The following is a 144,179-nucleotide window of genomic DNA, read 5'->3' as shown; positions in this document are numbered from 1 at the left end:
TTGTAACAACAAAATTGGTGATTTTGCTGACATGACGGCAAGAAAAATAAATTTTGTGGAGTAAATATGTGACAGTTCGGGCATTGTGCACAGCTATTTTTGTGTGATTTTTTTTTTTATCCTGAGTTGTTCTAAATTTCTCAAGATTCTGATGTTACTGGTTTTCTGTTACCGTGTTTGAGGTGTAATTGACATGTGGTGCAATGCCCTCATTTTAAGTATCCAGTTGAATGAGTTTGGATCAGTTTATACTCCCATTCTCCCAACACCCCCCTTCTAGATAGAAGACAACCCGAGACCCCAGACAGGCCCCTCGTATTCCTTCTCCCGGAAACCCACCTCCCAGAAGCAACTGATACTCTGATTTCTGGCACCGCAGACGCATTCTGCCTGTTCTTGAACCTCAGGTGAACAGACTCCTGCATCATCTACTGTCTGGCGTCCGGCTGTTTCTTCTACACGTTTTTATTGTATTACTCATCCACACAGCAGCCCACCAACAGGACTCCGGGACGCGCACAGTCATCGTGAAATTGTCTGGTATTTTACCACCGTAGCCTCATACATTCTCGGCAATTTTGTCATTACGAAGGTATGTTTGCCAGTCGGGTGGCCGTCTCCATGACATTTAGGTATTTAGATGTGTGGTGTGGGGGCCTCCCTTTGCACCGTTGCCCAGGGCCCCGCTGATGGTGGGTGTGGGTAGGCCGAGGAGGGAGAGAAGAGAGGCCAGAGCAGCAGGAGAAACTCCACCCTGTGGCTCAGGAGCCCGGCTGGGTGGTGTGACTCAGCCCCCTGGGAAGGATCCTCCACTCTAGCTGTCTGAGAGCCAGCAGAGGAATCCCTTACAAAGGACGCAGGGGTGGAAAGTTCAGGGTGGGTGGGAGAGCGATGAAGGGAGCGGCAGAGCGAGGGGTCCTGGGTGCTGGGCTCAAACAGGCACTTCTCATTCAACTGACAAAGACGTACTGAGCATCTATTGTGTGCCCACTGTGTGCCAAGTTTGGGAAGGAGCTATAAATAAAAGACGTGCCCTCTACCCTCCCAGAGCTTACGGTCACACACACAGGGATAAAGCCTGCAGGATCCAGCCCAAACTTTCTAGACGGGCACTCCGCCCTTATTGCTGCTACTCCCTCTGCCAGAGCAGAGCCTTCTGGCTCTTTCTTCCTCCTGAAGACGTCTCTACCTGTTCAGCCAGGCCCTGCTCCAAAGGCCTCCCCTGTGAGAAGGCTTCCCTGCTGTCCCCCCGTCTGAAGTTTGGGCCCCTTCCCCTGAGCTCCCGGGGCACCTTCCTTTCCCTTCTGTTACCTCCCGCATCATGTTAGATGGGGGGTCATTGGTCCCTGCATCTGTACCTCCCCCCACTGAGAGTTCTCTGCCACGGGGCAGGAGATGGGGGAAGGATGAGCTTGAGGGCTGCACTGGAGTCCTGGTTCCATTACCTACGAGCTGTGACTTTGTCCAGGTGAATGAGTGTCTCTGCCTCTGTTTCCTGATCTGTATAATGGGAACAAGGACAGTTACTTCATAGGGTCTTTGGGAGGATTAATGATGTCTACAGGCACATACAGACTGTTAGTACATGTTAGCATTCACCTGCCCCGCATCTCCCACGTTTGTTTGGGAGGCCCGGGACCCCCGTGGAAGGGGAGTTGATCACCGTCACCTGGCCTTAGAGCCTCTGCACAGTGCGGCAGAGCGGACAGGCAGCTAGGACAGGGCATGAGGGGGGCAGAGGCAGGCTGGAGGCTTGGGTCCCTGGGTTCCCTGCCCCGCCCCTGAGCGTTGGGGTAAATTGGTTCCCATCTGTAATGTAGCGAAGGGTCGGGAAGAGGTGGCTTCTCTAGGCAGCACGCAGGCTTGCAATCAGCTGCCAGGATGGACCCTGTGTGGTGGCAGGCCAGGCCCAGAGCCGCTGGGATCCAAGTGGGCACTGCCAGGGGCAGGCTCAGGATGCTGGAGCCCCGCCCAGCGCCGCTTCCCAAATCCCACCTTCTCCGCATTCCCAGGGTGGGGCTGCCATGCCGCCAACAAACCTGGCAGCCCCCCCGGCCCCTCTGTTTCCAGGGCAATCTGCGAGCCTGGGACTCGGCTAAGCTAGCTGCCAGTGCGGTGAGGTGCCCCTGCCTGAGCCCTGGCAGGACGGCCCCTCTCCATCCCATCACCAAGCTCTGGGGTCCAAAACTTGACTATAAGCTGTTCTGGAACAAAGCCCCGCCCAGGGCCAGGGCCAGCCCCCTGACCCAGATGAAAGACTTGGGGTCCTGAGCTCACTGCTCTGCGGCTGACTCATTCTTGCTCCTGGGCTTGCGCCTGCCTCCTCCAAGTGCCCATGTTCTCATCTGTCAAATGGAAAGAACCCGCTCTGTCCTCCCTACCTCCCGCAACTCTGTGATTGTAAAATGAGATCATGCAAGTCGAATGGATCGATTTGCTGTGTGACCTTAACCGAGTAGCTGCCTTTCTCTGTGCTCCAGTCCCCATGAGCAGCATTAGGAAGTGCACCGCTCCTCCCTGTGCCCCCACCCCACCCTGTCCCCATCTCGGGAGAAGAGTGAGAGCATCCCCTGGCTGGAGCTGCCTGGGATGACCATCTTTTCTTTCCCTTTAAGAAAGCCAAGGATTGATTCTCATACACTCCCATCTCCATCCATCCTTGGGCATGTCCAGGGGGGAGTTCCCGTGTCCTGGAGAAAATCCAGAGGGCTCCTGCCCTGAGAGATAAGTCCCCAGCCAGATGCCAGCTCTCCTACCAGCAGCCAGCCTTAGCTGGGCCCGTCCGCTCCCTCCCAAGCCAGTTATCACTGTCCCTGGCAGCTCCCCTTGGCAGCTCAGACCTCCACACCTTGCCCAGCTGGCCCTCTCCTCCTATCGGTCCTTCCCCATCGCTCCACTTCTGCCATTTATTTCCAAAAGCACTGTATCCACCTGGAATTCACTGCGAGCCTGCGAAGGTCCAGGCACTGGACCCAGCATGGGGGCACACGAGTAAATGAGACACAGCCCGGCTCAGCGGGGCATATGGTCACAACGGACCGCAGTGACCAGAGGGCCATGGCCATCTTACAGGTGTATATTAACAGCTCACGGGCTCCAGGGACAGGGCTGGGGGTTTTCCAAGCATGATCCCCCGAAGCATCAACACACTGTGAGGTGGGTACCGTTACCGGAATGAAATTGGGCCCATTTTCAGACACAGGAACACTGAGGCTCAGAGAGGCTAGCCTCGCTCGAGGTAGCACGTCTAAGTGGCAGAGCCAGGGTTGAGACCCAGTCTGTCTGATCTCCAGTCCCTTGTTCTTTACCTACCACTTCATACCCCGGCACAGCTGAGCCACCAGGAGCTGATGACGCCTGGGAGAGTCTGGAACGTGAAAGAAAGATGACTTCTGACAAGGCCGGGCCTTGCCAGGGCATAGGACTCACTCTATCACGCGGACAAGAAGAGAAGCATTCCAAGCAAAGGGAACAGCATGGACAAAGGCACAGAGGCACGGAAGGGCGTGGCAGGTCTGGGGACCAGCACACTCATAAGTACCACTACACCCACAGAGAAGTCAGAATTAAGGCCCATCTTATGTCACCCCTTCAACTGAGGCTCCACGCACCAAGGCCAGGCAGCCAGGGCTGAGTGTGGGACCTCAGCCCCGGATTTCCAGTCTGGCATTTTTGCTTCCTCATCAAACCACCTCTCAGCTTTTCTCCCTCTCTCCCCGCAAACTTTCCCTCCCTCACCTTCTGTCCCTGCCAGGGCTCCTCCTCCTCTCTCTGCCTCCTCCCAGATCTGGCCCTCCCTTTGCTGCCCCCCATCGCCTCTTGTCCATCAGGCTGAGGGCACCTCTAGGGGTGGGGTCGTGGGCACCGTCTGACTATTCCGGCTGGAGTGCTCAGGCCACAAACTGCTCACCAGCAGGTAAAACGCAGGTCTCGGAGGGCCCGCTCAGCTCAGCCTGCTTCCAGATTGTGCACAGGTGCGCGGGCACCGCACCTGCAGCTAAGGCCCGCCCACTGGGAGAGGGTCGGCCAAGTGCAGGGAGGCTGCCCATGGCAAAGCCTAAAACGCGGGGCCCTTCTGATCTCCTTCCCTGGACCCCTGCCCTGCCGTCATTCACATCCCAAGTGATAATAATGCAAATAATTCTCTCCCATAGAAATGCAAATTGCTTTCCGAGGCATGCAAGTGATTGTTGTTCTGTGGATACTGACTAGAGTTGCCAGTTTTTGCTTCTATTTGTAAATTCATTCCAGCATACCGTATGTGACTATATGGAGAGGTACTTTGAATTCTCCTTTGAACAGGTTGTAACATCTCATGGGGTCCCTCACTAATTAATGAGTTAAATACAATCTTGACACATGTTCACTTTATTTCTGTATGAGAGTCATGATGGTACTTTTTCAAAATAAATTATCCTTTAATACTCCCAAGATGGCTGGCAATTTCTCATCTGGAAAGTGGGATGGTGGGGGTTCGGGGCGGGGTGCACCCCACTTGTCTGACCAGTCCCAGTGCCGCTCCTGGGGCGTGAGCAAGGCGGTGAGGACTCCTCGTGATCTCTCCCGACAGCTGTTGTGCTACATTGTTGCGAACAGAAACAGGGAAAGACATCACGCTTCCCTCCTGAAGAGAGGCCCCAGCCCCACATTCTGAGCAGAAAGGGGCCTCCCTCTTCTCAGCCATGCCCAGAACGTGGGCTTCACAGAAGGGGGCTCGGGAAAACAGGGAGCTCGCTCGGGATCTTTTTGCTGGGATCCTCAGTCAGTCATTCGAACAGCATTAACTGAGAACCTACTATGTGCCAAGTGCTCGGAGAGCAGAGCCAACCAGGAGGGCTTCCCTTTGGGTCTCTCTCAACTTCCCTAGACCTCGGCCCTGCTGTCACTCATGTTCCAAATGGCCCCAGCATCATGCAGAGAGAACCAGAGAGACCCTATGTTCCCACCCCCACGCCTCCAAGCAAGCCTGGCCAAAAATCCTCCTATGGGAGGCAGGGCTCTCCAGACTTCAGGGCAGCTGGCCTGTCTCGGTGGCCACAGCATCCCCTGGGAAGACTTCCTTACAGTGGGGCCTCCTTCCCCAGATTGAAAATCAGCACCTTCCCCCCTCACCAAAGTTCCTGGGTCTTTAGAGCCTCCAGTGTGGTTCAGTGGAAAGTGTACCCGGACAGCCCACCGGATAGAGCAAGGTTGGAGCCCCAGCTCTTCTACAAATTACTCTCTGTGTGACCTTGGGCCAAGGGCATCACCTGTCTGCTTTCCCGCATGGAGGACAGGGACCATAATAGCCCCTACCCCATAAGGTTGCGAGCAGTAAATGGGACCATGCAAAAAAGCCCTAGCACAGTGCCTAGCACACACTCAACTCTTTTTTTTTTTAAGATTTTATTTATTCATTCAACAGAGAGACAGCCAGCGAGAGAGGGAACACAAGCAGGGGGAGTGGGAGAGGAAGAAGCAGGCTCCCAGCAGAGGAGCCTGATGTGGGGCTCAATCCCAGAACACTGGGATCACGCCCTGAGCTGAAGGCAGACGCTTAACGACTGAGCCACCCAGGCGCCCCACACACTCAACTCTTAATAAAGGCTAGCTGGCATTAGTGTGGTTATTAATTATTAATCCACCCCCCATAAAAGGCTAAGTGGGGTCAGGGTTGTTAATTCCATCCCATAAACTGGCAAATTGAGGTCCAGATGATAAGGAGATTCAAAATGTCTCTAAATGTAAGTTCAAGTACAAAGTCAGAAAACCAGAATCGCGGGCCCCCCACAGCCCCGATTTGAAGTCCCCTCATCAATTCCCCAGGGAGGAAGAAGGGCAGGACCCGCCCACGAGCAGATCAGGCAGAGCAATGAGGATGACCACACAGGCCCGGCCACCAAAATCCCAGGAGTTCTGTGCCCGTTTGCTGTGTCCAGCTCAGTGTAGCGAAGGAGACACGTGGGTAGCGCACCGCCCCCGACGCTGGCTTTGGAACACCAGGTACCCCTGCTGGGGAGCGTGGGGGGCAAGGGGTTCCTCCACCTAGGGGCTTCCGCTCAGGATGCGCTACCCCATTCCCACCCCCCCTCCTGTGGGCTGCACCAGTGGGCCCCCTGGGAAGCAGGTGATCTGAAAGCCCCCAGGGGGGCTCATTAAAGAGCTTTCCAGTCGTTCCAGCTGCAAGTCCGCAGATGGATGGATGGATGAACAGGAATGTGGACAGAGATCTTCCCAGGAGACCACAGCCCCCTGCTTCCCCTCTTTCCAGTCATAGCAGACACAACGGGAATAAAGGGGAACTCCCAGAGGAGGGGAGTGTGCTGTAGGAAGCAGGTCAGTGTCCGTGGGGGCGGGGCGTGGATGGGACCACACCCTACAGCAGGCCGGGCATTGTGCTGTAGCAACAACGGACGGGTGAGCGTCCGGTGGCACCACTCCTTACCAGGCCGCGGTGCAGAGGCTTTCCACCTGCTATTTCATTTAGCCCCCTCACCCCCATGAGAGGTGAGTGCTATTATTATCTCCATTTCGCACACTAGGAAACTGAGGCACAAAGAGCTTAAGTAACTTGTCCAAGCTAAGACTGTGCATGCAAGATCTTATTAAACTGAGCTCACAATAACTCTACGGTGAAAGGGACTATTATTATCACCATTTTATAGAGAAAGAAACCGTGGCTCAGAGAGGTTAAGTAACTTGCCTAACACCACACAGCTGAGGAAAAGGGGAATGTGACTTAGGACCTGGGTTTTTTAGTGATCTCCCACCCCAAGTTTGGGCTTTAATCATCATGTCATATTGCCATCAACCCTGAGATGTATTATCACCAAACCATTTTCTAGAGGAAGAAATCAGGCTTTCAAGGGCCAAGTGACTAGCCCAGGGCACACTGCTAGTGACGCATCGATCAGCACTGGGGCCAGCCTGTCCCCACTCTCCAAAGACCACAATACTGCCACATGGATGGAGGCTATGTCTTCCCCCTCAGACCAGGCCCTCCCAAAGTCAGGGGCTTGACCCCTCTCTATTTCCAGAGTGTCTCCGTGTAGAGACGATGCGTCCTCAGGCTCAGCTGCTGGAAAGCAGACTAGCGGGCTAACAGTAGGGTTTCCATCCCTGAGGGGCCCCATCAGACTGGAGGGAAGGACTGGGGTGCACTTGGTAGGCTTAGCAGGTCGACAGGAGCCTAATTGGGGGTAGGCCTCGGTGGACCTGATCTCAGAGAAATTTCGCAAAGTTCTGCCCGGTTCCCAAGAGCTCCCCTGGAATCCTTGACCCTTGGGAGCCTCCCATGCCCCCTAGGACTTACCCCCTGTCCCAGTGAGCCTGAGCCCGAGGACAAGCAAGGGCTTGAGGGGTGCTCTGGCTCCCAGCCTCACCTCTCTCTGCTCCTCTCCTTGTCTGCCCCTGGGGGGCAGGCTCTTGCACCGTGGTCCTTGTTTCTGCAGGGGAAGCAGAGGGCCCCACCCTCAAGGCCCACATACATGGAGCCATGACCTACTCACCCCAGCAGAGGCAGCTGGGCCCAGGTCGTTCAGGAACCCACCCCACCAGCCACTCACAGGGCTTCACAAAGGCCAAGAGACCCTCACAGAGAGGGGCTCACCCCCACCGCCTGTAGCCCAGTGTGGCTGGCCAGACAAAGCACACAGGGTACAGCCGGAGAGAGAGAAGAGAGGGCAAAGGAAAGAGGGGCTGAGACCGAGACATGGGGAGAGAGAAATAAGAGAGAGACAGAGCCAAATGGACAGGGAGATGGAGGGGGACAGATAGATAGAGGAGAGACAGAGACAGAGACAGAGGAGACAGAGATGGAAGAGAGAGAGACAAAGACAGAGGACAGAGATAGAGACAGAGAGAGACAGAGAGATAGAGTTGCAGGCTTACAAAGACAGAAGCAGAGAAAGGAGAGCCAGAGATTCAGCGAGTTGGAAAACACAGAGAGGGGCAGAGTCACCCAGACAAAAGCGAAGGGAGAGCTGAGGAGGCCGGGGAAGCAGGGGCTAGCAGAAGGGACTGCGGAAGAGGGGGAAGGTGGGCCGGGGAGAGCAGAGGCGCAGAAATAGACAGGGAACTGCGAAAGGGAAACAGACAAGATGCGGAGGACAGGAGGACACGGAAAGGACCGGGGCCAGGGGACCTTCCAGGAGCGCAGGGGAAGGGGGCGGGGAACAGCCAGCGGGGAGCTGAGCAGAGGAGCCACCACCCCGCCCACCTGGGCATATGGTTCCCGATTTCCTAAAGGCACGGAACGATAACCATTCATCTCTATAAATAATTTTATCTGCCGAGCCTCCTAAGTGGGTTCTCTGTGTCTATGAAAGCTTTTAAAAACCATTTGCTTGGTAAACATGCAGCCGGCAAACAAAGGCCTCTTCCTCACAGCAGGAGGGGAGGCTGGGAGACCAATTAGGCCGAGGGGGTAATTAAAAGGGAGAGTGCACTCTGCTGGCCCCTGCCCGCCTCCATTCCTCCCAGGGCCTCGGAGCCAGCTGAGGCTGCCAGTCTGTCTCAGACAGAGCGGTCCCGGGCTCCTCACCCCACTCCCCACCATGCTCCTCTCTTCCTAGCTCGGGGCGGCTCATAGCTGGGGGGGGGGGGTGCTGGGAGGGACACCCCGGGGGCACCTGGGCCATTGCCCTGCCCTGAGTCAGCGCACCCACCCACAGAGGGCATCTTAGTCCCAACAGACGCCTGAGCCTGGCATTCCTAATGGTTCACAAAGTGCTTTGTCTCTGGCCCCATCCTTCCTGCTTTTCCATGCCCTTTACACCTGAGGCTTTCTTGGTCACAGCTGTCTAAAACCAGACGGGGGACAGGGCTCTCAGATAGGAAGTTTCTTATCCCTATCTCTAAACCCCGACGTGTAGTGTCAGGCTCCAGTTCCCCTGGGGGCACCCCTGGACGTGGACACCCCGCTTTGTCAATATCCTTCCTGAATCTTACACTAGGAACTGGACTTGACCCCAGAAGAACCATCTTGCCCCTTGTTTTGGCTGCTGCTCTTGTGTGAACAGAGCCCGGAACATCTCCACTGGGTATCCATACCGCTCCCCAAAAGAATCGTTGTCGCCTGGTGTCCGCTATTTGCTAAAGCCCCCAGGTCATCGTCCCTCCTGCTGTTGGGCTCTTGGAACACCCACAGCAGGATGTCCCCTTTGTCCCTGTTAAGCTTCACCTTGTCCAGTTCTGGTGTTTGCTCTAATCAACCGAGACCCTCCTGGACTCTGATTCTATCATCCAGTTTATTCCCTAGTCCTTTCCGGTCTCCATTTACCTCTGGCGGCTGGGCTCCTGAGCTCCGCTGGGGACACGCTGAGTGTTGTTGGGCACAAAACACCCCCATCTCCCCTTACTCTTCAGGGGTGATCCATGCGTGGGCTGTGTGGGCTCCCTGAACTGCCCATTGCCACCAGGCCTTCCGTTCATTCTGCGTCTTGTTGCCTTGACACGCTGAGAGCCTCACTGGGGACCCTGGTTTCACAGGACATGCCCCTGCATGGCCCCAGGTGGTCCAGTGGTGCCAAGGCACCTCCAGCCTGCCCTCTCTGACCCCCGAGCACCTCACGGTTCCCTGACCCTACGAACTTAGAAGTCGCGCAGGCTTCAGATAGCAAAGAGGGGCCTGAACGCCACCCCCACCCCACTCCCAGCTACAGCTATGATTAAGCAAGAGCCTGCGCCTCCAATGCCCAGAGACCTTGGTAAACGTGGCCGGGGAAGGGAGGGTAATGGAGGACAGAGCGGTTTCCCAGTGCTGGCATTCAAGAGCTCTCTGCACACAGGTCACCCGGGAATGTGGAAGTTATGGCTTCCCAAACTCGACCTGGTCAGAAAGGAGGAGCCGAGAACTCCAGCCTGCCTTTCTCTGAGTCCTGGGTCCGGCAGGACCAAGGTGGGGGTGCACAGGGCAGAAGCCATGGGATAGACTCCATCCTGGATCGACTCTCGGAAGAACGAGTCACTTGCCGGTGGACATTCTAACTCAGTGGCTTGTAGAGTGACTACGACCAGGAATTTGGTGTTTGAGTGCAGCTCGGCTTCTTTGCCGCCAGACGCCCCCGGGAAAGTCACTTAACCTCTCTGAGCCTCTGCTTTCTGATGTGTAGAATGAGAACACTACCGCCTCCTTCCAGGGGTCATCTGAGCATCTATTGAGCACCCACAGCGTCCCAAGAGCCCCAAGAAGACTGCTTCCTTCCAGCCCCATAGCATGGATGCTGTAGGTCCAAATCGTTTTCCAAAACCCTGGGAACCAGATGTTTTAAAAGTAATTCAGTGCGTAAAATGTCTATTTGATAAAGCCCCCAGGGGTGCAACCCATCGTCAACTACATTAACGTGTAGCTGCAGCGAGACACGTGACTCTTCACACCCAGTAAAGTAGGTAAACTCCGTGTTTACAGCCTCATGTCAATTCAAATCAAGTCTGTCACCAAATGAGTTTCGAAAAAGGGCTCAGTTTTCAGGGATTGTTGGCCTCCTGAATTCCAGGTAAGGAACGCGGACCTGAGTCACAGTCCGCATTTTATGGATGTGGCAACGGAAGCCAGAAGCCAAGAGGGCTCCAGCAACAAACGTGCCTGGGGACACCCGGTAACTGTGAGCAGGGCCACCCGTGGGGTTCAGGCCTGTCCACACCTGGGGCCTGAGCCCTTCCCGGGCCCCTGCACATGGGGAGGTGTCAGGATGTGATTTAGCCTTATGCCTCTGAGGAGCAGCCGGGGAGGCTTTCATGTCGCCCCAGACCAGGGAGTGGCTTTTGTCCTTGCTGCTCCCCACCTCCCTTCCTGGCTGGCCTCTCTTTCCAGCCCGTCCCGCAGCCTCACGCAGGCCAGAGGCAGAGGCCACTGAGCTTGGTACCCACTGGGGTATGCGTGTGCTTAATTGTGAGCCAAAGGCAAGCATGGAGGGGAAGGGATCAGGACAGAGGGCCCTGAAATGACAGAGGGACTGTGGGTCCGGGGCTCGGCTTCACAGTGCTCTGGAAAAACCCCTCCGCCCCAGCCCCCACCGCAGCCACCAGGCCACGGGCACAGGCCTGAGACCCCGTCCTGCCTGCCTCCCCCAGCCCTCCCCTCTAGCCCAGCCCCCAGGCCAGCCCCTTCCCCCGGGTGCCACCCCCTGCCCTGAGGGGCTCAGGTGCACTGAGGGACTGGGCTCTGGGCCATCCCCAGGCCCGGCCACCCCCTCTGCTCAGGCTCCCGCCCCCCCTGAGACCAGGCAGCTTCTGGACACGTGGGTATTAGTGTCCTGTGACCGACGTGAGGAATCACCGCACAGTTGGTGACTTAACCAACACGGATTTAGTGTTCTACAGCTCTGGAGGTCGGAAGACTGAAACGGGTCTCAGTGGGTTGAAACCGAGGTGTCAGCAGGTCTGGGTTCCTTCTGGAGGCACCGAGAAAGGATCCGTTTCCTTGCTTTTCCCAGCTTCTAGACGCCTCCGGAGAGCCCCGGCTTGGGGCGGCGAGGGCCCGCAAGCCCTCCCGTTGTATCATTTCACTCCTGCCTTTGCCATCACATCCCCCTGAACTCTTCTGCCCTCCTTCCGTATCGAAAGACCCTTGTGATTACTCTGGGCCCACCTGCATGACAGGGCACGTTCTGCCTCTTTGTGAGCTTAGCGGGTTAACGATCGATTCCATCTGCAACCTTATTTCCCCTTTGCTGTTAACCTAACACATTCACCGTTCTGGGGGGTTAGGATGCCAGCATCTTTGGGAGGCCCCTGGCGGCCTACATCCTGCCAGGAGCCACAGAAGCCTGGAACACCGTGTAGTGAGGGCAAGAGTCTGGGCTAGTGGGTGAGAAGCTCTGCCACCTAATGCTGGGGTGACCCTAGGCAAGTGACTTCACCTCTCTGTGCTTCACTTGAGTCATTCATGCAACACCTATGTGTGGAATACCTACTATATGCTGGTCTAAGCGCTGGGGATAAAGCAAGGACTCTTCCTCTCATGGACATTATGTTCTAGCAGGAAGGAGGTGGGAAAGAACCAAATCAATATACAAAAGGTCAGGAGGTGGGAATGATTGCTATGGAGGAAAGTTAGCCCGGAAAGGGAATGAGGACAGAAGGGTGGGGCAGGGTGCTATTTTCAGAACAGTGGTCAAGAAAAGCCTCTAGGATGAGATGACATTTGAGCAAAATGAAGTGAGCGGGTCAAGGCCTGTGAATGTCTAGGGAAAGCACGTTCCAGGGAGGCAGAAACAGTAAGTGCAAAGGCCCTGAGGCAGGAGTGTGCCTGCAGGGCTTAAGGAGCACGGGGGGGGGGGGGGGGGGACAGGATGCTAGAAGGAAGCAAGTCATAGGTGAGGACTTTGGAGAGGCAATGGGGGCCGCAGTGAGTAGGGCCCAGCGAGCCACGGGAGGGAGCACTGTGAGTTTTATGCCAAACGAGATGGTCAAGTTGAGGGTAATAACTTTTGGGGAATTAATGTTGTGTGAAAATAACTTGCACCAGGTCTGACATGTAACAGCAGTTTAATAAACTCAAATCCCTAATCTCCAGGGCAGAAACCATGTCTCCTCAGCGAGTCTAGCAGCCCCCTTGGGCTGTGCTGGGCTGTGCTGGGTTGTGCCCAAGGGGATCCCCTGTGGCCGGGCACCTTCAGACTGGGCCCTCCCCCACCCCCCGGCCCCCGGGCCACAGCCCAGAGCCCAGCCGCCTCCCGACCACCACCAGCCTCCAGCGTCCAGCTCTGTTTGTGTTTGTGCAACATTTCCTCGCAGCCCCTGTGGTTCTGTTAGTTTTCATTGCTCCTTTATTAATTGGCTTTTCTGTTCTTGGGATTATTTGATTTCCACTTAATTGCATGATGACAGCAAGGTTTGTTTTTGTTCTTTGCCTTCCCAGCCAGGGGCAGATGCTGCAGAGCGGGCCGGGCTGACTGCTCAGGGCTGTCCGGTCTCCTCGGGGACAGCCTTTCCTCTCCCACCTGGGGCCTCGGGTTCCCTGCCCAGGAGACAGAGGTGGGAAGCCAGAGGCCAGGGCTGTGCGGGCCGCGGGGCAGGGCCACCCTCTGTGTGTGGAGCCCGGAAGCTGGTGCCGCAGACCCAGCTAGAACCCCCGTTTGGTTGGCGGGCCCTGGATCCTGAGCCAGCTGGGCTGGGCCTGGGGCACATGCTGTCACTCACCCTCAGCAGCGAGAAAGCCAAGAGGGAGCCATCAGTATCCCAGCTGAGGCAACAGAAGCTTCCAGGGAACTTGCCTGAGGCCATGGAGCCAGCCTGAGGCAGGACCAAAGCCAGATCCATGAGATGTTCTAGACAGACCCCCCTGCCTCCCTCTCCGCCTCCTCCCTGGGTGAGCCCTGCCTCGGGAGCTCTCAGACCAGCCGTGACAGGCAGGTAAACCAACAGCAAATCCTGAAGGTAGATGGCCCTGCCCCACGGCTGAGTGAAAGAAGCCAGTTCAGAAAAAACCGACAGTGTGTTCCCACTACAGTTAATGAACACTACACAGGCGCACACACACACGCACGGAAAGATCCATTCCTTCAACAGATATTCCCGGAGCTTTGTGTGCTGTTATCTAGCTCCTAGGGAACACAGGGTGATAAAAATAATAATAGTAATAGTAAGGCCCCCCCTCATGGAACTTACACTCCAGAGAGACGGACCGCAAATGAGTAAATCAGCAGTTCATAGTTTTCTTTTTTCTTTTTTTTTTTTTGAAAGATTTTATTTATTTGTTTGACAGAGAGAGAGAGAGAGACAGCCAGGGAGAGAGGGAACACAAGCAGAGGGAGTGGGAGAGGAAGAAGCAGGCTCCCAGCAGGGCTCGATCCCAGGACCCTGGGATCATGACCTGAGCCGAAGGCAGACGCTTAATGACTGAGCCACCCAGGCGCCCCAGCAGTTCGAAGTTTTCAACAGTATACACGCTGTGAAAAAATAGGGAGCATTGCTAGAGAAGACTTCTCCAAGAAGGTAGCATTTTGGGGAAACTTAAGTGTGAAGAGCTGGTCATGTGACCATAAGGCCAAGATTGTTCCTGGCAGAAAGAACAGCCTGCCCAAAGGCCCTGAGGTGGGAGGGAGTTTATTGTGTTTGGAAGCCAGACAGAAGCCTGGTGTGTGCCTGGTGGGAGGAGGGGAGGAGGGGAGGGTGAGATCTGAGAGGAAAGCAGAGGCCAGCTCAGAAAAGGTTTTGTCAGCTATGGTATGGAGTTTGGATTTTATGTTAAGGGAAGGATTTTAAGCTATGTATAGGAAAAGGTCTGGAGGAACACCTGTCATGCTCTGAACAGTGGTTATCACTGAGGAGAGAGGGTTGAGGGGGTGAAAGAGGAAAGGATAGGGTGTCAGAGACAGCAAGACTAATGTCAAGTTATAGGGTGGGAGACAAATTTGGGGCCACTCACAGCCTCAGAGGGACCCAGCATCAGGGAGGCAGGAGGCTTCAGCCGAAAGTCTGGGGTGGGGACAGGAGGGGGGCAGGGGGGACACGGTACCCAGACACCAGTGGGAGAGGCCACCGGACAGGGAGATGAGATGTAGCTGGAAGCTGCATCAGGCCCCAGGGACTGCCAGCTTAGAGGAGACAAGGAACGGGTCTCCCCAGACCAAGTCGATGTCCAGCTCTGCAGACTGGATGGTCCTGGCAGAGAGAAGGAAGAGTGAGGTGAAGAGGCAGTAGCCTCCAGATTCCAGGAACAAGATCTCTGGGAATCATTTCTACACACATTCATTAATTCAATGAGCACATATTAAACACTTCGGAAGTGCCAGGCGTGCCCTCGTCATTGGAGAGGGGAGACCTTCTTGGACTCTACAGCACAGGGATTACAGCAGTGTAGATGTGACCAGCCCTACCCTCTGCAGGAGGAAGGCGAAGGGAGGAAAGGGAGTTCTGGGTACGCACAGCGTGCCAGGCACTCACTGGACCTCTTACATTCGTGCCTCATTTAATTCTCAGGACAACTCCAGGTGGGAGGATTATCAATGGTGATTTATAGATGAGGTCCCTGCAGCTCAGAGAGGCTAAGGGGTTTGCTCAAAGTCACACAGCTGTCAAGTATGAGCCAGAATCGGAGCCCAGATTGTCAGAATCCAGATGCTGGGCTTTTGTGACACCACTGTGCTGGGAGCTGGAGGACTCTTGTTTTTGTGGGCTGGGCCAGGCAGGCATGAACCCGTGGACAGCTTGTGGTCACTGGGAGTGTGGGTGTGGGGGCAGGCTCCTCGAGACTGCCAGTGATGGGGGGAGGGAGCATGCTAGGGAAACTGACAGAAGGTGCCTCCTTCATCCACTGGGGATCTGGGCCCGCGCCTTGCAAGGGGCACACGGCAAGAATTTCTGAGCTGCCTCCTGCCCTGGAGGCTCTCTGTCCGGGGACACTCGGCCTTCACTGCAGGGTCCACATGTCCCCTTCCCTTCCACTACATTTGGGCTTCCAAGGCACTTGAAAACTTCAGTGACCCCCTGTCTACATGCGACTACAAAGTTACATGGGATCTGGAAGCCCGCCGTCCAAAACCCTGCCCGACCTGGCCCCCAGCACCTCAGACTCCTCTCTAACACCTGCCACCTTCCCAGCACACATGCTCCATCCTGCAGCAGGCCAGGGGTCCCCGCCCAGGGGTCGCTGGTGGCCAGGAACATAAACCCACTGGTACTAACGCACAGGAGTTAAATGGAAGCAGAACAGGACACCTGGTGTGGGGTCTCCAGGGTCTGTATAGGCTTCTCTCCGCTCTCGGCTACGCTCCGCTGCTCTTTGTTGCACGCCAGCTTTCTCTGCTTACTCACGGCCCCATCACCTGGACCAGCAGGCGGCTTTACCTGGTCTGCCCCCAATCCCTGCTCCCATGACGAGCTTCCTGTCAGCTCACCTCCCCACCACGCAGCTGACTAGTTCTGAGTCCAAATTCCCAATTCCCAGGAGCAGGGCTCTCTGATTGGCTCAGCATACCGCAATCCCGTCAGCTGTGCCAACAAGAGCTGGAGTTCCCTAGACATAAGACTGTCCTGTCAGAAGGTCCTGGGTCTCTAGAATGAGCAATGGGCCTAGAAGCAATGGCTGACTTTGGGCCCCTTCCTGTTCCTCCAACAGACCTGTACTTGCCCGCCTCTCAGCCTTGACTCATGTCATCCCTCCACCTAGAACACCCTGCCCACAGATCTTTGCCCTTGGTGGTCCACACCAGGTTATGTGATGCCTCCAGTCCTCCAGTTGGCTAAGCCCCCTTGTCCCCTAAACACTTGAGATGGCCCCATTCCCCACCTCCTACACCATGGCCACAGCCAAAGACTCACTCCTGGCCTGCCCAGGCTCTCCCCACACAGCCCGATTTGGTCCTGCCTGGCCCCAAATTGCACCCTTCGTGCCAGCCCACACCTTGACCCCAGTGGTGAGCACTGACTTTGGAGTAAATTCTATAGGGGGAAGCAAATGCAAATTATGATGACTCAGGCCTGTGAGGCTACCTCACTGACAAAAGCCATTTGCCAGGCTTTTCCTCAACAAACCTTACTGCTTCTCTAGGTTGAGAAAATTTCTCACCAGCCCAGCCTCCAAGCCACCCTCACCCTCAGACCAGCCATACTTGGCCCGATCCTTCCAGCTGTCCCCCGCCCCCCATCTTCCCCAGTTTCCCACTCTGGGGCCTACCTCCTCCCCTTCTAACACCTAATCTGGAACTCCCCCACCCCCTCCCTACACCTGCACAACTTTTTAAATCAGAGATTACAGATTCCAAAAGCTCAGATGCTGAAGATAATAACCCTGCCCGCTCTCACCCCCTTTGCCCACGGAGCAGGTTGCACTTGGACTTTCCATTCTAAGCCCCATTAATTTTTTCCCTCTCTCTTCTTTTTTAAACACAGGGTAATTTAAACCCTCTTTTCACAGATGAGAGGCTTTCAACTTTGGCACTAGAACTTGGGTTTGATTTATTTTTCGATCCTCAGAATAGATTTTTTTCCCAGCCAGAGGGACCCCTGATCCTCTGGGCCAAGCTGGAACTTTTCTAGAAATGATTGCTGATTGCTCAGACTCAGGGAGGAGAGGTGACCCGTCCAAGGCCACACCGCACAGGTAGGGTGAGAACCCACGTTTCCTGAGGCCCCTCGTGTGGATTTCTCTCTCCTCCCTCTGCTGCAAATGGTCATTTTTTATAACCTGCAGAAACCATGCACTTAAAGAGAAAAGCAGGAGGTAACTGGACGAGCAAATGGCACCTGAGAGAAGGCAGAAGCCACACGGAGAGCGGCACAATTATGAGGACAGTCCCTGGGTGATCCACAGCGAGAGACTCACAGCCACCTCCAGCGCTCCCTGGGCCCCAAGCAGGGCCTTGGGCACTGAGAAATAGTGGCTCCGGTGCCTCTGCCACCCTGACCCCCCAAGTGAGGCCAGGACTCCAGGATCTACCCGTGTTCTGGCTGCTGCCATAACAAAAGCTTGCTACATGCCAGCACGATCGTCATATCCCGCCCTCCCGCAGCCCCAGGAGGTCGGCACCATTCCACCTGCCCGCTCTACAGAGGAGGAAACTGAGGCTCAGAGGAGCTGAGCCACTTGTTCAAGATCACACAGCAGGTATATGGTAGATCGAGAACTGCAAGCTGTCTGGCCTCAGAGCCCACACTCTTCCTAATACTACCCTTGGATCCGATTTTTGAAAACCCCACAAGCCGGGAAGGAGCCAGGTGGAGAGGGTCAGAGTAGGGCTGGGGGATCATCTCATCCACTAAAAAACAACACTCTGTGTCCCAAGCGCTAGGTCCGAGCAGGCCGGCAGACAGCTGACCTTGCTTGCAGCCAAGGAGGACCCCAGCCCGCAGCACCCGCAGATCAGACGTTCGCCTGGGATCTGGCCTTTCTTCTCTCCCCGCTGAGGCTCGCCCTGCCTGTATGGACAGCCCAGCTTCCCCAAGGCCAAGGCATCTGGACACCCCCAGAACAGGCGTGTAGACTAGATGGAAATGCGCGCACTGTGCCAAGAGCACAGAAGGACCAGCCCCCATCCCAGAAAGTCCTGGATAGGGGGAGGAGGAAGGGGAGGAGGCGGAGGCTCTTGGCGATAGAACAGGGCAGCTGCTCTTCTTCAGGGCTTGGGTCTTAGGAGGATTCCCCCAGGAGCTCAGCCAGAGGAAAAGCCCACAGTCCTGTGCTGGCTGCCAGGGACCTGCATAACCCAGGCCCTGTGACCTCGCTGACCTCCCATCCTACTTCTGTCCTTGATGCTCACCCCTCCCCCGCCATATGGGCCACCTCCCCATTCGTCAGACACCCCAGGCTCAGTCCTGCCTCTGGGCCTTCGCAATTGCAGTTCCCTCTGCCCGCATGTCCTTCAGACGTCACATGGTTGGCTCACTTTCTTCTGGTCTTGACTCAAACATCATCTTCTCAGAGAGCACCCACCCCCAGCAACACCAGCTAGAATTGCAAGTCAGCCCCACCATGGCCTAACCCCCCTTCCTTGTCTTTTCTCCTTAATACCTCCGGCCGTTTAGTACGATATATTTTGTCCTAATGTATGTATGTGTTAGTCTGTCCCCCACGCGCTCTGGGAGGGCAGGGATTTTGTCCGGCTTGCTTTATCCCCGGAGCATCTCACGTGCCTGGTGCACGTGTACACCATCCCGGATCCCTCACCTTCTGAAGGTGGGAGCCAGCACCACCTGGGCCACAGTCTGGGTTGGTGTTCGGAAACGACGAGAAGATGTCACACCCAGGCACCTGTAAAACCAGCCAACTGCGAACAAGTGTGTGAGTGAGGGCAGCGGGAGCCAGGCCAGGCCAGGCGGGACATTTCCGCTGGGTGGTCCCAATTATCCTGGTCATTACAGCCACACATTTCCCCCGACCGCAGCATACGCTTCTATTCGATCCATCGGGAGGGTCCAGACCAGCCACGGAAGGTGAGTGGGAGGGAGGGAGGGAGGGAAATGAGAGGGGAAAATTTAGAAAAAGATATTCAGAGTCAACAGGCAGCCAGAGACTGACAGGAAAGCAGAGGGGGTGAGCGCAGAGCTCGCGTTGCCTAGAATATCTCGCAGTTGCTGGAACGCGGCAGCACCTCCTGCTGTTGAAATTCTTGCCGCACGGATCCCACGTGTGGATGTGAATGCACCGGTCTCTCTCCTGCCGCAGTGCGGGCTCGTGGAAGGGGGGCCAGCGCTGCGCTCAGTTTGCCCCCCCGCGTGCCTTGCTGGTGCCTGGTGGGCAGTCCAGCCCGGCCCGCCTCTGAGGGACTGACGCGGTTTTAACGGCATGTAAGCGGCTGGGCCAGGGGCGGGAGCCGCAGTGGACCCCTGCTCTGCCCCTCACCAGCAAGGTGGCACTGGAACGGCTCCCCACCTTCTGGAGACCTCATTTGGGCACCCAGAAAAGAAAGGGCTGCACCATGTGGCCTCCCTGGGTGTCTCCAGCTCTAACGTTCTGTGGATTTAGGAGGGTTTTGTTCCAAATTCCACGACCACCTGCTGAGGAGGTGGCTGCTCCCGTTCCCCGGAGGGAAACTGAGTAACCACCAAAGAGACACGGTGTGTCCCGCCCCGCTGCCCACACCCTCTTTCCTGGTGGTGCATGCCAGCTCTCTGGAAGCCACCCTTCACCTTACGTGGGGTCGCTATCCATTCCACGTGGCCTCGCCCAGGCCTGACACCCCACCACCTCTGCAGTCTCGCGCCCTTCTCTCCCGCCATCACACCTCACACCACACGGCTCTGATTTCCCCTCCCCCAGATCCTTCAATGGCTCCCGCTGCCTATGGGTTCAGGCACGGTCCCTCAAGGAGCAGCCAAGGGCCTCCACGATTTAGCATCACCTTCCCTTTCCCAGTTCAGCTCCCTTTCTCATCGTCTGTTCTCCAGACCCTGTGCTTTCCCACCTCTGTGCTGTTGCTCACGCTAGTGCCCCCTCCTCAAGTGCCCTCCTATGCCAGTCACAGTGACTCACTCATCCTCTGGGGACCCAGCCAAAAGCCATCTCCCCTCCCTCCATGAGACCTTCCCTGACTCTCCAAACGGTTGGAACACTTGCCCCAGCCCCACCCTCTGTCCCTTGGCTGCAGTCGTTATGGACATCATGGAGGAGCATGACGGGGACTCTATCTGACTGATTTTTGCAGCCTCCGTGCACCAGCCAGGGACCTGCGCACTCCTGCTGCCCCACACGCTTGGTAGAATGGGATGCCAAGGACCCCGCCCAGGGCAGAAGCCCCCACCCACGCCGGAACGCGCGTCCTGTTCTGGTGACTGCTCCAGCTCATTGGCGCATTGACTGCCTTCACCCCACAACGATCCTGTGAGGCAGGCACTGTTACCAACCCAATCTTACAGATGAGAACACTGAGGCTCAGGGGACTGCCTCAGGCCACAGAGCTGGTGGCAAAGCGGGGATGAGAGCCCAGAGCGTCTGGCAGCCTAGCCCACGTTCTTAGCAGCTGGACCTACTACAGGCGGTCCCCAAGCCCCTGGCCTGACCACGCCCGGCTCCCGTACCCTCCCGGACCTGCCTCTCCTCCATCAGGAGCAAAGGGAACCCAGCTTTGCCCATGGCCGGGCAGGGCAGGCCTGGTTTCTTGGAGTCACTCCTGTAATAGGCAGGGGAGGAGAGAGCAGTTTGGATTATTGACTCTGAGTCCAGAAGAGAATGAGAGCAGAAGGGCTGCATGAAGCAGGAAAATGAAAGGGTGCCCCACGTGGGAATGTGTGAGAGCGAAGGTGAGTGGGGGCTGGGTCCAAGTGCTGGAGGGGTGTGGGAGGGGAGATGGGGTGGGTCCCCTCCATCTCCCCCTCAAACAACCCCAGCCGCACTAGCCACAAAGCCAGCCACAAGTACAAGAAGAAACCTCCCCAAAGCACCTGAAAAGACTGTGCCAGCAAGAACAACCGCCTTCTCCCTTCTATTAAATTCCTCACAGGGGCTGTGGGACCCCATGTCAATACGAGGGGGTTCTAGGAAAGAGCAATTAAGGGCCCCCAAGGCTGTATTTACCTGACATCCAACATCTGGATGAAAAGTGAAAAATCATCATTGTCAAGGTGGTTTGGTTTTGGGTGTTTTTTTTTTTCAGTACAAAGCTCTAGGTATTTAGAGGCATCTGAGTGATGGGCTGGCGGGTTGTGCTTCTCGTCCAGATGTTCAGCATTCCCTAGGTTCAGCCTGACAGTGGTTGCTGTAGAGACAGGTTCGAGTTGAGGAGGCCGGGGAACGGTGAGGGAGAAACAGTGGCAGTCCTGCCCTGCAGAACTTTCTGCCCCTTGGCTCACTGTGTCTTCACCACCTGCCCCTTCGGCTGGGAAAATTTGCTCTCCCCAGCCCCAGCACATAGCCTCCAGGTTGCAGGGAGCTAAGAGACATTGACGTTTATACATCTTCCGCTGGGAATCAGCCGGCCCAGCACAGAATTAGCTGGCGTCTTACGCTCCTGGATTATGCAGGCAGCGACTTTGATTGAATCTGGCAACCAGATTTATGAATCAGTCGATATTTATTGCGGGGAACAATCCATCTTCATGTCTGGTCTGTGCACACAGAGCCCCACTCAGGGCCCACCGGAGGCCTTGGTGCTAAATGTTGGAGCGGTCTCAGTGAACATATCTGAGGGAGGGGGCAACGGAGAGGGGTCTGACACCAATCAGAAAGGAGACAGGACATAATGTAGGGAAGTGTGACTGGGTACGGGTGGCGGTGGTAGCTACCATATGCCTCCCATGTTTCTCCACATCGGCCCTTCTCAACCCTCTCCCAGTCCCCCACACCATCGAACAAAAATCAACTAATTGTCGCATTATTTGAAGTCAAACAGGATGTAAAATTGTGACATAATGCATTCCAAAGTAAACTGAAAGTGTGTGTGTGTTCTAATTATCTACTCTTGTGTTCCCTCCCCTGCCCACTGCCCCAGTTATTAAAGAAAATAACAGCCTGAACTCCCAAGCTCAGTCTGGTGATGGACCAATTCTAGAGCTGAGGATGAAACTCTGCTGATGAATGGCCAGGGAAAAGGCTACTCAGGATTCTCTCATTTGCATGCCTGCACTGATTGGCTAAACCACTGCCCCCTGCGGTGGAAAGCAAGCTCCCCGTTAAGGGGGAGGGAATCCAGATATCAATCCACCTGAAGGCATTCGGCCTCATTTTGAGGTCTGGGAAGGGATGGTCTGTTAACGTTCTGAGCTTTGCAGCCTAACTGGAAGAATAGAAGGAAGGGGCAGAATTTAAGATGCGTGGGAAGGAAGGAAAGGGGAGGGTCTCCCAAAATCACCTTCTACTACCCCTTTCTCAGCCCTAACTCTGCCTCCTGCGGCACTCATTCCTTTGTCCCCATCTGCCAAGGTGACCCCCCCTTCTGGAACTGTGGCCGGCAGCCTACCCCCTCAAACCCTGCCCCACGTGGAGCTTCTTGCAGGAAATACAAGGCACTAGGGGCATTGAGAAGGGAAACAGAAATGTTTGGAGGAGCTTAATAGCTCCCCCCAAATTACAGAACAGAGTCTCCAGAGCAGGAAGATGAGTGATGCCCTGGCCCTTCTGCCTTTCTCCAGCCTCCACACTGCGGGTTGGGGATGGGGATCACGGTGCTGCTGAAGTGGTTGTGGAGGAGCTGAGGAGGGAGGGGCTGGGTTGCAGACTCAGGACGGGACACCATCTCCACCGAGTCACAAGGCCTGGGCCCGAGGTCGGGCAGGGGGCTGTTTTCTTGCCTTACAGAGATGGTAGGTCCCTGGGAGGTGGGGGCAGGCAGCGGGAGGGGGTGGAGGCAAGAGAGGCAGCTCAGAAAGTCACTCCACAGATGGTACAGACAAGAAATGGGCTGGGCCAGCCCACCAGACGGGAGGAAAATAGGAAGCACCCAGAGGAGATAAAAGACACCTAAGGGCCAGGGCACTCTTAACTAGCTCTCACTCTACCTCTGGTCAATTATTTCACCCCTGAGGCCCCTAGAAGATGAAGAAACACCTCTTCTCAGATGTCCCCCCAGAGCTAGTCAAACAAGACAACACCCGTGAAGGGTTGGACTCTTCGTGGCTCCAAAGGACAGAATCAACAACCCATGGGTAAATTGACAGGCAGTCAGGCTTCAACTCAGTATGGAGAAGAAGCTTTAAATTCAAAGTGTCCAGTAATGGAAGCAGTTAAGATAGTGATGGAGCACAATTCAAGCATTCAAGCACAGTTTGGATGACCATCTGTTGTAGAGTGTAATTTCTGGACACTTGCATGCACTGGATGAGAATTTTGGTATAATCTGTTGGCGGCCTCCAACTCTTTACGATTCTACGATTCATTCATTCAGCAAATGTTTATTGGTTACCTGCTAGCCCCAGCTTTGTCCCTAACATGCTGCGTGACACCCACTTTCCTCTCTCTAGCCAGTTTCTTTTCTTTTCTTTTTTTTTTTTTAAAGATTTTATTTATTTATTTGACAGAGAGAGACAGCCAGCGGGAGAGGGAACACAAGCAGGGGGAGTGGGAAAGGAAGAAGCAGGCTCATAGCGGAGGAGCCTGATATGGGGCTCGATCCCATAACGCCGGGATCTCGCCCTGAGCCAAAGGCAGACGCTTAACGACTGCGCCACCCAGGCGCCACTCTAGCCAGTTTCTATACATAAAATGAGGGTGTTGGGCCAGTGGACCTCTACAGGCTCTTCCGGCTCTGACACGTCGCTGCCTTGTTCTAAATGGAATCATGGGGAACTACAAAAGCCCACTCTCCTCCCCAGAGGCTCCTTTCTCCCGCTTCTTCCTGCACTAACCATAACTTAGCAGAGTTGGGACAGAATGAACTTCTCCTGGCCTAGGATGCTTTGTGAAGCAGATGGCCCTGTTGCCATGGAGACCAGGGAGCTACGTGTCCTGGGGGCTGGAATTGGGTGGGGGGCTAAGTCAGGCCCGGGTGATTTACTCCTGCGATAGCCCAGCCTGGAATCTACACGAACATTAAACGGGAATGGCTCCAGGCAATCGCTCAGCCAGACAGATCAGAAACCACTTCAGATGAAAGACCCAGAACATCTCTTCCCAGGGATGCCTGCTACATCCTGATTCCCCACCCCCACTGCACAACTTTGGGCCAGTTAGCCCCTCTCTGGCTCAGGAGATTTGACTCCATCTTCCCAGAGCATAGCTGGAGGAACACACAGTCTGTCCTGAAGGACGGGGATAGAGGCAGTTCTGGAAGGGGCTTTCTGGGGACTGAGGGAGACTGACTTCTTGCGGTCGTTGGAAAAAAAGAGTTCTCTGGCAATCAGCCCTGTGCAACCACAGGTGGACTGCCCCAGGAGGCAGTGAGCTCCCCACCCCTGGAAGCATTCAAACTGGGCTGGGAAGATCCTCTGTCAGAGATTATCAGAACAACTGCCGCATCAAGTAGGAGATTCTAAGGGCGGCTCTTCTAATTCTGAGATCTTGTGACAGCAGAGGCAGCGGGATGGGACGGTGATGAGTATGCACTTTGGAGTCGGACAGACCTGGGCTCAGGTCCCCGCTCTGCATCTTACTTACTGTGTGACCTTGAGCAAGTTAACTTTCTCTGAACATCTATTTCCTCACCTGTGAAATGTGAGTCATAATACTGGCTTCATTGAATTTTTTTTTCTTTTTGGGAAAGGATTAAAGTGAAACAAGGCATCTAAAGTGCTTAGAATAATATATTGCACATATTTAGTACCCAATAAGCGGCGGTTATCATTATTCGTCTGTAATGAGTAAACCTACGCAGGAACGGGAGCTCCCCAGCTGTTTAGATTGGACTCAGCCAAGACTCCTGGCTCCTCATCTGCCATTCACTGTGTGATCGTGGGCAGAGTTCTTTTTTTTTTTTTTTTAGTATAGTCGACACACAATGTTACATTAGTTTCAAGCGTATGACCTAGTGATTCAACATCTTTCCATTATGCTCTCTGCTCACCATACATGTAGCAACCATCTGACTAATTTCTTAAAAGAAAAAAAAAATCTCTCTGTGCCTCAGTTTCCTCATCTGTAAGTGAGGCTAATAATAGTTCTTCCCTCAAGGGATTATTGTGAGGATTGAATTTACAATCCCTGTGAAGGGTTTAGAATAGAACCTAGCGCAGAACAAGGGTCCAGGACCTGTGTGCTCGCGTCTTCGTCCCTGGCACCCGGTCACCAGCCCCAGCTCTAGGTCACCTTCCCAATGACTCGCTCTTGTTAGGGCTTATTCAAAGATCAACGTGGGCTTTTTTGTTTGGGATTTGGGGTTTTTTTGTTGGGAGGGTGAGAACATTTAAGTTCTACTGTTAGCAAATTTCAGTTATACACCACAGTGTTATCACCTGTAGTCACCGTGTTATACACTAGATCCTCAGACCTGATTGATCTTGGACCTGAAAGTTTGACCCTTTCACCAACCTCTTCCTATTTCCCCCACTCCTCAGTCCCTGCCAACCACCTTTTTACTCTTTTATTTCTGTGGGCTCAACTTTTTTTTTAGATTGCACATATGAGTGATAGCAAAGAGTATTTACCTTTCTCTGTCTGGTTTATTTCACTTAGCATAATGCCCTATGTGAGGTGACGGGTGTGTTACTTAACTTGTTGGGGGGAACCCCTTCACAACATATATGCATATCAAATCATCACGCATACACTTTAAATATCTTATAATTATTTGTCAATTATACATCAATAAAGCTGGGGTGGTGAGGAAAGGCAAGACCTAATAAACGCTGACGAGGATACAGAGAAAATGGAACCTTTGTACACTCTTGGTGGGAATGTAAATTGGTGCAGCCACTATGGAAAACAGGGTGGAGGGTCCTCATAAAATCAGGACTACCCTGTGACCTAGCAATCCCACTTCTGGGTACATAGCCTCAGGAAATGAAATTAGAATTTTGAAGCGATATTTATACCCCTGTGGTCATGCAGCCAAGACATGGAAGCAGCCTAAATGTCGCCCTGTGGGTGAGTGGATGAGGAAGATGTAGTGTATGAACACACACACACACACACACACACACACGTGCAATGGAATATTTTTTTTTATAATGATTTTTTATTATATTATGTTAGTCACCATACAGTACATCCCCGGTTTTCGTGCAATGGAATATTACTCGGCCTTAAAAAAGAACGAAATCTTGTCATTGGTGGCAATGTGGATGGAATTTGAGGACAATATCCTAAGTTAAATAAGGCAGACCAAGAAAGACAAATACTGTATGCTATCACTTACATGTGGAATTTTATTTTATTTTATTTTTATTTTTTTAAAGATTTTATTTATTTATTCGACAGAGAGAGACAGCCAGCGAGAGAGGGAACACAAGCAGGGGGAGTGGGAGAGGAAGAAGCAGGCTCCTAGCAGAGGAGCCTGATGTGGGACTCGATCCCATAACGCCGGGATCACACCCTGAGCCGAAGGCAGACGCTTAACGACTGTGCCACCCAGGCGCCCCTACATGTGGAATTTTAAAAAGCCACTCCTGGGGGCGCCTGGGTGGTTTCGTCATTAAGCATCTGCCTTTGGCTCAGGGCGTGATGCCGGCATTCTGGAATCGAGCCCCGCATCAGGCTCCTCTGCTGGGAGCCAGCTTCTTCCTCTCTCACTCTCCCTGCTTGTGTTCCCTCTCTCGCTGGCTGTCTCTCTCTCTGTCAAATAAATAAATAAAACCTTTAATAAATAAATAAATAAATAGCCAATCCTGTAGAAATGGATTGTAGCATGCTGGTTCCCAGGGGCTGGAGGCAAGGAGATGGGGGATGTCGGTCAATGGGCACAAAGTGCCAGTTATAAGGAGAGTAAGCTCTGGAGACCTGATGTACAGCATGGTGACAACTGCATTATAGACTTCAAAGCTGCAAAAAGAGTAGATCTTAAATGTTCTCACCATAGAAAGGAAATGGTAATTATGTGAGGTGAGGGAGGTGTTTACCAACCCTCCTGCAGTGATCACTTTGCAATGTATACATGTATCAGACCATCACGTTATACACCTCAAACTTGCACAATAAATCTCAGTAAAGCGGGGCGGGGGGGGGGACCCAGAGATCAAGTGAGCGAATAGTCAGCTATGAGATGAACAGGAAACCCTCAAGGACAAGAAGCATTTGTGGGAACCTGCCCTGTGCTGGCTGATGGGGTGCAGAGCAGCTGCTCTTGCTGGGCTTATGCTGAGTTCAGGCAACCAGGACCTTCGGGAAGAAACCATCAAAGGGTCGTGATATCCCCGATGGTATAACCAGTCAGGCTTCCTGGAAGAAGCGAGAGTTGCATGAGCATGAAGGAGGGGTGGAAATTTGGCAAGTGTCCAGAAATGGGGCTGGGGGCTGGGGAGGGAGCATTCTGGAAAGGGGATCAGTGAGAGCCAAGACCCAGCATAGCAGCACATGGTCTTTCTGGAAGACAGTGAAGGACACACAAGGATAGGCCCCACGGTTTCTCTACAGGGCATGCTTTTGTGAGGTCTCAACCTATCAGCAGTAATGCTATGGGCTAGAAATGCCTGGGGGCACTCACCTGGCACACAACCCTTTCCAAACCAATGTCATGACTAGATCAGCCCTTGTGGTTCTCATTACGATTGCAAGACACCCTTCAGCAACAACCATCAGGAAACTTAAAAAAAAAAAAAAGAGGATTATTACTTACAAGACCTGGAAATTACACAGCACACCTGGGGCCACACAGCGAGGTCACAGGTGGAGAGATAGCCCGTCTGGACGGGGGTTCTGTTCTGACTGGGGTCAAGGTTGGAGGCTGAGGGTTTCTCAGGTGCATTACTGGTGAATTTAAAATATACAGGCAGGAATTTAAAGCACAGAGAAGAGAAAAGACAAGTGGCCCCAGTGGTCACTTATCAAAATCAGCCACGAGATGTAAAACAAAGAAGCCTCAGTTGGAGGAGGTGGCCCGGCTCTTTATCCAGGCTGTGGCCAGCTAAGTGTTCATTCTAGATGGCGAGATCGCAGTCTCTGAAGTGGATGCCTTGGCCATCAAAGCATAAGCCAGCCCTTGCATTACAACAAAGACAAAAGAAAAAAAATTGTCATGGCCTCCACTACAGGCATCTTTACTTGAAGGTGGGAAGAGAAGAGAATTAGGAAACAAGGTGCAAGCTTACCAGGGAAAGCAGAGGTCTGGGTCCATTTCCTCCTGGTACTTGAGTGACCTTGAGTCAGTTATGGTTCTAAGCCTCAGTTTTCTTATCCTTACCAGGACACTAATAAAGCAACACTAACCTAACATCTATGCAGCACCTGGAAGGCAATGGTGCTGGATCAAGGGGAGCTATGGTTTGTCCTGTGAGTGATGAAGAGTAAGGGAAGATTTTTCCTAATATATATTTCTTTAATACCAGTATAGTTAACATACAGTGTTACATTAATTCCAGGTGTACAATATAGTGATTCGACACCTCCATACATTACTCAGCACTCATCCAACAGGTGTGCTCTTCATCCCCTTCACCCATTTCCCCCATCCCCCCACTCACCTCCCCTCTGGTCACCGTCAGTTTGCTCTCTGTAGTCGAGAGTCTGCTTCTTGATTTGTCTCCTTTTTCCTTTGTTTGTTTTGTTTCTTAAATTCCACGTAAGAGTGAAATCATATGGTGTTTGTCTTTCTCTGACTTATTTCACTTAGCATCATATCCTCTGGATCCATTCATGTTGCTGAAATGGCAAGATTTCATTCTTTTTTACAGCCGAGTAATATTCCTGTGTGTGTGTGTGTGTGTGTGTGTGTGTGTGTATACCACATCTTCCTTATCCATTCATCTATCAGTGGACATTTGGGCTGCTTCCATAATTTGGCTATTGTAAATAATGCTTCAATAAACATAGGGGTGCATGTATCTTTTCAAATTAGTGTTTCCATATTCCTTGGGTAAATACCCAGTAGTGGAATTACTGGATCATTGGTAATACTATTTTTAATTTTTTGAGGAACCTCCATACTGTTGTGCACAGTGGCTGCACCAGTTTGCATTCCCATCAACGGTGCAGGACGGTTCCTTTTTCTCCACATCCTCGCCAACACTTGCTGTTCTTGTGTTGTTAATTTTAGCCATTCTGACAGATGTGAGGTGATATCTCACTGTAGCTTTGATTTGCGTTTCCCTGATGATGAGTGAGGTTGAGCATCTTTTCATGTGTCTGTTGGCCATCTGTCTGTCTTTTTTTGGAGAAATGTCTGTTCATGTCTTCTGCCCATTTTTCATTGGATTATTTTGTTTTTTGGTGCTGAGTTGTATCAATATATTTGGATACTAGCACTTTGTCAGATGTGTCATTTGCAAATATCTTCTCCCATTCAGTAGGTTGTTTTTGTTTTGTTGACTATTTCCTTTGCTGAACAGAAGCTTTTTATTTTGATGTAGTCCCATTTTTCCTGATATGTTTTAAGGGAATTAATCATCGCATGGTAGGAAGGATGGATAGGAGGGGGGCAAGAGGAAAGCCCAAGAGCTAGATTTTGACATAGTGGTTCATGAGTGATGTAATGCTACTTCAAAATTCAGTGGAGAAAACAGAGACTGATAGGAAGAAAACGAAAAGGACCCAGCGGAGCAGAAGTTGGCAAAAAATGAGGAGCAAGGACTCACCAGTGATATCACACTTTTGAGAAAGGGAGGCAGACTAAGAGAACAGGAGAAGAAAGGACTGATGGGGAAAGGGTGAGTGGTTCCACATTGGAAACCCTGATCTTCACAAAATGTGTATGTTCTATATTCAGTCAACAAACATATGTTGAGTCTACAGTGTGTCAGGCACTAAGGATATAAATATAAACAGACATGGTTCCTGCCCCAGGGACTTCATGGTATCAGTGGGGGAAGCAAAGACATCAACAAATGCATACAACAAAGTATAACAGATGCTTTTACCCACAGTAGCAGTCCGAGTAGACCGCAGAACAAGGAGATGATTGATTTCACCAGACTTCAAGGAGGAAGTTCCTTAAGAATTGTGTAAATGTTCTCCAGGAAGACTGTGGGGGAAAACATACTCCATATGGAGGGAAAACATGAGGAAAATACCAGTGAGTGAAACATGACATATTCTAGACTTATAAGTCACTCTGATACTTGGGACCATCAGATCCAGAGCTGAGGCTGGAGATGCCTAAAGACACCATGGCATGGATAGCAGTGTGGGCTGTAATATGAAAAGAGGGACGGATCAAGAAGAATGTTGTGTTGGGGGTGTTGGAACCCTAATGGGAGTTCAGGACATGGGTTTCCTGTCAGAGGAGCATTTGAACAGGAAGAATCAAGGAAAACTCTTCCTTTAAGGTAGGAGGGAAGGAAGAAAGAGAAGCTAAAGCCATGTTGAAGTAGAGAGTGGAGAACTGACTGGCCTAGGAGGGCCACCCTTGACTTTTCCAGAAAAGTCAGAAGCAAGAGCATTAGTTAAAACAAAAAAGTAGGGAGTAAAGGAGGGGCCATAGGTTGATGAAAGAAAAAAAAAGAGCATAGTTACTAATATCATGGACTTAAGAGGGAGTATTGAAAGAGGGACTATTACTACATTTCCCACAGGCATTAGAAGGGTAATAAGAACATTATGAACAACTTTAGACAAACTGGACACATTCCTTGAAAAATACAAGTTACTAAAACTGACACAAGAAAAAATAGAAAAATCTAAACAGCCTTTTATCTATTAAATAAAGTTAATTTGTTACCAAAAACATTCCCACAAGCAAAACTCCATAACTGGATGGTTTCACTATGAATTTGATCAAACATTTAAGAAAGAAATAATATTAATCCTATATAAACTCAAAAATAGAGGAACATGAACATTCCCAACTTGTTTCATGGTGCTAGATTTACCCTGATACTAAAACCTGACAAAAAACATTACAAAAAGAAAAAAAAAAAAGACAAACCAATATCCCTCATGAGCATAGATCCTTCACAGATTATTAGCAGATAAAACCAGCAATACACAAAAATATGCATCATGACCAAGTAGGTTTATCCTAGGAATGCAAGATTGTTTGAACTCTCAAGCTCATTAATGTGATTCACTACATTAACGGCATAAAGAAGAAAAACTATGACTGTTTTTATAACATCCAACACCATTTGGATGTTTCATTTTTTAAAAAAATCTGGGCAAATTAGGAAGAGAAGGAATTTCTTCAACCTGATAAAGTACATCTATGAAAAACCTACAGCTAACACCATATTTAGTATAATTGAATCCACATTCCCCCTAAGATTAGGAACAAAGCAAAGATGTCCACTCTCACTACATTTATTCAATATTTCGTTGGAAGTTTTGGCCAGGGCAATAAAGCAAGATAAAGAAGTAAAAAGCACAGAGATCAGAAAGGAAGAACTAAAATTTTATGCACAGGTGATGTGATTTTTTTTTTTAATGTAGAAAATCCCAAGTAACCTACAAAATAGCAACTAGAATACGTGAATTTAGCAAAGTCACAAGATAAAGGGCATCTGGATGGCTCAGTAGGTTAAGCAGCTGCCTTTGGCTCAAGTCATTCTCCTGGGGTCCTGGGCTCGAGCCCTACGTCGGGCTCCCTGCTCGGTGGGGAGTCTACTTCTCCCTCTTCCTCTGCCCCTCCCCCTGCTTGTGCTCTCTCTCTAGCTCCCTCTCTCAAATCAACAAATAAAATCTTTTTAAAAAACCCACAAGATAAAAGAGAAATACTCACAAATCAATTATTTTCCCATATACTAGCAGCAAACCTCTGGAAAAAGACGTTTTTTAAAAATTTCATTTATAATAAGGCAAAAAAATTTTTTTTAATACTTAGGAATAGATTTAACAAAAGATGTACAAGAACTATACACAGAAAACTGCTGTGAAAATACTGAGATAAGTTAAGGAAGCCTTAAATAAAATAAGTGTTTCTCTCTTCTGGGCAGACTCTACTGTTCGTCTTCTGGGCAGACTCAACACTGTTCAAACATCAGTTCTCTCCAGTTTGATCTACAGGTGCAACACAATCCCAGTCCCATTTTCCAGCAGGCTTTATTCATAAAACTTGATAGGCATTGACTAAAATTTATATGGAAATGCAAAGGATCTAGAATATCCAGGGCAATCTTTTTTTTTTAAGATTTTATTTATTTATTTGACAGAGAGAGACAGCCAGCAAGAGAGGGAACACAAGCAGGGGGAGTGGGAGAGGAAGAAGCAGGCTCCCAGTAGAGCAGGGAGCCCGATGCAGGGCTTGATCCCAGGACTCTGGGATCACACCCTGGGCCAAAGGCAGATGCTTAACGACTGAGCCACCCAGGCATTCCATATCCAAGGCAATCTTGATAAAGAAAAACAAAGTTAGAGGACTTAACCCTACCTAACTTTAAGGCTTTAAAGTTGCTATAAAGCTGGTAAACTGTCTTCAAGACAGGATGGTAGTATAAAGAGATATGTATAGTTCAATGGAACACAATAGAGAGTCCAGAAATAGATCCACACATATGTGGTCGTTTGGTTTTCAGTGAAGAGCCAAAACAATCCTATGGATGAAGCAGTCTTTTCAACAAGTGCTGCTGGCACAATTGGCTATTAATATGGAGGAACATGAACATTGATCCCTATCTCACAAAGCACACAAAATTTAATTTGAGATGAATGACAGATTTAAATGTAAAAGCTAAAACTATAAAGCTTCTGGAATAAAACATAGGGGATGTTTTGACCTGCAGATGGGCAAAGGTTTCTTAGGCAGGAGACAAAAAATAATAATTATCAAAGGAAGAATCATAATTTAGATTCTATGAAAATTAAAAACTTCTGCTCATCAAAAACCTCATTAAGAAAATTATGGTGTGCGGTGGCTGCACACAGTGGCCTCCTCAGTAGTGTATGCAGCCTGTTGCTGCATAGGGGTTGTCCTAAGGGACCTTGGAGACCACACTTTCCAGTGAACATGCATGTCTGACCTCATGCTGTCCCCAGTCTATGCTCCAGACAGGTATTCGGGGTGCCTTTGGAAAGGCATAGTGACCATGGTTCACACTGGCCAAGTCATCATGTCCATCCACACCAAGCTGCTGAACAAGAAGCATGTGACTGAAGCCCTTTACAAGGCCAATGTCAAGTTCCCTGGTGGCCAGGTGACCCACATCTCCAAGAAGTGGGGCTTTACCAAGTTTAATACAGATGAATTTGAAGACATAGCAGCTGAAAAGCAGTTTATCCTAGATGGCTGTGGGGTCAAAGACATGCCTAATTGTGCCCCCCTTGGACAAATGGTGAGCCCTGCACTCCTGAGAGCATCTGCATCACCCCCTCCTTACTCACACCTACCAATAAATCCTACTTCCTATCCAAGAAAGAAAATGGGTAACAAGTAACAGACTAGGAGGAAATATTTGTAAAACATATCCATTCAAGGAATTATATCAAGTATATATAAGGAACTAGGGGTGCCTGGGTGGCTCAGTCATTAAGTGTCTGCCTTCAGCTCAGGGCGTGAGCTGGAGTCCTGGGATCGAGCCCCACAACAGGCTCCTTTTCCGGGAGCCTGCTTCTTCCTCTCCCACCCCTCTTGCTTGTGTTCCCTCTCTCGGTGCCTCTCTCTCTCTCTCTCTCTCTCTCTCTCTGTCAAATGAATAAATAAATAATCTTTTAAAAAAAGTATATATAAGGAACTAAAACACAATACAAACACAAACAACCCAACAAAGAGAGGGGAAAAATATTTGAACAGACATTTCAAAATAAGGTGGGTGTTCTAAATGTATGCCTGCCCTATGACCCAGCTTTTCCACTTCTAGGTATTTACCCAAAAGAAAAGAAAACGTACATCTACAAAAATACTTTTACAAGAATATTCATGGCAGCTTCGTTCACAGTAGCCTCTAACTGGAAACCACATCACATAATGGGAAAAATGGATTAACAAATTATAACCACTACTCAGTGATACAAAAGGAACAAAGTACCAACACATGCAGCAAAATGGATGAATCCCAAAAACATGATGAGTAAATACTATTTGGTTTCATTTACATGAAATTTTAGAAAGGTCTTTTTAAAAATGAAAACTGATTGCTTCTGCAAGATGAGAACAGTGATTGACTGGAAAGGGGCATGAACAGACTTCCTGTGTGATAGAAATGTTCCATATCTTGATAGGGATTTGGGTTACACATGTGTAAGCATTTGTCAAATCTTCTGGAAGAATATACTTTAATAATCTGTGTATTTTACCATTTCACTGATATAAATTTAACACCCCCTGACACATACACACACACAAAGAACCACTAGCAAATACTGAATTCTGCTTAATGATATACATGATGAAGTGTTTGGAGTGATGTATACTGATGGTCTGCATCTGACTTTAAAATATACCAAAAAATAAGATGTATTGAAGGGTAGGTATATGGATAGATATTTGAAGGAGATATGACAAAATGTTCACATTTGTAGAATCTACGCGCTGAGTACCCAATTGTGAGTGCTTGTAGTTCTTTTCATGTTTAAAATCTCATAATAAACCTTTGGGGAAAGGGGAGTCGAAAGAGGGGGTGCAAAGCTGGTCAAGAATGGAAAAAACTCAGAATAGCCTTCAGGTGAGAGCAGAAAAGAGTGGTCAGGATTTCCTGGGTGAAAGAAAGGTTCAGCTAGGTCCTACAGCCCTGTATGTCAGAAAGCCAGTCAGCATGAGTCCCAGCAGTTCTCTGTCAACAGTCATGCCCAGCCAGCCTTATCACACCAATCCAGTAGGACGTGTGAAGGACAGCATGATGCCATGCGAGTGTCTCCCTATAAGAGTGTCTTCCCCACAGGACCCCCAAGGGCAGGGACTAGGTATCCCCCATCAGACTAAGTGCTTACTTTAAATAGGACCTAGGTCTTCCCCACCACACCAGGAGCTTCCTTAGGCTAGAAGTTGTCTTTTCCGTCAGCTTGGGAACTCTTTTAGGATGGGGACTAACTCCACCATCAGAAGGCCTCCCCGGATGTATGTGCCATTTGATAGGGGCTTTTCAGGGGCCTGCCAATGGTTTCCTGTGTTTCCCCCAGGATTCCCATTTGGGCTGTGCAGGCTGAGTGTTCTCAGCAGAGAGTGAGGGAGGAGTGATTGACAGTATCCAAGCAGGAACATTCTAACTTCAATCATCCCAGAAACTGACACTCACTTACATTTAGCCAGGGAAAAGCAACATTAGTTCAGTGTAGTGATTGAGACTTTACACGCCCTAAAGTGAAGAAATTCTAACTTGAGGTTCCCCCAGCAACTGTAGCTGGGCAACGTCACCCACAGGCATTGGCAGCAGGTCACAGCGCTCAACAGCTTATTGGGCAGGTGGAAGCACGTCCGCCTTCACACACCTGGGCTCACAGGAACTGAGGGTGGGGTGTGTGCCCAGATATCCAGAGAAAGGGGGATGGTGTTGAGGTCCCAGGAAGAACAGACAGGAGAAGAGAGAGAAGAGCCAGTGTTTTCTCTGCTTCTCTTCAGAGGAATCCATGAGACAACTAGTATATCTCCCCCATATCTCATTCTCCCTCTCTCTCCCTCTCTCTCTCTTTCTCTCTCTCCCCCACCCACCCGTCTCATGAATATACAGATGCACAGCTTAAAGTATGATTCATGTTCTCAAGGGTAAGTTCCCTAGCAACTGATGACACATTTTCAAGGGGTTACATGATTGGACACTAGACACCTGGCTGAGAAATGGAACGAACTTGGTAATTGTATGGGATACAAGATCTATTCATCTCCCATCCTTCAAGCCAGTTTCTCCAAGAGCCTCCCCCAACCTCTAACCCCTATAAGTTTGATTAACTTCCAGGTTTTCCTTGGGACTCACTTTCTAATGTGATAATATAGCTTGTTTTTATTATTCTGGGTGAGATGGAGAAAGGGCCATTAAGCTAGGCCATGAGAACTAATCTCCCATTTTCTATGTCAGAGTTTTTCAAAGTGTCATCCTGTGTTGCTTCTAGGTTATTTAGGAAACTAAATAACCTAAAATGTCTTTCACTACAAAACGACTATCTCCTGCAAAAAAAGACTTAAGTGTGTTTCTAGGGTCAACAAAAGTAAGAGAAATATGTAATAGTCCCATCCATCCCCCCAAATTTACTGAAACCAGGGCAAGGAGTAATAAGTAGCAGGGCAACTCAAAAGGCAGGTGTTGGAACAAGACAAGGATACTTACTTTCACCATTGCTATTTAACTACTAGAGCGATTAGACAAGAAAAATAAATAAAAAGCATCCATGTTGGAAAGCATGAAGTAAAACTGCCTCTGTTTATAGATGACCTATGATCCCATATGTATAAAATCCCACATAATTCACAAGAAAGCTCCTCGAGCTAGCAGTTCAGCAAAGTTGTAGGGTATAAGATCAGTTGTGTTTCTATATACCTGAAAGATAGAAAAGGAAGTTAAAAGAACAAAATAATTCATAATTGCATCTAAGAGAATAAAATATTTAGGAATAAACTTAACCAAGGAGATGACTCATACATTGAAAACCACAAAAATGGCCAAAAGAAATTAAAGAAGACCTAATTAAATGGAAACTTAAGGGAGAAAAATTTACCACCCCAAAATGTAAATCTTTGGCATGTGAATTATTTTAGGCTGATTACTTTCAAGAAATAGGAGACTCAAGAAGTTTTTCTTTATTGCCTCCCTCTAACTGCCTAAAAGAAATTTAGATAGAGGACCTGTTCCAGGAAGAGAGCTATCACCATAGATGACTACAGTATAATATGAACTAGGTGTGGTAGACAGGAAGGAACCCAACAAAGTCATGTTAAAATTCCTCTGTGTCTCCTTGTATCTGCACAACCCAGCAAATATGTGTTTACCAAATATTTACTCCTTTTCATCCTCCTGTAAATTGTCTTCCTTCTCTTTGAAGTCCCAAGCCCATACCCCCTTCTCCTTAGCTCTAGGTGGCATATAAGCCCCAATTCCCTGACTGCCTGGAGGCCTCATATTCTTAAGGAACTCCTGTAGATGCATGATTAAACTTGATTTTCTCCTGTAATCTATCTCATGTCTATTTAATTCTTAGATCAGCCAAAAGAGCCTCAAAGGGTAAAGGAAAATTTTCCCTCCCCAACAAAACACATCCGATGTTCATAGGTAGAAAGACCATATTGTTAATTAAGATGCCTATACTAATTGAAGTGATCCACAGATTCAATGCAATCCTTATCAAAATTCCAAGAGCCTTTTTTTTTTTTTCTGAAATGGAGAAGTCAATTGTCAAATTCATGTGGAGTTGTAAGGGGACCCTGAACAGCCTAAACAATCTTGATAAATAATAACAAAGTCAGAGGACTCACATTCCCCCAATATCAAAACTTTGTAGGGGCGCCTGGGTGGTGCAGTCGTTAAGCGTCTGCCTCCGGCTCAGGGCATGATCCCAGAGATCTGGGATCGAGCCCCACATCAGGCTCCTCCGCTATGAGCCTGCTTCTTCCTCTCCCACTCCCCCTGCTTGTGTTCCCTCTCTCGCTGGCTGTCTCTCTCTGTCAAATAAATAAATAAAATCTTAAAAAAAAAAAACTTTGTAGTAACAAAGCCACAGTAAACAAGAGTATGGTACTGGCATCAAAAGGCATTATCAAAAAATTGAAAAGACAACCCACAGAATGAGAGAAATTACTTGCAAATCATTTGACCTCAGATATTGGAATTATCTCACTAGAGTGTAAGCTGCATGAAAGCAGGTATTTTTATATGTTTTGCTTACTGCTGAATCCCTAACTTCTACAACAGAAACTGGCACATAGTAGGCACTAAATAAATACTTGATGGGTAGTCAGATATACAAATAAAATGAATATGTATAAATGTTTAAAGGAAACTTGCAGGGTAAGGTCCTTTAGGACACTTACCGAAGATCACATAGCTAAAAAGTGGCAGAATCCAGGAGTCAGTCCAGGAGTGTCTGACGCCAAAACTGGGTCCTTAACCTCTTTGTTATTATACTGCTTCCTCAGTAACCCAAGGTAAACCAAGGTTTGATTTTTGAGGGGAGACAGCAGAGTGGAACTTTTCAGACCATGTCCAACTTGAGTTGTTTCCTAGTTAGGACTCCATCTGGACTCCCTCTCAACACCTACTTGCCTTTCGAAGAAAACATTTCCCAGGAAATGGGCACCCCATGTCTTTCCATACATGTGAATAGAGTGGGAGGAGGAAGGGAGAGTTCTTGAGGGTTTTTTCTTTATTTCTTTCTTTTCTCTCTCTTTTTTTTTTTTTTTTTTTTTGGAAACTGTCCGGGGGATGTGGTGCTGCTACTGGTGGTGGCAACTGCTACAATCAGAGCTGTTTCGAAGCAAAGAACTAATTTACTGCATGAATGACTTTAGCTCAAAAGAAGAAATAAGGACGATCAGGAGTCCTAAGGGAGCAGAATAATAGGGTAATTTACACAGGGAGATGAGGGAGATGGGAGAAACATGCAGGGTAATTCTTCTGTATAATCTTTATTTTATATTTTTGCCCTTTTTCCCTTTGCCTCTCTGGGGACAAAGCCTCAGCTCAGAGATGCTTCCTGGCCATCCCCAGGGTTGATAACTGAAAAAAAAAAATGAAAGGGCAAGGGAGAGGAGGCTTCTCAGGCTGAGGAAGAGAAGGTCAAGAGGTGGTTTCATGGCTGTTCTCTAAAGCCAGCTTCTACTGGGAGGATGGTCTGTGGGAGGCTCCCATTAAGCCTTGTGGTTGGTGAGGGATTACAAAGGATAGCTTCAGATGTCTAACTGAGTGCTGCATACAAAGGAGTTGCTATCTGTACCACCAGCTTGGGCTGGCCCCAAGCTAAGAGCTCACTATTACCCCTGTTATAGACTGAATGTCTGTGTCCCCCCTAAATTCATATGTTGAAATCCTAACCTCCAGTGTAATGGTTTTAGGAGGTGGGGCCTTTGGAATGTGATTAAGTCATGAGGGTAGAATCCTCATGAATGAGGTTAGTGCTCCTATAAAGGAGATGCTAGAGATCTCTCTCACCCTTTTTCCACTATGTGAGGACATAAGAAGTGAGCAGTCCACAACCCAGAAGGGGGCTCTTACCAGAACCCAACCATGCTGGCACTCTGATCTCAGACATCCAGCCTCCAAAACTGTGAGAAATAAGTTTCTGCTGTTTATAAGTCATCCTGATCTATGGTAATTTATTGTAGCACCCCAAATTGACTGAGACCACCCCATATTCTTTTTTTTCCAGCACAGAGAAGATAAGGGCTGGCAGGACTTTTAGATAGCATTTAGTCCAAGATACACAAAATCCACATCAAGGGAACCACCAAGGTTTGGGTACCAGGGCTTACTTCAGTGCATACTAGTTAGCCTTGGGCTTTCTCATGTGTAGTCAAGATTGTCATCTTCTTCACTGACATTTGTGAGGATCAAATAAGATGGTGTCTGACAAAGCACTTTGTAAACTGCAAAGTACCATATGAACGTGAGGTATTGTTGTTATTTGTCAATGAAGAAAACTCAGTCCCAGAGGGGTTAAGTGAGTCATCCAAAGTAGCATTGCAAGTAAATGCAGAACAAGGGCTTGAACATAAGTCACCCTCCAGAGAGAGTGCGGTGTAGTGGTTAACAGTACAGACTTTGGAGCAGGCTGCCTGGTCTGCCATTTGCCACTTTGGGTAAGTTAGTTAACATCCCTGTGCTTCAATTTCTCCATTTGTCAAGTGGGGATAATAATAATACTGACCTCATAGAGTTGTGTGAAATTCTTCATATATGTGAAGAATTTAGAACAATACCTACAAATGGCATTTAGTAACTGCCAGCTATCACTATTATTCAGGAAATATGGGCTAAGCCCAAGGGATTTCAAATCATGTGGGGATCCCGCTTGTGGAACCTCTCGAAGACCAAGTATGAAGAAGTGAGAGTCATGTTCAGCAATAGGGATTCAGGTTAGGCTGAGGTAGAGCTTCAAGTCTAGTAGAACCAAAAGGTCCTTCCTTGGAGTCAGGAGACCTGAGTTCTGGTCCCAGCTCGCCACCTAAGGCAATCTCTCTGAGGCCCTAGCATCTTGTCTATAAAATGAAACTGACAATTCTTTCCCAACTTGTCACACTATAGGGCTTTGCTTACACCCAAGTGGAAAATCTCATAAACTATAAAGTTCTGTGAACATATTAAGATTATTCCTGGCAATATAGATCACTGAAATAACTTTTGCAGGAGAGAGGAGAGAAGGGTGTGACTTTTCCTGCCTCTGAAAAATGCAAACAAGAGCCAGTTTACAGAATGTTGGATTGCCATCCTTTCTGACAGTGGAAGGATATTCAGGGTCCTCTGTGACATAAGTCTGGTCTGGGTCTTCCCCAGAGTAGACACAAGGGAGGTAGAGCAGGGTAAGTCAGCTACCTACTCCACACCAGCCTCCACATTCTACAACATTCGTATATATGAAACCAAGCTAATTATATATCTCTACATCTTTCAAGGTCCCATATCACACACCTCCCCTCCTTCAGAAAGACTGCCTGGAGTCCTCCAGCAAGAGAACCTCACCTCTTCCCCCAGGATAGTTCTGCTGCTTACATAAAGGGCTAAATCTCAATTAACTAGAGTAATGGAACACAGGGACATGGAAGGAAGCCACAGACAGACCTGAGTCACAAATAAAATAAAACTAGTCAATCTTCCAACACATGTTATCATGTGGGTAAGGGGACACTGGACCCAGAGGTGCTCACTTCTCAGAAGGGGCTTGGAAATTGGGCAGGGGGTAATGAGTGTAATTTCAGAAAGGAGTTAACCTTGAGATCAGAAAGCCTGGAGTGGGGATGGAGAAGATGAGGTGGACTGTTCCAGTTGGGGCATAGGTAAGGGCTTAGATATGACCCTCTAACATGGAATTGCAGACATTGTCCCTTCATAAAAGAGGTCTCAATATGCACTAATCACATCTTCTAGATCCCCTTATGGGAGTTAAGCACATTCCAGTTTCTAAAGTATTTTAGCCAGAGGTAATGACATGGCAATAGTCTTATTCTTATACATCCCCTATTACATTATCATTTATTTGTTACCTTTACAACTCACCCACCCACCAGATTGGGAACACTTTGAGGGAAGGGATTGTGTCTAATGCACTTTACACCCCTGTGTCCAGAGCCTGGCATACCATAGGCGCTCACTGAATTTTGTTGAAGGACCGTTTGTTGAATTTAGAGATTAGAATGTGTCACTAGTTGTTAGAGACATTGCTGGATAACTGTCAACAGTACCTCTTAGCCTTTTCTAGAACTTAGAGAGCAAAAAACTCTACTCTACAAATCCACCTTTGCCTCGTGACCCTGACAGATCCAGGGAGGCTGTAGAAACCCTTATCAGATGGGAAGAGAGGGGCCTAAGCTCAAAACCAGTCCTAGAGCTGAGTTCTGAATGCTGACAGTGGTCATGACTCACTGAATAAAAATTGGGTTGATGGGGGGGGAAAACCCAAGAAATACTTCAAAACATTCTGTTTCCATGTGGCAAGCTGGAACCGGGGCAGTTGGAAGAGCCCAGTCTGGCATTGTCCTTGGAGTTAGCAGAGAGAGGTACTCTACTGATGAGGCTGGAGCCAGGAAAAACAGAAGGACTAGGAGGAAAAATAACCTGCCACAGAAAAACTCCAGTCTTATGGAAAAACAGTATCACATTTGATGATAGCTCAAGAAACTCAACAGAACTTTCATTATTCATTGTGTTTCAAGATAAAAGATCTGTTTCTGCTCTATGCTGAACCATATTTGAATTACCTAGAGATGGAAACCAGTTTGAGAGCCCCAGATATAGCCTCTGTTGGCAACTTGCACCCACCCTTAAGGAGGGCCTAGCACTTTAGCCAAGACCCCAACAGCTGATTCAAGTACATCATAAACTCGTAGCCAGTTTTACTGAAGATTTCATCAGAGGATGGAAGATTGGGTTACATTGCATACCACAGAGAAAAACTTAATAAAAATGTTGATTAGAAAACAACAACAAGCAAACATCATCCAGCTTCTTATGTCCCAAAGTGAGCATTAACAATCTGACCTGAACACTGGGCTCATGCTTCTTGGAGGCTGGCCACAGTTTTATATACACTGACCTACCCCATTCCAGACCTCTGTCCCTTCACCAGTAAGCGGCCACAAGAACTCCATAAAGGGCCAGTTATTGCCACAAACAGAAGCACAGGAGTTGTTCTCTGTTACCTGTACATAAGTGTTCCTACTTAATGTGTGAAATCACCTATTTGGTGATCGAATGGGCTCTATATTTATGGTTGTAGCTGTTGTGTTGCTATAGCCTGTGGTTTTATGGCCCTAATTTTATAATAAACTGTAGTTTTAATTTTTCTCCTTCTTCCCTGCAGCCAGAGTCTCCTGGATGGGGGGGAAGGGAGAGGGTTCCTGTCCAATAGCTCTAGGCCACCTGTCACAGCAAAAATCCTCACTAGAGCCAAACCAACCCACCTGCTCCTTCATCAAAGAAGAAGGTCACCTACCCTGTGGGGAGGAGGCCTGAGCAGCCCAGATGCCCTCCGTGTCGGAGGCCTGAGCTTCGAAAAGTAGCAAGTTCATCCTGTAACTGTGCCAGGACAGTGCCAGCTGTTCACAGCCCTCAGGAGATGCCCAAGCTAGGGCAAAGGGAAGGCAGGGGTCAGGAGAAGGAGGCCTGCCAGTTAGAGGACCTGACCCTAGCCATAGGCACAGCATCGTTAAAAAGAAAGAAGGGCAGACAAGCTTCTGTCTCTGTCCGTGGTGCTGACTCATGCTTATAAACTTGATCCTGATTGTTTTCTCCTAAACGCAGGATTCTGGTGACTCTCACCCAGCTTCCTTTGCTTTTGCTTCCCTTCTTGATGACATTTTAGCAATTTTCACACTGATGCAGAATAAACAGAATCATGACTTGTGTTTCACAACTGATGCAATTGGTTTTGAGTAATGCTGACAATTCCATCACATTTCCAATATTTACAAGAAAGTGTTTTCCTTTGGGCATTTGAGGGGCTTTTCCCCCTTAACACACTGTTGCTACTCACAGTCCCTACACACAATGTAGAGGTGTGAAATGGAGAAAGAATGGCATCAGCGGGAGCTATTGGGTGAGTAGAGCTCATCCCAGCAGGACGCTTCCCCACCTGCAGATTTACTATTCTAGGGAGATGCCACATGACCCTTGTGGAGCAGAACGGGCTGTTTGAACATTTCCAATCTTTCAAAGCCACTTAGTGTGACAGAAACTCTCCCAAGAGGCATATTTGAGATCTGGAAGGCAAGGATAAAGAAGGAGAAGCCCCACCCAGCTTCACTCTCCAGAGAAGGGAGAAGGATGGACTCACCATGACAAGAAATCTGGTATTTTGCCTGCCGCAACCGAGACGGGGGTGCAGGTGGAAAGATAGAGGCAATCTGAAAGGACTGACTAAGAGATTCTTGTAGGCCCATTCTGTTCTTATCCATGGTCCGCCATTCATTTTGGAATGGAAGAAGTATGGGTTCTGTACTGGAAACTAAGATCTACCACTTGCTAACTGGTCAGTTTGGACCAAATATTTCATTTCTCTGGACTTTTGCTTTCACATCATAAAACTAGTCTGATAATAACAATCCCTCCTCACAGGATTCTCCTGAGGACTGAGTGAATGACATGTCCTCCCTTCTGTGCCTCACTCATTTCAGACATACAATAAGCCTTTGAACACTGCCTCAGAAATCCAAGAAGGCAAAGGCCCCTTGAACTTCAGATTACTTCTATTATGACTGTAATTGGGCCAGATGGGGGATTCTCATTGGCCCCAGGGTCTTCAGAACCACAGGCAGATCCTGCCCCTCCAGGAAGCTGGTTGAGAAGACTCACAAGGGGAAAAGCAAAACAAAAACAAAAACAAGAATGTCAGGGACTACAAAAGATATGAGAGATTTTCTAAATTGAGTCAACCAGAGTGAGGCCCAGAATGGGGTAAGGAGCCTTCTGAAGTCAAACAGTGACCAAGTGTGCTCTTATGACTTCCAGGCCCTTTCCTCATAACTCAACAAAGAGTACAAAGTCTAACAACTTCAACTTGGTAGAAGGAGGCATGATATATGCGTGTTTCCAATTTGAGCTTTTCTGCCCCAGATGATGAGGAACAGGACAAGAGAATCCTTTTCTTGAGGTTTCCTTGTTACAGTCTCTGTCCAACAAAATTAGAAAGGAGGAGTTCCTGTCCTTGGCATGTGATTGCATGTGTGCGTACACACACACACACACACACACACACACACACACACCCTTCAACTTTATCCCTGGGCTCCCTGAGGGTGACTTACCCCTCTCCCTCTTCCCTCCAGCATTAAGTTGAATCCTCCTCTTCAGTTATTTCATCTTTTTGCATTTGAACTTTATATTTTCTGCCTTCAGTCCCCTTAATTCCTTCAGACCAGCCCCTCACTAGACAAGGATACTATCTCCCCCCCGCCCCCTCAGCCCAAGAACGCCCTAAGGGAGGTAGCCATGATAGCTTGTTGGGTTGGGTGCTCCTCCCCATTGGGAGCTGTGCGTCCCTCATTGGATTCACATTCCCACAGGACAAGGACTGGTCTCCCCCAGGAGGCAGAGCCCTGTCTCTTTCTCTCACTCCTCAATACTTACAATGATAGTGTGAGCTCAGAGGAAGGGGGGTAATTACAAGAAAATTATACTTGGGCCAGGAGTTCTTTCAGGAGTCAGACACCTTCCTAAAAGTGTGAAGGAAGTGCAACACCCAGGAGTCTGAAATCTCTCTTTCTACATTTTTACAGGTTCACATCCTACCTCCCATCCCCCTCATCCCAGCCCCAGAAACATCTCCATTATTCAGTGTATCCAAAGACAGGAAAGCATCTTGGGAACTTTGGTGCTAAGCTGCTAATTGGGGTCTGTGGCTTGGAGAGAAGGGTTCTTGTGTCACAGAGATAGTGTTCATGTGTCCTTGCCTGCTGGAGCCCTGAGGTGGGGCTGTCTTTACTCCCTTCCTGGGGGCAGGCATATGTAGGCAGAGCTAGAACCAATAGACAAAGTACTCTGTATCTGAAGGTGGTAATGATGAAGTTCTGAGAGCCACACAAACTTCATTCTAATTCACTCATGACAAAGGTCAGCTCCAATGCGCTGATGCCCCTCCAAGCCATTGGTGGTTCTCAACTCTGTGTTGGAGGAGCCCCAAAACTCTCACCTCTTTAGCACAGAAAGACAGCACTAATCATTTAGTCTAATCTTCTCATTTTACAGATTGGTAAATACAGGCTCAGAGAGATTGGCCTAGTAATGTAACATTCTGTCCATGTCTGGAATTCAGAACTCCCACCTCCTGAGCAGGAGAGAGACATCATGGGAGAGCAGAAAAGGCTCTGCAGTCAGACAGGGCTGGTGTTCAAATCCTTACCCTGCCACCTGCGATGCTCTGTGTTCTTGGGCAAATCACTTAACCTCTCTGGGTCTGTTTCAGTATTTAAAATGGGCTGATGATGGGTATTGTGGGAATTTAATGAGATAGCATGTGTAGAAGAGCTTCCTACACAACAGATGATCAAGAAAGTGAATTCTCTCTCCCTAGTCTCGACTGCTCTTCACCCACAGTCCACCCCCAGCTCCTTCTCAACCCCATCAGCAAATTTGCTCTCCCTAGAAGGCCTCCACCCTTCCTTTTCCTGCCACTGTCTAAGTGCCCCTGACTCCCTCGCCACCAGAGTAAGGAAGGAAGGAGGGATCGATGAGGAGGACTTTGAGGTCTCTGCCCACTTCTGAGCTCTATGCCCCACTGCTTGTTTTTTTGGGGGGTGTCTTTCCACCCATCTCTGAGAGGTAGCAGAAGTCCTTATACAACCAAGCGGAGGCAGGGAACAGAGCAAAGGTAGGAGGAAACTGGCAGGGTCAGTGAGCTGGCCTCTTTGTTCCTGGAAAATGAGTGCAATTTCCCTTCCTTTTTGCAAGAAGCTGGGTCCAGTGAGCCAGCAGCGGCGAGGTGTTGCCTTGGTGAGTAATGGCCCAGCAATGGCTCTGCCCTTCACTTGCACCTCGTGCCCCAAAGATGAACTTGGGGCCAATGAGCCAGGGGGAGTGACAGCCTCAACTCAGCCATACCACCCCCTGCACCAGCCCCTCAACACTGCATTATTGCGTTTCTCCCCGGAGTCCTCCAGACCTGGTCTCGGGAGAAGCTGCCAGAGCTCATTGGATTCTCAGCACCAGAGGGAGATGGTGGCCCAGAGAGGGGAAGGGCCTCATCTAAAGGCACACAGCTGCTCAGAACCCTACCACCTGCCAGCCACAGAGGCTGTGGGACATTCAGACGCTCCCAGGGCCCTGCCACTAGCCTACATGCTTATCTACAAAGGAAAGGACTAAAACCAGAGGGACCTAGGAAAATTACCCAGCCTCAGTGCTTCCATCCGTGAAAGGTGATAATGGTAGCATCTCTGGGGTGGTTAAAGAATGAAACAGGTCAGCCTGGAACATGGTAGGTGCTTAATATGCACAGAGCCTGTTCACTTTTCCACTCTCTGTTTCCTCCCCCAAACATGGCAAGGGGGAGCAAGAATATCCAGGAATATCCAGGATGAGGCTCACAGCCAGTGTGTCCTCGTGCCCAGGAACGGACAATCATGTCCCCAGAGGAGTCTCGGGGGTACCCCAGGCCTGGGTTCCTACCACAAGATAAGAGAAGCTCCTGCTGAATTATGTCCCAGCCCTGGGCCTGAGCACGTTAGATCCAGACAGAGAAGGGGAGGATGTGATCATCTCTGCATCCACTGCTGTCCTGACCACCACCGGCTGTGGAGGGGCCACCGAGCTCTGTGCCCACACCACGGCCGGCGTGGGCCTGGGTGCAGTGATGCCCATTGGCAGAGCCAGAGGAGGACTTGATCAGGAAGAGCACAGAGGAGTCCCCTGAGGGAGGGAGAGGGAGCCCTTTAAAGAGCCTGTCTCCGACCACGGTCACAGACACTCCTACACCCCTGCTGGGAGTGAGGGCAGGCATCCCGGCCCGGCCTGCGTGCAGATCCGTGCTGCCCGCAGGGTGGGTGTGAGCAGACACGCCCCTGACCCATGGCCGCTGCTTCCCAGCATTTGCCGCAAGGCTCATCTGAGTCTTGTCCTTCCCAGGGAGGGTTGGTCCAAGTCCCAGGTCTCATCTTTGAGCCTCTTGGCAGATGGCAAACCTAAAAAGGCTCAGAGAAGGAAGGCGCCCTACCAACGTCACCCAGAGTGAAAGTAGCAGATGTCCGACTCCAGGTCTTGTCTTTTGAGTCCAAATTCAGTGCTGTCTCCATTGAAGTGTAACGCACACAAGTACACACGTGTGTGCCCTTGCACCCTCTCCCCAGCGCATGGGCACATGCGGCCAACATCAAGGGCTTACCACCACCAGGCCCCTTTCGAAGGGTTTATTAATTCAGGTTGAACCATTTCAACCCCTGTAGGAGGTAGGCACCCATTATCCCCATTTTTCAGGTAAAGAAACTGAGGCACAGAGAAGTTAAGTAACCATTCAAGGATAGATAATTAGAGCTTAAATGTGCATCTGGACTAGTCTGGTTTCTGAACCCAACCTCTCGACTGCTCTGCTATCTCTGATACACTGTGTCTTTGCACACACATGCATGCACACAACACACACACACACACACACACACACACACACACACCCCACCAGGAAATGGAAGCTGATTTGGGCCTTATAGTGGACCCCCTCTCCCCACAATCCCCTGCCCTGCCCAGTCCCCTGCATGGAAAAGGCCCCCACTATTCCCCTCCCCTGCCCCACACCCATCTCCCCGAGGCCCCAGCTCCTTGCCCCCCCCCCCGGGGGGGCCTTGGTTGCTTTGCAGAGATGTCCTCGCAGTCGGGAGGCAAGAACAGAAGGAAATATATGTAGCATCTTATTAGTAAAGGACATCTGAGCCTCTAATTAAAATTTGCCTAATGACCCAACTTCTCTGTCATTTTCACTCTCAGAGACATTAATTTAAGGTGACAGGTACTTAGGCAAAGGGAAAATTAATTTTTCCTTTAAAAAATGAAAGGGGGAAAGAGTGGTCTGCTCTCTTATTTATTGACTTATTTTTTTTAATGTTTATTTTTCAAACTCCCTCTCATTCTTTCCCAGTAAAATCTGACATTGGAGAATAATTCAACGAAGGGAAGGGGATGAGGAGGAAAGCATCATCGGGGTGGGTGGCCTGCTGGTGCGCACCTGCCCTGGAGACGGCTGATGCCCTGGAGTTCCCTCTGCCCAGGGCCCCAGATCGCTCACTGAGAAGCTGGCCGTGGTGCTGGGATTCCAGGAGAACCTGTTTTCATCCAGGCTGTTGGATTTGGCTGAGCCAATGGTATCTGTTTCTTCACAGAACAGATGGTGGGCACCTCTCCCTTGACACCAGCCTGCAGCCTCACTTTGGGCCTGGGCATAGTTCCCCCAGCAACAGGCTGCCGCCTAGAACATGCTGTTTGGGTGCAGGAACCAGGTGTGAGGAGCCCAGGGGAGGCGACCGTGGTCTGTCTGCATGACCCCTCTCCTGGGCCTCCAAACTCCTCATTCTTGGGTCTAAGGGTGGGGAGGGCTTTGGGCAAGGGTGAGGCCGTCAGAGCAGGGAAGCAGGGCAGGGGCTAGATAATATTCCCAGCTCGGGGTTTAGAGTCAGCACAAACCCACTGGGGGGATTGGTCCAAAGAATTCAGAAACATTTCCCTGCCTGCATAGGCTCCTCCAGACTCCCTGATATTCTCTGTCTCTTCCCAGGGGCCTGCTCCCATCCTCCCTGTCCATCCCACCCCAGCTCACTGCCCCATGCCGGTCCCCAGGCCCTTCTACAGCCCTGTCCTCATCCTTCAGGATGTTAGCTTTGCAACTGGGTTCCCAGTAGATTAAGGGAGAGAGGGAAGAGGGGCAGATGGAGAGGAGGAGAGGTGAGAAGGGAGGCAGGTCCCTCCTTTTGGGAGATCTGCAAGTCCTGATACTTCTCTCTCTCTGTGTGCCCCTCTCTGATTCTCTTTGTCTTCCTCCCCCTCTCTCCATCTCCCCTCCAGCAACATGACTGCTGCTGGGAAATCTGTCAGCTTTTGCTTCCTGGGGAGCCGAGGGAGGCTTTTCTAGCAATTAGGCCAAGGCCTCTGATCCGAGAGATTGCTAAACACCTGGCAAGTAATAACCCGCTCCACTGGGCCCCGTGGGGAGGGCAGGAGGAGGGCAGCGCAGCAGTCAGAGCCTCTTTCCACCGCCTGGCCAAGGGGCCAAGGCCAACTGCAGGAAAGGCTGCGGGGGAGGAGAAGATATTGGGGACTGCAGTGGGGCCGTGGGCCTCCAAAGTCCTTCCCTCCGCACCACCTTTCAAGGACCAGAGGCCCAGCTCGCCCCAGCCAGGCCACCGAGTTGCAGGTCCCCCGCTGCGTAGGGGCTAGAAAAGAAGTTAGTTCTGAGGCCGTGGGCAGGAGAAGGTGTGTGTGGAGCAAAGAGAACAGGGTCTGGAGTCCAAAATCCCGGACCTGAGCTCCACCCCTTCCTTCCTGTGATCTTGAGCACATGTCACTGCTTTGAGCCTCCTCGGCCTCCTAAGTAAAATGTGGTTGCAGAGCGTCCCAGGGAGGGTCAGATGAGTTCATGGACAGAAACTTGCTGTGGAATGTGACAAGGACCCCCTCCCCCAGGCCCGCCCACTGCCACCACCCCTCCGCCCCTGGCTGGGGAAAGCTGCAATTCCAGTAATGCAAGGAGGGGAAACAAAGTGCCAAGGTTTTAAAGACGCCTGTTCATCTTGCTTTGCATACATTTGCATGTTGAGTTCAAGAGGCTCGTCCTAATTCTAAGGATGGAAAATAAAATAAATTAACGAATGCAAGATTAACAAATGCGATTTCTGCAGCCATTGTCTCCCTGGCTGTTCTGGGCTTGACACCAGGGAGACAAAAAATGTTCTCAAGGCAATCGACTTAATCATCTCCCAGCAGGAGCTCCCAGAAGGAGGGACCTTGTCTTTCCCACCCCTCCACCCCCCACCCCCAACCCCAGGTCTGTGCCGGGGCAGCTGGAGGCCAGGAGCTGGGGGGCCAGGGCAAGGAGGGGCCCTCCATGCGCCTCACGGTGAACTTGCAGTGTGGGACATGGTGGGACACACAGCCCGGGTGTGGACCCCAGCTCTGCCACCTCCAGCTCTGTGGCCTCGGGATATCACCTAACCTGTCTGTTCTTCGATGCCCTGAGGAGTCAAATGGGAATAATTCGTAACACTGACCCTATAGCATTGGTGTGAAGACTGAATGAGTGAACGTGGGTCCAATACTCAGTAAAATGCTTGGTAAGCGTGCACTGGTACCACTGTTTTCACCACTGTCATCATCACCATCATTATCATCATCCTTGTGGGGCAGAAAATGCACCCGGCACCAGGAACCTGAGACTTAGGGTTTTGCTCTGACCCTGCCCCTCGTCCTCAGGCCCGCTTGGCCTTTGTACCCCCAAAGGGACGGCCCAGACACCGTTGGCACTGTGACGCAGTTGGACAGCACCAGATCCCTGCCTGCCCCCGGGCTGCTGGCCAGCAGATGCCAGCGCGCGGAAGACACGCATTGCTCAGCTCCTCCTCTTGGGAAGGACACTGCCCAGTTGCCTGGGAAAAGCTCCGTCTTCCTGCTTCCACCACTCCCCACACCCTCTGCCCCAACAGATCTGAGACACCTCACCAGGTCTACAGACCGCCCGAGTGGCAGATCGAATCTCACCAAGGTGTCCAGGGCACCCACTCGGCACTGAGCGGTTCGCTCACTCACCACGGATCTCCCTCACTGCTGGGAGGGTGGTATCAGGATCCCCACTGTAAGGTCGGGGAGATCAAGGCGCAGCACAGAGCTGCTTGAAAGAAGTCAGCTTGCTAGAATGGTTAACCACGAGCCGGGAGACCCCCTTATGCCAGATTCCTTCCAATGGGTGGTAGTTCCGGGGTGGAGAAGGAGAGGAGGTGGAGAGAACACGGGGGCCCCACTTCCCACCTTAGCACCCCTAAGGCACAAGGCCCCCTGCTCGGGAAGCTGGCACCACGGGTGACTCAGGCCGAGAATCAACGCCAATGCCTGCAGGACATTTCTGGAACCCCTCTGATGGATGGCATCTGAAAGAGCCCCCCCTGGGTGCCCCGGTCATGACCATGACCCCTGACCCACCCCACAGTGGGCTTCTCCACCTTCCCTCCACACCCTGAACTCATGAGTCTGCTAAGCTAAGTCAGAGGTCGGAAATCAAAAGCCCAGGGTCAGGGGCTCCCAAGTCCCACCAAATCCAGGGGGAGCCAGGACCGGGCTGGGCGAGGGTCAGGAGGGAAAACGGTGAAGGTCTCAAGAGCCAGCCCAGCCTCCAGGCTTCCCCCAGAACCCTCCTCGGAAGCCCGGAGTGGGCGGCCTCGGCTGCCGTCCCCATCTTTCCCAGCTTCCGAGGCCCCTGCTCAGTCAGAGGCCCATTAAGTTGATTAAGAAGCACATTCTGGAATGAAGGAACCATATTTCAGTCCCCAGAGGACCTTTCCCCACTCCCTCCCTTCTCTCTCTGCTATTCCTCTCCTTCTCCTCCTCTGCCAGGCCCCTCCCCGACCCTCCTTGGCCCTGTAGCTCACCCTGTGGTCCCCCAGATTCCAGGGGACAGAGATGTGAGCCAGACTCAGTCAGGACCACGGGATGGGGCGGGCCAAGCTGGGCTGCGTTGATGTGGGAGATGTGTGGTCGGAGAGGGAAACAGGAATCTTCCTGGCATTGATCATATAATTTAATCCTCTCAATGGCCCTTCTAGGGAATTATTACTCCACTTTTTATAGATGAGGAAACAAAAGCTCGGAGGGGTTAAGTAACTTGCTCCAGGTCACGCAGCCAAGAAACAAAAAACGTCAGCTGTTCTGAAGCCCAGCCCTTCACTTCCGGTGTTCCCCTGTAATGCCTCCTCAAACCCCACTCCCACCAGGATCACACAGTCTGGCTTTTCCCATCCACCTCCTGGCCACCCAGCCCAGAGTGCCCAAATATCAGCTCAGACATTAACTGCATCCAATCACCTGGGAAGCTGGTTAAATTCAGAGGTTCCTGAGCCCTCTCCGAGAGGTGCTTGGCCTGGGGTGGGGCCCGGGGAATTGTATTTTAACAACCTGCCTTAGTGGCTCCAATTTGCACATAGGTTTAGAAACTACTCTGTTTACCAAAATTCTTTATTTTATAGATGGGAAAACTGAGGCCCAGAGAGGGTATGCAATCAGCCCAAGGTCACACAGCAAAAGCCCGGAGTAAGGCCTAAGTCCCAGCTCCCTTTCAACTTGGAGGGCCATTAGCAGAGAGCAGCCAGGCCCCAGGCCTTCTCAGGCAGCACCCCCTCCTCACCTCCACCCCCACTTCTTCCCAAGTAACCAAACCAGGAAAGCTAGTGCAGGACATTTGCAGGGGATGTGGCCTGACTCCACATCCCTTTCCTGCTGGGCCTGGCGAGGACATGCTGTGTGGAAAGGTCTTTACTTTCTCTGGGCCTTATTTCTCCTATCTGTCCCTTGAATCTCTGAGATGCGACTTTTCTGTTTCCTGGAGAAGTCAGGGCCCAGAGACAGCAGCAGGACTTGCCCCTTTGTAACACTAAAGGTCCCACACTCGGGAAAATCATCTGCTTTGGACTCACCAGACTGAGGGCCACATGCTCAGGGTCACACAGCACATGTCCTCCCGCCAGGAACCGGTTCCCTGTGAGGGAAGGACTGGGAAGTGGCATCCAGGCCTGCAAAATTCTCATGGCATAAACAACAAGAGCAACAAGAATGTAATGTTTCTTCAATTTTAAGAGGCCATTGATTTTAAGGGAAAGTCAAGTTAACAGCTTTTCGAGGGCAAAAGGGGAGCTACATTACATTACATGTAAGATGCATCTTGACGCCGGAATTAAAATGTTGGGAGGAAAGATAACCGGGATGTTCAGACTGAGGAAGTGCCACAGTGCTAAGAACCCCAACAGACGCGCAGCCCACCCCACGCGGCCCTTGTCCATCCACGAAGCGCTGTGGTTACAACACAGTTCTTCCACTGCCGCGAGGAAAGGCTTCCCCAGCTGAGCCCAGGCATAGGCCTGTCTGTCTCGTGGACGCACCGGCCTCTTGTTCTTGGAGGCTCTTCTCCAGGGGCCGACACCTTGGCCAAGAAGGGTGGAGTTGGGGGAAGGCTCCCTGTACCCTTCTGGGGACTAACAGCATTAGCTCCAGCCTATAACACCAATGGCCTCGTAATTTATATAGCGGTTTTCATTACTTCCCTCCTCCAAAGGCTTGTTCAATAAATTACCATTTTATGAATTCCAAAGTGCTCTGTGGAGCGCAGAGCTCCACCTGGCTCTGACTGCTGTAAGAGAAAGGACAGAGGGGGCTGGGGAAACGGGAAGGGGCTCCCCCAGATCCCAGCCACCAGGGGCTGCACAGCTTGCCTTACCCGAGGTGCGGGAACGCCACGGGCTTGGCGGGTGCCAGCCGGGCGGGGATCGAGTCCTGGTTTCTCCCCACATTCCAGCGTTGTGAGCTTGGGCCCCACTTCTGCACCCGTAAACATGGGGGGATCCAATCTCCTTTGTGGACTGTGAGGGAAATAAATGGGTTGATGGGATTACCATACCTGGCACACTGTAATTATAATAAGCACTATTTTCCTGTTACTGTAACCATCTCCTTCTCTGCTCTGGTCAGCTGTTACCCCCCACCTCCTCCAGGGAGCCCCCCCCCCAGGATTGCCCTGCTTCAGGCCTCCTCTTTCTCTGCTCTTAATCCCCTCCTCAGCAAAATAAAATAGATTGATACTTACTGATATGGAAAATCTCCAGGATATATTGTGAAGTTAAAAAAGCAAGATGTAAGCCAATTTGTAGAGTATGATTCCAATTTAATACAATATATTTTTACAGATATGAATGTATTTAGAGAGAGATGGATATATCTGTCTGAGCATAGAAATAATCAGTAAGTAGTTTTCACAAACTGGTTAGTTTTTAACCTCTGAGCGATAGGTCTTACTTTGGAGGAGAGTGTCAATTTTAATAAATTTTTGTGTAATTTTATGTAGTGGCACTGGGGGTGACCTTTTCCTTGGGGTGTATATTTTTAATATACTTTTCAAGTGAATAAAGGAAAATAAAAGATGACTCCTCCTCCAAAGAATATGAAATCCCCTTCCCCTCCTTGCTCTGGGAAGATGAGGCCAGGGGTTAGATGCCGAGGCTCTGGTGCCACGGTCTCTGAAGAAGGAATTTCGAGGGGAATTTTTTGCACTCCAGTGAAGCGGGCTCTGGCACCTGTTCCCGCCCTTCCTACCCGCTCCGGTCTCAGCTCCGCCCTGGCTCCGCCCACACCAGAGGCCTAACCCTGTCCTCCTTTGGCATGTGCCTGGTGAGTTTGCAAGTCAGAGGGCCTATCTGTGCACCCCTGGGTCTCCCAGAGGGAAGGAACTGGAGCTTCATCCTTCACCATCCTGAAGATGTGCCCGGACCCACTGTGGTCACCATGGCAACATCGCAGCACCAGGGGGCGCTGCCCAGAAAACAAGTTGCCTGGAAACAGGACCGAGGATGGGCAGGGTCCGACCAGAGGGACCCCTGTCTCCTCTTTCTGAGGAGGAGGACAAAAGAGGGGGGAAGCCAGGGAAGAGACACGGCCGAGTGGGGAGGCCCAGCAAACCTCTCCTGGCCCTGGCCTCAGTTTCCCCGCTATGTAAAGAGACAATGGCAGACGGTCCTCGAGACGTTTCCAGGGCTCATAACTGGTGCCCTGGCGTGAGACGGGAGACCCAGAGCCAGGCAGAGAGTTTGGGCTCTGAAGCAGACAGCCTCGGTTGGTGAATAAGCTGTCACAAGGGTTGGCATTTGCCCGTGCCTCGGTTTCCATATCTATATAGAAGAGGAATCTTGGAAACTCCTACCTCTGTTGGTTCTTGTGAGGAATAAATATCGTTCTGCTTGCACAGTACACACTCGCAATATATGTCACCTATTGTCATTAAAATGCCCGGCACATAGTAAACACTCAATAAGCACGTTTGTTATTAATTCCTCCCCATACTGGTAGACTGGTAGGTTCCAGACAGCCTGCACCCTCTCTCTGTGGATACAACCACAGTTATCTGTCAAGCACTTTCACTCTGCCATGCTTTGTTCGAGGCCCTGGGGGTACAAAGATTTAATAAAAAAAACATAATAATTCTTTACTTGTGAGTCTCACAGAGGAGGCGGGCCATGGAAGCCCACAGAGGGAAGATGCCACGCTGTGACTTGTGCTGATGGAAGTAAGAGGGGATGGGGGGTGTGGGGGAGGCGGTCCTGAATCACTAATGCCTGAGCTGGGGTTTGAATAAGAAGCTGGCCTGGCTGGGGACAGAAAGCCATTCCAGGCAGGGAATCCCTTCCACAAAGTCACCCAGGTAAGCATGAAAATGAAACGCGAGTTTTTAAAGCAGCAAGTGGGGTGCTGGTTGGGAGTGGGGGTCTGGGGCAGGCGCTGTGGAGAGCACAGGCCAAAGGGAGCACATGTGCCCTGGGCAGCTTCTGAGGGCCTGGACGTCACCCGAGGACCATCTGGAGCAGGGGAGGACAGGGGGACACCTGGAGAGGAGGAGGTCAGGGCCGAAGCAAGGAGAGCAGCAGGAGGGCCATAGATGGCACGGAGGCCAGGAAGAATGGGAGCGTCGGGGAAGCACCCCCATCCTCTCCCTGCAGGCTCTGTAGCCCTGCGCTCCTGCCAGGAGCAGGTTGTGATTCGATGAACCAGCCAAGTCCGGTGCCTGGAGCAATGCCTTTGTGGGTTCCCCTGCCCCAAGTCTCCCAGGGGCTCTGATGGCCATTCCCAGACAGTCCAAGGGAACACAGTGTGGCGGGAGGAAGTGCTGTGCCTCCCAAGAGAACAGGAGAGAACGCCACGTGTTCTCTCAGCACTCCCCGTGATGGACGCCCTCCCATCTCTTTGTTCCACAAACTCCAGGTGGTTCTTGCCCCAGTCACACCTCAGATTCCCTGTCAGGAGCCAGGAGGTGGAGCGCCCTTGGAGACCCTGCAGCACCCACTCTAGGAAGGAGTCGCCCTGGTTTCCCCAGCCCCTCCCTCCTGCGGCCCAGGCAACCCCCCCCCCCGCCACCCCCCCCCCCCCGGTCTTTGGGAGAGCTGGAGCTGCGGGGAACAGGAAAAGTGGGGCAAGGGTTTCTGCAGGTGGGAGCCCGCAACCTCATCCTCCCCGAATTTTGCAGATGAATTTTACAGATGAGGAAACAGAGGGCCAAGGCTTGACTTCATCAAGGCTGTGTGAGAAGCAAGCAGCAGCGTGGGCCCCTGGGGTTCACCTGCAGGTCTTCTCCCCTGACTTTCCAAGGGACCGCATGGTCCCTGCCAACACCAAACCTCAGTGCCAGCCCAACCCTGAGGCTGGCTGAAGAGCCAGACCTGCTCCTGTTCTTTTTTAAAAATCTTTTTTCCTTTTAACCTGACCTTGAGCTCTGCTTGGTGAAGGAAATGAAGTGAGGGTTCGGAATGGCAGGAGGAAGGAGATGAAAGTCGGTGCTGGGAGCACAGGTCAGCCATTTCCGGTTCCCCCCAGGCAGGGATCACCTATATTCAGCAGGGCTCAGAATAGAAGGGGTTTGGAACACAGCTCTAGAAAGGGACGTCACTCAGCTGAGAGGTTAAGAGAAGACGAGGCCTGGGGATGAGGGACACAGGGACCACCAGCGTGTATACCCTGGGCCTGTGAGCACCCCCTTTCCTTTTCTTTTTTTTTAAAGATTTTATTTATTTATTTGAGAGAGAGAGAGAAAGAGTGCTTTCGCTGGATCACGGGCAGGGGGAGGGGGAGACACAGACTCCACTGAACAGGGAGCCTGACATGGGGAACACGGGGCTCAATCCCAGGACCCTGAGATCGTGACCCGAGCCAAAGACAGACCCTTAACGAATGGACTGAGCCACCCAGGCGCCCCAGCATCCCCTTTTCAAAAGCAGCCAGCTTGAGCGCTTCTGAGCTCCCAACAGGACTTCCCGCTCCCCGGCCAGCAGCCCCAGAGTGAAGCAGGGAGGGAGGGGAGAGCTCCTCCCCCTGGACTGTGGCATCCGGAGGAGTCCCTATTGGGTCCTCAGTATCAAACACAACAAATTGCCTTACATCAGAGTTCAACCAAAATCTCAATAGGAGGAAACACGTATGCATTAAACACCTACGATGCATCGGGCTCTCAGCTGTGAAGATTCACAGATTTTTGCCTCATTTAATCTGCACTCCAATGTGCTCAGAGAACTGTGGTTGTCCCCATCTTGCAGGTGAGGACACCAAAGTTCAGAGAGGTTAACTTCATCTCCCCAGGCCACACAGCTCTCCAGTGGCAGAGTTGGGAGTCACGCCCAGGGCAGCCTGGCTCTGAACTGTGGTTGTCCCTCCTCACCTCGCCACCCTTCCCCTGATGCGGGGGCGCGGCAGGGGAGAGGGCACCCAGCTCTGGCAGCCAGGCCTCCTGGAATAGCCCTGGGTCTGGAATCCTCTCCTTGCACAGCTCTGAGGCTAGAGCACCCCCTTTCACATCAGCCTGGCTCCTGGAACCGGCCTTCCGGTCGGTGCCTCATTTTGTGTTCCTGAATGTAAATGTCTAGGAGGAAACAAAAGTCCCTCGAAGATGACTTTTTCACCAAATCTGGCCTTTGGGCCTTAGCTTCTGAAAGGCACCATGTCTGGGGTTTCTGCTGCTGGCCGGAGCATCACGGGAGAGATGCAGGCAGGGAAGGCTCAGGTCCTGGGGAGACAGGCACAGCGTGACCCCCAAGTGGCTGCTTCACCCTCCTGCCACCCTGAGACCAGGAGGCCAGGGAGAGGGGGGATTAACCCCGACTGAGAAACAAGCAGGGGCAAGCCCAGTGTGTTCCATGCTCCGGGCTGCATCGAATCCTCAAACAGCCCCATGAGGAAGGCACTCTTGTCCCCCACTTTATGGCTGCAGATGGGAGAAGGGACTGGTCTAAAGCCACACAGCCTAGAAGTAGCAGAATCAGGATTTGAACCCAGGTCTGTCTGGCCCCGAATTTATATTCTTTCTTTGACATTACCCTGCATGAGAGGAAGCCCTGGGTTAAACATCTCTTGTTGGGGGTGCCAGCAGCCACATGGACAGGGCCCACGGGGGACGAATGTGGAGGGGGCATGGCCTCCTGGCAGTAACCCAGCAGATTGGACCCATGGAAGGGGCCACTTCCTGACCCCTCCCTTCTGAGAGGAAGTCTGAGTGATGGGGAATTTGTGCTCCTCTACCCTGTCACCTCTGGGACCCCAGGGAAAGCTCAAAGAGCCCAGGAGGCCTGCATCTGCACGACCATTAGGAACCCTCCCAGCCACCCCTCCTGGAATTTGGTGGGTGAAGAAATGGGGGTGCAGAGAAGAGGAGGGGCTTAGCCAAGCCCGCCGGCCCAGGAGAGCTGAGACAAAGGCACTCACACAGTGTCCCCCCCACACACATGCACATGCCTGGTGAGATCTCCTCCCCTCACAGGCTCAGGCAGTTTGAGAAGCCTGGGCCCCTGTTGGGCGTTGAGGGGAGGGCTGGATTAAGGTTGCCTTGGACCCACAGTATTTATTCTTCAGGGTGTGAGTGAGGGTGACAGACCCCAGCATCTGGGAGGATGGAGCTCTAGGAACATAGTCGGTTTACTGCCGTGATAAAGAGCTTACTGTGCACCCGACATCCCCCATGTCATCTCCTGCAACCCTGTGTTAAGTGAGAGATGGGCGCGAGCATCCCTGACCTGTCCTAGCCCAACCGGGATCAGAGGTCCCATGTCAGGGACCCCAACACTCACCCCCCATCCACCGGGGCTCCCTCCTCCCCCCGCCAGCTAGGCCAGCGTTGGTGAGGACAGAGCACCACCTCACAAGCCAGGTGTCTCCGAGCCCTGGAAACTGGCTGAGCTGGGAGCGCAGGAGCAGCCCGGAGACAGAGCTGTCAGCCTCCATCTGCGTGGGCTTGACGCCTGCTTTAAGTTTCCGCTTGCATTCAGGGTGGTGATTGAAGGCACCGGAGGGGAACCGCGCATCTTCAGGATTATGATAGGTACTAGCTGGATAATGAGTCTATGTCTATTCTAAGCAGGAGGCTGGTGCCAGGTGCCCCCTCCTCCAGTGACCTCGGCTCCACAGTGAGGCCAGCTTTCACCCGGCCGTCCTTCCAAGTCATAGGAAACCTCTGCTCAGGCCAGGTGGGTGCATGCAGCTGGGGGTCAGGGTCATCCTCTCTGACTCACAGGTGAAGCTCTCTGGCTGCCCTTGGTTGCCGAGCTACCTGGAGCTGTCAGCCAACTCCGAGATGCCCCTGTGTCTGTGACAACTGTCAGAGGCGGGAAGTTCTTTCTCAAGTTCAACCTGTGATGGTCAGGGCTAAGACACTAGGCTGAAGGGCGAGGGGCCCAAGTCCCAGTCCTGACTCCACCCGCCACCACCACGGTGCCACATGCCCACCCCTGGGTCATGGGAGTTTAGCTGGGGACCGCTGAGGCTCTGTCAGTCTATAGTTCCCATCTAAGACGTCCTGTAGTTCACTCTCATTCTGTGGCTCAGACCTCAGGGAGCCAGGGAGCCCCTCCCCTTCTTGCCTTGCCCACTTCGGTCACCATAAAACAATGAAAAGGGAGATAATCCCATCTACTCCACTTCCTGCTCCGGGGGCCAAGGTCTCCAGCTGTCCCTGCTTCTGACATTATGGTATAGTTGAGAACAGCCCTTTCCATCCCCATAAAGAATGCCTATCCCTTCAGGATGGAGCCTCCCCCAGTCTCAGTTTCCCCCAACCAAGCACAAAGTCCCCGTTTTTCCTACAGTGCAGCTCCTCCTCTATTCTCAGAACCCCCAGACCCCTGTTCACTAGCCTCAGATTCCACCTCCCTCCAGACCCTGGAGCACCAGGCTGGGCTGGAGCCTCTGAGAGCCACAGGCCAACCGCTCATGGAGATGTTTGGGTGCACAGAGAGTGGGGAGGGGGACATAGCAATGCCCCAGACCCTGCTAAAGTACTGAAAACCATCCAGACGTCAGAAGACCCCCGAATCCCAGTGTCCATAGGCCCACCGGGTGAACAGGGAAAGAGGCCACAGTTCTCCCTCCTGTGAAGCCCCTCACTGCTTCAACCAGAGAAATGACCCCAGCTGTCTTCATGAAGGTCAAGGTCCAAAGTAGGGCTCTTCCCTGAAGAGTCCCAAGAGGAGTAGAGATGGGGCTGGGATCAGATTGGGGGCCTGGAAGCAGAGGCAGTAGGACTGGACAGAGGGGCGGTCTCAGTGTTTTCCTGTGGCTCTTGCAAAATTTCTATGAGGAGGGGCTCAGGGCACCAATTTGTTCCCAAAGGAAGCCCCACCGCATAAGCCACCTTGCACAGCAAGCCTGCTGTTACTGTAAAGGTGGATAAAAACAGCCAAGCTTTCTAAAGGTGCTTTATTCACGCTTTCCAGGAGATTGAGAAATCATCAATTGCCCATATTACAAACAAGAACACCGTTTTAAGGATGACTTTAGAGGCGGGGGAGATGGGGACACAGAGGAAACCACGGGGAAGCTGAACACCAGCCGAGAAGCCCTGGCAGGAATGCAGGGCCCCTTCCCTTGCTTCTTAGAAGGAGGAGCTTGGTGAGCCCAATCCCGAAATCTCCCACGGCGTCTCCAGATCCCGCGCTCGCAAAGACAGTTTCCTGAGAGCTTTCCTGAGCTAAGTCCCACATGAGCCGTTGGCAGGTTGAGCAGATGAGGAATGGCATTTGGGAGCTAGGTCTCCAAAGACTAAGGCACTGGAGGATATGCAAGTCTATTTACTTCTTGGCAGAAACACAAGTCTCCTTGGCTTCAAAGAAAAGAAGCATAAAAAGTCTTGGGCACCAAGACGCAGACATCAAAAGCCTCCTGCCCACTGCCAACCAGATGCATTAAACGCAAACGAAGCCGCCATGTGCAGGTTCAATTTCCCTTGAAATGTACCTGTCAGCCCGGAAGGCAAAGATCAGAGAGCCCGGGGCTCTTCCTGGCCTGCATCTACCCTCCTCCCAGCACTCGGTGCCCCAGCTCCCATCCCTCCACAGGGCCGCCGAAATCTCTTCCTCCTTGGGTTGACCGTTCATTCTCTCAGTGTTTTTGGGAAGGGAGGAGAAAGCTCGTCTGGAGATACATTGGGTTTGAAGGCAGAGCAATGGGTGGGTTGAGAGAACAGAGCCTTACAAGGATCTCAGCTGTAGAAAGTGAATTGAGAGTTCTTTGCCTCCTTCTTTGAGCAGAGGACTAAAAAGGCCACAGCCCCTCCCCATCCCAGGGATGCCCAGGTCTGGTGGGGGGACCCAGTCCCTGAACCAGGAGCCCTCAGTGTGATGGGAAAGACACAGCCCAACCGGGGAAGAAGGGTTCTCCTTGTCCAACGGGGCAGAGAAAACTCATCCTGCCGCCAGCCTGACTGAGGAGACATAGCTCCTAGTCTGATGGAGGTGGGAGCTCTGCCAGGATCCCCCAGGCTGCAGGTGGGTCAGCCTTCCCAACATCTGATAAACAATCAGTGCTTCTCCAGCCCTGCAGAGTCCCCGGGTGAGCCTTTACCAGATTGGCCATAAGCAAGGACAGCTGCCGGACATCTGGGCACCAGATGCTCTCCTCACCTGCTTCCTGTCCATGCCCAGGGATCCGGGACCTCCCCGTGACTCAACTCTTGGAGCCCGAGTGGAGCCCAGACTGGCTACCCCATGATCCCCCCTCCATCCATACTCACCACCTAACGTTCTGGAAAGCCCGGGCTCCTGAGGCTTTTTTTTTTTTTTTTTAAGATTTTATTTATTTATTTGACAGAGAGAGAAACAGCCGGCAAGAGAGGGAACACAAGCAGGGGCAGAGGGAGAGGAAGAAGCAGTCTCCCAGTGGAGGAGCCCGATGCGGGGCTCGATCCCAGAACACTGGGATCACGCCCTGAGCCGAAGGCAGACGCTTAAGGACTGAGCCACCCAGGCGCCCCTCCTGAGGCTTTTTTATTGCGCCCCCTCAGCCCAGCAAGAGTACCTGAAAGTCAGCAACAGAATCACTGAACAGTAACTGGGCGCTGACTGCGTGCCCAATGTAGGTAGTGCGCTAGGGATGAAATAACCCATGAGGCAGAGTCCTGGCCCCGGAGGATGCCCTGTTCCAAACACGAAGTTGTCCTACAATCCGAGGCCCGCTGTACGGAGTGTATCCGTAGGGGTTCTGTGGAAACACAGAGGAATGATTAATTCCGCCTGGGGCAGGGGTGGAGGAGAGGCTTCCCAAAGGAGGAGACATTTGGCTCAGGCCTTAAAACATGAGCAGGAATTTGCCAGCTGGAGGAGGAATGAGCATTCCATTAGAGAGAGAAGGAAGGCTCCAGGGGAGGTCATAGCTTATGGGACTCGGGGATGAAAAAAGGGGGAGGGCAGCCTGGTTGTCCAGCAGTGGTTCTCAAACTATGGCCTATGTCACTTGGAGGGCTTGTCAGAACTCAGATTACCAGGCCCCATTCCCAGATTTCTGACTCAGTGGGTCTGGGGTGGGGTCAAGGTGATGCTGATGATACCAGTCTCAGGACTGTGCCTTTGAGAACCAGTTATAAAGGACTGCGACAAATCGGATTATTATTCCCAATTCTTCAGTTCCTCCTTAGAATGACCTATCTGCTCCTTCTGCCATGTGACTTGCCTCCTCCTGTTAGAGGAGGCGGAGTATATTCCCTGCCCACATGGGGCTTGGCCACACGGCTTGCGTGGGCTTGACCAATAAAGTGTTAGTGAACTTGATGTGAGCAGGGACTTTAAACTGGCTAATGTGGTCCAGCGTGGCGTCTTGCGCTTTGGGCACCAGCTGATCCCCGGATGGGAGCTATGTGTCACACACCTGAGCCCAGCCTACAGCTTGACACAGAACTGCCCCGCCCACCTGAAGACCCAGGAGTGAGGCAAGTCGGGGTTCGTGATTGTAAGCCATTGGGATTGGGGGGTTGTTTGTTATACAGCATTATCATACAGAAAACCTGACTCAGACAAGGGCTTTGAACGACATGCCAGCACATCTAGGATCATGCAGGTAGGAGAATAAAAGCTGAGTGTAGAGTAGAGCAAATCAGGCAAAACTGGAGGCAGGGAGGCCAGGTAAGGAGCCGGCTGCCATATTTCAGATGAGACACACGATGTGCATCCCAATAAGCAGAGGAGAGAGAGTAGGGAATGGACTGGAGAGGTACAAAGGTGCTAGAACTCCCAGGGGACTAACTGGTAAAGAAAGGAGGGAGTTCACTATAATGGCCACATTTTTGGACAGCAGAGAAAAGATGGAGCAGTCCATAGAGAATATGGATGCTTTCTTTCCCCGATGCCCCAGGAGGGCCCATTGCACCATAAAAGCCAATAAGACACACAGAGCTGTCCCGCAAGACCCCCACCACTCCCCTCAAACAGGCTCCTAGTCAGGGCGCACGCCTGGGCAAGCTGGGACCCGTCCAGAGCAGCAGCCAAGAGCTGCAGGGCACTTGCCTGGCTGAGGGACTGGAGCCACAGCCATTTCTGTTGTTTTTCTCCAATCTACTGGGTTCTAAGTCAGCTGTAGACGAGCTTCGCCCACAACCGCCAGTCTTTAATTTAATTGTGTGGTGCTGGGGTGTTTTTCCCCCTAGCAAATACATCAAAATTGTCACATCGTAAATAAACAGCCTTCTTCCCCCACTCAACGCCCACCATCCACCACCACTCCGCCCTACACGTGCACAGCTGGAACAGCTGGAAGGGAGAGAGGGCTGCCAGGGGTGGGGCCCCCCGAGGAGAGCCGGCGAGCTCCCCTGGAGGGAAAAGAGGCAGACGAGCCAGACAGCTGCCTTCAGAGCCAAAGGGACCTCAGGACCAGATTCTTCTCAAGCCCCCACCCACTGGAGATTACACGGAGCCCCGGAGAGGCCTGGCAGCAAGCTGGTCCACCAGGGAGCACAGCTAGCCCCTCTGAGCCTCAGCCTCCTTATCGGGCAAATGAGTTTCAGTGTGAATGGCAGTTCACCGTAGCCACGACAGGGCCTTATACACTGCAAAGTGTCTGCCCATCTAACAGTGCGTTGTTAGCACAGTGACAGTGTAGAGTTACAGGCGCCTTCTCATGGCTCCATCACTTACTGTGTGACCTTCGGCAAGTTATTTAACCTCTCTGTGCCTTGGTTTCCTTGTCTATGAAACAGGACTGAAAAGAGCACCCGACTCATCAGACCGGCTGAGAAGTAAATGCAGTGCGTGGAACAGAGCCAGCACGCGCTAAGGGGCTGATAAATGCCGGCTCTTCTTGATGCGTTAGGGAGGAAAGGAGAGATGCACAGCCCCCCGCTACTCAGCATCCCATTCCCAGGTAGTAATCTATGAAGGGGGAGGCACAGAAGCAATTCGAGGTCCAGGAGACCGTGGCAAGAATTCTTTCTAGCTGAGTTCTCACTCTCGAAAAACCAGACCTCACAGAGGAATGTGTGCCCCCCCCCAGCCACAGACACACATGCACACACACACAGACACACACGCACACATATGCACACACGCACACACACACACGCACAGTGGGGAAAGTGGAGACGCAGGGCGGGTGCCCGGGTTGGGAGGAATAAGTAAGGGACAGGAGACCCTGTCAGCACATTCCCATAGGAATGGGGAGGCCCTCCTGCAGGAAAGGGTGGATGTCCCTCCTCTTCGGTTGGTCGAGGCACCAACAGAAAGAAAGGAGCAGATCCAATCAGTCCAAAAATATTCATGAGCCCCCCTACTGTTTGAAGTGCTGGGACTAGGGCTGTGGGGAAGCCAGCAATGTCTCTGCTTCCTTGGGACATCCCGCCTGAGTGGTCTGATGGGTAAATCCTGGGCTCCAGCATCAGAGGCCATCCCTTCGGACCCCATCTTGTCACTTTCGGGTTTGCAATCCTGCATGAGTCACTTAATGCCCCCTTCTCCCCCTGGTGCTCTCCTCTGTGAAAAGGAGACGACCTCCAACTGCAATGGGGTCCTGAGGATCAAATCAAAGTGCGTGCCTGCCGGGCTCAGTAAATGCTTGCTTTTCATGTCTGTGCTATTTTAGTGATTAAACCTGTGTGGCGGAGACTGCCCGTTGTGTTTCTCTCTTCCCTTTTTGGTGGAAGCTCTGGATTTTAGCTGGGCACGTGGCCCTCCAAAAGCAAGCACATTTCCCAGCCTGCCTTGCAGCTGGGTTTGGCCAGCAGTGGGTGAGAAGAAGTGGTGTGTGCAACTCTTGGGTATGCTCTGGAGGAAGGCGGCTGGCTGGCTCCCTCTCCTCCCTTCTAACTGGCGGCAAAGCAGACCCAGTGGACATGCTGGTGAGTCATCTTGCCCACGCTAAGGAGGTCAGCTCCTTGAGGAAGGGAGAACAGTCGGGTAGAAGGGACCCCCAACGCCAAGGGGCCGCCGTGTTAAGTTGTACTGCTCGTGACCAGCCCATAAACATGAGAACGAAATCAGCTCTGATCTTCTTTAAGCCACTGCTACCCTAGGCCTGTGTATTGCAACGGACAGTGACCCCCAGTTGAAATGATCACACTCTCTTTCCTGGGTCACCACAGCCCGCCACTGCAGCTCAATTACAAGGAGCGGAAAGGAACGTGGGGAAGGGCCTGCCTGAGGATGGTCAGGGGAAGAGTAGACCGATGAGTCATAAAGATTGCACAGACTGGGTTGGTGATAGGGTGATAGAGGCGGAGAGTCCAAGATGTGTTGTTTGGAGGGTGGAAGGATGATGACAAAGCTGGTTACATGGCAGGACTATGAGGTGAGCCCATCTCGGGGCGGGGGGATGACGAACCCAGTTTGGGACACAGGGAGCCGAGGTGTGTGCTTGCCCTCCAGGTGGCGCTGTCCGGGATGCAGGGCCGCCTGGGGGGCCCAAGGTGGAAGCTTAGGGACCATCTCTCTAAGGAGCTGAAGCCCAGGCACAGGGGTGAACAAAGCATTTGGAGAAGAGAGGGACAAACCTCGGATCAATATGTATGTACACAGTGTGGTAGGTACAAGGGAGGAAAAGAAGAAGGTGTTGTCTGAGCAAACAGGTTGCATGAGAAAGGTCAGGGCAAGCTCTGTGAGTTCATGATGTTTAAATTGAGACCTAGGGTACGTGGAGGGTTTGCAGGCACCTGGTAGGAGGGCGATGGGGCAGCGGGGAGACAAGCAGAGAAAACAGCACGAGCAAAGGCCTTGGGGCTCGGGAGACTCGGCACAATGGAAGCCGGATGCAATGGAAATTTGCCATTCTTTTTGGCTGTTCTATATTAGAACCCCTTGCTAAGTTGAAGAGTCCCCTACTTCATCTGGCATGACCAGCTTCCCACCATCGTCACTAAAAATGTCAAATAGTCATATTCCCAGCCTCCCTTGCAGCCAGGATGCAGGCACTGGGCCTGGGCCAGACCATCCGAGCCGTGCTGTGCCCTGCTCTGCCGCCCAGGACCGGGCCCACTGCAGAGAGCACACACAAAGGCTCTCGGTCATTTAAAGTGATAATCTCTTAGAGCCCTTAGGAACTCTGCTTTGCTGCGTAGAGCCCTGCTTTGTCTGGATCTCAGGTCCTTATACATGAGAGAGATCTGCTTGCTGGATCCCAAACACATAACTGCACCATTGTTATCAGAAACCCTGCACTTGCCACAGAGCCCTCTTCATGGACCCAGGCGCCTGCTCTCTTATGCGGAATTCCACTTGATTCTGCAGAACTCCACTCAGCTTCCCAGAACTCTGTTCTTGGCTTAAAAAAAAAAAAAATTTTTCAATATTGACATACAGAGACCGGCTGTATTCTACAGAAACCCCAATTGGTTATACAGAAACTCACCCAGTTACACAGAATCCTGCCTTTTTCTTCAGAACCATGCTTGGTCGTGCCGAACCCTTGGTGATTTTATAGAAATCTGAATTCACAGAATCCTGCTTTGTTCCAGAGAAACCTGCTGAGCTCTAACAGCCCTGCCCCATTAGAGAGAACTCAGCGGAGTTGCACCGGCATGCTTGACTAGGACACCTGCTCTGGGGGTCAGGACCCTGCTGTCTGCCTGACTGCTGTTTGCCAATCTCGTTGTTCTTTAGAACCCGTTTTGGCTGCAGAGTCCTCCCAGGAGGTTCAGAACCCCAATTTTTACATAGCGCCCCAGAACTAGTACATAGAACCCTAGTGGGTTACGCTGAACTCAGCTTTGGTTGGCAGGACCCCGTCCTGGTTCATAGATTCCCACGTTCTTCGATGAAGCCCAGCATCACACTAGTGGCTTCTGTAAGGACCTGAGCCCTTGTACAAGCCTTTGTGAGGCCAGTGATAGGAACGATGGCTGATGGATCCTGCCTTTACTGCCCTCATCTTAGGTGAGGCTAGGAGGACCTGCGCCCCCCAAATCGGGATCTGGGCCCCGTTCGCTCTTTCTTCTCCCTGCCAGGGAGGACTCCAGCTTGAGCTCTGCACAGCAAGGGGCAAGCGGAGACCCTGCGCAAGGCCTCAGGGAGAGAGACAAGCACCCACCTCGCTTCTCCTCAGAGCTGGCCCCAGCCGCCTGGGCACAAATCTACTTGGACAGAAATAATCAGCCGAATTAATTTAGCTTTAAATAGCAGCACTGAGAATGTTTCCACAAAATTTTCTCCGAGGAGAGCTAAGCAGAATTAATGATGGCACAATATCGGAGAGAAATGTTATTTATTAAGGCCTAATCATTCCGGGGAGGGGGAAATCATCATAACATAATAAAGCGGAAATCAGCCAGCCCCGCCCAGTCCGGCCCAGCCCCACTCAGCCCGGGAGCCAAGGAGGGGCCCTGGGAGGGGAGCCTTGTAGAGAAGCTTCCCGCAAAGTGAACAGCTTCTCCCGGGGCTCCCTGGCATGGCTCCCCAGGTCCACCTGTGCTCCTCACAGGCTGTGTCCACACCGGCCCATTTGCTTATTTGCTCTTTTGCTGAGCACCTCTAAAGGGAAGCAGCCACCACCCCCTCCAGGGCACCGTCAAAATGCGCAGCTCTCCCTAAGAGGAATCTGTGGCTCCCCGGCCCAGTCCCTGCTGCTGCCACCTTAAAGGGCCCTTCATTCATTTGTGCTTTCGACTATCATTTATTGGGCACTGAGATGCTGAGCTGCTCTGCATGCTGGGAGAGACAGTGGGAAGGAAGAGCAGCAAACAAGTAAATAAACAAGATGATGTCTGGCCCTGAGAGTGTTCTGGAAACAATAAAGTGATAGAGACAGGAGCAGGTGGCAGATTTAGGAGACATGGTTGGGAAGGGGCCCCGAGAGAAGATGATAGAGGAGTTGATGCCTCCATCGTTGGGGTTAGTCCTGTGAAGATCTGGAGTTGGGAGAGAACATCCTTGCAGAGGGCACAGCATGGGCAAAGGCCAGGGAAGAGGGGAAGAGGCTTGGCTTTCTGAAGACCAGAGCGGCTGGGGCCTGGTAGACAACGGGGAGAGTAACAGGGACGGTGAGCAGGGGTCTGCCACCAAGAGCACGGGGCTGGGTCAGAGTCAGAGACTTCCCGAGAGGAAGAGGAGATCCAGGAAAGACAGGGCGAGGGGCCACTTACTCTCTGAGCCGGCGCACCCTGAGATCGTCCTTGCATTACCCCGTGGCTTCTGACGGAACTGGCACTGCACGTGTCGTGGTGCCCGCTGCCGTTTTCCTTAAGGGATATTGAGAGAGTAGCATCAGTCTGGAGGAGGCGGGCTCCCATCTGTTGGGGGGCATGCTCCACAAGGGGTTTTCTGGGTCTGCGGTCCAAAATGCAGGATCTGTAGTCAGAGAGGCTTGGGTTCAAATTCTTAACAGCCATGGAGCCATGGGCAAGACACTGAGTTCCTCCAAACGTCAGTTTCCCCAACGATAAAATGGGACAACAGTATCTACCTGGTGCAATTCTTTAGGAAATTAAATGGTTGAAGGAGGTCCATCCCCTCCTCCTTGATACCACGAAGGTCCCCAAGGTCCTCCTCGGTCAGAACCATAAGCTGTCAGGAGTTTGGGTCTGGAGTACGCCAATGTGGAAAGAGTCGGACGGACCCAGCCACCAGGACTCGGTTTCCTCACTTGGGAAGTGAGAATGATAACCCCTCCTCCAGGAGGTCACTTGAGGGTCACACGGAATGATACTTGGTAAACACCTGGCCCAGGTTACTGCCACTCTCTTTCCCAGAATCCTCTGTTTGGGCCGCCACAACAAACTGCCACAGACTAGGTAGCTCAAACAATAAACATTTCTTTTCTCACAGTGCTGGGGCCTGGAAGTCCAAGATCAAGGTGGCAGCAGGGTTTGGTTTCCTCTCCTTCTGGCTTGCAGATGGCCATCTTCTCACTGTGTGATCTCCTGGGAGATCCCGGAAGATCAAGTCCGGTCCATCTACGTTTGAAAGCAACATGGTAGATGTGTTTACCGCTCACATTTCAGAGACAGCTTCTCAGCTTTGGAATCCAGCCTGAGCTTTGCTGAGAGAAGGAAGTCCAGCTTGGTGTCCAGACCCCCATCTCAGTGCCCCACCATTCTAACTGACCCCCGGAGCCAGGGGGACTTTTCTCTGGGCATCAGGACTGATCTTTGACATCCTGGCTTATCCCCAAAGACTCTGCTGTGCAGGAGGGGACCTACCTACCCCTTCTCAAGGTGTGGATTCCTCCATGGAAGTATGCCCTTCTGGGGACAAGCCTTCTGGAATAACCTACATTCGTCCTAAAAACACATAGTCAGGGAGGTCTGTTGAATGTGAAATGCTCCATTTCTCTTGGGACTTCTCTGAAACCTAAAATTAAACACAAATGAAGATCTCCAATCTAGCCAGACTGGATTACTGTTTTCCCCTCCAAATAAGCCACGGGGATTCTGTGCCCCGAAGTCTTCCCTCTCCTCTGTTCACAGCTCGGTCTCTTCTTGCAGATGACCTCATCCGTCCTCCACCAGTTAGAAACCCTGGGGGTCATGTTCTGCTTATTCAATCAGCCATCAATACCCATAAATTCTCCTTCCGGAGCATGTAATTATGTCCTCCCTGACTTCCTGTAGTGAACATCTGTTGCTCTTGCCTGCCTACCATCCGTTCCTCCCTGTTCTGATAAGGCCAGCCTGATTTCCTTCGGGGAATGACCTCTCCTACCTCTCAGTCCATGTGGATTGATGGAGAGCTCTAGGTTGACCCCAGGCCCCAGCTTCCTGGGTAAGCATGTGACCTAGGCCCACCAAAGAATTCCACACCTCTGGTCACAATGATTGTTTGAGGATAAACATTTGACCTAATCTGAGTCAATTAGAGTCAGGTCCCGGACTTTTATAGGACCTGCTGGGGATTGTTCTGGGGTGTCATAGCTGTTGAAGGTAAGCTGGATATGTTGGTGGTCAACTTGCCACAGTACAGGCAGCACCTTCTTGAGAAAGAAGACTGAGAGATGGAGAGGGCGTGCTCCTGGTGTATCAGGTAGATTTTACGTGCAATAGCCAAGCACGACACTGCAGCAGCATACCCAGTAAGCTTCTCTTCCTGCACATGAGCAAACCGGGGGCAGGCTCAGCGGGGCCACTCCACTGCAGGAACAGTAGCGGCTGGGCTGACTTTGTAACACAGGGCTCTCATCCTCCGTGGGCCAGCAGGCTAGAAAGTCCTTCGCATAGAAGGGCAAAGGGGCAAGAAAGCAAGCCGAAACACACAAGGTCTTGTAAGGACTGGACTCAGAACACTCACACTGTCACTCTGCCCCTTCCACGGGCCAAAATAAGTCACACAGCCCAGAGTCAAGGGGAACTGAAATCCACTTCACCCCTTAAGTGGAAGGAGCGGCAAAGTCCTGTTACCAAGCGCATGAGTACGGACAGAGGTTAGGATGTGGGGCTGGAAGGCAGTCCGCTCTAAGTGGTATCATTTGAACCCCTGGAGCCTGCTGAGCCTGAGCCAGACTCTTCACACCTAAGCAAGTGAGTCCCACAGTGTGACAAGCTCTGAGCTAGAAGCTATACATCCACTCATACAGGACCCTTAAAACAGCTCCGTGAGGGGGTCATGAAGGTTGTATGACCTGTCTACAGCCTCACAGGGAGAAAGGTGCCGAGTGGTCAGGGTTGAAACTGCCCAGATGGTCTGTCTGAGGATGCAGCACACGCTTTCCCCACTTCCTAACAGTGAGCTTTCACCTCGGAAGTGGGCGCACCCATCCTGTGCTCCATGCTTCCCTCAGCCAGCTCAACTGATAAAATAACAGTTAATGTGTCCTGAGCCCTTCCTGTGCGCTAGGTAACTGATGAGCTCACATCATCTCTACAAAAGCCCTGGATGTAAGCATTACTAACCGCCTCCATTTTACACGTGAGAAAACCGAGCCTCGGGAAATTAGAGAACTTGCCCAGGTGGTAAGGAGTGGGGTCAGGGTTCCAACGCCTCTTGTCTGGCAGCAGAGCTGGCCTCCTGGCCTCTATTTAGGCCAAAGGGATGGTCCTTAAAGCTGCTAAAAACCCTGGGGGTGGGTGGGCGGGTCAGAAGTGTCAAACCTAGAATCTAACTCTTCCCGATGTCCGTCCCCCAACCCCGACATACACCCCTGGCCCTTAGGTGCTCAGCTCACCCCTCAGTGCCTGGTCACCAGCCTCCATGCCGGTGAGCCAGCCCCCTCTCTGGCTGCAGACGTGATAAATGTCTCCAATTATTCCCTCCGAGCTCCGATTTAATGTCATGTTTTATTAATGGCAACTGTCAGAGGCAAGCAAAGCACCCACTGCGTGCCCGCGGCCTGCCTCCATTCGGAAGCACACTCTCCAGGTGAAGAAATGAAAGGGCGTGAGGGGAGACGCACCACCCCAATCTCCCACTCCGCAGGCAGGGGAATAACTCGGTGCCCCTCCCCACTCGGGCCCCAGGCTGAACGAACGCCACATTTTTGCCTGGCACGTCCCACCCATTGCTAATGCGCTGTTGCTTCCTTGACTGACAAATTAGGGGTTTGAACAAAACGCGGGTGAGGGAAGGAGGGGGAAGATGGCAGCTGCCCACCCTGCAATTAAGAGGGGGTGTGAGAGAAGGGGGGCAGAGGGTATTCAGCCGTCCCACAAACATGCCTTCGCCTTGCATGGCTTTGGCTGAGCCTGCTCAGAGAGGGCATGTGCAGCCCTGGCGGCCCGTCCTCTGGGTCATCCCACTGAGCCAAGGCTGCAGCTTCTCACCCAGCTTTAGGACCTGTCAACCAGGCCCTCTGAGACCCCGGCTGGGGGGGTTTCACACGTCCCATCCCAGAGATAGAAAACTGAGGTCTGGCGAGGGGTGGTGCTTTATCCCAGGTCAGGTGGGAAAGCCCACACTGGCACCTCGGGCTTCTGGCTCAATCTGGAATTCTCCTGCTACATAAAGCTACATAAATGGCCATGGACGGCTTGCCGTGCAGAGGGGCACTGGTATCTCCCCACCCCCACCCCCCGCCCGCCCCACTGCCCAGAGCGGGGACTCTGAGCCATCAGCCACAGGGCAGAGCCTGGCCAACTCTGGAGGGGGGGTGTCTTCATGAGGGAGGGCAGCCGAGTTCCTCATCTGGTTGTTTGCTAGTTGCTGGGTCATACAGCTGGCAATGTGTTCTAGATGGATGTCTTTTGAAAGGGATGCCCTGACAATGAAAAGCTTAAAAATCACACTACAGGTACATGAGCTATCCCTCGTAGGATGAGGTCAAGGAAAACTTCCAGGAGGAGATGTCCAAGATGGGACTGAAAGAAAAGTGGGAATTAGCCAAGCAAAGGGGATGAGAGGTAATTGCAGGCACAGGGAACAGTGGGGACAGAACTCTGGATGGGAGGAATGGATGGGGCTCTGACGTCCAGAAAGAGAGGCATTGGCTAGAGAGCCTGCAAGTAAACCAAGGTTGGAAGGAGCCAGACCCCACATGACCAGGCTAAGGAAGAAATTGTGTCCCCAACCCCCCATCTCCTCCACCCCCTTCCCCCCCACCCCATCACCACCAGGAGCTGCTGTGGCTTTAAGCAGGGAAGTGAGGTGTGTGCTCCAGGAAGAGCATCCTGGCTCGGGCGTGGATGGATGGGGCCCGCAGGACCAGAGAGGGAAGAGCAGTGAGAGGCTGGAGCTGGGGAGGTAGGGATTGCAGCCTGGGTTAGGCAAGATAGCCATAGAGATTCAAAATATATTAAGGAACTTCTAATTGACTTACAGAGGTCGGGTGAGAAAGGAAGCCCCAAAATGCCACCTGGTTTCTAACACAGGCAACTGTGGCTGGAGCAGCAGGGGAAGTTTCCCCAAAAGGAAGGCGAGAGGGAGGAGATAAATGTCCCTGAGGGGTTGAACGATGTTTTTAATGTGTAAAATCAGATAAACATGGATTTCCCATTGCTCTCAAGCTGGACCAGATGGGATGGTGACAATGGGAAGTGATGATCAAAACAGAAACTGTGTTCATATGACATAAAACCTAGGACCTCCCAGGCTTGGCTCTGGAATGGGACCTCCTGCCAGGGAGAGGTGGTTGGACCCCTGCTTCTGCAACTCGATTTCTTCCATCCCTAGGGCCGACCGCACGCTGGCCTGCCAAGGTACTGATATCCTTTTAATTCTTCCCCCGACCCATCTCCTTTAAAAAAAAAAGTATTTGTTAACATAGAATAAATTGACTTCTGTTTGATTACAGTTCCATGAATTTTAATGCCTGCATAGATTCACGTGCCCACGGCAACACAGCAGTTCCATCACCAGGGAAGAGCCCCTCCTGCTGCCCCCGTGGACTTCCACATTTTCCCCACTTTCATCCCTTGGCAACCACAAATCTGTTCTCTATCACTATAGTTTTGCCTCTTCCAGAATGTTACGTGAATGGAACCATACAACATGTGACCTTGTGAGACTGGCTTCTTTCACTCAGCATAATGACTTTGAGATGCATCTAGAGTGCTATGTGTGTCCATACTTCATTCCTTTTTATTGCTGAGGAGTATCTTGTTGCATGGACATACACATCCATTCACTCGCTGAAGGACAATTGGGTTGCTTCCACTTTGGGGTGATTATAAATAGAGCTGTTATAAACGCTCACCTACAGTCTTCTTTCCTCTCGGGTAAATACCTGAGAGCAGGACTGCTGGGTTGTATGACATATGCATTTAATAAGAAACTCCCAAACTGTTTTCTGGGTTGACCGTACCATTTGCATTCCCACCAGCAATGCATGAGAGTTTCACTTTCTCTGCATCTTCATCCCCACTTGTTATTGTCAGTATTTTTTATTTTAGCCATCCTAAAGGTGGGTAATGAGATCTTATTGTGGTTTTAATTTGCATTTTCCTAGTAGTTAATGATACCGAACATCTTCTCATGTGCTTAACTTGCCATCTATATATTCTCTTTGATGAAATATCTCTTGCCTATTTTTTATTGGGTCAGTTTCTTATTATTGACTTTTGAGAGTTCTTTATATATTATGGATACAAGTGGATGGATGGGGGATTTGCAAATATTTGCTCCCAGCCTATGTTTTGTCTTAGCAGTGCCTTTCATTTAGCAAGGGTTTCTCATCTTGATGAAATCCAACTTTCAAATTTTCATTTTATACATAATGTTTTTGATGTCATAACTAAGAATTCTTTGTTTAGCCTAAAGTCACTGAAGTTTTCTCCTATGCTTTCTTCTGAAAGGGCTTCTTTGATTTCTTTCATCTTCATTCTGTAGTTTTCAGCATGCAGAATTCTTAATGTGTTTTGTTAACCTTATATATAAGTATTTCATATTTTTGGAGCTATTGTAAATGATACTGTTTTTAAATTTGATATCCAATTATTTGTTGCTGGTATGTAGAAATATTGATCTTTCTGTGTCGATTTTGTATCCTGTGACCTTGCCAAACTGCAACTTAGTTGTAGGAGTTTTTATTTTTGTAGATTCCTTAGAATTTTCTACATAGACAAACATTTGGTCTGGGAATAGGGACAGTTCTATTTTGTTACTTTTCAATCTGTATGCCTTTGTTTATTTTGTTTCTTGGTTGCATCAGCTAAAACTTCCAGTGGTGAGTGGACATCCTTGACATGTTGCTGATCTTAGGGGGAGACATTATATTTTTCACCATTAAGTATGATGTTAGTTGTAGGGTTGTTTGGGTTTTTATATATATATATATCTGTTATCAGGTTTAGGAAATGCCCTTATGTTTCTAGTTTCCTGAGAGTTTGTCTCATAAATCACTACTGAACTTTGTTAAATGTGTTTTCTGCATTAGTTGATATGATTATCTGGTTTTTCTTCTTCAGGCTGGTAATATGGTGGCTGACATTGATTAATTTTCAAATGTTTAACTGACTTGGCACTCCTGTGATAAACTCAACTTAGTCATGGTGTATTATTCTTTTTATGTATTGCTGGAATCAATTTGCTAATACCTTGTTAGGAAATTTTGTATCTATATTCATGAGGGAAATTGATCTATAGTTTTCTTTTTGTGTGCTTTCTACATCTGGTTTTGTTGTTAGGATAATGCTGGCCTCATAAAATGAATTGGGAAGTATTCCTTCCTCCTCTGTTTTCTTGAAGAGATTGTGTAGAATTTGTGTTATTTCTTTTTAAAACGTTTGGAAGAATTTGCAAGAGAAATCATTTTGACTGGGAGATTTACTTTTTTGAAGATTTTTTTAATCTACAAATTCAATTTCTTTATGAATTATAGGACTATTTAGGTTATCTATTTTATCTTGGGTGAGTTTTGGTAGTTTGTGGTTTTTGTACGTTTCATCTAAGTTGTCAAATTTATGTGCCTGGGGTTGTTCGTATTATTCCCTTAACATCCTTTTAATGTTTGTTGTGATAGCCCTCCTTTCATTCCTGATACTTGTAATTTTGTCTTCTCTCTCTCTCTCTTTTTTCTTTATCAGTCTTGCTGGAGATTTATCAATTTTATTTATGTATTCAAAGAACCAGCTTCTGGTTTCATTGATTCTTAAAATTGCTTTTCTGTTTTCAATAGCGTTGATTTCTGTGCTCTATCTTCCGCCTGCTTGCTTGGGGTTTATTTTGCTCTTCCCTTTCTAGTTTCCTAAGATGGAATCTAAGATTAATGATTTGAAACCTTTCTTCTTTTCTAATATAAGTGTTTAATGCTATAAATTCTAACTACTGCCTTACTACATCCCACAAATTCTAACTACTGCCTCACTACATTCCACAAATTTTGATATGTTGTGTTTTCATTTTCATTCAGTTCAAAATATTTTCTAATTTCCCTTGAGGCTTCTTATTTGACTCATGGATTATTTAGAAGAATGTTTTTTGACTCAAAGTGTCTGGAGATTTTCCTGTTATCTTTCCATTACTGATCTGGTTTAGTTCCATTATGTTCAGAGAATATACTTTGCATGACTTCAATTAAAATTTGTTAATATTTGTTTTCTAATTCAGAATATCCCCTAGCTTGGTGAATATTCTACGTGCACTTGAAAAGAATGTATATTTTACTTTTGTTGGGTTAAGTGTTCTGCAAATGCCTATTAGATCCAGTTGATTGAATCAGGTCTACTGATTTTCTGTCTACTAATTCTATCAATAACTGAGAAAGGAGTGTTGACATTTCCAATTACAATTACAGATTTGTCTATTTCTCCTTTCAGTTCTGTTAGTTTTTGCTTCATGTATTTTGAAGCTGTTGTTAATTGCATCCACATTTAGAATTTGTCCTCTTTATGAATTGATCCTTTTATCATTATGTAAAAACCCATTTTATCTCTGATGATTTTCTTTTTCCGAAGTCTACTTTAATCTTAATAAAGCCACCAAGCTTTCTTTTGGTTAGTATTTGCATGGCGTATATTCTTCCACCCTTTTACTTGTAACCTATCTACATCTATATATATATATATATATATATATATATATATATATATATATATATATATATATATATATATATATATATATGATGTCAGTGTCTTGTAGACAGCACATATCTATGTCAGAGTTGTGTTTTTTTAATCCATTCTGATGATCTCTACATTTAAATGTGTGTGTTTAGACCATTTACATTTAATGTAACTACTGATATGTTTGGATTTAAATCTGCCATTTTATCAGTTTCCTGTTTAATCCTTCTGTTCTTTTTTCATTTGTTTCTCTGTTTCCTCCTTTTCTGACTTATTTTGGGTTAGGTAAACATTTTTTGTATTCTATTTTAGTTATAGTTCTTTTTACTATATCTCTTTGTATAACTTTTTTAAATGTTCTTTAGTGATTGCTCTAGGAATTAAATTATACATGCTTAACTTTTCACAGTCTACTTAGAATCATTATTTTATCACTTCAAGGAGAATGTGGAACCTTACCAGTATCTCTTTATGTTCATCCATTTAGGTTATAGTTGGCTTATATATGGATACTTATTGCATATACCTAACTTCTCCAAGTCACATAGAAAGGGAATGGCAGCACCAGAATCCCCCAGGCAGCCTGGAGCCAAAGCCAGGAGCAAAACTGCTCCCCAATGATGCCCCTGGTTCCAATCGGGCCCAGCAGAGAAGTCCCACAGGCTGGACATTCCAAAGTGTCCAGAGCTGGTTATAAAATGCCTTGACCTCCAGAGTTAGGAAGGATATCCCAGGTCACCCCATCAGACCAGGACCCTAAGGGAAAACACATTGGATTTCAGCTCCCACATGTCCTTTAGCCTGGGAGTCTTTGTGCTGTAAACAACTTGCCCAGCAGTTCATGGTAGCCCTGCCCGGGGGTTTACACTTCAGCCAGTATGTGGCTCTGCTTTTCTGGAACCTTCTGGGCCTTTGGGCAAAATGAGAAATGTCTTTGCAAACTGAGCAATGCTACTGCAGCTGGATGAGGGAAGCTCACACAGTATTCTACAGAAGCAGCTTGACATCTCTATCATCCTGGCTGCCTGGGCCCCCCCTCTTGCTTCTTTGGCTGAACTCCCTCCTTCCCTTCTCCCTCATTGTCCAGGGCTGAGGAAGAGAGTGCATCTCTTGCCTGTCATCTTTCTGCACAATTGGAATCGACAGGTCCTTGGGTAGAGGGACTTGCCCCTCCTCTGACAGCAAACTAGTTCTAGATAAATGAGTATTGGTTTTGCTCTGTTTGTTTTTCATTTGTAGCTATCCTTTGATTTTTTTTTTCTCTGCAAAATTGGTTAAGCAATGATAACATGGTCTGCTTCTGCAGCCGCATTGATTGGACTGCTCCTGGAGTCTGGGTCTTTTGCGGGGTTTTCTGTTTTGTTTAGTTTTTCACCACCCTCACGCCCCTCCCCCCTGCCCCAACTCGACTCCCTCTTCTATATTTGTGGAAGGGCGAGAATTAACATATACAGAGCATTTATTAGCGCCGGGCACTGTGTGTGTGATTTATGCTTGTTGTCTCATTCTACCTTCAAAAATCAAAACGAAACAAACCAATGTGGTAAGTATTACTCTTCCTATTTTGCAGATGAAATTGGGGCTCAGAGAGGTTCCAAAGCTTGTTCAAAATTGCATAACCAGAAGTCAGCAGGTCCAGGTGGGGATCTTCCCCTGCTTCCCCTGTTTCCCCTGCCAGACGTATGCGTTTTATCATTGATCAGTTCACCATGTGGGTCTCAACATTGTAGACCTCGTGCTGCCCCTCTGTGAAACAGAGACAGCCCAAAGCACTCAAGAGGCCAGCAATATGGTGTGAGTTATTCCCCCAGATGGAGAAACTCTGAACTCATTAGAGAAAGGTCAAAAGAAAAGGGAATGGTGACAGTGAGTAGGGAAGGAAGCACGGCAGTCTCGGGGAGCAAGGAGGGATGGAGGGAGGCCAGCTGGGGGACAGTGGAGTGGTCTGGCACACAAGTGTGCTTACTGGCTGGGCAGGTTCCCAGGCCAGTCAGTCCTGATCTTCACAGCTGAAAACAGGATGTCTAACTGGTTTTCTCCATCTCCCTCCTTCATGCAGTCATCCAGTAGCCAGGCATTACAGTAACCCACCTTTAGGGCAGACCTCAAGAACTCACAGCTAGAAGGTTCCTACGGACTGAAGAAGCCCTTTGTGATACCTGGGGTTTGGAACTTAGCATGCGGACAACTCCTGGTGAGCGTATGGGATTTTCTGTGGATCAGCTGAACCCTCTGCAGTGTGTACAGGGCCTAAGACTGCTTAGTCACACCCAACTGTCAGGATGGGGAGGGAGAGAGGAGAGAATTCTGTGGGAGCAACAACAAGGTGAAGTGGAAAGGTCACTGGTTGAAGAGTCAGGAGACCTGGTATGAGCCCCTCCCATTCCCACACCTCTTAGCTGTGTGACCTTGGATGAGTCACTTCACCTCTCATTGCCTTCGAAATAAAAAGCTGGTATTAGAGGGCTACCATTTCCAGGCACTGATCTAAACATTTTCCATATATTAACTCATTTCATCCTCTATATAGCCCTAGAAAGAGCATCATCCTCTTTTTGCATCCATCAAAATAGAGGGGAATTGTGAAGATCAAACACAGTAAAGACAATAAAATAGTTTTTAGAGCGTGTGTGTGCACATGAGCGTGTATAAAGGGAAGGACTCTGTGTGAAGGGGAGGACTCTGTGTGTGTACAAGGGAGGAGTGTGTGTGTGTGTTTGTGTGTAAGGAGGAGGGCTGTGTGTGTGAAGGGGAGGACTCTGTGTGTAGCATGTGCGTGTGGAAGGAGAAGGACTGTTGTTGCAGAATTCAGCTCTGCCAGAGCCCATCAGGGAGGAGCAGCCTCCTGAGCCCCCGGGGAGCCCTCAGAGAGGTTCCAACAACCTTCATGTTCTCCTGAGATGCCTCCTGACCTTGACCTTGGCCTGACCACCATCCACCCAACCATTATTTCAACCCACAAATATCTGAAGTGAACCACAAGCCAGACATGTTCCAGGTGCTGGGATCCGAAACAGGACAGAGAGCATTTCTGCCTCTGTGGGGCCTCCCTATGAGCTAGGGAAACCACGTACGGTTCAATAAATGCATCATCTATAATAAAACCTCATGTGGAAGAGATAAGTGCTTTGGGGAAAAAGAAAGCAGAGTTAGGGGTTCCCCAAGGATGGTCAGGGAGGCCAGCTTGAACAGATGATATCTGAACAGAGAACTAACTGAGGGAGGCAGACGACCTGTGAGGCAAGGACAGGGCTCTGAAGTGGGGACCTCCTTAGTGGGTCCAAGCGGCCGCAGGAACAGTGGGATGGAGGAGGCCAAGAAACCAGGGCCACGTCACCCGAGGCCTTGCAAGTCACATGAGGATGTGGGACTATTGCAAGCATGGTGGCATGGAGATTCTGAGCAAGGTGATACCATCCGATGGTGAGCGGGAGCTGACTGTGTACCGGCCAGAGAGATCTTTCTAAGGCACTCCTGTGAACACCTCACAGGTGCCTGCTTCCCCCATCTTTTTCTTTTCTTTTTTTTTCTTCAATATTTTATTTACTTATTTGACAGAGAGAGAGAGAGACAGCTGGCGAGAGAGGAAACACAAGCAGGGGAAGTGGGAGAGGAAGAAGCAGGCTCCCAGTGGAGCAGGGAGTCCCATGCGGGCTTGATCCCAGGACTCTGGGATCACACCCTGAACCCAAGGCAGACACTTAGCGACTGTTAATGACTGAGCCACCCAGGCGACGCCCCCCCCCCCCCCCGTCTTTTTCTAAAACTCTTTAGAGGCCCCTCTTGGTCCTCAGGATAAAAGCCAGGCCCCCAGGTGTGGCCCTGCCCCAGTGGCCTCCAGTTAACACCTTCCCCCACCCCTCCTTCCCTATCACCTGAAACCATTATTCTCTAAACCTACTCGCTCTGCCTGGAATACCCCTTTCCCCACCCAAACCCGACAGCCCCTCCCCACCCTTGGTCTCTGCAGTCATCTCCCTCACGGACTCTTTCCTGGCCACCCCGCCCTGCAGCAGGTCACAGCCCCGTGCTGATGGCTGTCAGAGCATTTATCACAGGAGTAGTCATTATCTGACCTCTTGTGGGTCTCCCCCAGATACAGTAACCCCTATGGGCCAAAACTGGAAATTACCCATCAGTGTGTCTCCAGGCCCTAGCGCTGTGCCTCATAGACCTAGTAGGTGCTTAGCAAATGCTGAACAAATTAATAATCATAACTGAATTAATAATGTCCAAGAAAAGCTGCCCCCTCTCACCCCGACTCCATGAGGCTTCCTGGTCCCCAGGGGCAGAGGGGCCAGAGGAGGGAACCCCCTTTTTCTTCCACAGGGAGAAGCAACACTGGCTGGGCCAGGCCGGGAGCCAACTGTGAGGTTGACTTCCAGAGGCAGGCCAGCAGAGCTCATAAACGGCCCGGTTACATTTATAGCCATGTTCTTATTAAGCACCAGGAGAGGAGAGATGAATCATACCCCCTCCTCCCGCCCACAGCCTGGGGAGGTGGAGGCCACCAGCCAGCCTGGCCTTAAATCTCAGAAAATCTAAAAGTCACAAGCGCTCAGGGCCAGCCCTGCATCATCAGGGACAAAAGAGAGCAATGCTGCTTCTCAGGCAGAATTCTGCCCTGTGCCCCACCAGGGTCCAGGCCAAGGGCATAGGAGAGGAGGGAAGGAGGGAGGTACGCTTCCCTGAGAAGTTCTGGGAATAAGGTCTTCGATTCAGGGCTGCACTGGATGCTGTGTGACCTTGGGAAAGTCAAATGACATCTCTGGGTGACATATTTCCCTGTGGTGAACAGAATCTAGGCGTTTCTGGGAATACTCCCAAAAGATATGTTTTACCTCCTCTCAATCTTCCCATTTTACAGAAAAGGAAAGTAGAACCCAGAGAGGACCCCGGCTACCAGACTTCTAGCAACTGCTGCTCTGAAAGATCAGAAGTGCAGAGGGTTCTTAAAGAAGGCATGGCCGTGAGGGTGAGGCCAGGGATGGCATTTACAAACATGCCCTCATGGCACCCTCACCCGACCCATAATCCAGGAGCCACGATAACCATCACCCTCCTGAAGCAGAATGGGGGCCCTTAGCAAATGTCCTGACCCAATCCCTGGAACTCACTTTCCTGGATGGCAAGGGTGAGGGGTGAGGGCAGCCATACCTGTTTCCCAAGGAGGGTAACTGGGCACAGATCGCCTACCAGGAGAGGAACTTGGATGGAGTCTTCTTTATACCTGAAGCCTCTTTAGCTTTCCTTTTGTATGTGTAATTGATTTCAGTGAGATTTATTGAGGTTTTTAAACCCTTTTTTATTGTGAAATATAACACAAATACCAAAAAGTGAATAATCCATGACTGTAGAGCTTAATGAGTTATATAAAGTGAACACCCAGGAAACCACCTCTCAGGCCCCAGGAAATAAGATGTTGCCAGAAGCCACCCATCCCCATGCCAGCTCCTCCCTCCCTGCTCAGGAAAACCACATCCTGGCATTTATGGGAGGACATTTTTCTATCCTGTACCAAGTCCACTCACCTGGAAATTCAAGGGAAAGAAGAACATTGAACTGGAAGGCAAGAGGCATGTTTCCAATTCCACTCCCCTCTCAGATCTCAGTTTCCTCATCTGTAAAGTAGAGGACTGAACCCATCAAGCCGTAACAGTCTAGAATCTTAAACCAGCAGGAAAAAAATTCTGCTGGGGGAATCTATGTGTGCAGGGGTGATGAGTAGGGATCAGAGGCACCTGGACACACCTTTGCAGGGTGCTGTTTCCTTCCTTCTCATTCCAGGGAAGTGGTGGTGTCCTCCTTCCACCAAGCCCCAGGCACTGTGACTAGGGGGAGCCTCTTTGTGCCTGCCTTGGAAATGGAGTTTTGGGATTTCCTGCGCAAAGATCTGTGGGGAGTCCTGGGGTTCTCCAGGCTTATCCCCCATCCCTGCCAGAAAGACTTTTGTTCAGTTCTGGCATTTCCCTTAAAAAAAAAAAAAGTAAGAACCCAGAAACCAAGCAGAGTTTCTACTTTCCTTCTGTCACAAGCTCTGATGTGACTTCCGGTCCTCTGCCTGTGCCAGTCCTGGGATGGTTAACCCAGCAACCCCTCCGCGACATGACAGTTGGGAAGCACATACCTGTGGAGAGGACAGGGAGAAAGGAGAAGATGGGAAGGTGGAGCCCCTACTGTGTGCCAGGTACTGCAGGGGCACCTGGCACTCAATGTCTGATTGAGTGCTGAGGCTCAGAGTTGAAGCAACTTGTTCAAAGTCACACTGTTGGCAAGTGGCAGAGGCAGGCTTAGAAACAGGCCTGTCTGACTCCACATCTCTTTATTCTGCCCCCCATGCCCAGTGCTGGCCTGGAATCAAGAAAGGAAGTCAGTCTCTTCCCAGCATCTGGCTCCCTCCTGCCCTGGCCAGGAGGTGGTGGTGCTGATGAATGGAAGGGAGAAGAAATCACCAAAGGAAGTCAGGGTGATGGAAGGTGAAATGGATTGAAAGGAAGAATGAGAGCTGGGGGGAGGGGCTGGCGAGGGAGCAGGCAAAGCTGTGGAGAACAGGCTGAGGTTTCCAGCTGGGGCAACTCAGTGGATGGCAGAGCCAAAATCCAAGATAGGAAAGGGCAGGTTTGATGGGGGAGGAGCTTGGTTTTGAAGACTTTAGCATTTTATTTCTCATTTCTTTTTCCTTTGCAAAAAGCCTGCTATGGAATGTGAACATTATAAATGGTGGATAGGTGGGTGGATAGGTGGACGGTTGGGTGGATGAACAGGTGGGTGGATGCATGCCTGAATGGATGGGTGGGTGGGTGGTGGGTAGGTAGATGGGTGGGTGGATGGATGGGTGGGTGGGTGCATAGGTGGAAGGGTGGGTGGATAGGTGGATAGGTGGATGGCTGGGTGGGTGGATGCATGGATGGATGGGTGGTTGGGTGGGTGGTTGGGTGGGTGGGTGGATGGATGGTTGGGTGGATGCTTGGATAGGTGGATGGGTAGGTGGATAGACACATGGATGGATGGATGGGTAAGTGGAAGGAAGGGTGGGTGGGTAGGTGGATAGTTGGGTGGATGGATGCACGGATGGATAGGTGGATGGTTGGGTGGGTGGATGCATGTATGGATGGACGGATGGGTGGGTGGAAGGAAGGGTGGGTGGATAGGTGGGTGGCTGGGTGGGTGGATGCATGGATGGATGGGTGTTTGGGTAGGTGGAGGGGTAGGTGGAGGGGTGGGTGGGTGGATGGGTGGATGGATGCTTGGATAGATGGATGGATGGGTGGGTGGGTGAATAGGTGGATGGTTGGGTGGGTGGATGGGTGGGTGGATGCATGGATGGATGGATGAGTGGGTGGGTGACTGGGTGGATAGTTGGGTGGATGGATGGATGGATGGATGGATGGATGGATGGATGAGTAGATGAGTGGTGGGTGGGTGGATAGGTGGGTGGGTAGGTAAATTGATGAATGGCTGGATGGGTGGTCAGTTGAAAGAAGGAAGGGGTGGAAAGGTGAGCACATTTATAGCCAAGGCTCCTCTGGGTCTCCACTGTATTCCAGGTGGGGGTAGAGTGATACACACAAATTTGGAGTAAGGACCCTATAAGCAAGGCATAGCAACCAGAGATGCCTAACTGTGCTCCCATGGACAATAATCCTGGATATCCTCCTATACCTGTCCTCCTTCTCCTCCTTCCTGCTCTCTCACCCTCAACCCTCATTTCTTTCTCTATCTCTTTTCCCCATTTCCCTCAAGACCCCGAGAGGGGACATGCTTCTCTGGGCCCAGGAACAATGGCTGTGAGCTACAAACTCCTCAACTTATACCAGCAACTCCAGCTGGAAGAGCAGAGGCTCAGAAAGGCCTGGGTCCTTGGCTGAAGACACCCACAAGGCCTGGTGCTGAGGTGAATCCAGACTGTCTGGCTACTCAGTCCTGGGGCTCACTGCTAAGCACCTGCTGGGGGAGAGGAGCCCAGCGGGGCCTGCATTCCCATCTCTGGAAAACACTGAAACAAGCTGGCCTCTCAGCCCCGCTGAGCTCCTGCTGCCCAGCCTGGGTTAAGGCCATGGCTTCTCAGCAGTAAACTGTGATTGCTCGGTTGCTTTTCCTGCTGGATGATTTTAGTTGAATAATTTTGCATGATCTCAGCACAGCATGAAAGAGTGCCAAGCTAAGGATGAGGGGCTTGCTCTGCAGGCGAAGGGTCGAATTGGAATCTAAAGAGCTCCCTACAAATTGGTCTCTGCCAGGGACTAGAATTTCTTACAGCAGTGGTTGCTGGTCCGCTAATTACAGCAGCCCCTCCCTCTGTGCATTGCCCAAAGGGAAAGGGCCCATGGGTAGCTCCCAGCCGTGGTCACGGGTGGGTCCCAGATTTATCAATGTACCCAGCACTGTACTGGCATTACCTCGCTGAATTTCCACCACCTCTACCCCCACCCCAACCTCATACACACGCACCCCATGGAAGCAAGCATTGTCATCCCTACTGTGCAATGAGGAAACAGAAGTGCAGACTTGCTTGAGACGCCTGCCCAGTAAGGGCTGATGGGGCCAAGGCCAAACCCAGTATTGACAGACATCAAAGGCGTAGGTGGTGGGTGCTCATTACTCTAAGAGGAGGCAATGGATCTGGGTTGGGAGTGGAGATGCCAAACTGGAAGACCACCCTAAGAGATGAGCAGAGTCCAACAGAGGAATCCAAGGAGTTCCCCTGGAGGGAAGGAGTCCAGAAAGCAAGGCTGTTAGAAGATCTGCAAGAAACTCTGAATCACAAATTAGAGCTGCCAAGACTCTTACAGGGCTTCGAATCATCCTGTTCATTTCACAGATGAATTTCACGATCATCCCTGAGAAGTTAAGGGGCTTGGCCAAGGTCACAAAGCAGGGGAGGTGAGACCAGAGCCAAGTACTCCCAACCCCCACAATCCCACACTGGGCTGGGCCTCCCCTTCCCCTAAAGTCAGCCTTGTCCTAGCTCCAGCAAGGTTGGGTCAGGTTGGAGCCAGAGGAAGAGGGGTAGAGGAGTCCCAGGCCAGGTCCAGGCGGGGAGGACCACCCCTCTTGCAGTCCCTCCCCCACCCCACCCCATTGCTATTCCTGGCACTGCCCCCTCGCTCCCCCTCCCGTGGAAACCCAGTGATACCGGGAGCTGGAATTTGGACGTTTTCCCAGCATTTGGGATGTTAATTAAAACTAATAAATCTGCCACTTGGAGTTAGGTTGAAGATGAGAAAGGGCGAAGTAGAAGAGGGAGGAGGGGACTCAGGCACAGGATCCCCCCCCCCCCCCCCACACACACACCCCTGCGAGGTCTTTTCCTTTCAGTCCTGCCTACTGAATTATTTTCTCTATTGGCCACTTATTCATTCCACTCTTGATTTTCCCAGCTGTCAGCCCCAACCTTTCCTAAGCATGCTCCGGCCGCTCTGAGGAGGAGTGGAAGACATTTCTAAGGCAAGGACTGGCCAACCACCCCCACTTCGCGGGACTGAGCAAAAAGCATGCATTGCCGCTGGGACAAGCCAGGATTCAAATCCCAGCATTGCCACTTTCTAACCAGGTGACCTCTGGGAGTCATTTTTCCTCTTTGAGATTCTCTTCCTTCACCTCTAAAATGCAGATTATATTTCCTACTTTTGAAACCGCTTAAAAGCATTAAGTTGAACAAAAATCAAAATGGCTGCGCTGAGGCTTCAGCGAAGCTCTATTCTGAAGTAACCGTTTTCCTCTCTTTCGCAAAGCTCCCCTCCTCCCTTCTCAGCCTTTTGTTTCAGGACCCGGTACCACCCTCAAGACGTCATGAAGGAGGCTGGCAGCACCTACACGATTCTGGCCCAAACCGGCTAGATCCTGTAAGTCCCCATAAACCACCCCAGCCCCTTCCTCCCGAAGGGCCTGCCGGTTTTGAAGGCCATGGCCTGTGTGGTCTCCTTTGCCCCCAAAGCAATAAAGCTCTGGTTCCTCTATATCCCAAACTCTGTCTTCGCCTTATACTTTGGCCCCGAAGTGCGGAGGTCGGTTTTCCAGAACACTTTAACAGGTTGTTGTGAAGACGGCATGAGACAGTTACATGCAAAATGGTCTGTTACAAACTGTTAAGTGATCTATTTCTTGGCCTCTGTGATTTCCTATCCTGATCTCCCATTCCTTCTTTCCCATCTCCCTAGACGCCTAGAGATTCTCACAGACTTTCAAAGTCATATATTAATAGGAATGGAAATAACGCCACTTTACAGCTCTTGTAAAGGCGATTTTAATTTACAGAAGTCCCTCGCTAGACTAGGGGGCGCTCTGGGCAATGATAGCGTCTCATCTTCATTTTCTCAGTGCCCACCCCATGCTAGACACACAGGAAGTGCTCATTTATCGCGACTCGGATGGATGTGTGAAGTGCTTCGGGCTCTGAAGGAGACATCCATTCCACTTGTCCGCCCAATACTCTGTCCCCTCCGTCTGGAACATCTTCTCCCTGCCTCGGTAAATTGCGTCTCCCACTGCACCTTGCGTTCCGGCCTCTTCTGGCTACGCAGACGATCATGTGACCAGGCTCATCCAATTACACCCCCCCCCCCCAGGTATTTTCTAGCGGAGGCTGGTGGAGAGCCCTCTCTCCTGTTCAGTCATGAGGCCAGAAGGTGGGTAGAGTTGCCTGTGGCCACAGCTGCAGGCTTTCTCACTGGCCAAGATGAAGTCAGGTGTACAAAAAGACAAACTGAACTTAAAAGCAGATGCCCAGATCCATTGGTCTGGCCTTCCTCTGATTGGCTTATGTGAGCCAATGACATTCCTCGTTTAAACAACCAAGCTGGGATTCTGCCATTCACAGCCACTGACTCACAAAACAGCTGCCTCGTCTGATCTCAGTAATGTCCCAAGTCAAGCCAGCAGGGGTTATTATTCCCATTTTACAGATGAAAAAGTCAAGTCCTGGGAGAGTGATTCATTTCCTGAGACCACGCCGCTGGCAATGGTGGAACGAGTTTATCTGGAGTGACAGGTGCTGTGATTAGGGGCTCCCACGTGTTATTTCGCACCATCATACTCCAGTGACCTCACTACCGTCAATATCTCCCCTTGTACAGATGGGGAAACTGAGGTGAGAGCAGGTAAGTAAACTATCCAAGGTCACCAGCTAGTCAGTGGAGCCGGCCTAGGTCTGTCTGCCCACAGCTGGTGCCGCTAGCCAGCGCACTGTACTGCCTCCAAGGCCAGGGCCCTCTCCAAAACCACCCCGAGGCTGCCTTTCCAGAAGAGGAGCATGTGGGCAATAGGAAACTGAGGGCACTGGTAGATAACGAAGCACCTGCTGTATGCATGGCTTGTGCAAGGCCTGCTGGGAGCACAGAAGGCCAAGCCATCCTGCATATCTCCAGGAACTCCAAGACATATCCATAACTTCCATGCCGCTAAGTCTGTGGGTCCTCACTGAGGCTCAGGTGAAGTGCTCCGGGACCCAGAGGAGAGAGAGATGATTCTAGCTAGGGGAGCGGCAGGACCTGGGAAAGAGTCTTGGGGCAAGTGGCACTTAATAGGGCCTTTAATACAGGTGAGATGTGTACCAGTGGGCATGGTGTGGCCATTGCATGGTGAGCATCACAAGCAGAGGGAAAAGTGTCAGCAAACACCTCACGGTCGTAAGTCTGGTGGGGTAGTTGGGAAGGAGGAAATGGCCCCACTTTTCTGAAACGTAGTGTGCATCAATGGGAAGACAGAGATAGGACCGGAGAAGTAAGTTAGAAGCAGCAAGCTGAGGGCTTTGGATGCCAGAACTAAAAATCTGAGCTTCATTCAGCGAACCATAGGGAGCCACTCTCGAGTTTTGAGCAAGACGGTGACACAGCCAGACTGCAACGTTAAGGTGGCAGCCACACCTAAAGTGGATTAGAGGAGGGAGAGGCCAATTAGGAGGAGGCTGGCAGGAAAGGCAGTGAGCCTGAAGGAGGCCAGAGGAGGGCATGGGCCCGGGGATGGCGAGCTGAATCCAACGACCCCGAGGAGGCAGAATCATCAGGGAAGAGCACGGAGTGGAGGAAAGAGCTCAGACGTGGGCTTGAACCTGGTCTGCCGGTCTCCAGAGGCTGCGGTGCAGGTCGCCAGGACCTTGAACAGACAGCAGTCCCTGAACTGCAGGTGCACTTGCCGATTCCATGACGCGGGAGCTAGAACTTGCTCTGACATCAGGTTGTGTTCAGTGACTGCCGAGGGGCTGATGGGAGGGCGGATGGACAAGTGAAGGAATGCATGAGTGGTGAACGACCCAGTGGATAAACGAACGAACAAATGAATGAATGAGTACAAGAAGCAGAGGAGAGAGGGAGAAAGGCAAAGCAGCCTCAAGTGCTCCCATAGGAGCGCTCGGCTTCCTGAGCCTTCTCCTCCCCCCTTCCACACTCAGTCCCAAGCCTGAACACAGCCCTGGGCTGAGCTGGGTTTTCCATAGGGGCAGGGGGTAGGTACAAGGGGAGGGCGGGAAAGGTTTAAACATGATGAACTGCTTGCATGGCACCACCAGCATCCCTCCTCTTTCTGAGAAACAAGTACTTAGAAGCAAATGTTACTTAAAACCCAGTTAGCGCTGCTGTGATTTTAGGTTTTGCCCTGTGTGGCTTCCCACTAGCCCTACCAGTTTGGGGCAGGGATGGGGACCACTCCAGACCACTGGGGGCCCAGCACTTCCTCAACATGGGCCTGGCCCAGGACACTGATGCTGTCTGAGCCAGTGTGGGGCCTGGGAGCCGGGATCTGTTGCCTCCAGGAAGCCCTCCCATTGGGACCACTCCTTTGTTTTCAGACAAATTCCTCACCTGCCGTTCAGCAATCCCACCATAAATATTATGACTGCTTACTAATATTGTACAGACATTCTCATTTGGTCTTCATAACAGCACCGTGAGGTCTCTCCCCATCTCCCAGATAAAGAAACTGAGACTCAGAGAAAGTGACTCTCCCCAGCTCACACAGTAAGTGGTAGAAGCTGGTCCAGCATGAAGTACAGAGATGCCTGGTCACCTCCCACTGCCCTCTCTCACATTTGTACGAAGTGGAGCTCAGAGGGGAAAAGCCATGCAAATGAGTCCCCTGCCATGAATGGAGAATGCTATCCAGGCAGCAGGACAGGCAGAAAAGCCCCCCGAACAATCAAAATGATGAGTATTAATATTATGGAGTTTTCTCTTTGGCAGCCCTCCTCTGTGCTGGAAATGAATCAACTCACATAACCCATGATAACCACAATTATGAGCTCCCCTTTACAGGCATGAGACCGGCCCAAGGTCACACATGGCCAGGACGAGGCAGAGCCTGGACTCACACCCAAGCAGTTCAACTCCAGAGCCAGTGCCCTACACCTCCTCCAGTTCCAAAAATATTCTGAGGGCAAGTCTTAACACTGCCCCTAAATTCTTTGGGGTTAAATGGGGACAATGACAGGACTTGGCACACAGCACGGTACAAAAAGCTAGTTGAGAATATGGCTGCCCGGGCATACCGTAAACTGTCGAGTGCTGTATAGTGGATCCTACCAATATCTCTGGGGCCTGGGTGGCATCTAGGCAGCCATTTTTTGTTGTTGAAAATTCAGGAGAGGAGTTGATGTAGGCACATGGGAGGCCAAGCAGATGTATGGGACAGGGATGCAGGGACCGGAGAGGCAGCTGGGCAGGAAGTGCGGGTACAGTGCTGGGTGGAGACAGACAGAAGTTGCACGGAGTGCAGACTAGACTTCCTGGGGACCTGCTGTGTGATCATGGGCAAGTCACTGGCCCTCTCTGGTCCCAGTTTCCTCCTCTGAAAATAAAGTGGAGCAGAGAAGTGGGGTGATGGAGAGTGGGATGAAGATGCTCCCCGAGGTCACTTCCAGCCTCACTGCACTATTTCAGTGTCCGAGAGAGCTGGCCTGTTGCACAGTGGACCACGGGAAGCAGATATTATGGGGAAGCTATGGTACACAGTCAGCTCTCCACAAGCTTCACTATTGGAGAGCCAGAAGTCCAAGTAAATGTAAATGCCCTCAGCCTCCTGACCTCCATCCCCCCCACCCCAAACTCATCCTACCAATTCCCCAGAAATCTGAGAAAATGGAACATTAGGGAGATACCAGACGGAGAGTCAGTGATCTACTCTGAGCCTCTGTTAACTCTTCTGTAAGATGGGAGCGTGGGGACTGTGGCAAGGAGGTGGAAGGTCCAGCTCTGCCAGCCTAGGGTTCCAGACTTCAAGAGAAGCTTCTTTCTCCATGAGGTTATGTGTTTCTCTGAGGATAAAAGCTGGGAGAGGGCGGGAGCAGTACTAACTCAATTCTTCCTGGGGTAGGCACCCTCCAGAGGGAGACGAGATGGGTGCCACATGGCTGCTGAGAGGAGGAGGAAGGAGGGGCTTTACCATCTCCAGGTTAGATTCTGGATAAGCTTATGACAGGATGCCACCTCCTCCAGGAAGCTCCGGTGAGTATTCTGGGCACTGCCTAGCCGAACACGTGGTGGCCATCCCCATCTCCTCCCCATCTCCAGCCCATTCCTGTCTGGGAGCCCCCTCCTCACACTCAAACACTGGCACCCCTGCCCCACAAGCCCACGTCTTCCACTGACCGACCACGTGTCCCCACCAGGCTGACCTCCGACCCGCGCCCGAGGCCTACTAAAGAAACGTAGGAGTCAGGGCTTCTGTCCCCTTTTCCAATTTCCTTTTGCTTTGATTTGGCAGGTTCTTTGATAGCCTGAACTTCCAGGCTGGGGTGAAGGGCAGCTCTCTGCAAGGAAAAAATAATTGAAAAGAACACAGGGCAGGAAGTACAGAGCCCGCCTCCCTCCCCAGCCGCGTTCTGACCGGGCTCGGGGACACATCCTGCGACCATGGGGCCGCTCGGAGGCTCCTCCATGGTGTGAGGCTCCCCATGTGTGCAAACCATGAAGGCTCTGCCACAGTAGGCTTACAAAAAGCGTGGCATATATTACATCTTAACATTTAACAATTTAATGCTTTAACACAAAAATTACAATGTAATATAATTGCTCTATTAACACGATAATTACAGGTTTATTTTTAATTAATTCATAATATGCTGCAGATGGTGTGGTCTGGTAAGAGGACCAAGTGTGGAGCTACAGGATGAGCCGTTTGAGCCTGTCGGGGTATCTCTGAGACAAGGAGAAATACCTCATTTGGAGATAATGTCAGAAGCTGAATGAGAGAATGTGGGACCCAGCCTGAAACCCCTCCTGCTCCTTCCTGCCCCCGACTCCCTCCATGACAAGCTCTGCTCCTGAACGTGCCTGCTCCCCCGAGGTACCACAAAATATAGACCAGGGAGGGAATTTCTAGATTAACAGTCCAGACTCCGTTGACCAGATGGGAGACCAAGGCCCCATGCAGCAGAGAGAGCGGTGGATTTGGAGTCGGGAGAGACTATTTTTCAAACACACCTCTTTTACTTATTACCTGCATGGCCTTGGGAACGTCGGATCACCCCTCTGAGCCTCAGTTTCCTCGTTTGTGAAATGGGCACAAAGAAAGACTGCCTGGGGGAGCTGCAGTAAGGTACAGAGCAGCAGACACAGGGGACACAGGTGTTTCCCATCGGGCCCAGGAGAGGGTAGCCCCTGCGGGGCTAGCAGCAGAACGGAGATGAAAAGCCAGGCCAGAATGCGCATCCCCTGCCCTGGCGCCACAGCTGAGTAGGACTGGGGGTGGGGCGCAGAGCAGCCCCTGACTCTGGAGCCAGTGGGGAGAAGCTGTGTCACCTGATACCAGTCATACCCCCTCTGTGAGTCAGGCTTTCACCCTCCAGCCATGATGTGGGGGGAGAGCTTGAGTTCAGGGAGACACTGAGCATCTGAGAGCTGTCACCCTGGGGCATCCCACCCCACTGCTATCAGATCCCAGTAAAGCCATCTGCACTCAGACCCCCCCTTCCCTGTCTATGCAGCAGGAAAACAGTCAGCCAAGTGGGCTCCAACCCTGGGGATTAAGGGGCATGCGGAGTGGGCCAGAGCCTAGTTAGAAGGTATCCCAGTAAGCTTGTTGACATAGGGACCTAGAGACCTGCTCCCAAGCAATCCCCCCATTTCCCTTCCATTGCAAAGCCAGAGACCAAGCCCCAGGATTCTCAGAGTGTGGAAGAGGACAGCAACACCCAACCACAGCTTCCACTGGGGTGGGAGGGGGATGTGGGGAGTGAGACTCCAGGCTGTGGAGGAACCTTAGGTGAAGGGGCAGGTAGGGAGCCAAGAGGAAGCTGAAGGCGCTCAGCAGATGAAGAGCCTCCTTCCCCAGCCCCCAGGCACATGGAGTGTGAGAAGCCCCCTGGGTGGGGAGCTGAAAGCTTCACTCCTAGCTCTCAATTCAGTCTTCAAAGTGGTACCCCCTCTCTGGGTTCAAGCTGCCTTCTCCACCAATACTTGCTTCCTCATCCCTATGCCGCTGCTGAGGGAAGCTTCTAGAACATGTATCTTACCGTGTATGTGGCCCCCAGCTTTGGCTCTCGTGCCTCCCCACTGTCTGCACATCAATGAGTGGCTGGTGTTGGGGTCACCAGTTCTGGTCCTTGCTCCTCCCCATCCTTGTCACTAAGAGTGCAGCACTCTGCCCTCCAGACTCCACACCCCCAACTCCCCCAGAAGACTTGTCAGCCTGCCCAGGTCAAATTCAGGCCCCTGCCCTCGAACAAACTTGCAACCTAGCCCCTGGAGCCCTGCGTCCAAGGCAGGGGCCCACTTCCTCCCTTGGTGACTCTCGCTGGACACACAGGCCACTTGCAGGGGGAAACCCGTTTTTAGCTGCTGAATACCTCAGAGGTCAGTCCCTTCTCCCTGGGGGAGGGGACCTGGAAGCCCAAAGCCCTCAAGCAAGGAGGAAATGGATCCTACCCCCCGACCAATAGGTACAGTGTGAGATAAAGCCCCTCGAAAGGACTGAGGAGGAATCAGTGTTCTGGGAGAAAACCCAGTTTCTGTCAGACTGAGAAGATCAAGGGAATGTGGCTCCCAGCTGCCAGCCCTCTCCAAGGACCCCCTCCCACAGGCCATCGGCCTTAGCCTCACAGCGCTGACCCTAGGGGGGACCTCTGCCATCCCTCAGGCGTCCAAAGCCCTGCCACAGGGCAGAATAGCTACAGGGCGTCCAGGACAGACCCTAGCACAGGTCTCATCCCCCTCCCTGTCCATCAGCCTCCTGCTGATGCACTCTGTCGTCTGGCCTGGCCCAGGCTTATTCCAATGTGGTCTTGCCCATGGCCTAGACCCACCCATCTCCCACCCCTTCCCAGACTCCAGGCCCTCCCGCCAAGCCCTCTGGATCCCATCTGGTCATTAGCAAATGCACCGCTCCTCTGCCCCTGCTCTGACACTTCCCTGGGCCTTCTTGCTCAGAGAAGACTGGTTCTCTGAGAATAGCGTTCTCCTACAGCCCTTTCAATGATGCCTCCTTTCTCTCACACCACATGCACCCCCTTACTTCTAAGTGTCACTCCCAGCAGTGTCCCTAGCTTCTTTCTTTAACTTCTTGGAAGGGCGCCACTGCAGACTTCTGCCGCCTGCCCCTCTTCCCCCCACAGTCACAGACAGACCTAGCACGCTGGTGAGTTGAACACACCCCTCACCCTCTTCCCATCAGTACCTCTGGCATTAGTCAGCATCCAGGAAGAGGATCCAGTCAATAAACCTGTCAGTTCTTTGATCTCAACGCCAGTGACCTTTTCCTCCCTCCCTTAATACACTCCTTCTCTGAACCTTCCATCATCTCATCTGTGCCTTCCCTGAGATCTGGATTGTCAACATCTCTGAGAACCCTCTGGCCATCACCTCCTTTCTTTCCACTTGGCCTACTCTGGCACCCCGTCCTGGCAGTGCGCAGAGCTCCGAGAGATGCCCTTCCATGCCCTCCCCGGGGCAGCACTCCAGCCCAGCCGTCCCACTGCAAGTGCCCCCCCATACCCTTGTCCTTTGTCTTTGCCACATTACCTGGCATGACCCTGACTGTGGTCAAACCCCACTACCCACCTGCTTTGTGCCGGCTCCTGACAGCTGAACACCACAAAGAAAAATCAGGCAGTCATGATGGCTGGACCTACTTCATGCTGATGGGCACTCAAAACCTCCAGCCTCTCCGATGACAGCCCCCTGGAAAATTCGCTTTGCCACTGCCTGAGACAATCGTTTTCCACATCTCTCCTCAAATCTCTAACACGCTTCTCTCACCCCTCTTCTCTCACCCTGTGACCTTGTCTCACGTTTCACAGGAGAAAAATAGACTCTGAAATAAAAAGCCTGCCTGTCTTCCCCACTCTGATTCCTGGTTCTCACCACATCTCAGCCCACCTACTCGGTCCTCGTTTCCATATTAATGCAGGGAGAGCCTCTGCTCCCATCTGTCACCAGCCTCCCCCACTGGGCTACCTGTACCCCCTCTTGCCAACTCAAGGACGTCATTTCTACCATTGTCCCCATTCCCTGCTCTGCTGGAACATTCCATCACCACACAAACATGCGTTTGTATAGTGTGCCAGAAAAATGCCACGAGGGGGGCGCCCGGCTGTCTCGAAAGAACATGCAACTCTTGTTCTCGGGGTCATGAGTTTGAGCCCCACGTTGGGTGCAGGGATTACTTAAATGAAGAAACAAAAACACCCAAACTTTTAAAAATCAATACATAGAAATGCCACCGGGATCCGCCCCCATCCCTTCTTGCTGGTGCCCCCTCTCTCCCACTTGTCTTCATAGAAAACCTCCTCCAAAGAGTCACATACATTCACTTCCCCATCTCTTCACCCCCTATTCTTTCATTATCTCCAGTCAGCTTTTGTTGCCACCTCGTGTAACCTCTGGGGAATATTCCTCATGGTTGACCCCTCCCTCCCTTCAAAACTGTTGCTTTCCTTGCTTTTCTCCTTCCAGGCCACTCCTTGCCCATCTCTAGTCCCGGCTTCCCCTCTGCCTAGGCCCTAAATCTGGAGTGCCCCAGCCCCCTTATGCTTTGTATGAACCCACTCTCAGGCTCTCATCTGCTCACACGGCTTTATCCATCATCTGGGTGCTGACCACCTTCACACGCATAGCTCCGGCTCTGACCATCCCTTTGACCTGCAGACTCACTTATCCACCTGCTCATTCAGCATCTGTCCTTGAATCTCTGAGGCATCTCAAACTCAACCTGTCCAAAAAGGACCTTCGATTTCCGTTTCAAATCCATTCCTCCTTCTCCCAACACGCCTTTTGTGTCTCAGTGGCTCAGATACCCAGAAAGGTATCTTGGATACTTTTTTCTGTCACACCGGATGGCGAGTCCTACTGACTCCTGCTCCTAAACACATCCCCGAACTGACCATTTATCACTCACCTCTACTGCTACCCTCTCCCCTGCACTATTACGTCTCCCCCCCCAACCCCACCCACCTCCCCGCTGCCACTTCACACGGCAGACAGAGCAAACATTCCCCATGTAAATGGGTCCCACTGTGCCCCCCCGCCCCTGCTTAAACACTCCAATGGCTTCCTGTTGCAAGCAGAGTAAAACCCCAATGGTAGGAAATTTACCGGGGACTATACTCGGATCATGCCTGTGGGGAAAGAGAAGGAGGCAAGACTGATGGGGGGGTAAGGTTGACCCTCGATACAGTTGTAGCCAATCCCACAGGAGCTCTTGAGGCAGGGGCGGCCCTTCAGAGCTGTCCCGGGTAAGGTGGTCAAGCCTTATACTCCCGCCTTGACCTGTCACGGCTGTGGGCTGTCTCCCCTGAGGCACGAAGTGTCACCCTGAATGGAGCTGACCACAGTTCCTAGAGAGGGACTTAGTGGAGACCTTCTTGCCGCTGGAAGAGGAGGGCAGCCTGCCACAGCAACCTCTCCACACAGCCCACAAGACCAGCGCGATCTGGCCCCCTCGGCCCCAACACATCTCCCACCACTCTCTCTCGTGTTTACGCCAGCCACTCTGGCCATCATTTGACCCTTAAAACGTGCCACGTTCGAGATCTTTGCTGCTTCCTCTGTGTCTCAGTTTCCCCATCTGCAAAATGGAGACAATAGCCACGCTTAAGGGGCTTGAGAAGAGTCAGTGAGTCAGTCTACGTAAGGAGCAGTGCCTGACACGTGGAAGTGTTATATAATCAGAAGTGATGAGGACGGTGGTGACAACGATGACAATGACAATGACAGTAGACCAAACTCTCTTCCCTCTTCCCTGCTAAACTCCCTACAATGCACAGGGCAGCCTCCCCACAACAGAGAACTGTCTAGGCCAAAATGTCAGCAGTGCCAAGGCTGACAGATCCTGGTTGATACGTTTCTTCTCTAACTCCTCCACACACGAAGGTCTTACTCTCCCGTAGACCCACCGTGTTGACACCTTGTCGATGCTCAGTAAACGCACGTTGGCTGGCAGTGCCTGTACGTACCCACCATGTCGTAGGCGGTCCGAGACTGTTCGCCGAGGAAATAGCGATAAGCTCAGTGACTTCAGAACTGTATGATCTTGGTGAGTCATTTAACCTCTCGGAGCTTCAGTCTGCAATTTGCTCATTTGTGAAACAGCATAAATGTTCATTCGTGCACCAACGTTTACCAAGAGCTCACTGACTCCCTGCCTGTCCACTCTTCAGAATTGTTGGGGGGATAACGAGCTCCGTGGGTTCATCCTGTGGGACTGGCTGACAGATCGCCTCCACTGTGAAGTCCTCCCTGATCCTCGACCTCCCAGCGGTCCCCACCCCCACTAAAAGTCTATCCTCTTCCAGGTCCCCCCAAGCCTTATGTTCACACCCCATGGTAGGGTCGTTGGCTTGAAATGTCGGTTTAGCTCTCGGCCCTATCAACCCCCCCCACTTTTATAACAAACAGTTTGTAATGGCTCCTTTACAATCCTGAAATGAAATTCATGGATAGTATAACCTACCTAGACACATAATTTGAAAATAAATCAATATAATGTCCTAACTGTAATAGAAAAGAAAAGTAAAATGAAGATCATTTATAATAAAATATGTATTTCAATATGTAAATGCTCAGGTTTGACTACACTGGAAGACATAGCGAACGATCAGAGCCTTGTCCCCACACACTGGATCACCGGAAGGGCCTCAGTCTCAAATACAGCCTGGCACTCAGGGGTTGTGTCTGGAACTCAAATATCACAACGAGCGTTGCCATCGGAAATGTGATTTTTCCAAAAATGATGAATAACTCCTGGTAATGTTTCCAACAGAACAAAGTACAATCTCCCTTCAATTTACACAGTAGTTGTATTCCTGGAAAATTCAGTGTATATTAAATTCGTGACACAAATGCTTTGTGTTTATAGACAAGACAAAGTTAGGTTCCAGGCTCCAATAATTATAAACAGGTTTTTCACCTCCATGAATGTCAACCAGGATATTAGAAAGTCATGCAGGATACGGGGCGATTCTTCATTGTGCTGGGCTATCCCATTGTTGCAGGACTTTCAGCAGCCTTGGCCCTTCCCAGTAAATGCCTGGAGCATCTCCTACAGTAACAGTGACCATCGAAAATGCCCCTCCTTGTTCCTAAAACTGTCCCTAAAGGCTGGTGCTGTCCCCGAGAATTTCTTTTTTTTTTTTAAGATTTTATTTATGTATTTGTCAGAGAGAGGGAGAGAGCGCGCACAAGCAGGGGGAGCAGCAGGCAGAGGGAGAAGCAGGCTCCCCGCTGAGCAAGGAGCCCAGTGCGGGACTCGATCCCAGGACCCAGAGATCATGACCTGAGCCGAAGGCAGACGCTTAATGAACTAAGCCACCCAGGCGTCCCCACCGTGGAGAATTTCTGTTCTAGTTTGTCTGTCTCTTTCACCCGACTGTGAGCCACCAGAGGGCAGATGAACTTGTTCTTCCCAGAACGTAGAAGCAGCTGGGTACATGATGGGTGCTCAATAAATGCTGACCACTGTCTCACTTCTCCACTCCTCAGCCTCCTGTGGCTATGCCCAGACACTGCTTGCACCTGGGTTCTCTTTCATGTACTGCTGCTTTCTAACAAACCACCCCAAGATGGCTTGAAGCAGCAATGATTTCTTATTTCCCCTGATTCTGGGTGGGGAGGGGAGAGGGGGCAGTTTTCTAAGGTTTTCCAGAGTCTTGCTCATGCAGCTATCTTCCGCTGGAGGGTCCACTCTGCTGGGAGGTCAAAGCTGACCGTACCCACATATTGAGCAGGTGGTGCTGGCCAGGGAAACTCCATTCTCCTCCTCCTGATTTCTCATTCTGCAGTAGCTAGACTGGTTTCCTTGCATGACATCTCTGGACAGTCCCCCAAGATGGCAAAGCTGCAAGCTTCCTGAGGCCTGGGTCCCAGATCACAAACAACACCCTTTAGGCTGCGTTCTGTAGGTCAAGGCAAGTCACAGGCCATGCCGGGGTTGGGGAAACAGACTCTTCTGTGGATGGGAGCTGTGGGAAAGGGGTGTGTGTACAGGGATGGGAGGGATTTGTGTGCATTAAACAATCCTCCACTTGAGGTCTGCTGGGAGGGCGGATCGTCCCAAATGAAGGTGTCGGCCAGACCAAGTGATAAAATGGGGACACGGAGGAGATCTACTAGCGTGACAGAGTGGCAGACAGATGATGGTGAGGAGCCCTCTGGAAACACCCGCGCACTTCCCAAGCCGCCGGTGCCACCTCAGCGGTGTAGCTGGTGGACCCACAGGCCGGGACACAGGCGAGACCTCCTTAGCATCTCTAGTTCCACCACCAAATTTGTATTTTTCCACAAGACTGCATAATTCACCAAAGATACAATGACTTAAGGCAGAACATAAACAGTGTGTGTCACATGCCCATGGGGCTCTGTAACTCAGGCTTGTCTCCAGGGGTAATTAAAACACCCTCTGAAAACAGTACGTTGTATGCCCCTGTGCCTGCCGAGCCCAGGGTGGCAGCCGGGACTCCTCAGGACAGAGGAGAAGGTGGAGGAGGAGGAGGAAGCAGCCAGCGATACCGAAACACCCACGTGCAGCAGAGGGAGTTCAGTGTCAGCAAGAACCCCTCTCAACCCCGGGGGCGACTGTTAGACCACAGCCCAGAGTGTCTCCTTAGCCCATGGATGGCAGAGAAGAGACGGAGGGAAGCCTGGCTGGGACAGACCCAGGATAAGGGTGACATGGCCTTCCAGCGATGGTCTGTGTCTGAGCGAGGCTGCGGATTGGGGAGGGGTGGCTTTCTGTAGAAGACAGAAAAACGGACCATGGAGTCTTGAAGACCTACTCTGCATCAGACACTGCAAGACACTTCATGCCCATTTTCATCCCATCTGTCCCCATTTTATAGATCCAGAAGCTGAGCGTCAAAGGCGTGAAATGCTATACTCAAAAGCACAAAGTTGCTACATGGCGGAGCAGGGACCACGGTCTTTGGACTGCAAAGTCCATGGGGGGTGTCTAGGAGGAAGTGTCTAAACAGCGGAGAAGAGAGAATGAGCTCATGAAAGGAAGAAACACAGGAAGGGACATGTCCTATTTTACATGTCTCCAAAGGCCAGCACCAGGCCGGAGAACAGATTCCAGTTTGAGATAAGAAAGAACTTTCTAGGGGCGCCTGAGTGGCGCAGTTGTTAAGCGTCTGCCTTCAGCTCAGAGTGTGATCCCAGCGTTCTGGGATCGAGCCCCACATCAGGCTCCTCCGCTAGGAGCCTGCTTCTTCCTCTCCCACTCCCCCTGCTTGAATTCCCTCTCTCGCTGGCTGTCTCTGTCAAATAAATAAAATAAAATCTTTAAAAAAAAAAAAAAAAAGAAAGAACTTTCTAACAGAATTGTCCCACTCTGAAATAAATGGGCTATATGAGGAGGTAGTAAGTTCCCCATCCCTGTAAGCATGTAAGCACAGGCTGGATGCTCACCACCAGAACTTCTATAGAAAGGTCAGACCTGGTTCCTGCGCAGTATCTCAGAGCTTGAGGTTCCCTGGGAGTGGCTGGGCTGCCCTGGCTGAGTGCCCCTCAGGTACGGGGATAGAGCTGGGGTATGGGAAGCTTGGTAACTAATGGAGGGGCCCTGCTCCCCACTTTCTGTCTTCCCTGGCCTTCCCAAAGCTGCATCTCATCTGCTGCTCTCCTAGCAGAGCTACTGGCTGGGAGAGGAGAGGGATCAGGGGGCCCCCAGCCCCACTGCCTGTTGAATGGCAAGAAGTTAACCCCCGACCCTTAATCAAAGGCTCAGAGCACAGTGGCTGGATGAATGCAACCCTTTCTGCAGCTGCAATTACTCGGCAGCAAGTTCATGTGTGGCAAGAGGTAGAAGGAGCAGAGAAAGAGACAGGAGAGAGAGAACAGTCCTAGGGAACCAGAGCTTCAGCCACCTGGGGGCCCCCCAGCCCAGCTGAGCGAGGCCTGGCCCTGGTATTAGTGGGGAGATGGACCACTGAGGCCATAGTATCACTGCTCCCTAAGCACAGCCTCATGCTGCGTTTGGGGGTGGTACACAGGCGCCATCTTAGATTGTGGGGAGCTTCCTGTCCACATCACCCTGTGTTTCCTCTGGGAGCCGCCAGCCCTAACTGTGGAGGAAGGTGGCATGGATAGAACACCCCCACACTCAACCCCCAAGATCCTTCCCACCTTTGCTATTTAACTGGGATTGTGCCGTGTAAGGGAATGTCCAGAACAGGGTGGTCTAGGAGCCCTGCCGGCCCCCCTTCCTCTGTCCCCTTCTCTCAGAAGAACTTGGGGGTGGCAGGGGTTCTGGGCCCTAAACTTCACTGTTGGGAGGTGTGGGAGGCTCCGGTCCAAGAAGTGCAGTCTGATGGAGGAGATGCAGACCCTACCCCGCAAAAGCTCCCAGTCTGATGGGGGAGACAGAGTTCTGAGGTCAACAACCCAGTCTGAGGGAGGAAGACACACAGAGATGGACTCCCAAAGGCTCACCCAGTGAGAAGGTCTCCTGCCCTCTGCCACACTGGCAGGTGTGGGTGCTGAGAACGGGAGTTATATGTAGAAGGAAGGACCAAGGTCAATCCTGGGGCCACCCCTGAGGAAGAGGTAAGCTTGAAAGCGGCTTCACTTCCTCCAGACACTGCCTCAGAAGGCATTTCCCAGAGCACAGAAGTGCCAGGCTGTACAGTTGTGGGAGCCAAGAAGAAGGAGCTTATTAATTTAATCCTTAAGCAAATTTACAAAATTGTCAGTGGATTTTCAGGAAGCCAAGAGAAGTGGCTTCTGGGGGAGCTAGCAGCTGCTGTGGGGGGGGGGGTGGCCAGGGAGGAAGGAGGCTGGGGCCTCACAGCCCCTTCCCAGCACCTCCTGATGGGGCCCCTGCTTCTCTGCACTGCCCCAGTCTCTTCTTTAGGAAACAGAACCCCAACATTGGTCAAGGACAACTTCATCCAGTAATAGAAATAATTCTAAGATACCGAGTGTTTCCAGCATGCTGGACACCGAACATACGTTAACTCATTTTTTTTTCTCTCTCTCTTTAAATTTCTTTCAGCTTTATTGAGGTATAATTGACAAATAAAACTGATCATATCGTCTTCATAAATGAGGCAGGTGCTCTTAATATCCCCATTTCATGAATGGGAAAACTGAGGCACAGAAAGCTTAAGTCACTTATGGCCCAAGGGCACACGGCTCATAAGTAGTAGAGACAGGACAGGACCCGAGCCAGGCTGCCTGGCCCCAGAAATCGGCACCCTTAATCTCTCTGCTCTTCTACCCCCGCTCTGTCTCCTGCCTCTCTCTTTCTCTTCCTTTTGGCCTCTGTCGGAAAAGGGAGAGACCAGGGAAGCCCAGGCTCCTTCCCCCAACCCCCTGGGCCTAGGGGCAACTACCTCCCATGCTGTCTTCAAGGGCAGCACCTAGTGTGGCCCGGCTGTCCCCCAGCCTCGAAGCATGTCTGCCACTCAGGGCCAAGGTCAATGCATCTTGCACACCTCCCTGTCCTCCTCCCATCCCTTCCATCTCTCAGGCCACTTCCATCCCAGGAGATGGAACCGATGAGAACTCCTGCTGCTCTTCAAGACGGGAGCCTCCCGAGAACATGGACTTGTGGCCCAAGCCCCTGACGAAGGCACAGCCTTTCTGACTCTCTGATGGGGTCCCAGACCTTGGGGTCTTACAGCAACTCCCCTGTTCGTTCCTAAGGTCTGTGCCCGGCAGCCTTCTCCTTTGAAGAGAAGCCTTCTGTGAGCCAGCAGGAGCCAGCCCCAGCTGACGGAATCTCAGTCCCCATGGAGGCCCCGCTAGTTAACCTCTCGGTGAGTTCACTGACAAAGCGCCAATACGAAATGAGAAAAGGCCTGGCCAGCCAGCAGCCCCACCCCCGCCACCATCCCTGGTCTGGCTCCAGCGCCTCTGTCCAACAGATCCCTCATTAGCATCTTAATGTGAGGAGCATATGCAATGAGGCATCAGAGAAAATCCCCAGCATTTAAATTCATTAACAGTCAGTGGAAGTCTTCAGTGCGGAGGTGGAATTATCGCTAAACTGCTTTTAACTTCCCAGCTGTGCACTAAACGGCAGAGGAGCCTGGCTCTAAGGGTTTGGGGAGCTCAAGGGGTACTGCCGTCTGGGGGCCCAAGCTTAAGCCCAGGGATGCCCAAGCTTCTGGCTGCAGGGCTGTGTTTTCTAGATTCTGTTCAACATCCTAATGATGAGTGAAAAATTCAATCAACCAGCTGGCTTGTCCACTTAGGAACAAACAGCCGCCTCGACTGATATTGATGTGGGCTGCGCAGCTCAGGTTAAGTTGTGTGACCCTGCTTCTCTCTGCTCAGCATCTGATGGATGGTGGAGGAAATGTCTCTCCACTCCCGGGCGCAGCCCCCCTCTGCCCTGCTGGACCCTGCTCACACAGCAGTTGCCCCCTCCAAGGGAGCGTTTCTGACACCCTCCTCTCCCAGGATGGGTTTGGTCCATCTTCTTTGTCCCCATCACCCCGCGCACACACTGTCCCTGCGCACAGCCCACAGTGCCAGCCGTGACCTTGCTGAGATCTTGTTTCTTCCATGTGTCCAGAGGGCATCATTTAGCCTCTGCGTATCCCAGAGCCCAGACAGCACCTGGCACAAAAGATACGCTACCCAAAGAGTCACTGAATTAATTAATTGATCGATTAAGTGTTCCTCTTTGCCTGCAGTGTCGATCACAATGCCTGACTCATTGTAGTTTCTCAATAAATATTTGCTGAATAAATGTTGAATGACAGATAAGTGGTAGCTGCAGGGATAGGGCGAAGGCAAGGAGGTTAGGATTCAGGAATTCAATGCTTTATTCAACAAATGTTAATTGAGTAACTAATCACCATGGCGGCGGTTAATATTTATATTGGGTTTCCTATCTGCAGAGCACAAGTTAACTCATTTAATATTAATAACAATCTTATGCAGGGGCGCCTGGGTGGCACAGTGGTTAAGCGTCTGCCTTCCGCTCAGGTCGTGATCCCAGCGTTCTGGGATCGAGCCCCACATCAGGCTCCTCTGTTATGAGCCTGCTTCTTCCTCTCCCACTCCCCCTGCTTGTGTTCCCTCTCTCGCTGGCTGTCTCTGTCTCTGTCAAATAAATAAATAAAATCTTTAAAAAAAAAATAACAATCTTACGCAGAGGATTCGAATACTATCCTCATTTTACAGATGTGAAAACTGAGGCACAAACCATCTAAGCATCTTACCCAAGGCCATGTGACCCATGAATAATGGAGTGGGTATCTGAATCTGGGTGGGTTGGGGGGGGGAGGGGCGGAAGGAGCTCAGGGCCAGCAGTGCTGTCCAATGCAAGTATAACATGAGTTGTGTGTGTAACTTTAAATTTGCTAAGAATCCCATTCTAAAAGTAAAAATAAGTTGGTGCCACTAATTTTGATAAGATATTTTACTTGACCCATCATATCCAAAATTTTATCTTTTCAACATATAATCAGTATAAAACAAAGTATTAATGAGATACTCTACATTCTTGTTTTCATTCTAAGCTTTCGGAATCCAGAGTGCATTTTATAGTCACTGCAATTCCCAGTGTGGACGCTCCACATCGCCAAGTGCTCCTTGGCCACATGGGGCAAGCGGCTGCCATGTTGGATGGTGCTGGGCCAGAGTCTGGATTCTTAACCACTGTGCTCTACTGCCTCCACCTGCCCGGTGTCTGGCACAGGGCTACACACTGAGGACATAAAGATGAACCAGACATGGTCCGTTCAAGGAGCCCAGGGTTTGTTGGGGAAGATACACGGGACCTGACAACGCACTGGTGAGTGTCGGTAAGGTAAGACGTGCTAAAATGTGATAAGAGGCTGGTGCTGTAGAATTGTATAGAAGGAGCACCTAACTGAGCCTTGGGGGTGGGGGGCTTCAGTCAGGGCAAGTTTCCAGAAACCAGAGACATGAAGTTTGAACTGAGGTTAGCCAGGTAAAGAGTCAGGGAAGAGCATATGCAAAGGTCCAGCAGAGGGAGAGTGGACTGAGCAAATTCAGGAGCCTGCAGGCAGCTCATTCAGAACGGTGGAGTCAGGAGTCTGAAGTTGGGAGGCAGAGGAGTGTTGAAAGCTGAGGCTAGAGAGGTAGAAGGGGCCAGAACACACTGGGCTACCCCTAAGGCACCCTGAGAGGGTTTGGACTGGACCCTGGGGAACACAGGGAGACACTGAAGGACTGGAGATGAGGGAGCGCTGGGATCAGATGTCCATTTCAGAAGCAGGACTCAAGGGGTTAGCCCTGGAGCCTGGAGGCTGTGGCCAAGGTCTGGGTGATAGAGCAGAGGCCATGCCAGGGCTGGAGAGGAGATACGAAGTTAAGTCAGCAGGACTTGGTGACTGTGTGTGGTGGAGACCTACAGGAAAATCTGCCTCCAGGTTTCCACCAGGACAGTTGGGTGGATGATGGGGCCATTCCACGAAGAGAAGGAGCACCGAGGGGCAGAAAGCAGGTCTGGAGAAGAGGATGCCGAGCTTAGATTCCATCCTGTCAAGTTTCAGGTAACGGGTGGCTGGGCCTTAGGACAGCTTAGGAGAAAAGGCAGAACTGGAAGTTCAGACTGGGGACCTCAGTGGACAGGAGCTCCCTGAGGACATGTGGCAGAATCTCAGGAGCCTGCCTTTTTTGGAAGATGAGGCACGCACAGGATGTGGCTGCAAGTTCTCCTATGGTTACATGCAGTTAAGCACGAGGAAGAAAATGTTCTGGCAATTTAGGGCCAAGGAGACCACATTAATAAGGAAATAACAAGTCACCTACGTTTCCTCATTGACTCTGTGTTAACAACTTTGGGGAGTAGACCGTGGAGGCCCAGAGAGGTTCAATGATCTGTCCTGAGACATGCAGCCAGTTAGCAGTCAAGCTGAAGTAAGAATCCAGGTGTCCTGACTCTAGAGTCCTTTTATCCAGGGTCCTTTTATCCAGCCGCTACTTACTGAGCACCTACTATATGCAGTGCCCTGGGCACTGGGGATGCATGGCTGAGTTCTGACATACGATGTCCAGGAGGATTTCAAGATGAGGAAGGGGCAGAAATTAAGAAAGAGGGCAGTGAGAGGAATAGGATCTGGTGGTGGGAGCGAGGCATGCAAGGCAGCGAGGAGGGGGCTGGTGTGAGCAGCAAATCCAGGCTGGGGAGAGGCAGGGGCACTGGCAAGATGAAGGGTTTGAGCTCCTTGCACAGCCCTGGGCTCAGAGATGCCTTGTCTCTCCAGGGCCTCCATGCTTTGTTCTGCACGGTGCCTCTCCCCGTGGCTCCTGCTCGGGATAAGGCAGCAAGAACAAGGTCTTGTAATTCCAGTTTGGAAGCAGGAGAGCTAAGCTTGAGAGCTGGCTCAGCCAGAACTCATGGTGTGGTCTTGCCTCCCTGTCCTCCTGGGTGCAGTGGGGACACCGGCCTGAATCTGCCTTTCCCTGTCCCAGGTGAGCCTTGGAGTCACCTCACAGCTTGTCAATCACACAGGTGCCTGAGTCCAGGCTCAGGGCATCAGTCCTGCCAGGAAGGGGATCAGCCGAGCTTGGGAAGCTGTGTGACCTCCCAGAGCCTCTGGGATACACCAGGAGCAGAAGAGGAGCCTGGGAGGCTGTCAGACCCAGGTCTTAAAACCCATGGTCTTCCTCGGCCTCCCACCTTGTCATCATAGTACCATTTACAGATGAGAAAGCTCGGGAGCATAGCTGGCCACCCCAAGGGCAAAACACATCACCCTAGTTTGCCCATTTTGATGGACCAGATGCCCTTCCATGTTTGTCAGATTTCAAAAATAAAACAGGATACCCAGCTAATTTGGAATTTCAACAACAAATAATTTTTTTGGTAGAAGTATGTGTCATTCAACATGGGCCCAACAATTTGATAAAAGGCTCTTTCAGCCTCTGGGCTTCTGAAAGCAGGAGGGGCCTTCCCTTGGAATTCTCTCCTGCTGCCTCTGAGGGGGGAACAGGAGGGCTATTTCAGACGGAAACACATGCAAAACATCCGTGAAGGAGAATCAGGGCATCAGCTTCCAGCACCTGTAACAACAGCCCCGAGTGACCATCACCTCAAACCACTCCACTGCCCCCAAACCACCAGCCCCTGGCTCCACAGCCTTCAGCAGCAAAGCAGGACTCCCCATTCTTCAGGGAGAAAGAGGTGGGTATGAGATCAGATGATGAGAACAAGGCTGCCTGGTTACAGACTGGAAGGACCTGTAACTGGCAACACCATGAGGGGCTCCTGCCTTGGCTGGTCCAACCTGAAATGATGGGCCACAAGGCAGGACCGCGACCTACTTCAGGCCCAGGCCTGAGAAGGAGTTCAAGATCATCATCCACAGACAACTGTGTAAACCCCTTCCATCCCATAGCCCATCCCATGCCTATGAACAGGTGCATGTGTGTGCATGTGCACGAACACACACATACTAATGTTCCCAGCACTGCCCAGCTCCCTGCTCTCCCAAGGGCCAAGACAAACACCTCACTGTTTGGAGATCGAAACCTGATATGCGGAGCGCCTGGGTGCCTCAGTCAGTTAGGTTAAGCGGTTAAGCAGTTAAGCATCTGCCTTCCTCTCAGGTCATGATCCCAGGGCCCTGGGATTGAGCCTGTGTCTGGGCTCTCTGCTCAGCAGGGAGTCTGCTTCTCCCTCTCCCTCTGCCCCTCCCCGCCACTCTTTCTGTCTCTCAAATAAATAAATAAAATCTTTAAAAAGAACAGAAAAGAAACCTGATCTGCAATGAGGCTTCCAGCTCCATCCACATCCCCCAAAGCCGAGCCACTAGCTAATTAGCTGTGAGGGTAACAAGGGCCCTGCACTCCCAGAAGGTGGGCACTGTCATTCCGGAACATTAACTTCCTATCGGGAGCCGCTTTCCACTGCAAACACGAACACAGCCCAGAAGAAGGACTGGCAGGGCAGGGGCTGGCCTGGGATGGGAGAAGAAGCCAGAAGAAGAAAACCTACTCTGGAAGCCCTTTATTAAACTCTAATTAATTCACTTCATACGCGGCAGGGAGCCCAAGAGAGGGGTAAAGGATTGGCAGGAAGAATTGAAATTGAAAAGAAAGTCACAGACTAGAGAAACGTGAGTGCGAGGGGGACACCTGCCCTGTGCAGGTGGGGAAACTAAGGCCCTGTGCAGGTGGGGAAACTAAGGTGGGAAAGGAGCTGCCAGAAGTCCAGATGTGGTGGAGGCAGGGCAGCTCCTCCTGGTTTAGCTCAGCTTCAGCCAGGAGCCCTGATCATCCGGTATCTGGCTAAGCGACTTAGTCCAGGAGGAGGTGAAGAGTGGAGGGGTCTGCCTGGAAGGGGACCTGGACCGGGGGCCTGGGGAAGGGCGGGGCTGGCAGCAGCAAGCAGGGCAGGAGGCCTCTCCTTAGCAGAAATGCCTGTCACTTCCCCAGCAAGGCTGTGTGACAGGCTCCCCTCGAAACTGAACAAATGTTTCCCTCTTGTTTGAAAGAAGAAAGGCTCCAAGTGGGACCAGCTGGCAGCTGCCTCCAGCCCGGCTCCCGCAGGTACACCCAGAAGCAGGTGTGCCCCAGGCAGAGTGTGTGTCTTCACAGGGCCCACCTTGCCATGCACACACACTCCTGCCACTCAGGAGCACAGTCAGCCTGGCTCACCTTCAGGCACACCCTGCAAAACACCCACACATGGCAGTCATGTCTGCACACACACAGAGCCGTGGAGGCACGGGGGTGGGGAGGTGGAGATCTGAAGCCACCTGCAGCACCCCCCTCCCATGTGCCACCTGGACCCTGGTCCTTACCAAACAGGGATGGGGCCCAACTAGGAATTTTTCCAGGCTGGGCTAGTCTCAGGTTTATCATCATCCCTTTTTATAACCAACATTTGGGAATGCCCTCTTGAAATGAAATGGAATTCATAGAGAATACAACCTGCTTCCAGACATAATTTTTAAATGCCCTAATTGTAATATAAAGGTGAAATAAGGGGGGGATTATAATAAAACAATATGTATTTCAGTATGCGCATGTTTTAGCAGGAGCACCCATGGAGACTCAGGAAGGAGTCAAACACTAGCATCTAAATGCCTCCTGAACATCAAACCTGAAAATGCCGACAGAGTCTGCAGCCTCTTTTGGGGACTGAGACACCATGAGCAGTTTTGCCATCTACAATGTGGTTTTCCAACTGACGAACAATTCTTAGTAAAATACTCATCAAAACAAAGTCCAACCTTCCTCTGACTGTACTTGGTTGTTACATTCCTGGAAAATTAGATCTATCTAATTATATTTATATGTAAATATATTTAATTATATATAATATATAATAATATAATATATATAATTATATTTATATATAAACTCATGCCCCAAAATAGTGGAAACAAGTAACACAGAGTTAAGTTCTAGCCCCAGACAAACACACACTACATGTTTCACAGGCATGACATCTGGCAGGACATGTAGCACCTTAGCCTGGCCCATTGCCAGGCACCCTCCAATCTTGGCGGTGGTCCAAAATGCCCCCTAGGGGGCAGTAGTGCCGTCACTGAGAACCACCACCTTTGACCGTCTCTCTGAGAGGGTGTCTGGAGTGCAGTTGCCCACCTCAGCAGATTGATGTGAAGGACAGAGGGGACAAAAGATGGAAACTAGTTTGAAAAAAGCAGAGCCTATGATCCAGGGAGGTGTGACCATTCCCACAAAGGCAATGCTAACAGCCACAACATGAACACAGGGGTGGGGAGTGGGGATACCCACAAAGGGGACTCATCCAAGCTGGGCACTTGTCGCACACTGTCCGTGAGGCCAGTCCCAGGGCCCTCTTTGCACCGGGAGCAGTGGAGGGGCAGGCTCTGAGGCTCTAGGAGGTTAATTACTTGAGTCCAAGTTTATGTAAGTCCAAAGCCCCTACTCCTTCTAAGACCCCTTCTGCCCTTAGGAAAAGATCCAGGAGGGAGTAGGTATTTTCAAGGATGATCATGCCATTCAAGCTAAAAGACGGAGGGCTTTCCCCAAGTAGGGAAAGAGTGTGGACAAAGACACGGAAAGCGCATTCAAGTAGCTGAGTCCTTGTTTGCCTGGAAGATGGACTATGGGTAGCTGTGATGGCAGGAAACTCTGGAAAGATAGGTTTAGGCCACATAATAGATGGTTTTCAATGTTCAAGTAGGGAGCTTGGTCTGATTTGATAGGGACTAGGGAGCCACTGAAAGTTCTTGAGCAGGGGAGCGAGGTGCTCAGATCTGCCTTTCTGCAATGCCCTGAACTGGGCTCCACAGCCTTTTCTCCGATCCCACAAACGAGGCTCAGCTCAGCACCTACTTCTTAGCCAGACCCCTTCCTGGGGCTGGTACTGTTGAGGAATTCCCCCCAGCCTCCTTGAGCTGTTTCCAAGCCATAATTAATTGCACAGTAACAAGGATCTAATTGCCTTCCCCCTGCCAGCACCCGAGAGATGATGGGCTGTACCTGGAAAAAGGTGTATTCAGAAAAAACAAGTTAATTAACACCCTGAACAAAGAGGCTGCTAATTACATTGTTTCCGTTACTTGGAAAGACACTTTGTAGGAATGGGAGTCTACAGCCTTGGGCTCACTGTAGGAAAAACCATGGGTCCCCGGTTGAAGAGACCCTGTTCCCTCTCCTTCCCCAACAAAAGAACTACGCTGATAGCCATCCTGACTGAGGAATAAGATGTGCATTTTCCTCTGGGAGAGCCAAGAACCCAGCAGTCTTCTTGTCTCCGTGTTACAGATGGACCAACTGAGACCAGGGGGACACAACAATTTAGCAGTGTGGTGCCTCCCCACAGTGCTCCTGTCTGCAAGAAATCCGAAGAACAGGGTGGCAGGGACAAGGGCAGGACCAGAGCAGATTCTTCCCCAAAGTTCCCTCCACTCATGAAGGGGGGAATGTGTGCAAAGAGGTTAGGGGAGGCCCGAGGCTCCAGTGGAGGGTGAGGAATACCTCCTAGGGCCCCACTGTCTTTGCCGGGGGCTGCCCAGCTCACTAGGGGGGCCTGGCAAGCAGAGGGGGTTGGGTGTCTGCACTTGGGCGGCTAACTCCAGCCTGGCCCTCCTGGACCCAGGCAGCCCTCAGATCGTCCCCTCACAGCCAGCATACAGCAAGTCCCTAAATTTCCAGGGGGCTCATATTGTTCCCTGAACATTCAGGAGACATTAAAGAGCCAGCAGTATTTCAAGCTTTACCGGCCATCCAGTTTCTGTCACAGCCACTCGCCTCAGCCACTGTAGAGGGAACAGAGCCACGGACAGTGTAGACGCAACGGGTGTGGTTGTGTTCTAAGAAAAGCTAATGTACAAAAGCAGATGGTGAACCAGAGGTTTCCAACCCCTGGTATGGAGACAATTCCCTGTAGGCAGCAGCAGGACGCTGCCTCTTCTCAGTCCTTCTGTCCCTGGCACAGGTGGGCCCTTACAGAGGCCGGTCCTGTGAGCCAAGCAGGACACAAATAACAGAGGGCTTGACAGTGACCATGTGGGAAGGAGAGTGAGGACTTGAATCTTAGCCTATAAGCTCTATGGGAACAGACACAATGCCTCTCATCTTGTCCTCAGTATCCATCCGTGGACTTGGCATAGTTCTTGTGATATGGTCTGGGCATTAGAACAGCAGTGGGAGGGACTGCCTGTGCGATCAGGAAAGTCCTCATTGGGCCCAAATCCAGAAGTCACTCTGCTCCTCCCCACTTACCTCTCTCAATACCTTCCATGCTTTACTATCCAGAGTCAGGCCTTATCAAACCTGCTGGCCCGGAAGCTTCTTGGCCTAGGGCCCTGGCTTCATCTCCCAGTAGATGCGCCTTCCCTTGGAGGCCCTTCCACCAGCTTCTCTCCTCAAGCAGACAATCCCATGGCAGGGGCTGGGAGGGAGAGAAGCACTGGCAAGGCAAGCGTTCTGGGAAAATCTACAGATCGTGATGAATGAAGGGGAGAACCGAGCAGCTGGACCCGGCAGAGCCTGGCCACAGGCCTGTAGCCAGGGCAGAAAAAGGAGCAAGTCACAAGTGGCAGGGGCTTGGCTCCGAAGATGGGCTCAGGGCTCTCCAGGAAGCTGGAGACCGTTCCAAGGGTTCCCAATTCTGAAAGCCCACACTTGTGGAAAGGCTCCAGGACAAGGCAGAGGTATAGATGGAACACAGAGCAAAGGCTTGAATTGGGAGTTGGAGATGGAGCAAATTCAGCACAGGCTGCTGCCATGCTGGCTGGGCCCCATGAGTCTCTGACTCCTCCAAATGCCCTGGGAGCCTGGAAGCTCTGTAAGGAGTTTGTGTGTGCAGAGGGAAAGAGAGCAGCCAGAGGGCCAGCCCAGCTCAGGGCTCCTCATGAACCGAATCCAGAAAAGGCCAGGGTTGGGCTACCCCCAAGAAAGATGAGGCCCTTCCCGGGCACGTTGCAGGATCCTGCCGATTTGATCCTCCTCAGGAGAGGAGGCAGCAATAATCTGGGTTGTGGGCATCCCGCTTGACAAGGATCACACCAGCTGGGAAGGGCACAAGGTCCTTGGAAAATATTACTAATCTGGTCTGGCTCCAGCGGGACAGTCACTGTCATAGTGTTTTATATGAATTGTCTCATTTCACTCTCTGGAACAATCTATGAGGTGGGTATTTCTATTCCCACTTTATAGATGAGAAACCAAGGTACTAAGTCATCTGCTCAAATCCCACAAAGCCGACAAATGTCAAGGTGGGATTCAAACCCGGTTCTAACTCCCAAACATTTCCTGAATGCCCAGGGATAAAACTCAAAATACTTAATCAGCAACATGGCATGGGTGTTGACCAACCAGAAGAGATACTATGTGACTGGGCCCCAGGATAGCCATGTTACATCTCCCCAGCACAACCCCAATCCCACGCATACATGCATGACACAATTTATCTGACACACAAATAACAAATCATCCCAGCTTTGTCTTCACTGCTGAGGAGAGGAACGCAAATCCCAGCGCGCTCGACCCTCCAGTGTCTGCCATTCAAATCATCCTGCACTCCAGTGTCCCTCATTACAGATCACCTCGTCCAACTCCTTCATTTTACAGACAAGAAGACCTAGGTCCAGAGAGGGGACCCGACTTGCCCAAGGTCACACAGCAAGTTGGGAGCAGGTCTCATCCCAAGAAACGGAAGCCCTCGTCCCCACTGTTCCATCCCTGTGGATGCTGGTGGTAGTGTTACCACTCAAGTCTGTCTGCGGGGGGAAAAATCTGCAAAGTGGAAAAGGAGCTACAAAACTATTTGTGCCCTTTGACCTGGTAATTCCCCTTCTGGGAATCAACCCTTGGGAAATAATCCAAAGGAAAGGGGGAGGGGGGAGCAGTTTGACAAAGATGTTCGAGGCAGCACTGTCTGCAAGATTGGAAATTTGGCCGGCACTCAAATGCTCAACGCAGTGGTAAGCAAACGGTGGTCACATTGATGTGCTATAGTTATTAAAAATGACAGCTCTGTAGACTAAGTGGATACAGAGGAACGTTCAGGTAAGATACTGATAAGCGGAAGAGGCAGAAAATGTCTTCACACATTGGTTACCACCAAGCAAAACAAATGTGTGCATTAACGAAGCCTGCAGGAGATGAGGAGAGATGAAAATATCCTTATTGTTCGATTGGGATGGGTTGTTTTTTTTTTCACCGAGAGTTGTTTAATGTCAAAAATTTTTTGAGATTTTTAAGTTATCCAACAGTAATGGAGGAGAATGAATGATGGGAGAACAATACTGCATTCAAATCCACAGAGCAGAGTCCTAAATCCCGCTGAGCAACCCTTCCACACCCGCCCCCGGCCGGCTCCCCTGAGACCTGCGTGCAGCTCAGCGTCTGTCTCCTGTGAACCACCTTCTCAGGGGAAGGATGGTCAACATACTGCCTGGTGACATGTGACATCAGGAAATTCTTCCACATGTCTACCCATTTCCCTGAGACTTTGGCAGAAGTGAGAACAGGGTCTGTGGTGGCATCTCAGCCATGAATCCTCACAAAAACACAACCAAAGGTAAGAGAGAAGTAGAAATACACAGAGAAACAAAGAAAAAGAGAGAGAGACACTGGGGAGGAGACAGTGATTATCAAGCTTCCCGGGAGCACATCTGGGGGAAATAACAAGAGTCGTTGGTTCCAGGCCCAGGAGGAATGATGAAAATCCTCCCATGCAGAGGGAGCTGGTGCGCGTGGAGATAGGCAGCCTGCAGAGCCAAGCAGAGGCCCCGCATTGGAAGTGCGGGTGACAGGCGCTGGGGTCGAGCTGAGTGGGGAGCACAACAGAACTGCAGGAAAGGACAGGGATTAGCTCTGTGGGTGAGATGGGCCCGTCCCCTTCAGCTCCCTCTACTCCTTCCTCCCAGCTTCATCAGTCCCTCCCCCCCAACCCCCACCACCTCCCTGTCGAACCATTGAGGACACAGGGCCTTAAGCAGAGCACACAGGCAGCATCTAGAGCCAGCCACTCAGAAGGAACCTCTGATGGCAGTACTGGGATCTGCATTTCCCAAGTGAAGAAACCAAGACTCAGGAAGCCAGGTAAGGGGTGGAGCCACCGCCTGATCCCAGAGTTTATATTTTCTACCAGACCACATTCCAGGAAAGGAAAGAGCGCTGCCAGGGATAAGTCCCTGGAAAATCATGCTATGTCCCACTTCTTCAGGACTTTGAGCCAGTGGACTCAAGGCTAAATATGGTTAGAACAAAAATCCAGAGTTTCACCATCAGGGCAGCAGGAATTAGACAAGTTTGGGGGAACAGAGTTTTCAGAGGGAGCTCTTAGAGTGGCTGCCTGACCTCACCTCGGGTTGCAGTTACAACTTGGGTCATCACCATTCTCAGAAAGAAAGACAACGCCCTTGCCACATGCATGTGGTTGTAGGATCCTATTAGGGTGTGTGAAACACACGGCCCAATATCTTGGACAAGACAGTGAAGCCTACTGTGCTGAGCTGGGCACATACCGTGCGGCCAGGTCACAGTCACCTGGACGGCACGTGGGCCCCTCAGAGGTGGCCAACCTGGGAAAGGCTTCCCCTAATGGGCTGGGCTAAGCTAGGCAGATCCTCTTTACAGAATTTGAATGGGAAGATACACAAAGTTGGTAAAGCCATGAGGCTGTCTGGGGTAACTTAAGGTTACGAGTTAAGTAGAAATCATGAGGCATCTGGATGTTGAGAAAAGAAGAAAGCTGTTGAGAGCAGGAGAAGCTGCTAGAGCCAGCCAGAAGCCCCTATGTGGGGCACGGCTGAGCCATATTCCTGATGTCTCAGTACAGGGACACCCCAGCAATGCTCCACACTGCTGAAGAAATAAGAAAACTAGATCCAATAGTTGCCATGGACCCAGACTTTTTCCCCCCAGATCCAATGACTGGAGTGCCTGAAACCTGTTCTTCCCATAGGATTCCCATCAGGCTGTGATTGTAGCCTTATAATAAGTTCCATTTGTTGAAAACCTTGAGTGAATGTCTCTGTTCCTTGCAGTCCAATGGTCTGAGCACAGAGCCCAGAACTGGGTTAGATTCACTTTTAAATTTTCCCATGCTGCACTTCCCCACCACACCCTGTTGGTCTGTCTCTCCCTCTAGAATCAAAGCTCCATGAGATGCTGACCTGTTTGCCATTTTTTCCCTGGAATTTGACAGTATTTGAGAAAGAAAAGGGAAGGGAAGGGAAGGGAAGGGAAGGGAAGGGAAGGGAAGGGAAGGGAAGGGAAGGGAAGGGAAGGGAAGGAGGGAGGGAGGGAGGGAGGGAGGAAGGAAGGAAGGAAGGAAGGAAGGAAGGAAGGAAGGAAGGAAGGAAGGAAGGAAGGAAGGAAGGAAGGGGAAGGGAGGGAGACAGGGAGGGAGATAGGGAGGGAGGAAGGAAGGAGTGGGGGGAGGGAGGGAATGAAGGAGGGAGGGAGGAAGGAGGAAAAAAAGAGGAAAAGAAAGAAAAGGATGAAAGGGGAACATCTGCACGTTTGTGTTGCTAGACCGCCAGCCCAGCCCGAGGTGTGGTCACATGCACCGAGGGCTGAAGTTGACCTCCACCCTCTCCAAGGCCACTGCACCCACAGCCAGAGCTAGTCATCCAAGTTGAGTTTCCCACAGCAGCACCACAGCATATAGGGGGATCTGGTTCTTCATTGACTGAGATGTCTTACACATTACAAGATATTTAACACCCCTGGCCTGTCCTAATTGATATTCTCATTAATTTGTGGCCCCCAGTCATTATGAGAATCCAAACACCCCATTTCTGGATGCCCTTCTGGGCACTCTGCTCCCAATTCCTCTGACCATGTCTAGTCTCCTTGGAAAATCTTGCAGTAGCACTGTGTTTCTTACAGAATAATTATAATAATAATAGCTGACCTCGTAGAGAACCTTCTCTATGACAGGCACTATTCTAAGCACTTTATGTGTATTAATTCACTTGATCCACACAGCAACTTTTATTGTAAGGTGGCTACTGTTGTTATCCCTATTTTATAAATGAGGCTCAGAGAAGTTAAGCCACATGCCCAGAGCACAACCCCTGAGTGGCAGAGCTGGGATTCAAACCCATACGGAGCCTACACTCTTTTTTTTTTTTTTTTAAGATTTTATTTATTTATTTGACAGAGATAGAGACAGCCAGCGAGAGAGGGAACACAAGCAGGGGGAGTGGGAGAGAAAGAAGCAGGCTGCTAGGAGAGGAGCCTGATGTGGGGCTCGATCCCATAACGCCAGGATCACGCCCTGAGCCGAAGGCAGACGCTTAACCGCTGTGCCACCCAGGCGCCCCCAGAGCCTACACTCTTAACCACCATGCCAGGCTGTGCTCCAAGCTGGCTGCTGCCCACTTCGCCAAGCTTACCTTCTCACGCCTCACTGCTCATCACTTATCCCACACGTGCCTGCGAACACGTGCACACACATGCACATACACCCTGGCTATGTTGGATCACTCGCTGCTGCCAGAACATGCTAGCATTCGCTCTGCTGAAGCTCCTCCAGAAATGGCCTTCCCTCACTCACCATCAGAAAGGTCTTTCCCATCCTCAGAGCTCCTGCTCAAATAGTGCTTTCTCCAATGAGACCTCCAAGCTTCTTCCAGGAAGAATAAATTACTCCATTCCCTCAACCTCTGGTGGCCCTAGAGTCATGTCCCTGTTAAGCATGTAATTCGAGCTGCCTTGGATCCCAGCTACTGTATGGATGTTTCATGAATGCCTGGGTCAACTCTGAGCACCTGGAGTCCGTTCTTAGCAGGTGTTGGGGGCCTACCTTCTCCCCTCCCCCCAAGGTCACCCCCAGCCCTCACCAGCAATCTTGCTGGATCATTTCACTGCTCCAGCTGGCCAGGCCCTGTGCAATCTCCCAACCTGCCATTTCTAGGGATAGCTTTGACCACCACCTCCCTCAGTCCCCAACCCTGACACTCAGGATCTCGGGGCCACCACCAGGGGGCATCCCACGGCCCCAAAGCTTCCTACCTCCCAAGCTGGTGAGAAGATGGGACCCAAGGGTTGTCATGCCCTCACTCTGCCCTCCCCTTGGACCACTGGCCCTGTCTGCAGCACACAGTCCTTCCACATGAGGCTAATGAACCTTCTCCCCCACATTCTGATCAAGGTCCACTCCCAGCCATTAATAATAGCAGCACAACCAAGTGGTTCGTTACTTAGCAATTTACAATCATTAATTAATGGAAATTGCAGATTGGGGCCGTGAAGGAGAATGGCATGAATAAACTCATTTGGAAATCAAATTAATCGAGTGATGGAGATGGAGGGCTGCCTGGCCTGGAGCAAGAGCCCTTTCTGTGCCTTCTGAGCCAGCCTCTGGCTTTGGAGCAGGGCTCAGATTGCCCATGGGCCAAACAGAAAGTAGATGCCTCGGGCTGCGTGAAACAAGACAATCTACAAGAATGACAGCGGGATAAACGTGGAAGACTGAAATGAACACCATGGCCACTCTCTCAACTGATATGCTCCAGAGTTGCCCACTGTCCCCTTGGACATCTGTGATTCCCCACCTGCCATCAGCCCATCCCAAGCCAAGAACTCTCCCCCAACCACCTCTTTGGATGATTCCAAATTCCTTAGGCACTGTTCGTCTTTGGGAATTGATTTTGCAGAGGGCATTTAGAGGGAAAGAGTTAAACACTCCTCCCTACCACACCCCACTTTGGGGAAGGATGCTGAGTAGACATCTCTTCTCCCAAAGTGGAAGAGAGATGCTGCTGCCTACGCCCATATTTCTTCCCTAGGAGACACAATTATCTTCCTGACTTCCCTTTCCAGCAAGCAACAAGCCGACACAGCCCCTGCTATAGGGACAGCAGAGCACGCTGCTTGGAAAGGATGCATCTGAGAGCTGCCACCCCAGAGCCGTCTCCCTCCCCCTTGTCTCGGGAGGGATCTCAGTGAGGAAGGCAGAGGGTGAGGAGGCTGGTGGATCCCACCCATTCCAGCTGAGGAGCCAGGGATTGAAGGGCCCTCCCCAGAGGACAGGATAAGGATCCAGACAGCTGCAGCCCACCTCCTGTAAGCCCCCAACCCCTGAAAGCCCACCTCCTCCCTCACCTCCCGTTCCAGCCACAGCAAGCAGCTCATCGCGTTGTCCCTCCTCCACACCTATGCCTAAACTCTGTTCTCTGCCTGCAACTCTACTCACTTAGTCATCTGTGCCTTCAACATGCAGTAAGCACCTACCGTTGGCACTACTAATAAAACACAGAATAACATGAGATTAACAAATCTCTGCCTGATATAGCAGGAGAAGACCGTCTCCCCAAAAAGTCATTTAAAAATAGTGTGGTGGCCATGACGGTAGAGAGAGAGCTACCAAGGATGCCTGCAGTGCAGGGTTGGATCCTGAAGGGTAAAGAGAGATTTAGCAACTGGGTAAGACGGCTGAGGGAAGGGTGTGTTGAGCAAAGAGAAAAGCATGTGCAATGGGTCAGAGTCATAAAGAACACACACATTTGAGAAGCTTGGAGCAGTTTGTGGTCGCTGGGTTGTGAAGACTAGGGGAGTAGTGGTGAGACAAGGAACACCAGGGTCTCACAGTGCCAGGGGCATGCCGCAGGGCCACTGACTGCTGTGAGCATGCATTTGCTCTGGCGGCTGAGTGAAGGATGGTTCCAGGGGGTGGGACAAGAGACAGAGTGGTGGGCCAGTGTTAAGAGGCCACTGGACTAGTCCAGGTGAGAGGGGCTGGGGCTGGAACCAAGGCAGGGGCAGTGAGCATGGTGACGAGGAGAGGATTTGAGAGACATCCAAAGACAGACACATCCACTGGAATCTTACCCAGTCTTCAAAGTCCAATTCAAACACCCTCTCCCCCATGCAGCTTCCCTGATTTCCTCCACACACACAACAATAACGGTTTCTTTGCTCTGTGTCCCCAGAACATTGATATCTCCATCAAACCTATAATCACATTCTGCCCTGTGCTAGAGGAGTCTAACTTGCCCCTCTTTCCCCTGAGTACTCCCTGAAACCAGTGACAATGTCTATTTCCAGAGCCTCTTCTCGTGCCCTGATTTTGTCTGAGTCACACTGAACTGAAATACAGGCAGATATAATTCAGGTACCTGGTAGCCATGAGGGCATTCCACACGTGGAGAGGCTCCCCTGTGAGGTAGGGAACTCCCCAGCACAGGGAATGCTCAAGCAGAGACTGGCATTGCCTCATCAGGGACCCTGCAAAGGGGACTCTTGAACTGAGTATGAGGTCAGGAGGCACACCCTCTGGGCGCACCTATTTTAGAGAGGCTGATCTCCCTTTCCCCATAGAGGGACAATCACTTACCCTGGGCTGCACAGCAAGTCCACACAGGGATAGGGATGGGAATGTGGCCTGGGCTTCTCCCCAGAGTAGACTGAGGCTGTGTCCAGGGGCTTAGAGTCCCTTTTCTGAGGGCGGCACAATGCCTGTCCACTACCCTTCCTCTGCCAGAGCCCCCATGATGTGGCCTGAGCAGGCACCATCCAGCATGACATGGAAATTTTGCTGGTTCTTAGATTTTAACCCTTCCTCTGGCCAGCAAGAAGAGAAGTACTTGGGAGAGAAAGAGCAACAGGGCAGGGGCCAAAGTCAAGTGAGCATGGTGGATGATTTGGAGAGCTCAGATGCAATGGTCCCTTCTTGCATTCAACAAGTATTTATTGAGCATGTACTGTGGCCCGGCCCTTGAGATGGGTCCCCATCTCCATCCACTCGTGACCCCTACAATGCCCCTACGCAGACACTGGGAAGCCAAAAGGGTGAAGGAGAAACAAATAGTATTGAGGCCACTATATGTCAGGCACTGTCTTAGGAGCTTTGTAAATCAGACTTCAGTGTGCATGACGGTCACCTGGGATGGTGTTCAGATCAGACCCTGATTCTGCAGGTCTGAAGCAGGGCCTGACACTGCATTTCTAACAAGCTCCCAGGTGACGCCCAGGCAGGTGGTCTGCAGACCACGCTTGGAGGAGCAGCGCTGAATGCCCACTCTTAAAGCAAAACAAAACAAAAACGAAACCTGCAGAAGAGTGTTGGGAGTCCGTTTCATAGATGAGCAAGCTGAAGCTTAAAGGGGGAAAGAACCAAAGCATGGAGTCCTCACCCCCAAGGACTCTGGTGGGAGAAAGAGTACATCCTCTTAGAGAAGTCAGTCTGATGGAGGATGAATATGCCCCAAGTTCAGGGAGCCCCAAGTCTGATGAGAGAGATATAGTTCCTGGTAGGATAATGGGTATAAAGCCCTACCTGGTGGGAGTCCCCAGTCTTGTCAGGGAGACACAGCCCTTGCCTTGGGGGAGCCCCAGCCTTATGGTAAAAGCACAGCCCTATCTGTGCAAAGCTGCCACCCAGAGAGGAGGGGAAGAGGACCAGTGCCAGGCCTGTATTGCCAACACAGAGCTCTGCTGCCTACATTAGGGACGAGATACAGGAGACAGAGTGGGGAGCCCCTTCTCAAGCCACTCTCAAAACCCAGCCCAGATGCACCGAGCTCCTGGCCCAAAATGGAGCTGGAGGGTGGCCCTCAAGCATGGGCAGGCTAGGCTATTTAACACTGTAAACACCACACTTTAGTGCGGCCATTAGGCCCATAACTGTAGCCCATCCATCCTCACCCTGGCCCTGTGACACCAAGCGCTGATGGTGCAATTAGGTGGCAGAGAGCGGGCTGTAAATTGCGGGCACAGCCTTGCCTCTGCCAGGCACAGCAGAGACGCTCCCGCCTGCACTCCTGCATCCAGCCTCCAGCCAAGAGGAGTGGTGATCCTCACCCTCAGCACCCACCTGCTGGCACAGAGACACACCCTGGAAGCTGGGCACCTGGGCTGCAGGAGACTGTAACTCTCTTTGAATAGCTCCACCCCATCAGTATGCATGTGACTCTTCTGCGCCTTCTCCGTGCCAACAGCTAACAGCCATCATACTGTGTCCTGGAAGGGGTGGGCCTGCTCCTCACCAGACCATGAGCACGTCCGGGCCTGGGGCTATGTCTTCTGAACACATCTTTGTGTCCACTGGGCCTAGCATGTAGCAGACACTCCAAGCTTGGGAAGGTACATTCTGGTCCATGATAACATGTATTCCCTGACACATTGGGCAAGTTGCATCCTCTCTTTAGAGCCATATACTCATCTATCAAAGAAGGGGAGTAGACCACAACAGGGGTTGCAAACTGGAGGCCCACGGGCCTCACAGACATTTTCTGTATGACTCACTAGACTAGGGAAATTTTTTTTTAATTCAATTACTTGGTAATTTAGACAATAGGAAATTTCATCTAAAAATCCAAATTTCTAGTGCCTCTTTAAAAATAGAAGATGGGGCAACTGTGGGCCCACATCCCTTCATGGCAATAGCCATGGTGCTGCATAATTACTGCTCCTTTAGACAGGATGTGCACTCTCCAAATTGCCCCAGACCTCACTTCTCCCTAGTGTATCCCTCAGTTTTCTTATGCCTGACCCACTTCACTCATTTCTGGTACCTTCCTGTACACCTTTAGGTTTCTCTCTCATAACCTGGCCACAGACTCCCTATGTCCTATGATTCTGAATCCTGCATATAAATGTATAAATAGGTGGAGGAGATGGTTGGCTAATGGGTTCCAAGACCCTCACTTTCTTTATGAAAAAAATCACCAAGTTCTTCATTTTTCTGCGTTCCTGCAGCAGGGAATATCTTTCCTGCCCCAGCTCCTTCGGGGGATGGTTATAGGAGGTGAGTTTATAAAATATTCCAAATAATGACAAGTATAAAGGATGCTGAAATGTCACATTGCACAAAGGTCAGGGAAAGAGTGATCTGGGGGACTGGTATGGAGGGGGGCCCACTGTCCACGTACTCTGAAGCCACAACCACCCAAAGTTTTCCTCTGAGTAGCCCCAAGAGCTCACTGGTGCCTTAGCACCCTTTCTCGATCAGCACCTCGGACAGTTCCACCCTTCGCCAACTAGGCCCAGCCACTCTACCCTAGCCAACCAGGCTGCCACCTACCTCCCCAGCCTTCTCCTCAGCAGTGGCCCCTCATTTCTTGTGCTCCAGCCACATGCGCCTTGTGTTCACTGCTCAAACCGGATAAGCTTTTCCCCATTTCAGGGTGCTTTGGCTCCATCCCCAGGAAGTTTTGCGCTCCTACTTTTTACAGGGCTAATTCCTGCTCATTCTTCAGAGCTCATCTTCAATGTCACTTTCAGAGGGAGTGCTACCCCAAACTTAGAGTCCAAATTAAATCTCCATATAATGCTGTCTCATAGCACTTTACCCCTCTCCTTCAGAGCACAAATTGTGGTTATAAGGAGACAGCTTTTTGTGTGATTATTATCTAATGTCTCCTTTGCCACTAGAATAGGGATTTCCAGAAGGCAAGGTCCAAACTGGTGTTGCTCACCACTGTGCATACAGGCCCTAGCATAAGGCCTGGTTATACAGTAGATGAATGAATAAATCACTGAGTCCCTTCTGTCTGTAGTAACTGTGCTAAAATATAGTCCCTTTCCTAGAACTGCTCATGGCTTTGTTGACTAGTTAAACTCCGGTTTACTTGGAGTTAAAAGTAATCCAATCCTCCCCTCCCATAAAAAAAAAAAAAAGTGGAATTAAAATTCTGAAGCATAAAATCATTCCATGATTAGGTGGCAGAGCCTGAGCTAAAAGCTGGCCCCCTACTTTCCAGTCTCTCCTCTCCCTGTGGCCTTTTCCCTCTGTGGTTCTGTCCTTTCATCCGCCAGTTAATGGCCTTGCATATACCCACCTCCATTATCCCATCAGCCCTGCTTTGGGCATCTCTATTGCTGCATTTAACCCCCTGGGGTTTCTGTTTGCTCTGGATCTACCCCATTGCTGCTTTCCCAAAGACGGCTGTCTGGGCCTCCTTGCAGCTCTGAGTGTGGACGAGCAGGAAGATTTAATGTTGCTGCTTTGGTCTTTGTCTCTGCAAAGCAAACCCTTCCCCTGCTGGGAAACTCATCATCACCAAGCATCAAACTCAAGCTGTGCTCCACTTAGCTGTTTGCAAATGGCAGTGGGGAGTGGGGGGCACGTGGGTGTGTGAGTGAGAGGCTTGAAGCCCAGAGAGGGGGCCTGGGGGGCTTGTAAGAAGACACAAAGGTAGGGGGACTGCTGCAAGGCAGGTGAGGTGTGTGTAGGCATGTGAGAAAGGCTGGTTACCTGTGAGCAATACAAGTATTCATGTCTGCTCTGACCATAATCACATCCCTAAAGTGACCTTCTAATCACAAACATAGACATTGGTCAGCACAGGCTTTGGCACAACTCCAGTCATATATTCAGGGAGCTCTCAGTCTTCCTTGAGTGGATTATCACACCACCTGTGAGTCCCCGGAAATTCAGCTAACCTCTGCGGGCCTCACTTTACTCATCTTGAAAGTGGAAACCTTGTAAAGTTGTCAGGATATAATGTGATCACTCATATACACACCCAGTGAGGGGTTCACACACCATAGGATGCATGACAAATATGCTCTTCTCCCTGTAACAAGTACCTAGCCTTGCTCGCTCCCTACTTTGACCACAACTTGTCCCACAGTGTGGTTCACCCATCGTGACTAGCCCAGGACGACCAGGGAGGCCATCTGGGAGGGAGGCCAAATTAGGATGGGGTGAATCACGGCCATGCTAGCACTCCATGTCCTCACCCATCCCCGTATGTCCTCAGCCCCTTGCCTCCTCCCCTTGTTCATTCCTGATGCCCCAGATGCCAGTATTCTCTGAGTTGCAGGCAGAGTAATTTATCCCACAGTCTGAACATCTTCTACCCTCCACCTACTGCTGTCTCTGTCTTAGTCCTCCTCCCTTCCACCCCATGAACACAAAGACAAAATACCCATAGATACGATGAAAAGGATGGAGAAAAAGAGAAAAGAACAGAAGAAGGGGACAAAATTCCGCCACTGTCTCAGCCTCCCTAATTGAATGACTCTCCTACCTGACTCTCCTTGTCGGCTCCCATGTTCCTTCATTCCCTCTGACGGCCCTTAAAATCGTCTCCCCCATCTCATCAAATCTCTCCCCCCTTCTTCCCTGCTTGTTCTCTAAGCTGCAGATTACTTTTTCATAAAATTCAATTTCTAGCCATTCTCATTACTTACTCACTTAATGTGGCTGGCTGAGAGGAGGGGAGTAGAGGAGGAGGACAGGAGGGGGGAGATGGTGTTCTGTGCAGCACTTATCCAGCCTAGTTACCAAGGCCCCTTGCTAAGGAGTATTAGAGTCTGATATGAGCAGATAATGGACTTCTGTCCCACACGGGGAGCCAGCACTGGTGTATTTGGGGACTGCAGCATTGTGTCGAAGGGTGGCAAGATTCAGAATTGTCTTCAGGGACTCTCTCCTCCTGGGAGGAATCCACTGGGGGAGCCATTTGCTCGACAAATATTTACCAAGAGCCTTTTATAGACCAGGTGCTCTATTAGGTGCTGGGAGTATAGACATAAGAGGGGCATCTTACCAAGACCTGGGGGTTGGGGAAAAATTTGGAAAGAAGTGACACAGGTGAAAATCTGAATAGAAATTATATAAGCTCAAAGGAGAAAATGAGTTTGGGTTCTTAGTTTGGGTTCCTCTCAAAACAGAGCCTGAAACAGAGCCTCAGGGGCAGATAATTCACTTGAGAGAGGATCTTGGGAAGCCAAAGCAAGGGAGTAAGGGGAGTGAGACAGAGAAGGAAAAAAGCAATAAAGCACAGATTATTGAACTAGTTGCCTATATAGAAAACTCAGGACCCTCTGAATAACCGTGCAAAATGAATCTCAGAATTATCCTTTTGAAGGGAAGAAGCTGGGACATTCACCTCTGACTCCTGTCCCCGTTGTTTCAGAGTGACCCCCAGAGGTATTCATTTTCCTGCACTTCCACACTGCACATGTGCAGGCTAAGCAGTCTTCTCTGGCTTCAGAGAAAGCCCTGAATCAAAAAAGCAGAGACACCACTTTGCAGGCTTGAGATAAGATGCTGGCAGCATGCCCAGAACTGTCCACCAGAGTTGCACTGAAATCAGGTCAATTGAGGGAATGTGGCATGGGGCACAGGAAGTGTCTGCTACAGTCCACCCCTTGTAGTGCTCAGATCTGCTCATGACCCAAAATAAGTGCACCTTGTCACTAAATTTTCAAGATGTAGCTGGCCTTAAGCTTAAAAAAAAAAAAAAAAAGGTCTTTAAGCAGGAAATTTAGTGGATCAAGGTACAGTACCAACTGCTGTAGCAGATCCTGAGGTTACCGTCGATATTCATAATCTACATCCTTTCCCACTTACCCTATATTTCCTTCACCTTCAGTCAGACTTCAGCTGCTCTGGATTGCTTGCTCCCTGAGGGGTGTAAGCCCTTGGTTGCCTTGCCCTAATCATACTAGGGTTGCTACGATAGCCCATTAACTATCTATCATCAGGCATGCAAACATCAAAAGATGTCCCAGTGAATCCCTGAGCTCCAGATTGAGTCCTCCTTTCCCTCATTAGGTAGCATCAAACCCAGCTTTATGAAAATTGTAGGGAATTCCCCCAACCTCTTTTCCTTCCCTGCTATTCCACTAATATGAAGAACCCAAAGTGACCAGGCATACTCCTAGTGTCACTCACAGCAGACCCCTATGTTATCTCCTGATGAAAGTGTTCCCCACAGGAACCAGAGCCTAGACTTGTGGCAACAGAGAGCACACATTCTCCACAAAGGTTACTGGAAACGATAATGAGTGGACCCAACACTACTTCCATCCCTTGTTTCCCAGACATGTGTATTCTAGCTATTGGAGGCACAGCACCAACATGTCTCATGATCATGTCGACCTCCTTCACCATGAAATGAGTCTCTTGGTCTGAGATGATGTTTTTGTGGGATCCCATGTGGATAAATCAGGCGTGCTTTAGTCCCTCAAATAGCAATACTAATGGAAGCACTGTAAACAGTAACAACAAATCAAATCCAATGAGGATGAAGGCAAATAGGTGAACTGAATAGGGTTAAATGAAGACCAACAACCTGCATCTTTTAGATCTTTGAGGGTGGCACTAATCTCTGCAATTCCACTTGGATAGCTTTTCACTTTCTGCCTTGGCTAGAGAGAGGGGACGTTACAGGACATTCTGTTTGGCTCTTCTTACCATAAAAACTCTTACTCCACAGGTGAGGGCACCAATGTGAGGATTCTGCCAATGAAGAAGTATAAGGGTTAGAGAAATGACTGCAAGAACAGTCTATGGACCTATGAGATGTACTACAAGGTGAACATAGGCAGGACTCCATTATCACCTGGCCTTCACACACCCCCAGTCTAACTGGGGAACTTTGATGGTATTACAGGTCCCCTAGCATCATTGATAGTTCAGACCCTGTATTCAATACTCCTCAAAAGGTCTGGGCATTCCTCTTTCTTTGGTGAATTGTCATGGGCTCCTTTGGGAAAGAATTAAGGGAATATTTATTGTATATACTTGTGGTGGCATTGCAGGTTCTTCCTCAAGAGGACCTGGTCTTTCCATTAGTTTGATGAACACTAGGTCTGAGAATTAGCTCAAATCTAGAGCATGGGTGAGAAATCATGTTTTTCTATTGCAGTGGCTGATATTGACCATCAGATACCCAGGGTTTTTTTTAATTTTTCCTGGTTATATAAGTCATGGAATACCCTAACTGGCCACCTACCTACTAGTACCTAGGAATATCATAGTGTGTTACCCATCACCACAGCTCCCTGTGTGTCAAGACAACCTGGTGGCCATTCTGGTCCTGCTTCCCACTATGATAATTATGTCCACCTTGCCTCTGATGATTAATGCCACCACCAGACCTCTGCTAGTCCAGAACCTTCTCATCCCCATTGACACAGAGAACTAGTTCTAAGGCTACATCTCCCACTGCAGCCCTGGCCTCCAGAAGATAGCCACCACTGAGCAGTTCGATGGTGCTAGAGCCTCCCTCATTAGCGCATTCCTTATCAATTTAATGGCGAGTGTTTTACTGGCCTTCCCAGGGCACGTAGATTAGGTGGTGGTTTCCTGGTTTCATGTAATAAATCCATTCTAATACATCCACTTCTCTGAACCTTCTGACCGGTTCCTCAGTGCTCTGCCAAGGCTATTCTGACATCTTCAAGGGGCCATCCCAGCAGCAGATTAGGACTGGCTCCAGGAGCCCTCTCCAGAACACTAAATCCTGAGTCATGAGAGAGTGTCCCTATGTCCATAAATCTGTTTCCAGCCTATATTCCACCCCATTCCAAGTATGACCCCCAAATTCCACTCCCATACAGACTTCCCAATTCATACTGCCATATATTACCCAGGTCCTTCTGCAACTCTTTCAGTGAAAAAACCATTTCCTTCCACAATAGAGATTATATTTCCCTTGAAGCAGGCTAAGAACTGACTCTAGTTACGGATCTGGGTGGGAAATGAAGGGCAGATCTTGAGGTTGGACAAGCATCAATAAGGCAGCCCAGTCAGAAGAAGTTTCTGCATGGTCTTCAGACAAAGAGATGCTGACATGTTCTAACACAGGGGAGTGGACTACTGTTACCAGCCAAGAGGGTTCAGGGGAATCTGGGAGTTCAATGTTCTCAGGTGCATCACCCCATGTCCCTGTCCATTCTTGTGGTCTAATTCCTTCTTTATCACAGACCTGACTTGAGTCTAGGAGGCCTATGGAGATTGCACATTCAGTCTCCTTTGCAGTTCTCCCTTTCTTATCATTAACACCTGAGGTTGGGCTTTAGCATTGTCTGCCCTCTAACTGTACCTAACCCAATCCACTAAGTGAAAGTTTCAGTAATTAGGATGCTTCAGTACATCAGAGGTTTTCAAACCCCCACTAGCCACCTATAATGGAGTCCCTATTGCCATCCCACTGGTAAGGGGTGTTCCAGAATCCCATGTAGATAATGTACTTTCTAGGACCACTTCTAGTATTAACTGTCTTACTTGAGCTTCCCTTAAAAGCGGAACCTGAGACAAGGTCTTGGGAGATGGTTTACTTAGAAGATGATCCCAGCAAACCAGAGTAAGGAAAACAGAGTAGGGACAGTGAGACAGGAAGGAGAAAAACCAGTAAAGGTACATAGTTGAGTTGGTTACACTGTGGGTAACTAGGCTCAGCCTTGCTGGGACCCTCTGAAGAACCATGTGGAATGTTCTTTATAATTATTTCTCTAAGGACAGAGGATGGGGACATTTGTTCACTGACTCTTGGCCCCCATTGATACCCCCGAAGGTGAGAGAGAAGATGGTTAGAACACAAAGGGTTTGGGGAAGGACCTCAGGCCAAAAAGGTAGGATCTGATCATAATTCTGTAGGCTGTGTTAAGCTTTTGAATTTTACCCTAAAAGAATCTGAAAGCCATTGAAGGGTTTTAAGCAGGAAAGTGAAATGATGATGAATTTGTTGTAGAGCTTTGTAGTAGAAGCCACTAATTGTCCGCCAGTACTACCACTCACCTCCTTCCTCAGCGTTTCTAGTCTGCCAATTGGCACATGACTCCAGCCCAAGTCTCTCTTGCATCTAGGTGTGGCCATATGACTCAGTTTTGACCAATGGGATAAGTGGAGGTGGTAGAAGCACTATCCAGGAAGTGTCTTTAAAGGGACTGTCCTCCTCCTGTTGGCTGGACTGCAGATATAATAGCTGGAGTTGAAGCATCCATCCTGGTCCATGAGGTCACAAAGTAAAAATGATAGAGCACTAAAATAAAAGGAGTCAGTGCCTGACAATGCTGTGGAGCAGAGCCACCACAGTAGTGCTGAACTGCTCACCTGCAGACTTCTAGGTCTCTGTTACTCATACTCTAAACTAATTCTAACTGATACAGGGCTCTAGAGTGCATGCAGATACATCCACTATAAAGTTATTACAATAATCCAGGCAAAGAGTAATGGCAGGTTGGACTGGGGTGGTGGCAGTGGAAAAATAGAAAAGTGAACAGATTGGAGAAATATTCTGGAGGTTAAACCTATGGCTTGATATTTGGAGTGGGAGAGAATAAAGGGGTTGAGAGAGAAAGAGAAATCTAAGTAATACCCAGGTTCTAGGTAGGAACAAAGAAAGGATTGGTGATGGGACCTAGACTGGGCATGAAGATTAGGTGAGCAGATTATCTATTCCTTTGTTTCTAAGTGGGGACCAAGATACCTGGTACAAGTCCCCAAAGGCACCTGCTTCCATGAAGGAGATCTTGAATCAGCTTTTAAAACCAGCTCAAGACTCATTTTTTCAGTAAACCTTCTTGGATTATAACTGCATCCCCACCCCCAACACCATTCAACTTGTTCCTTGCTCTTCACATATCCAACATCCATTTTCAGTGTTTCATACAAAGCTCAGAAAATTTCATTAAGCACCAACTCTAAGCTCTATGTGCAATAGAAAGATGGCTTGATTGGGAGTAGCATGAACTTAGGCACTGTATTTACCACCAGGGATAGAAATAAAAATGAAGTTGTCTCCACTCTCAGGTAGCTCACAGAAAAGAAGGTAGATTAGTAAATATTGTCAGCTCCAGGGGAATCCACCTGATGACAAGTGTATTCTGGGCCCATCACTTCCCCCAGTGAAAGTGGTGGTCCCTGCGTGAAGGGTTAGAGAAATGCTTAGCACAAGTACACAGGTACTTAGCACAAGTACACAGGTACTCTCCGCCCACTAAGATGAGTATTATTAACATCCTTATCTTTACAGATGAGGAAACTGACATCCACGCAGATTATGAACTAGCCCAAGGTCACAAACTAATAAGTAGTAGAGCCAGGATTCTAACCAGAGAGGTCTGCCTCCAGAGCCCATGCCCTTAACCAAGATGCTAATGCTGACATTCCCTCTCGTTGCTTATGTAATGAGATACATTACTTTGCAACTGTGTTTTAAGTCATTCCATGTATGGAGGTGGAGAGGGAAAATAGGCAGGTTATTTTATACAGAAGAAATTTTCAATAAATATCTCTGACCAAGGGAGAAATTGAGGCATAAATATGGAATTCTGAACAGCTAAAACTAAAATGCACTTTAGAGAAAATCTGGTCCAATTCTCTCATATTCCCAGGAATAAAACTGAGGCTCAGAGAAGGGGGTCACACAGACAGTTGTTGGCAGGCTCTGACTCTGATGTTTTTCTTACAGTATCAAGGAAAATGAGAAGGGCCGCCATAGTCTATTCCTTACCACTCGTCATAGCACTATCTTTCTGGAGATACTGGCAAATTGTACTCACTCCCTGGAAGTTAAAGAACAGCTTTGTTATTTAAAAAAAAAAAAAAACCAGAGGTCCCAGAAACAAAGCCAGAATCAGCCCCAAGAAATATGATGTGCATACTGCAAAGTCTGAGCCAGTAGGGAGTCAGTTGAAGGAAAAGCAAAACTTACCCCAAAGCCACCATAATGGGGAAGACTTGACCACAAAAGAATAAAAGATTAACAGCTCAAATAAAGAGCTCCAGCCCAAGTTCCTAAATCCCAGAGTGGGAGCAAGTGAGCCTGCACTGTGCATAACTACCCACCTACACAGTCAAGGTCAAAGCCAACCAGACAGGTGCCCAGGGTTACCATATGGCAAACAGATGGAGCTCTGCCCCCAACTACACCATCTCTCCATACCTCTCTCTCTTTCTCTCTATCTCCCTCTGTCTCTCCTCCTTACCTCCCAGGATGCCCAAGATCTTTTTAGCATCTCCAAAGGAAAACATTTGAAGATGCAAGACATTTAGAATGATGCACAACCCCAGAAAGGGCCCCAAAGTTTGGGGATTTTCTTCTCCTTCCTTGACACATTGTGACTAGGTTTGTTAAATTTTTACTTGATGTTCTGCCTGAGAGGGTAGCTGGTGGCATGGTGTAGAAGAAAGATCACTGGACTGAGAGCCCGAAGGTTGGTCCTCTTAGCATTTGCTATGTGACCCCGGGCTTCTTATTTACCCTTTCTGAGCCTCAGTTTGATGCTCTGAAAAAAATGAAGGGTCTTTGGGTTCTAGGATATTATTAAATATGACAGGTCAGTCTCTTCACTGTCCCCTCCCAATGAACGTCTACTGTTCCCTGCCTTTACTCTGGCTGTTCCTTGCCAGGAATGCCCTCCCAGCACCCTTCCAGCAATCCAAATCACACTCTGACTTTCTCCAAGAATCTTCCCCTAATGTATTTCACAACTATATGCTCCTTACTTTGGGGGCCCGCAGCAGGTCTGTGCTATTTCTCACATAAGTTGCCTTAGAATCCTTCATGCATGAGTGGATTAGCTGTCCAACTGGACAGTGAGCTTCTCTGGAGCAAGAACCCGATACTCCCATTCCTTTTCCACTGTAAAACTTCTGGGCACTTAATACGTGTCTGGATTATGCCACTCTACCCCTCAACCAGCTTCAGTTGGCTGAAGTTCAGGCTTTACATTGGCTACAGAACGTCTTTCACTTACTCAGAAAATTATTATTGAATACCCACTATGTGCTAGACACAGTGCCAGGTACTAGAGATGCAACAATGAAAAAGACACTTCAAAGACGACATAGTCTGACATCCAAGGTCCTTCACAATTGGTCCAGTTCCCTCTGGTGTTCTGCCACCCCACCCTCCTCCAGCTAGGATGGTCCATCCACTTGCCTTCTGCCTCTCCCTGATTTTACTCATGCTGGCTCCCTTCCTGGGAACTCCTTTCCACTCTTCACCATCTTCATAACTCCAGAGAATAAAGAGGAGAAGGAAATGAAGGAAGAGTGAGAAAAGGAAGCAGAAGAGGAGAAAAGATGACCAGAAATCATAAATCCAGTCCAACCATCAAGGGCCGGGAAAAACTTTGCCGAATTCCGTCCTGTTGGTTGGGATCTAGAAACCTACTGCCCAGCCCACAGGCCAGTGTTAGGGTCACCTAATGAAAGATGAAGTTCAGGCCACCTCTCATTCATCCTAGATATGCATGCCTGCCAAGCACCCCTCACTCTCCTTCCAGATTCATCCATTGCCCCCATAGGCTGCAAACTCATTCCTTACGCCAATTGCTTCACTGTAGTGATGTAGCTAAACCAGAATGCTTAGATGAATGGCTGAATGAGCCAGTGAGTAACAACACACAAACCTGCCATCCCTGGTATTTTCCCTTAATTGGATTAAAAACAAAATTTAGTTTCCCTTCTTTTCCTCTTAATGCATGCTACAGATCAGTGCTCCTAATGACTACATCCCAGCACCTTCTGTTCAGGAGCACTGAGATGCCAGTGGGCAGTGTCTGGAGGGCCAGCACCCCACTTTGGTCCAACAATCTTGGCCCTTGCCCCCACCCTCTCCCCTGCCCATGCTGGAGCATGTTTGGAGAAGGGTGATCTAAGGGTGATATGGAAGAGATTGGCTAGCTCACCAAACCATTTCCCATTTCTTCTTGGACTCACCACCAGCCCATATTTCCCAGCCTGCCTTGCCCTTAGGGTCAACCATGTGACCGGGTTCCAGCCTATGGGAGTGTGGGCAAGACTGATGCGCATCGTTTCCAGACATGACCTGCTCCCTGGCTAAACAGAGAAGACTCCTTCTATAGGAGGGCAGAACCCAAGGAGGAAGGAAACAGGGATGTGGAATTACTACACAGAAGGCTGCTTGCTGAATACCAGCACTGAACAGTAGTTACTTGAATGAGAACTCAACTCCTGTATGTCAACGAAGCCCCTGAGATTGGGACATGGTGTATCATAGCAGTTAGCCTATCCCAACGATCACATGTGGACTTGCAGCCCCATCGTGGGAGGACAGCTGAGCAACTGCTGCCCTGGAGAAGAGGAGGTTTAACATTATACATTATCCTCAAAAATTTTATGCACTGTCAGGGCGCAGAGTTGTCCTGTGTGACCCCGGAAAGCAGTTGTAGGATCAGTGGGGGGGGGGGGGATGACAAGGATGTAGATCACAGCTAGACACAGGGCAGGAAGATATGGACACAGGGAGACCTGAGGAGATAGTGAGCTCCCATCACTGGGGGGGGGGGGGTGCAAAGAGGTAGGAATGCTGTAGAAGCTATTCGAGCATCAGCTAGCGGCTTGACATCAGCTTCCTATTTTGAAGCTATGTTCAAGAACTTAGATTCTGTGATTTTATTATCTTTCCCAACAAAGACGTTGCCTCCTCCATCAGTCCAGGATCTCCCCCAAGGCCCGGGCTTGCTTCTTGAGACAGAAAGCCCCCAGGGCACGAATCTTAAGTCTCCTTCAGACGCCACCCCAGCTCCTCCCAGCCCCAGCACCCATGAAGGGCTCCATGTTCACGTGTGGGGGAAGACTCAGTATTTGGGGAATGCCTGGTTACTAGGGAAAGCTGGATATGAGCCCAAAATCTCTATTCCTAAGCGGGAGAGGGAGGGGAAAGAACAGACAAGTCTGAGAGGGGAGTGGGAGCAGAAGCTGGAGACTGATCTGAAAAGCAGTTTGAGCTGGAGGAGAAGAGGGCTGGCTGCTCCCAAGTGTCCAACAAAGGCAGTAATCTTCATTTCTCTCAGCTTTATCCAAGGGGGAAGGCTCAGCAGGGGCTTCGATAGCGTATTCTCCTGAGAAGCTCTGGCTCGGCTCTCCAGAGGCTTTTTGACGTGAGAGTCTGGACTGTGTTCTCCACCAGCACACATATGTGCACACCCCTTTCCACCTCTGCTCTGGCCTCCAGAGAGAGGACTGCTATCTCCTCAAATATTTCCCAGAGCCAAGCTCCCAAGAGCACGCGGAGATTTCTAAGAAATCTAAACTGGGGGAGTGGCAGGGAAAGACGCAGAGAAAAAAAGGCTTTGGGGCATTTTCCTGTAAGAATCATTAAGGCGTATTAAATCCTGAGGTCTCCTCCTCCTGCCCACACCAGGCCTCACCTCCACCCAGGGCCTCCCATCACGCATGCACCGCATTAGGGCCAAATTGAATTAGAATAATTAACTTTTGGTCACACTTTTAATTTGATGCCGGAAATAAGAGAGCTAATGGAGATTAAACAAGGCTCCGACTCCAGAGACCAGCCTGGAAGCTGCACAGGGAGGCCCAGGCTCTGGTGGGGAGGGAAACAAGCAGCCAGAGGAGAGAGACTGAGATGGATGTGTACAGCATGTGAAACACACGCCTGTCCGTGGCGCTTACACATGTATTCATTCTGTGTGCCTGTGTGCCCTTGTTGCATATGGGAACATGCCTCTGCCACACGTAGGCGAACGTGCACTTGTGAGTACATGTACGCGTGTGTCTGGAGGTTTGCACACATGAGTGTCTCTTTGTATGTGTGCATAGGTGTGTGCACATTGCTTTAAACCCTAGACAGGCAAACTGCTTGACTTTTATGGACGTCTTCAAGCCCATCTGCTGCTTGAGGCTCTCCCACCGTATTTCTCCCAAGAGAGCACACATCAACCTACCCTCCGCCCTGACCCGGCACTCACCACCGCCGAAGGCGGCCTGCAGCTCTTGTCGTTAGGAAGCACGTCCCTCCTTCCACATGTGCCCATATAGCCCTGCACCTGCCCTCAGGGTCTCACAGAACAAGGCCAATCTGTCCCCCACAGCATCTCCTGGAGATGTGACTATTTCCTTCTCCGTGATCTCTTCTCTAGGTGAGGCATCTGGTCCTCACCTAGCGTCTCCCTCCCACAGATGCAGGACTTCTTTTTTGGATGAAAGAAAATAAAAAGTGCTGTGCCCTTATTATTTTTAAAGAGAGAGCGAGGCCTCCCTAGATCCTCCTACAGGATGTCATGTGACACAACATTTGTACATGGCACTGAACACTCCATCACACGCCACAGCACGAGGCAGGCGGGCTGGGAGAGCGTGAGTGTCAGAGGGCCCTCCGGGGTCATCTGCTCCAGCCAGGGTCAAACTTCACGTGCATCAGTATCATCGGGTGGGATTTATTAAAATACAGATTCCCAGACCCTTGTCCAGAAGCTTCGATGTTGAAGGTCTACAGAAGGTACCGGTCCTCTGCATTTTTAACAAGCAGTCAGGTGGCTCTGAGGCAGACGCCCAGGAATGATCACTTGAGAATACAGGCATCATCCAACCCCCTCATTTTACAGATAGGGGGACTGAGGCCCAGAAAGAAGACAGATGCTAGATGCTCAGGGTGAGTTAGAACCTAAGCCAGGACCCCTGAACCAGTTTCTCCCAAGGGAGCCCACCCCCGCCCCACTTCTACCACCATGAAGCAGAAATATCCAGGTCTCAGAGAGAAGTATCCTCTTTCGAATCAGACATTTCCATCTGTTCCCACACTTATCCCTGGCCAGAGGGTCAAGAAGAAAGAATCAGAGATCGGGAGCCTCCAGCCTGCCAAATGAAGTGTTCCCAGCCCTGGAGGAGCTGAGGTTCATGGAGGCCACCACTGTTGGAAGGAAATTCCCAGCAGGCAGTGAGAAGCAGATGGAGGTCAGGGCCTCACTGAGGATGCCCGGGCGGGGGGAGTGAGCCAGGCAAGGGGAGACCAGCCTGGAGTTTCTCAGCAGGAGAGGACACCAGACACGCAGGATCTGGTGGCCACAGGAGGCCTCGCCTCCCAAGGAATCCGGAGTTACCTCCCAGAAGGTCTGGCGACATCCTCTGCCGTTCTGACCTGTCACAGTCCAAGGGCCTAGGGTCCACAGGTCAAACCTAGCCCTACAGACACAGGGACCAGAGAGGACAAATGAGGACCTGAGATCACACTGCGTTGGGGGCAAAGTGCTGTCTCCTACTGCCTGGCCCGGCCTTTCTACTGTACCTCTCTGATGCCTTTGCTACAAGAAACCAGCACCAACTGCAATTATCTCCAGTAAGGAAGAGACAGAAATAATAAGTACAATGTTACAGCAGCTCTTCTCTTGACAAAACAAAAATAAAACCAAAGTGCCTGAGATCAGACCAGGAAAAACTGTCTTTCACCAACACTTACCTTCCTCACTACCTGCAAGCATTGTCTCCCTGCCCTGGCCCCCGGGACACTCCCACTTGCTAGGATTAAGTGAGAGTCAGCAGGTGCTTTCAAAACTGAGTCCCGTGGGCACCAAACGTAGGAGACTAAAAAGGAAGAAAAGGGAATTTGACTTCTTTCGAGCTTTCTCCCTGATTTCATTTGGCCTGAGATCTTATTTCTCTTATGCCGTGCAACCAAGGTCACATTCCATTTCCAATGCTGTTTTCTGAGATTCCCCAGAGGAGAGGTGGAGCAGCCCTGACTGCTCCAAAGTCACTCACTGTCACCATCACTCACCGCCTCTGCCAGCAACAGCCCCGCCAGTGTCCAGTAGGAAGAGCCCGGAGCTGGGGGGCCAGCATGGGAGGGAGAGTGAATGCAGAGGGAAACAAGGGAAGAGACAAGCCCAGTCCCCTTTCACGGCAGCCGACAGTGCCCAGGCCGAGTGGGTCCCTCCATTTCTCCAGCTTCCGGGAAGAGTGTCAGCAAGGAAAGAAAAGAGAGGTCCTTAATGCTTTGTCCTACCTATGGGAAAGGGCTGTGGCTCACAGGGAGGGGTCCAGTTGGGAGATGAGATGGGTTCTGCCTGAGTTCAGGCTCTTACTTTCTCAGGCCCCACCTCCCCAGCTCCCCCATGCCCCCTGCTTGAGAACACGGTGGAGGAAGATCAGAAGGGGACAAGAGGTATGAGACATCTTACTGTCTTAAAGTCAGGGAGACAGAGTCCAGGCACTGCCCACAGCGCACTGCGCATGTGACCCATGCCAGGTCCGCGTGTCCTTGGACCCAGCCTTCCCCATCACTAGTAGCAGACCATTCCTGACCCTGCCAGGCCCCCGATGCCTCACATCCCTCTTCTCCCCCGAGAGCATCCCTCCTGCTTCTCCCATTCCTGCCTTTGCCCAAGGATGAGCACTGAAGGAAAAATCCCAAATGTTATGGAAGGCACGGAATGGGGAGGCTGACTCATGCAGGGATCCAGAGAAGCCCCCCGAGAAGATAACTTGGTATCTGAGACCTGACAGGGGGGTGGGTTTTGCCTGCAAAAGAAGGTTGGAGAGGAGTGTTCTGGGTAGAGAAAACAGCTTGTGAGAGTCTCGCAAGGAGGAAAAAGCTCGACTCACTCACTCAAGGATGACACAGAGCCTCCTCTGAAGAGAGACAGGGAACCAAGGCAGCTGAGAGTTACCAACGGGCCCTGGGGCTTCTGTGCTGTGGGGCCGAGGGCGGGCATAGTCAGGTGAGGCATCAGCCCAGAGGCACGAAGAGGCCTTTCCAGGTGGGCTGACTCTATTTGATAGAGAAGCACCCGCCTTTCTGCGGAGGCCAGTCAAGCTCCTTGACTACTACTGTGAGCCTCAGGGGCCTTGTCTAGAGAGAGGAGAAAACACCTCATAAGCTGGTGTGATGATTCAAATTAAATTGTATTGGTAGGAACAGTGCTCAACACCTACAATATACTTAACACAATTGCTTTCTCCTCCTATGCCTAACTCAGAAGCTTGCACTGCACGTTCAGCCCTTTCTCGAAACCGTCTGGGGCATAAGGCATAGAGGCGAAGGTCACCTGTCCCCATGAACCCCACACCTTCTACCAAGTACAACTTGCTCTGAGAGCAGAAACGGTGCCTTTTCATCCTGTGGCCTCACGGAGCCTTGCTAATGTGGAAAAATTTGTCTCCCTGCTTCAGCTCTTGCCCTCCTCACACGAGGCCCAACCCAGCCATCAGAGCAATTCCATTAAAATCGAAGTCAGGTCAGGGCACTGCTCTGCTCAGAACCTTGCAATGGCTCCGTCTCACTCAGGGTAAAAGTCAGTCACGACCATGACCTACAGAGCCCTGCGTGCTCTAGTCTTCACGGACTTCTGCTCTAATCATCTACCACTCTCCCCTACGTCCTTTCTGCTCCAGCAACACTGGCCTCCTTGCTACTCCTTACCTCCTGCCTCAGGGCCTTTGCACGTACACAGATACTCACATGCCCCTCCCCACTTCTAGATCCTTACTCGGATGTCATCTGCCAGGTAAGGCCTTCCCAGCTGCCATCTACAAACCGTACCACCAGCACCTCTCCCCTCCGTGCTTTACTTTTTTCCTGCATAACATGAGTCATCATTAATAATGCCTCTTTTAAAATTGATTTTGTTTGTTTTTGTCACCCCCTCTAAAATGTAAATTCCTTGGGGGCAAGGCAAGGTGTCTTTTTTATCTTTTTATTTTATTTTGTTTTTTACTGGTTTTGTTCATTCTGAATCCCTCAGTACCTACAACCAGCAGCTGCCTGGCACATACAGAACATTTGGGAAATGAATGGGGGTGGAGGAGGGAAGAAGGAAAGTTTCTTCTCAAAGTCCCTGGTTGGCATCAGAGGCACTGGACCTCTCATCTCAGACAAAGGCGGATGTCAAATCAAGGGATTTTAGGTGGACAGGAAGCACACAGTTCATTTGGCACACACAACACTCAAAACTACCCGGAAGGAGAATTCTGACTTCCAGGAGGGGGAAGCCAAGTTTCCCACCAGAGGCGACCCCCACAGAAAAGTCTGGTATGGATCACAAATTTGCCCTCATTCTGCAATGCCCTCTACCCCCACTTTGAGAAGATGCACGAAGCACAGAACCCAGAACAGCTCTGTAACCCATCAGTCTCCCTGGGGGCACTCCAAGAAATGCCCTGCAAGTTTTTAGTGCGGCCCTTGCAGGTGCGAACACCACCGTCTTTTACTGGCGGGGGGCCTTGGGAACTCCCCGTCTCTCCCATCACCCACCTTTCAAATGTGGGAGACAGCAATCCCTGTCTGCCGACTTCACAGGGCTCCTGCAAAACCCAAGTGTGTGTGAACATGGAAACTTCCATGCAGGTGTTCCTCTGATCCCTGAACTCTCCTCCACCCAAACCGATTTCTTCATGATTCTAAGAACGAACCCTTCCTCCTCCCCTTCATGTGCGAACCAGTTTTAAACTCCAGATTCTACAAAAAGAAAACTCATCTCGGGGAGCCTGGGTGGCTCAGTCGGTTAAGCATCTGCCTTCGGCTCGGGTCATGATCCCAGGGTCCTGGGATTGAGCCCCACGTCCAGCTCTCTGCTCAGCAAGGAGTCTGCTTCTCCCCTCCCTCTGCCTGCCACTCTGCCTACTTATGTTCTCTCTCTCTCTCTGTCAAATAAATAAAGAATCTATTTTCAAAAAAGAAAAGAAAACTCATCTCTCTGGATCCCCTTTGCTTGCTTTATGTCTGTGTCTCTTTGTGTCTCTAATTAATTTGATGTCTTTTTCTCTCTCCCTTGGCCCCTCTTTGTGTCTCCGTATGTGTGTGGCTGGCTGGCTGCCTGCCTGCCTTCCTGTCCATCCATACTCTCCCTATTTCCTGCCTTCTCTGCCTCACTCTGCACATTTGTCTGTGTGTCCTTTTGTCTTACACTTGCTTTCCATGTGTCTCCTGATTTGTTTCTCCTCTCTCTTCTCCTCAGTCTCTCTATTGTTTCCCCACCTGTCCTGCTACCTGTCTCTGCATCTATCTGAATGTGTTTCTCTCTGTGTCTTACCATCTCCCCTTTCTAGCTCTCACTTTCTCTGTCCACCTCTCCCTGAATCTCTGCGTTCTCTCTCTCTCCCCACCCGCTCCCTAGTTGCTTCTTGTCTCCATGAGGATTTATGTAACACACAGACAGCAGTGGCAGTAGCCAATTTGAAAGGCTGCTCGCAGATATAAGAACTTAATGCTACCTTAGGCTTCAGGAAAATGAGCTGTGGTCCTCCCGAGAGCTCCTTTGCTCAGGGATGCCTGGACCTTCTCCTCCCTCCTCCTTGAAAAGGAGAGAGGCAACTCTTTATTTTTTTAAGATTTTTATTTATTTATTTGAGAGAGAGAGCACAAGCAGGGAGAGCAGCAGAGGGAGAGGGACAGACTTCCTGCTGAGAGGGGAGCCCAACCCGGCTCCATCCCAGGACCTGAGCCAAAATCAAGAGTCAGACACTTAACCCACTGAGCCATCCAGGCGCCCAGAAAGGCAACTCTTTAGACTACATCCTCAAGCCCCTGCTGTGCTCAGGGACCTTGCACCTCCTGGCTCCCGCACTGTTGGTCTCCACCTCTAACTAGCACAGTTTCTGCTTTCATGTACTTGCAGGGTTGACATCAGGGAGCCAAAAAGATGTCATCTATTTCCACGAAATAAAGACAATGGACACAGACTGCAACAAGAGGAACTTGGAGCAGACTGGAGGAAGGACTTCCAACCCATCAGGGAACTGGTACAGGCTTGAGTTCACCCTTGTGAGTTATATAAGTAAAGGAGGGGTCTCCTTTCCTAAAAAAATATTGGAATGGTGCTAACTTGTGTGGACACAGAAAAATCCTCTGTGCCAAATGACCTGCTGGTGGCTCCTACCACTCTCAGTGTGCATAGGTGTAGGTAAACACTCCACCACACACATTCAGACACACATACACCCCACACACACCCTTCTTGGAGGCTTAAACACATGTGTTTCTCCCTGATGAGGCTCTGCAGCCCACCCACAGCTAGAGTCACCAGCCCCCACCCTCAACTCCCTCTGTGTGGCCGGACTGCGAGGGGACGGGCCCTCAGGTGGGCTGATGGGCAGTGGTGCCCCCACAGACAGGCAGGAAGCCAGAGCAGACATTTCTATCTCCTCATCACTCCAGGCAGCCACCTCCGAGCCCTCTGCCTTTCAGGAAGCCAAGTCAGGAAATTAACAGGGAGCCAAGACACCTCCAGACACCTGCCCGGAAATTCAAACCTGGAGCAGGTGGGGGCTGGCTCAGGAGGCAGAGCATGTGATGGGAGGGGTCTCCATGCACTAGACAGTGGACACATGCATGGGGTGGGCACCAGCCCTTTTTAGGGGGGTATCCAGTGTCACAGATAACCAACATGGGCTGCCTGGGATGGGACAAGAGGGCACAGGCAGCTTGTCCTGGGGAGCACGCTCCATCCAAAAGCAGGACGCCTCAGAGCAGAAGAGTCCTGACAGCAATTTAGTGATTTGTCCTATGGCTGCCTCCACCTAAATCCCCTAGTGGATGTGACAGACGGGACAGAAATGATGATGAGGCTTCTCCCTAAAATCAGGAGCTGAAAAGAGGGTGCACGAACACTGAGACAAGCATGAGTTTAAGAGCAGGGCAAACCTGGATTCAAACCCACACTTCTTTACTTACAAGTTCTGTGATCTTCAGTCTCAGTTGTCTCATCAATGAAATGGGCATAGCAGTAGCCACCGGCATTAGTCAAGGTAGGCCAACTGTTCTAACAAATAATCCCTCAAATCTCTGTGATTTAAAGACCTATTTCTTGCTTGTAGTCTACACGTTGGAGGAAGGAGAGCTGTGCTCCACACAGTCATTCAAGAACCCAGGCTCTTCTTTATAGACTACTCCAAGGCCTTGGGACCTCCACATCAGGGTTTCTCAATCTCAGCACTCCTGACATCTGGGCTGGATGATTCTTTGTAGTAGGGGCTGTGCTATGAATTCTGATATGTTTAGAAATATCCCTGGCCTCTACCCACTAGACCCCAGTAGCATTTCCCCAAGTTGTGACAATGAAAAAATGTCTCCAGATATTGCCAAATGGAAATCTCCAATGAAAGAGGGGGAAAAAATTGCCTTGTTTTAGCATCACTGCTTTAGACCCTCCACAGCTATCCAACTGAGGAGGAAAGAGAAAACACATGGCATCTCACACAGGCAGTTTGAGGGGGCCAGCCAGGAAGCAGCAGAGGGCATTACATTGCCCACATTCCATTGGCCAGCTTGAGGTCACATGGTCCCTCTGCTGGGCAGGCTGGGAAGTGTAGTCCGCTGCGTGTCCTGGAGGAAAAGGAAGAGGTGGAGCGCATAGTCTTGCCTCTGCCATACCACCTCTTGGGCTACTGGGATGATTTGATGAGCTGAGGATTTTATGTAAATAAAATAAATAAGATGCATGGCACGTGGAAGGCTCTCAACAAATCCTAATGACTAATATTCTTGGAAGGTCTGCATGAGCTCCACACCACACTGTGCACTTAGAATGCATTATCTCACTGGATCCCCATTTGCTGATAAAGAAACTCAGGTGCAGGGAGAGTAAGTATCTCCTGCAAGGACACAGAGCTGGTGGCTCTGGAAGGCCAGCTCCAGCACCATCTTGAGCCCTCTTCTACACTCTCTGCCAAATGTAGTCTCCTGCCCTGAATTCCCTCACCATGCTGTCACATGCGACATGGCCATTCAGTGAGTCACAGATTCACAACACACCTTCTCTGCAAAAAGGAAGAAACCAGGGCCCCAAGACGTGACTGCCTGGGGTCACTCCGCTAGAAAGCAGCAGAGCCAGAACTAGAACCCAGGCCAAATGGCTGCTGATGCAGTACTCTCTGGGAGAAGGCCACTTCTGTCCTCTGGCCATGGGGTAGAGATACTGGCTGAAATCTCTGCTTTCTGCCCCCCCATCTCCGCCTGGATCAGACCCTGCTCTGGGTCTGCCACAAGTTTGCAGCATGACCCTTAGCAAGCTCTTCTGGGAAGGCTAATCTTTTGTCAGCTTGAGGGGGGCAAGGGGTGCCCAGATAGGTGATTCAACATTATTCTGGGTGTTTTCTGTATGGATATTTCTAGATGAGATTAAAAATTGAATCAATAGAGTGAGTAAAGCAGCTTGCCCTCCCCAGCGTGGGTGGGCCTCATCCAACCTGTTGTAGGCTTGAATCGAACAAAAAGGCGAAGTAAGGAAGAATCCACTCTCTCTGCCTGACCGTTGAGCTTGAACATTGGTCTGGAACTTACACTGTTGACTCCTGGGTCTTCAGTTTGCCACCTGCAGATCTTGGACTTCTCAGCCTCTGTAACTGTGTGACCCAAGTCCTTATAATAAGATAGATAGGTAGCTATAGATATATAGATATGGATATGGATATAGATATAGATGTACACGCATATATACACATTTACAGTTGACCCTTGAATAACTCAGGAGTTAGGGACACTCACCCCCTCTCCCCATGCAGTTGAGAATCCATCCATAACGTTGGACTCCCCAAAATTTAACTACTAATAGCCTACTGTTGACTGGAACCCTTACTGATAACATAAACAAATAATTAAAACATCTTGTATGTTGTATGTATTATATAGTATATTCTTACGACAAAGTAAATGAGAGAAAAGAAAATGTTACTAAGAAAATCACAAAAAAAGAGAAAATACATTTGTAGCAGTGTACTGCATTTATCGAAAAAAATCCACATATAAGCGGACCCACAGTTCAAACCCATGCTGTTCCCATCTGTGTCCCATTTAGCCCCCTTATCAATCCTGTGGGGAAGGTGAGGGCATGGCCTCCGTCCTACACAATGCCTTGTCCACACAGCCAAGAAGAAGCAGAAACACAGCTAAAACACAGTCCTGTCTAGTGCCAGACTTGGGTCTTCCTACCAGGACTCTTCCTTTCTACTACTCTGGAACTCTGCCATTCTGAGCCTGAGCCACCCCCAGCCAAGGTCACTGACACCCTAGAACTGAGCCTGGGGAAAGGCTCTAAGAAGAGAGACCCCTCATCCTCAGGAAGGGCTTCCCAAACTTTGCACACAGAAGGGAAAAGATACCGCCCTTGCTCTCAAGTGGGGGTATCCTCAACTCCTCTTTCTCCCTCACCTCCACAGCCAGCTGGACCCCAAGCGGTAT

At 50.7% G+C, this 144,179-nt stretch overlaps 1 pseudogene; it reads left to right on the top strand.

Moving 5' to 3' along the window:
- The first annotated feature begins 32,680 nt into the window (after positions 1-32,680).
- LOC113269218 (small nucleolar RNA SNORA70) lies at positions 32,681-32,803 on the top strand (annotated as a pseudogene).
- Positions 32,804-144,179: the final 111,376 nt, after the last annotated feature.

The sequence above is a fragment of the Ursus arctos genome, unplaced genomic scaffold (genome assembly GCF_023065955.2).
Source record: "Ursus arctos isolate Adak ecotype North America unplaced genomic scaffold, UrsArc2.0 scaffold_24, whole genome shotgun sequence".
Classification (NCBI taxonomy): Eukaryota; Metazoa; Chordata; class Mammalia; order Carnivora; family Ursidae; genus Ursus; species Ursus arctos.
The sequence above is the reverse complement of the archived record's forward strand: the minus strand, read 5'-3'. Positions and strand labels throughout refer to the sequence as shown.